Genomic DNA, 113,291 nt, shown 5'->3' on the forward strand with positions numbered 1-113,291 from the left:
AACTAGTAAGTTTAGGGCAATAGTGTCGTTTTTAAAATTCCAACAAGGTTTTAGGTCGGGAAGATCATGGACCGACGTTATATTTATAATGAAACACGTGCAAGAGAAATCATTAGAATACAACAAACCGGCATATCTATGTTTCGTGGACCTTACGAAGGCATTTGACCGGGTCAAATTAAAGAACGGTATCCACTTATTGTACGCAAGAGAGATACCTCTAGGAATATTCAAAACGATCAAAAATATCTACCAAAACAACACAATAAAAGTAAAAGTAGAAGACCCTCCCTATTGAAGCTGGCAATGGAATAAGACAGAGGGATTCCCTGAGTTCTCTATTGGTCAACCTGATTATGGATAAAATAATAAAAAAAAATAAGAAATAAAAAAGAATACCAAATGGGAGAAAACCAACTTTAAATAATCTACTATGCAGACAGCGCAATACTACTATCTCAAAGTGAAGATGATTTACAATGTATGTTGCACCAATTTAATATAACCGCCAGAAAATTTAACATGTTAATTTCCCCAAAAAAGACAAAATGCATGGTTACAACAGCAAATTTACTAAGATGTAAATTGGAGCTGAAAGGTAAGAAAACAGAACAAGTGATGGAGTTTAAATATCTAGGCATCACATTATCTAGCTACGTAAAGCTCGAAACCGAAGTGGAATATCAAGTGAATAGAGCAAACAGAGTCACAGGCTGCCTGAATGAAACAATATGGAGAAATAAAAATATCGGGAAAGAAATGAAAGGCAGGATTTACAAAACAGTCATCATAACACTGGAACGACAAAATCAGCAAAAAGAACAGGCAGAAAACCGAAAGTTAGTCAATCCAATAAGCGTAGAATATGCCGACTTTCTTTAGAAGATCATCGCAGATCCACAAAAGAAATGAATGCTATTGTCAACTTAACTGTCTTACAAATATCGTACCGCACTATCAGAAGAAAGTTGTGTGAAAATGAATTGCGAGCACGAACTCTTAGAAAGAAGCCGTCCCTGAACAAAAAACACAGGCAAAAATGCATTAATTGGACTTTGGCACACAGAAGGTGGACGGAAGAACAGTTGAGTAACTTAATTTGTAGTGATGAAACGAGAATCTCAATCTTTGGAAGTGACGGAGTGAAGTTCTGCCTTGGCCTGGAAATAGTCCTGATCTTAATCCAATAGAAAATTTATGGTCAAGGTTAAAAGTGTTATTATCACGCCGAAACCCAAGTAACAAGGAAGAACTGATAGAAGCCATTATTCAAAACTGGTTTGGAGTTATTACATTAGAAGATTTGGCTAGTCTCGTGAACTCCAAGCCTCAGAGAATCGAGTCTCCTAAAAAACAAAAGTTATCCCACCAATTACTAATTTTCTTGATAATAACCATTGTACCATGTTTTTTTAATATATCTACTAATAACTAACGGCTTTTGTTTTATTTATTTTTAAATTTTTGGAGAGAAGTAGAAGCATAAAACTATACAATAAAAAATTATAGATAAACTTATAAATAACATAGGTCTTATGAAAAAGAGGAATGCTGATAACAAAACTAAAATTCCAGAATTTTGGCCACTAGTGTACAGATATACAACGTAGATGCAAGGCAGAGAACATCAAAAACTGGGTAAGAAATAGAAAAGTAGAATGGAACGATCATATAAGCTGAATGACAACAAATAGAGTAGTAAAGACGACAAGAGACGGTTCCCCAATAGGAAGACGATCAGTAGGAAGACCACGAAAACGATGGAACGACAACTTACTGGAGGCACATTGAAAAACAGACAGAGTTATGTCTCCATAAAAAGAAGGAGAAGGAGAATTCTATTGTCATTAAAAAAATTCTTGTCTGAAACATTTTTTCTACGGCGTACAGCTTCTTGGTAAATCGATGTTTCCCGTTTCCTCCCACTGCGAGGGAGTGTTTTAGGTGAAAGCCTAAAGTTAAGAATGGCAAACTTTTTCGCATTTTTTTGGGGTACCAAAATTGACATTCTGAGTAAAATTAGAGATTCAATGGCATTTTTGTCGCTGACGACTGGACTATAATGGTCTTATGCGATCTAATAATTGTTTTTTTGTGTAATGTTATGGATGTAGATAACAGTCAATTTTAATTATGGAAGAAAAGGTTAATAAAACAATCTTTTAATGAAAGTTTTATTACAAAAATGGTGCGTTGACGATCAAATTAGTATTTTTTAAAACTGCTATTTCCTATTGTTTGCCTTTGCACAATCTGTGATCGATTCGCAGATAAAATACAATTCTGATAAACAGTTAATGTCATTCCAAGTGAAGCCACTAGGATTAGCCCAATGCCGCGCTTCAACGCAGTGCTCAGATGTATTGTGAGAGTTTTGTCCGCTGGGTTGCCCGGGGTACCAATTCATATATATCATGTTTTGTCCAGTAGATAACCAGACCCACTGGCCGTCTCCGACTTGGTCTGAAGCTGATGTCCAGTAGTGACCTTTTGCTAAACCTGAAAAAAAAAGCATTCTATATTATGATCAACTTATATTCCGATGTTTTATATATCCGTTTTAAAGAGATACAGAAAAATCTGTCAAAATAGGTAAATTTAAAAGAATGCGCAAAGTCTATTGAACCAGTAGTCTTATATCCAGTCATCAAAACCATTGTTAGCATAATACACAGCGGAATACCCTCCAAACTAGAAGTAGATAATAAGATACCGTTGAGCTGAACGGTGTCGGCACAAGAGGAACACTATTTTGCTTTTATTCCCAGATGCTCAGATATTAATCTACGACCTTTACGTCGGCTTCATAGACTACATAAAGGCATTTCTTAGGAGTTAACATGATCAGTAAATAATTACACTATTTATCAAGTACACAATTATACTTTTTACCACTCTCGAAACGACGATTCCAAACATTATAATGGTGCTAGATCCTAGAACAGTTCACTTGGTCGTCAACTTCGTACCACTTTCTTACAGGCCAATGATGATACAATTCAAGGCAGCAAGAAACAAGAAAGAATCTAAATATTATTTATGTCTATGCTCCAACAGCTGATAAACCAGAACCAGGTATTAAATATTTCTAGGCGGAACAAAAACAATTGTTGTCCCAAACCAAAAACGATACAATTAATTTTATATTAGCGGACTTCAACGCAAAAGCAGGCAAGGAAACATACGATGACACTATTGTAAACGTGGTTTGGGAGTAAGAAATGAACGGAGCGATACCCTAACTCAATTCTGAGGACAAGAGGAGAAAATGTTAATCTCTACCACATGGTTTAAACTACCTTAAGACATAAAAATATACAGAAACAGCACTCGTAGTGTAAAAATCCTGGTACAGACGTGGAGTCAGATTACAATCCTTTAGTAACAAAAATATATAGCTGAAAAAACGTATAAGAAGGTTATAAGAAAACACAACTCGGAAATACTAACGGACGCTCCAAAAACAAACAATTTCTTGCAAACTCAATAAAGAACTTAGTAAAGCCCAACAAAGTACAGACACCGAACCTACAATAATTGAAAACAACATACAACACACCTGGAATTTGCTTAAAAGTAAATAATTAACTTAAAAAAGCTTAATTTAGTTGTTGACATGACCGAAAATTGACATTAGCAGAATAGAGTTAATTTGGAATAAATTAGAGATACCTGAATTCTTAAGTGGAATGTCTAACAATGTGCCACACATGATCCCTATTAATTTAAGGGTTAGGGTACTGGAAGGGAAAAAGTTGACATTTGACAGATATTTATACCGGTAAAAGATAATCCCTTTAGAATAAAAATCGATCTGTTTTAGCATTTTCACAAAATCAAATTAATATTGCCAAACATTGCCAAAGGCAAATTACTGTTCACAGTTGAAATTTAGCCTTAGATGCAAAAGCAAACATTTGTGTCCATTTGTTACGTGCAAAAGCAGACATTTGCCTTTAAACCAATCCGGTTGCGACTTCTTAGTCACGTGCTGTCGTGTTTGCGCTGTTTGTTATTAAACTCGTATTTCGTTCATACTTTGTACTCACATTAAGACCAAACGTGGTGAACATACGTTATGAATTAGTGCTTATGAAAATAAACAATAATTACAGATTGTAAACATGAATAACATTATTATTGAATCAAGTTTAGCTGGTAAAGTGCGAAAACCATTGGTAAATAAGGATAAATGGAAACGAGAAATAGAAAAAAAAGCGGTATGATCAGATTGAAGTTTTTGTTTAACAACTGATCGGATTATATCTGTTACGATAAATATTATATCGCGTAAAACTGTAAATATATTATTTATAATTCTTTTCTATTCTAGTATTTTCTCCGAGCCGCTATAAAAACCATTCTGAGTTCCCGTTCATCTTCCCCCATGGTGTTCGAGCCAATTCATGTCTGCTTCGAGGGAATTCCAGAACTAACGGCATTTTATATTTAAAGAGGGAACTTTGCTGAGAACAGTAGTTATTCGAAAATAAATTGTTGTATCGAATAAGTTGTAAAATAAATTAATATAAATTATTGTGTTTTTAGGGAATTAGAATAAGTGTAGAAGACTGTAATAAATTAGAATAAGTGGAAATAAAGATTAAATAAACTAAGTGTTAGAACATTGAATAATAAATAAAGACAATAAATTAGATTAATAAAAATATAACATATCTTTAGGTATTCTCGTCAATGCCTTCCTAAATTTCCCAGGTGCGCTCATAACACTAAAGTGCATCAATGTTCCTCGTTGACAATGACCGATATCAGAAAATTCAACGAAAGCTTTTATAGCAAATCGAAATTCTATCAAGACATGTTTGTATTGAAGCACGGCGGGACAAATAATCCAAAAAGACCTGGTACGAAAATTAAAGAAAACGTTCTAAATAAACCAAAAACAGTCAGGGTAACACTTACAGGGTTACACCATCAACACTTCAAGAGGATCAATTCCTGTTTGTAAAAAACATTCGTAGCGATACTGGGTATTGGAGAAGATCGAATTGAAAGGATACTAAAGGAGTATCATAAAACAGGAGTTTTGCCAGCAGAAAGAAGAGGATGTGGCAGAACTTCACAAAAATCAATTCGTGAAAAACAAGCTATAACACATTTCATTTAATCCATTACTTTACATTGTGAACTAAATATATCGAAACTGTGGAAGATGTATAATTCTACAACGGAGGAACATCTACAAGTAAGACAGTGCTTCTTCAGAAATACTTTTGTACGACAATACAACATTCGTTTTGAATCACCAAAAGTTGATGTATGTTTACAATGTCTCCAATTTTCAGAAAAAAATTTAAAAAATGACAAACCCACAAAATAAAGATAATGACAGAACAGCGCGTACACAAACTGCGCAATAAAGCGTTTTATGTGTTATTAAGAGAAGACAATCTCACAGTAGCAATAGTTTCCTTTGATTGCCAAAAGAATTTACCACCACCAAAGATTCTATACCAGGCCTGCTATTTTAGTTTGTACAATTTTACAGTTGTAACTGGAAATTCAAAGTCCCCACTTAATACTGAATCAATAAAATCGTTTATATGTACCGTTAATGATCGCCAGAGGAGTTCAAATGAGATTGTTTCCGCTGTTTATTACATATTGACAAACTTTAATTTTAATAAAGAGGTAGAGAGAGAAAGTTTGTTTAGTGGCTGATGGTTGTGGGGACCAGAATAAGAATATCACAATGGTTAGAATGGTTCAATATTGCTGTGCTCCCTTTCATATAAAGTGTATAGAATTCGTATATCCCGCAGTCGGTCATTCTTTCCTTCCCCCTGATCGAGTATTTGCTCAAATATAAAGAAAAGTTAAAAAATATACTACTATAATTGATCCAGAAAGATAGAATAGTAGAAAGATAGAATGGTAGAAGATTACACAGTTTTTGCTTAGAAAGATGAGGTGCAAAAAGTTCTTAAAAGTCCTGGATCCTAGCATTTTCGTTGTCAAACATCTAAACGATTATTTTCATAAAACAAGGCAGGGTGTATTTATGTCACTAACAAACCGTTTTATAAATATGTGCTTGTGCTTTCTAAGCCCAAGAGCATCTGCAAGAAAGGAAAGAATATAACTCAAATCCAGTTACAACCATTGAGTGTTAGGGGGACGTTTAAAACCAGATAAAATAAAAAGCATATCAACTTTGTTAACGAAGCACTATGGGGTGAAATGGCCGGCTGATCAACGGCTTCATTTCTTCACAAAAGCTTTTTAACTACTTGGAAAACACTAACCAGGCGTAAAATCATCCTTAGGGTACGGAAGATCATCCTGAAGGCGCTGAAGACGAAAGTATGATTAATTCATCTGATATTGAAGATATTAAATTAATAATTTAGGTTTTATTTATATATTCATTAAAAGCAATATTTTTCAAATTTGGTTTTATTTTATTACGACCCTTTTTTGTTAGTATCACACACGAAGCTATTAATGATATAAGAAATACAAAATCAGTTAAGGTTCATTTAGATGCATAAGCAGACATGTGCAACTCTCACGTGCAAAACGAGACATGTCTAATTTTTAAACCAAAATATCTTTTTACTAACAAGTCTAATTTATGTGATGTTTAGTAGTAACTATTTTATCAAAGTTAGAAAATTTAAGGTCATGAAAGGACTAAAGCAGGGTTGCGGTATTTCGCCTATTCTTTTCAAAATTTATCTGGAATAAGCACTCAAGCTGTGGAAAAGAAAATGTAATGGCATGGGAATCCCTCTCAATGACGAGACTACACTGTACACCTAATGTTTCACTGATGACCAAATACTGATTGCTCAGGATCATGACGACTTGAGTTACATGAGAAGATTCATTTGAGAATTGAAAAAGAACTAGAGGAAAGAGAAATCCCTCCAGGCCTATGGTTAAATAGAGAAGAATGGCAGTTAGGAGTGAGAAGGCGTCGGAGAACGCTGTAAACCGATAGTAGTAGTAGTAGTCGAAAATTTTGGTTAAAACACGATGTTCATTGGTGTCAAATTACGACTTTAGTAGGTTTTTTGCGATTTACTCAAAACAACTTATAGGTTAAATGTCTGGTTTTGCATTTATACGCTTTATTTAAGAACCAAGTGGAGAAAACCTTACGAGCGTTTAGAACAAACTTGAAAACTTGGGTGCAAAATAAAAATAAATGGAAACCGATTTCAGAACAGACCAAAATACACATTGTAGTCAAAAATAATGATGATCTTTGATGCAGAGGCCTCTCAAGATACCTTGAAGTAGAAAAAAAAGACATCGAGAAGTTTTTTATTTATTAAATTACTGACATCAACAAAGTTAATTTTATTTCAAATTAAAGAATATTTATAGATTTTTAATTGTACGTTTCCAAAACCAACAAGTAATAAATTTATACATTATTTATAACTGTTGTGACCTAAGAAATTGTTTTTTTTTCTATTATATAATGTTGGTGAAGGCCTAATTTAAATATATTATTCAATATTCTTACAAATTATGTTAGAAACTACATGTAATAAAGCAAATACTGGTGTTCTAAATAAAAAATCTTCAGTAAAAAATAAAATGTTCCTAGATTAGAAGAGAAATTAAATAAATATGTAAAGTTAGGGTAAAACTCAAAAGATGTAGAAAATAAAACCTTAAAGAGAAAAACTGGAAAGTCGTGAATATATATATATATATATATATATATATATATATATATATATATATATATATATATATATATATATATATATATATATATATATATATAAGCGGGGATCCTACAGCTTCTGCCGCTTCCCGCATTTCGATCGCTATCTTTTTCTATCTCTCCAGGTGTCTTCATCAATTGCTCTATCTTTCATGGTTTCCATAACACCTTGTATCCAAGACTTGGCTGGTCTTCCTCGTTTCCTTCTATTACTTGGATTGTATTCCATAGCTCTTTTTGGCCATCTGTTGTCGTCCATCCTCTGTACGTGTCCATACCATATTAACTGTCTAGTTTCTATTCTTTCAGAAGTTGTATGTACTCTATCTGTTTTTCTTCTAATTTCAGAATTAGGTATACGTTCTACTCTTGATATACGGCAAGCTCTTCTTAGGTAGTCCATTTCAACCGTGTCAACTTTTTTCTTTCCTTTTACTGTCATTTGCCAACATTCTGCTCCATATGTAAGAATGGGCTCTACAATTACTTTGTAGATAGTCATTTTAGTTCTCATAGTAGCTTTGTTGGACCAAAGTATCGAATTCAGAATTTGAACACTCTTCCTGCCTTGTTGCACTCTATAGTCTATATCTCGTTCCGTTGTTCCTTTACTGCAGATAATACTTCCCAAATATTTGTATTCGTAGCACCTTTTCATTTGTCTAATTTCCAAATCCGGGTCTTCGTCTTCATTGCCTATTCGCATATATTCTGTTTTAGACATATTCATACTCATCCCCCATTTTTCGTATTCATCTTTGAGCTTTCTAAGCATATAATCTGCATCTTCTTCACAGCTTGCAATTAGTACTTGATCATCTGCAAAGAACAGCGTTGTCAGATAATGGTTGTTAAGCTTCAACCCCATTCCCGCACATTTTTGTCTCCACTGGTGCAGTGCTTCTTGGATATATATTTTGAATAGGGTAGGGGAAAGACAACATCCTTGTCTCAAGCCTTTCGTTACTGTAAATACCCTTGAGAAAGTATTTCCTGTTTTTACAGTGCTTTGAGGACATTTATAGATGTTCAGTATTGCTTTTAGATATGTTTTACTAAGGTCCGTTTTCGTCAAGACACTAAATAAGAGTTTTAAAGGAACTGTATCATAAGCCTTCTCCAGATCTATAAATACCAGATGCGTAGGGAGGTTTCGAGCTGTTCGTTTTTCAATTACTTGTTGAAGGGTAAATGTGTTGTCCACGCACGATCTTCCTGCTCTGAAGCCGCTTTGTTCTTCAATTTCTTTATACTCCTCTTCTATTCTTCTTTTCAATATACGACCATATAACCTTCCCAGCGAGCTAGTTACGCTAATGCCTCTATAATTTCCGCATTCTTTTCTGTCTCCCTTTTTATAAATGGGGCTAATGTGGGCCAAATTCCAATCGTCTGGAATCGTTTGGCCTTCAATTAAGCATTTATTAAAAATATTCACTATGCTTTCCAAAAGAGCATCCGGTCCATGTTTCACCAACTCGATGGGAATGTCTCCAGGCCCGGGTGCTTTTCCATTTTTCATTTGTTTCAATTCTTTTTTCAGTTCTTCTTTGTTTATCTTATGCACCTCTGAGTTTTCTGTCATTGAGATATGGTCGGGTCTTTCCATAAATTCGTGCCTACTTTCTGTTAATAGCGTTTCGTAATATTTTTCCCACTTTTTATTTTGAATCAGGTTTATATTTCCCTCATCTTTTCTTTCTTTTCTAATACTTTTTATGAATTTCCAAGCTTGTGTCACTTTGGTTCCTCCTAAGCATCGGTCCATCTCTTCGCACTTCTCTTCCCACATTTCGTTTTTTCTTTTAGTGACTTCCTTCTTTGCTTCCCTGTTGAGTCTGCTGTAAATTCTGCGGTCTTCTGAGTCTTTCGTGGATAGCCATGTTTGATAAGCTTTTTTTTTGTCTTTAATTAATTTTCCTACTTCTTCGTTCCACCACTCAGGATTTTTTCTTTTGTCAGCTTCTTCGTACCCCAATGCCTCTTTGGCCGCCTGATGAATGCAATTTTTTATATCTTGATATTCTTTTTCGGCTGTTTCTCTTCGAGTTAAGTGAGTTAGTTTTGAGGCTAGTCTAAGTTTGTAGAGGAATTGTACTGATTCTTGTTTGAGGCTATCAATATTATATCTTATCTTTGTGGATATATATATAGTTTAGCTCAACAGGCCTCAAAGGCCTAAGGCTTCAACGGTTTTCTTCCATTTCTTTCTATCTTGTGCTAAGTGTTTTAAATCTTGTACCCACAGCGACTTCATATCTTCTTTTGCCGACTCCAGCCATTTTCTGCGGGGGCGGCCTCTTTTTCTTTTTGTACTAGCCTCCGTGCTAAATGCTTTTATTAATTCATTGGGAACTCTTCCTTCCTTCATTCTTGCTATATGTCCGAGCCATCTTAATCTTTGAATTTTAGCGAGTCTTGTTATTTTTGGTTGCCCATATATTTGCATTATTTCTTCATTCGTTCTTTTTCGCCAGATGTTCCCCTCTTTTACACCTCCGTATATCCTTCTAAGAAGTTTTCGTTCCCAACTATCTAATTTTACTTCCATATCTTTATTTAGTGTCCAGGTCTCGCTAGCATAGAGTACTGTAGGTCGGATAATTGTTGTATATAGTCGTTTTTTTGCTGTTTCGACCTCAGTATCTTAGTCAGGCTCCCAGTACTCTTACTACCTTTGGCCATTCTTTTTATGATTTCTTGGTTCTCTTCGTTCCTATTTGTTAGTGTCACTCCCAAGTAATCGAATTGGCTAACAACTTCAAAGTTATATTCTTTACTTGGGCTTTGTATCTTAAAGGACTGTCCTAGATGATTTTCGTTTCCCCTCATCACCATATATTTTGTTTTTTCTTCGTTTATTTCTAAACCATATTCCCTGGCTATTCTCTCTATTTTAGTAAAGATTTCTCTTAATTCTGCAGGTCTCCTTGTTATTAAGGTAACATCATCTGCATATGCTACGCATTGATGCCTGTGATGATATATTGTGCCTCTAGTGTAAATGTTACATTCTCGTAAAATCTTCTCTAAGATTAAATTGAAAGAATCTGTTGATAACGGGTCACCTTGTCGCAGACCTCTATTGGTGATCAAGCTATCCGAAACCCGTCCTTCTAACATGAGTTTACTTTTAATATCATTGAGTATGCATTTAGTCAGTCTTACTATTTTTGGTGGGAATTTAAAATATTCTAGTGCTTCATATACTTTATTTCTTTTTATAGTATCATATGCCTGTCTAAAATCAATAAACAGTATGTGTAATGTTTGGTTGAACTCATATGAGCTAGCTAAAATTTGTTTCATTGTAAAAAATTGGTCTATTACCGATCTGTTTGCTCTGAAACCTGCTTCATATTCACCTAGACAATTTTCAACTTCTGTTTTAATTTTATTTCTAATTGATATGGCCAGAATCTTAGACACTGTATCTTGTAGAGCTATTCCCCTGTAATTTTTACATTCTATAACGTCTCCTTTTTTATGCACTGGACATATGATTGCTTCCTTCCACTGATTGGGTATTTTTTCTTTGATCCATACTTCGCGTATTAACTCAGCGATTTCTTCTTGTACCATTTCGCCACCTTCTTTTAAAAACTCAGCAATGATACCATTTTCACCAGGTGCTTTGTTGCTTTTTAAGTTTTTTATGATCTCTATAATATCTTCCTTGGTAGGTACTTCTTCATTTACATCTGGGCCCCTTACTTCTTCATGCTGTAGTTGCGTTTGTTCTCTTTCATCTTGGTCGTCCGTACATAATATGTTCTCGAAATAATTGGCCCACCTTCTTAATTTTTCACTGTTCCACCTAACAGATTCCCCTCTTCATCTTTATAATATCTTGATGTGGTTTTGTACTGGGTTCGGTCTCTTTTTATTTCTTGGTAGATTTCCTGACTTATTTATGTAAAAAATCTTCTTCAATACGAACTAGTTTCTGCTCTAAACTTGACCGCTTCTTCCTTCTACAGATCTTCTTTGCTTTCCGTCTTTTTGCGGCATAAGCTTTTTTACTCTCTTCATTATTTCTTATTATGCTATTTATTCTAGCTTTATTTCGGTCATTAATGGCTTTCTTACAATCCTCATCATACCAATCCGTTTGTTTACATTGTCTGTTTCCTGATAATACTGAGTCGGCTGTTTCTTGAATTTTTTCTTCTAGTTGTACCCATCTGCTTTCTATATCATTTACTGTTGTCTGGCTTTTCAGTTTCTCTTCAATTTGCTGCCTAAATTTTTTCTTATCTTCTCCCTTCTGAAGTAGTGCACCGTTATATCTTTTTATTTTTTTACAACTAGTGTTATTAATTGTGGATATTATTTGCTCCATTTAAACTTTGACCAAAAAGTGGTCCGAATTTGCATCAGCACCTCTGTAACTTCGGCTATCTTTTATGGCTCTCATATGTTTGGCTTCTATTAATAAATGGTTTACTGTTTGTCCATCTGGTGATACCCAGGTACCTTTATAAATTTCTTTGTGATCAAAATAAGTGCTCATAATTCGCATATCATGTTCGAAAGCAAATTCTATTACTCTTTTTTCATTCAGATTACTGTCTCTATGATTACTTTTTCTCCCTGTTGTTTGTTTGTATACATCCTCCCTGACAATCTTGGCATTCAAATCTCCTACAATTATTTTTATGTCATATGATGGTATTCTGTAAAACATATGTTCTTATTGTTCATAAAAGCTATCTTTAACGTCTTCATCTGTATTTTCTGTTGGTACATTCACATTTATAAGGGTTACTTTTCTATATTTTCCTCTTATTCTTATTTTACATAATCTACTTGTGACTGTCTCAAAATCTATCACCAGATTGGTAAATGTTTTCTTTATAAAAAATCCCACCCCAAATACACGTTCATTGTCTCCACTGTTGAAAAACACGTAGTTTCCCACATCCATGGTGAAATTTCCTTTTTGTTTAGTTTCTTGTATAGCTGCAATATCTATCTCATGTTTCTCTAACGTATCTGATAAGTTCTTTAGTGCTCCTACTTCAAAAGTCCCTCTAACATTCCATTGTCATATCATCATCCTATTCCGCGCTTTATTCGTTTCCATATTTTCCTGACCACTGTGCCTATGTAGACTGTTTTTTTTTCATTTTCTATAGTTTTTCGGTACTATGGTTCCATTTCCACCATTCATCGTTTATACATATTTTCTGATAGCCGAGTTTTGTTTCATTACCTTTTCCTTCCTTTTTCTTCTCTCGCCATATCTCTAAGCTCTTTCTGTAGTTTGGTTTCGGCTTGGATTAGATCGTTTTCAATGAAATACTGCGTTCCTCTTAATTTACTCTTATTCTTCATAATAGGTTCTTTATCCTTCATTGTATCTACTTTTACTATCGCCACTGGTGGTTTCCCTTGAGAGGTTCTTATTTTCCGCACATCTTTTATTTTCACATTCACATTCAGTTGACTTGCTATAAAGTTGGTGGCATCTTCCAGTTCCTCATTTTCTTTGAAATCGTGTCCTTTGATCACAATGTTTTGTTTCCGAATTTGTTTATCCATCTTTTCGATCCTGCTTTCCAGGAAATTTACCTTTCCCTTCAACTCACGATTTTCTTTTTTTAAATTGCAAATTTCTTCTTGAAAGATCTGCTGGTCTTTTCGTACTCCTTTAACTTCGTTCATAAGAGCGATCATCATTTCTTTCAATTCGGTATTATCACAATCTTTCTTAGGTGGAGACCTAGTTAACTTTCTGCTTTTCATGAAAGCGTTTTCATCTTGATCGTCTTCTTTTTTTTCCTTCCTCGTTCTCTTACCATCGCCAGATTCTTCACTATCCCATTGATTTATCCTCTTTTCGCGGCCATATTGTTAAAAATATTATAAATCTCTTACCTTATTCCGGACAGTGTTTTGACGTTATAATTCTTACTTACACGCATGTATTATTTTGTAAATAATCACTAATTATTATTGTCCTTATCGTGAAGGTTCCCCGCACCGCGCTACTCGCCTCTTCATCCGATCGGAGCTTGTATAATAGCACTGATTGTTTATTTAGGTTACTTGTCATGATCTTTAAAAACTCGATTTAGTTCACAACATGCCCGGGTATCTCTTATGGGAGTGACAGTCCTCTGAAATTTGTATTTCCTAAGGACACCAGAGGGCGTAGAATTCATAGCAAAGCTTCGTGACTGTGCAATACCGCAACCAACAAAACAAGTACGCCATTTTTATTGTGGTTTCGACACAGTGTTTCGAGTTGTATTATTTGCGATTAAATAATTGTTTGCTTTTTTGCCATCATATTTAAATAATTACGGTTTTTAACTGTTGTGTTAATGGTTGTAATAATTACAATAAGGATGCTCAAATGCATATTTTCCAAAAGATAGGGCGGTAAGTAGAAAATGCTGATATAAGATTTTATTTATTTTTTAATAATTGCCTTAAAATGTCCGATGTTGTCCCAAATTTCTTTCCTTTCACGTTATGATGTGTATTAGAATTGTTGCCGATATAGAATTAGGTAAAAGTTTTTTAGGAAGTAAAATTATCGCCATTAAAAATGTGGCAATTCTTCAATGTTTTAAGAACTTTTTCTACAAAACTTTTGTTTATTTATCCTTTTGTAAGGCACCTCTAGAAATATACTATGTAACATTATTTCACAGAAAATATTAAAAACAAACTATTTATTTTTTAGCTTTATGATATTTGGATTAATAAAATTGACAGAGAAGACTTAAGGTGAAGCCTATGGACAGGGTTCGAAAGTGTGAAAGCATTTGCAATTCATTTTGGACCAGAAGCCCGCTATGTTGGATCGAGATATAAGTCCACCTTGAAATGTGATGCTATTCCTTCTCTGTTTCTGTGTTGTAATTTGTAGAAACTACAGAATAGCCACTGTTTAACCAACTACATTTAAATACATCATGTAATTAATGTTTATAAAAAAAAATAAAGTAGAAAAAGAACCAACGTTTGTTTTATTTTTGTAATTAAACCCTCAATATTAATATTTATATTTGAAGAATTACGAGAAGATTTTTTAAAAAGATGTTTCTTTCCTAAGGCCGCCAGAGGGCGCATTATCCAGAAATAACCTACACAGTTTCCTATCTATTCAGTAATATATATTCTTTATCTATGGTTCACAATTTTCTAATGACACTCGATTCACACAGACACTATTTCGCAGGAAAAACACTTTGTGGATAAATAAACTCGATATTACCCGAATTTTCGAATTAAATATCGGAGCCGTTTTAACCACGTCTTTCTCGCTCGTGTAGGTACCAGTGACGGAGTCCGGGGTGTCGTGGATGCTGACAGAAAATGTCGTTACCAGGCATATCTTGGTACCAAACTTTGCACAAATGCGCCAAAGGCGAATTATTTAAAAGAAATAGGAGAATGTGTATAGAGCAACTTTAAAAATGTCATAAAATAGACAAACCAATCTAAAATGAAAAAAAAAACAAAAGAAAAAGTAATAACTTTAGATCTACGATAAAAAAACAAAAAAAAGACCAACACGAACAAACAGAACTAAAATAAGATACCTACAAACAACTGAACGGAGAGATCGATGAAAAAGTTAAAATAGCAAAGGAATATGACTTAGAAAAATTAAAGAGGTGACTAAAATTTGAAACACTAAAAAGGAAGTAAATATGGAAAATGAATACAAAGAAAAACAAGATGAGATTTAAGAGAAATCTTTCAAACATTAATTTTTTTTCATCTCCATAGCTGATCCTTACTCATTTGTGCTAGGATCCAAGTTTCTTCTCCATATAGCATCACATATTTTGCAACTAATTTATCAAATTTGATTTTAGATATTCTACTCAGCAACCAGCTTGTAACATTCTATTTAATTTAAAGAAGCATCCATTTTTAACAGCTATCCTTGCCTTTCTATTCGACGGAAATGTTACCGCAGTTGTGTGCTGGCATCGATAGTGTCCACATCAATTAAGTGCTAATTAGTTTTCAATTTCTAAGCAGTTAAAGTTTAGTTTTTTAAATAGTAAGGAATAATAAAACAAGGTAGGATTGTTCTTTATATTTAAAAATGGATGATTCTTCGGGTGGCGAAAAGCCCCCTGATAAAGGTGAAAATATGGAGGCAGTAAGTGCCCGTTTTGATTTAAATAATAGGTATAAATCCTCTGATAAAGGCCCGTTTTTTGTTTTTGTCGAGTCCATCGACCCAAATATTAAACGTTTATCACCAGCCCGAGTAGGTCATTATTTATTCATTAATAACTTTTTTAAGAAAGATGTTGTCGATATTAAACTCGTCGGTAGAAATAAAGTGAAAGCATTGTTTAAATAGAACTAGTTAGTCAACGCAATGTATAAATTTGTTTGATTCTAATTGAGACAGTCACTAGATGTCACCACTCTTTCTGTCTCAATAGATTTTAATATACCATTCTTTGTTTGATATACGTTATACTAGATGGTGCTATGTGAAAAAGTTAAAGACTAAACTTAACGTCCATTTTTGATCCATTGAATTAAATTCACCAGCGTTGCAATATTTCACTGACATAGTAGCAACATGTTTATTTACAACATTTTAAACATGTAACAAAAAACAGACCTTGAATCACTTAAGATATTCATTTAAAATAGAGTTATTACTATCAACTAGTAAATATCGTGTCAACTAAAATTGTACATAAACGTACTGTGGCTTCTAAATCTTCCTATATCTAAATAAGTTTAAAGAATTTAAATATTTTATTTTATTTGGAAGTGTATTACAAAAATTTGGTCCGAGGTAAGTAAAACATTTTAATTCTGTGTGTTTAAAACAAAAAACATTTGTATGAGAAATGAACAAATTAGGTATTTAGAAATAAATTGTAGCGGATAATACATACATTCGATAATATTTGAAAAAAGTGATTTTAAATTAAAATAATGTTACTTCCATAATAAATAAATCGTTTTTTACAGATGGCTGGAAATATTTGTTGTTATTACAAATGTGGTTTATCATCATACAAAATTCATGGTTTAAGAATGTTCAGATTTCCGACAAAAAATCTTTCGGCTTGTCAAACATGGATATTACACTCTGGTAAGTAAATAGAAACTTTTTTATATTCTTTTATTTTACACCGTTTCCGTTACGTAATTAACTTAAAAAAAATGTTTATTTTTTTTTTCATTCATCATTTGAATTTTACGTTTTCGTTGGTATTATAATTATGATATAATAAACTTCGGAAAAACAAATTAGAGAACTAATTTATACACCAGTCCATCTGTAAAAAAATCATTGATTACACGTAAAAATCTTATAAAGATATTTGAAGGTTCTAAAAGATATACGAGTGTTAGTTAATAATAAATCTGTGAAGACATACAGGTATTTTGGTTTGTTTTTGTTTAAACAATTTTAAAGAGTGAGAGGTCATTCTTTTGCTTATAAAACGTTTTTTATCCAGTTTAGAGAAAAATAGTTAAAATAAAAATTGTAGATCTTAAAAAGTTCTTCCTTTTGTGAGTTTCTAATTTAAAATATATAAAGAATTCACCAAAATAGTTGCAAAAAACCCTTGATTTTGCAGAAATTTATAAATTTTAATAACTTTGTTTTTTGCATAATGGTATGTAATGTAACTAATAAAAATAGTGACGATTTGTTTATCATGGAAAGCGATTATTTAAACAACTTTTTGTTGAGCTACCCCAGTTAAAAAAAAAAATTATGTTTTACGTGCCACAGAAGCCAAGATATTGCAAATTTTACAAGCGCGATTTATTTTAAAAAAGTTCAAATCTAAAAAAAAACGGAGCTCAGATGGTTCTCCATTCTACTTCCGAAGAGGTATTTTACGAGTACCATCATTTTAACGGGTTATAAATTTTTACTTCTTTACCGCATATGCCATCTGTAAGCTGGATCGCACAATTCAGATCTTTATTTAGAGTCCCTTCAATTTTCATCTTTTACTGTTAATAGACAATGGAAGTATGATTTTAAGAATAAAATGCTTTGGTTTTAAATATAAAATGCTCTCTTGGCTCGTAATGGTCATAGAAGATTCTTTTTTTTTAGGAAGTGTGTTTTTCATCAGTTTTTCATTAGCCTCTATATAAGTTTGTGGCATAAACGATATCAAAGATATAAATGTTTATAAACAGATTAAATAACCTATAAACCATTTGCTCTGATTGACATTTAGCGCACTGTAATAACTTATTAATTTCCATAATTTCAAGGAGCTATGTTATATGTTTTTGCACAAAAAAGAGTTATTTTAATTTATAAATAACTCTTCATTATAAATTTGCATAAATAGCTGCAAAAATAAGGTTTTTTGCAACTATTTCGATTAATAGTTTCTTGTATTTTAATTTAGATACTCTCAAAAGTTACATTACTTTTTATGATCTACAACTCTAAAAAAGCTGAAAAAATCTTAAACAGATATTTAAAGTCTCTAAAAGGTATATGAGGGGTAGTAGCTGATGACAATTATGTGAAGACTTTAGCTAATTTTGCTTTGCTTTTTTTTTAAACAATCGTAAAAAGTGAAAAAATTTATGCGCATAAAACGTTAAAATAAAAGTTATAGATCATAAAATGTTCTCTAATATTGATATTTTTATAATTAAAATACATATAGAATTGACCGAGATAATTTAAAAACCCTTATTTTTAAAGTATAATTTATAAATGTTAATAACTTTCTTTTTGCATAACGATATGTAATACAACTATTTAAAATTATGGCAGTTAATGAGTTTTTAAAGTGTGCTAAATGTCATACAGAACGACCATACAGTTTATGAGTTATTAAATTTGTTTATCCAGGAGACCGATTATTTAAACAACTGTACTTGTCCAAACAGTCACTCTAGGGATATTTTGTAAATAGCAATCGATTTTTTATGGCTTCGTTTTAAATTATTAAAAAAAAAACATCAAGAATATAATAAATTTGTTTTTAAAAATCAGTTTGAAGAGTAACAAATTTTTAGCATATAAAAATTTCCAATAACTTTGACTTTTTTATGTCATACACTTGTATGTAGGCTCAATATAAAGCTAATAAAAAAAACATTAAAAAAAACCAAAACCTTCTATGGCCCAGAGAAAATCAAATAGCATTTTTTTTTCTTGTTTAAGAAATTGCAAATATTTTCATTGTTTATTAACATTAAGAGCTGAAAATTGAACATTGTAAAAGAATATCTAATTTTTATAATTCGATTTATCAATAGCATACACAGTGAAGAAGTAAATTAGTTTTGAAACAAAAAAATAATGGTACTCGTAAAATATCGCCACAGAAAAATGCAAGGGAGATCTGTCCGCTGCAATATCTCAGCTTGTTTCTTGTTAGTGGTTATAGAAAGTTCTGTTTTTTTTTAAATTGTGCTTTTACGCCAGCTTTTCATTGAGCCCACGTACAGCCGTATGACATGAAAAATATCAAAAGTAGTATAAATGTTTAGAAGCTAAAAAGCACTTTTGCAAACCGTTTTTTTAATAATAACGATCGATTCAAAAAACATCAAATAACTGTCAAAGGTTAAACACCCTTGTTAAAGTTCCTAATGGATTTTAAAGATTTAAACAGTGTTAAACAGATAAATTAATTCATCGACGAGTTAACAATACGAAGCGAAGTTCTTTAATCACAATGTGATAAGAAGACGAGTATCAAATTTGGTTTTATATTTCAATAGTCGAATTTAATTGTGGCTATATTGGTTTAATTAAAGAAAATCAGAGAAAATCCCAAGAAATAGGTGAGATCCTTTTTTTCTTTCTTTCCAGTTTGGGAGAGGGTCCTTTAGGTACTCACGTTTAGGTATTGTGTTACGGTCTAGGTAACCAAAACTACACATCATGAACAGTAATTAAATATTTACATTTACACAAAACAACTCCAGTTTCAACCCAAAATCATATGTCGTTGCCGCAGTCTCTAGACCTCCTTCCCGTTCGTTTTCTAAAAGGGGACAAGTTATTGTCATGCACTCCATTTTGAATACTGTTTTATTTGAATATATTAAAGAAATTGGTAAAATAGTTTATCCAAAAAATATTACTTTTAAATCTCGCATTTCGAATAATCGAATCTACATTTTCCTCACTTCTACTGACATCGTTGATCAACTAATACACCGAACGTCATAATTAATTTCACCGTCATCTTTATCTGCAGGCTTCTTTCTGCGACCAAAAGAATCCTTATTTCAAATGTATCTCCTTCCATCCCACATTCACTAATCGAACAGTCCCTAAGAAATACGGAACATCAGATGATCAATAGGCATATATCATGAGTTTTCTGCTCTTTGTATATTTTTACTTCATCTTTTGCCAAATTTAGACACGATATTTAATTAAGTAAGAAAACTTTATGTACTTTAAATACTAGCCCAAGTCTAGTTTAAAAAATAAATTGTTAATAAAAAATAACCTTAAAATATCCAATCCCTTTTTTAATCAAAAGGTTATACTTGATAAAATAAAAGTTTTGGAACAAATCTGGACCTAACCATATATACTCTTTTCTTCCTTCACCCTTTCCTTATTCATCCTTAGTTTCACAAGATACCAATTATCCGAACTCTTTTATAAACTATTTCGAACTAAAAGCTGCACTCAAATCCTATAAATTTACAAAAATTAGGGTTTTCTAGAATTATCTTGAAAAATTTCTCGAAAATTTCTTAGGCACCAACGACCCTCTAAATGAAGCCAGTAAATTTACCACTGACATACCGCTGACAATCGTCAATGAAAGATCTTGCCCTAATCTATACTAATATAAAAGAAAAATCATTAGAAAAAAAAAATTTTGTTAAAATCCATTATAAAAGGTATATAAATTAAAAAACCCAAATGGGCTGTCATGAAGACAAAAGGTTTTTGGAATCTATATTCCATCATCGGTGTCTAGGTGAACATGTTTTGAGCCGCTAAATATCTGGGTAAAAACCCGTTAAAAGTTATATGTTACAATTTAGTTTACATTATTTAGTCTTATATATTAGGATGTTAAAGCTACCAGTGGATATAATAACATGGCAAATGTTATCATATCCACTGGTAACTCAACCCTGGTGAGGTCCCAACCTCATATAAACTCATACAAAGTGTAGTAAATCTACTTCAAGATAGATCTAACGAACTAGGATTCTCACTCACTGAGAACAAAACCAAATTAGTAAAATTTTCCAGAAGAATTTTCACTCCCTTAACCAAAATTTTATTTAACAATTCTCTACTTTCTGCTGTTAATTATTGTAAAATTCTCGGTTTTATGTTTGACTCCAGATTAAATTGAAAGAGTCAAATCTCTGAACTTAAAACCAATTGTTTTAAAAGTTTGTTTGTTTGTTTTAAAACCCTCAGTCATCTTCAATGGGGTGCCGATAAAACTTCTTCTAGGTCTGAGCGCTTTTCGCTTTAGTCCTATTGAGAGTGTATACCGTGAATCTAATGAACTTTCTCCTACCCTAAGACGATAATCACTTCTACTTTCGTATGCTGCATCAACATCCGCAAATCCATTTAATCCCGTTCATTCCCTAATTGCCACAATGGCGTCTTCTTCCACTAACAATAACCAACACCTTATATTAAAACCTATACCTCAATTAATTTGTCCACTACTTAAAAATATTGACCTTTTTCAGACTAGTTCATTTCCTCTAACTTTACTTCCCCTCTGGGCTAAAGATCTCCCTTCAATATATACCTCTCACCATTTTTAACAAACTTGAATCTTCTAACCTTCTTATAAAGAAAGCATTTTTAGAATTTAATTTTCTATACAGATGCTTCTAAAACTACCACTGGTATTGGTTGCGCAGTAACCACTAAACATGAACTTGTAAGATCATCTCGGTTACCCTTAATATGCAACGTTTGCACAGGTGAACTATATAGTATTCTGTTGGCTTTTAAATGCATCTCCCATCAAAACAGACATATTGCCATTTGTTCAGATTAACTTTCATATATCCATTTAGTCAATACAATTTTCACTGACTACCTATTAGTTCAAAACATTCATGACATAAACCAAAATCTCTCTGCTTACGATGTAAGTCTCTCTCATATGGCTGCCTTCTAACACCGGAACTACTGGTAATAAAACAGCAGATAATTTTGCCAAAGAAGCTACCAACCATGGGGTGACTGAAGTCACCCCAATTCAACTAGCTAACGAATTTCGAAATTCGTTTTTAAAAAGTCAGTAGAGGATATTTGACAAAACTTATAGCAAAAGAGCAAAACAACTTTTCATAAACTTCAATCTTTTATTGGTCATCTCTCCCTAGACTTCATAACTAGAAGAGAAGCATCGACTATTAGAAGACTACGAATCAACCATACCAAACTTACCGACTGCAAACAATTCACCAACCTGTATAAAGCACTGGACTTGAAATCTTCTCTAAGGAACTAGAGAATCATCTACCTCTTCCTCAACTGTAAATTGTATATTATGTTGATTATGATTGTTGAAAATGTTGACTATTTCATTAATTTTGTGCTTAGGAAGTGCCAAAACTAAATCATCTACATATCTTTTAATAAAAGGAATGAAAAAAGTGTAATTGTTGATACAATCACTGATAACATCATCCATGACTAGATCCCATAGGACTATCAAAAATTTGTTTTTGGTAGTGATATGGGATCTTTTTTTTTCCTAATATTGTTCTGAAGCTATTTTCTTGTGGCATTTTAAATTAATTACTATTTAAATGGGAATAAGCCACAATTAAAGGTTAAAATACGTTTATTGACGTTTCAATTTCCACTTCGGAAATCGTTCTAAAAAACAAACATGTTTGAGAACGATTTCCGAAGTGGAAATTGAAACGTCAATAAACGTATTTTAACCTTTAATTGTGGCTTATTCCCATTTAAATAGTAATTAATTTCTTTTTTTTCCTATCTAAAAATTTTTTTTCTTACTCTTATATAATATAATATATAATATATATTTATATATATATATATATATATATATATATATATATATATAAACATATATTGCCATAACTGCCAAGTTATCTATATCTTAAATACAGAACTTATTTTTTTAATTTATTGTGCAGAAAGTTGCTTTTTTTCAGTTGTGTTAATAATAATATTGTTGTAGGTAATGCTGCATTGGAAAGTCTGGAGCTACCCGATTTAAAAAAAATCTATGCAGTAAGCATATGACCAAAAATATCTAAATGCAAAATATTTACCCAGTACTGCTATACCAAAAAAATATAGTGAGGTAGAAGAGGAAGGTTCGTTAACGACACCACGCGTTTTTCATACGTATTCAATAGAAAAACAACCATCAACCAGTGCCAATACTGTTTCGCACAGTGATAATTCTGAACTTGACGATTTTGTTGATGAGCTTTTTAGATATGCCGTTATCACCATTGGTCAAGAAAAAAAGATTTCATAATTATCACACACTTTAAAGGAGATTACATGCATCTCGAATACGGATTAATCTTCTTAAAACTCGCATAACAGCACTAAAAAAAGAGACTGGTTAAGATTAGGACAAAATCTGTACAAACTGCACGAAAGCCACAAACTCAGTTTTCTGCTGCAGTTTTTCTTGAACACTTTACTATCATAACGTTTGTTGGACTTGCTATCATAACGTTTGTTGGACTTGATACCATTGTAGTTAAACATCGATCTAATATTTTTAAACTAGTATTGCTGGTTCATACATAGATCCAACTCATACATTGCTTATTTTAGTTCATGCAAACAATGTTACAATCGATTTATATAACTATTAATGTAAACAATTTTGTTTTGTTTTTTTACCTTGAATTATTATTTTGTTAATATTGTCTATGGTGTAGTTATTAGAATTTTCATAAGTGTTATCTAACTATTAAAATAACGCGAATTTAATTTTTGCATAAACAGTCATATCGGGCGAGTTGATTGAAAAAAACATTCTCATTTATGTAAACAGAATACAAAAATGGTGTGTATATTATAAAATACATAAATAAATAAAATAAAGGGTACTATTTATTAAAGTTTTTAATTATTATTCCTTTTATCCCAACACATAGATTAATTTGTCCCTAAATATGTGTTGCCTCTTGTTGTGGCATATCGATCTGTTTATTTGTTTCAAAACCATTATCAAAAAACCATACCCATAAATTTACTATATTTTCAAACGTCATTTTAAAGATTAAAAGATTGAAAATTTAATTTTCTCAAAACATACATAAAACCATTGTTTAAAAAGATTTTTTTTTAAACAATGATAAAACTCAAGTCTTGACTAAAAAATAAACCTCCGCATGAGTGTTCTAAGACGATAGCAGTCGAGTCTATTTCAATTAAATATTTAATCCTTTTCTAACAAATCATATAACCAAATTAAATATCTGGTAAACTAATGAAAATTAAAAAAAGGCAGCATTTACCTGCTTCATTTAAATAGATTACTAACCGGTTTAGATTTATCAAGTCTCAAAGTAGAAAAACAATTTGAAATATTCGCTCGAAATAGTCAAGTTATGTTTCACAAAACGCATACAACGATAATAACAATAAGCATTTTATTAAAATCTTATATTTTCTTCACAATCTGGCACCCGTGTACAGGTTTGCATAAGTTACCAGACAGGTAAAAATATACTCGAATAGAATCCTGCTGAGAATTAAGTTTCTGTTAATAGTTTTTTAAATTTATGACTAGAGGCCGCCATATAACGGCAGAATAAAAATCAAACGTTTGTTCCATAAGGATTGTCTAACTAGTCCTATTTAAACAATGGTGAAAGTAATTTTTAATTCTTACACTTGTGCAAATAGTTTAGTCAATCACGACATAATTATTTCTAACAAATTTATTGCTTACATTCCGAATTTTTTTAATCACAAAAAAGGAATAATTAGACAAGTTGATACTTTTTTGGACGAAAATTATATGATGAATAATATTATTTCCGACCAAAAAATAACCGAGGTAAGACGTATGAAAAGAAAACTTATTGATTCAGATAATGAAACTATTTTTGTTCCTAGGCAAATGGTAATTTTAACATTTGAAGGAAATATTATTCCTCAATATATTACGTTAGATTTGGTAAGGTTTCAAGTTGAACAATACATATACCCTGTGGTACAGTGTTTAAATTGTTTTAAATTTGGTCATACTCTCAGACAGTGTAAGTCCACTTTCAGCTTATGCAAAAATTGTGGCAAAGAACACGAAGACAACTCCCGTTGTAGTAACTCACAATATTGTCTTCACTGTAAAACAAACGATCATACGACTCTAACGAAACAATGCCCAGCTTATCAACATCAATATAATATTAAAAAAATAATGGCGATTGAGAATACTACATTTAAAGAAGCTGAGTTTTTAGCAAAAAATCCATCCTATGCCAAAATCACGACACATAATAAATTTGAATTGCTTAGTAACCTAAATAACTTTCCCCAACTCCCGACTGCGGCAAATGACCGTACAGTAAACAACTCATTCGTTCCTAAACCTAAACAAACTTCTAATCCTCTTAAACGAAAAGCCATATCCCCGACTCAATGTAAAACTGCCTTACAATTTCCTTCAACTTCTAAAACAAAATCAGTGTCTCATCCTATAATTCCTAACCCATATCGTAATGAGTTTATAGCATATAAAGAAAAAATACAATTACAAATTCTACAAGAAATTCCATTTGCTTTAGAAAGAATAATTAAACAAATTGACCCCAAACTAGTCTCAGTTGAATTCCAAAAAGTCACTCAAAATGAAATCAGAAATATACTTTCTTGTTTATCAGACAACGATAGTGATGGGGAATCATAGAACACTTAATATTCTTCAGTGGAACTGCCAATCTATTATAAAACAAAAGACTAATTTGCTTAATTTTCTAGAAAGTCATACAATTGATGTCATTCTTCTGAACGAAACTTGGTTGTCACAAAATAAAAATTTATATATTAAAGGTTTTAATAATGTTAGAGTTGATCGACGTGATGGCTATGGAGGCGTTGCTGTTTTAGTTGCAAACAACATTTCCTTTTCAGATATAAAATTCAAAACAAATTATAATCCAAATATAGAGGTTTGCGGTGTTTTTCTAGAACAAGTTAAATTATCAATAGTATGTGTTTACAAACCTCCTAAAATATATGTCTCATCCAAAGATTGGGAAAATTTATTTGGACAAATTAAAGGCAGAGTTTTAATTGGGGGCGACTTTAATAGTCATCACTGTAGGTGGGGTTCCATACAGGATAGTGCACAAGGTAATATTTTAGCTGACGCTTTAGACAATACTAATCTAATTTTACTCAATGACGGAAGACCAACCAAAATATCCAGACCAAACGAACGTCCTTCAATGATAGACTTAACATTAGTATCTCCTCATTTAACAGGCTTTACTACCTGGAATCCTCTAAATGACTCACTAGGTACAATCCACATCCCTATCCAAATCACCCTAGATTTGAAATATTCCCCAAGAACAATCCATACCTCCACAAAATGGAAAGAGTCTTCAGCGAACTGGTCTATATTTGAAAATTACTTAGAAAAATGCCTTCTAGATACTCATTCTATAGATATTACATCTTTGGAAATGTTTAATAACTTAATAAAAACAATTAGCGAAGCTGCAGACTCTGCTATGATTACTCAAAAATCATTTCAACCAAAATCCGGTCTTCCCGTATGGTGGGACGACGAATGTAAAAATTTAATATCGTGTCGAAAAAAAGCTTTTCGAGAGTATAATATTGTCTCAAATCTTGAAAATTATCTAAAATTTAAACACATCCAAGCCAAATGCAAAGTTGTTTTTATGAAAAAACAAAAAACATCTTGGATCAACTTTGTTAATACTATCAATAAAAATACACCGCTCAACAAAATATGGAAATTTGTTAATAAAATGGCTAACAAAAATTATCATTCAAAGACACAACCAATTTCAACAGAGCTAATAGAAGAGTTACTTGACAAGTTCGCTCCACCATACGTTCAAGACCAATTAAAACACTTATCAATATGCAATTCCAGTAAATTTAAATTACTAGAAAATCCAATAAACATCCAAGAACTGGATGCAGATATTAAAATATCAAAATCTACTGCGCCCGGGAAAGATTATATTACTTATTCCATAATTAACCACCTTCCCGATAAGGCAAAAAATCATTTATTAAAAATATTTAATGATTGGCTTTTGAAAGGAAATTACATTGACAAAATGAAAGAAACAATTATATGTCTTTTTATCAAACCCAACAAAGACAAAACTCTCTCATCGTCTTATCGACCCATTTCTCTATTGTCTTGTATAACAAAAACTTTCGAAAGAATTATTAAAAATCGTCTTAACTGGACAGTCGAACACTATAATCTTTTGCCAAGCACTCAATACGGATTTCGATCTGGTCTGGGAACACTAGATGCAATAAGTCACTTAACAACAGATATCCAACTAAATTTTTCAAAAAATAAATATTTAGCATGTTTTTTTCTAGACCTTAAAGGCGCTTACGACTGTGTTAATTTAACAGTAATGCATTCAAAGTTATGCAAACTGGGGTTTTCCACAAATTTATCCGCTAATATAGTTAATCTTTTTAGCAACCGAACTTTATATATCAGAGACCATAGTAATCAGTTATATGGTCCACGAATAACTCATACAGGATTACCACAGGGGTCTGTATTAAGCCCAATTCTCTTCAACATATTTTCGGCAAGTATACACGACATTTTTGTTGATTCCATAAAATGTATACAGTACGCCGATGATATATGTATTTACTCCGTCCGTGATTCATATGACGATTGTGTGGAGGTCCTGGAACACATCATGAGACTAGTAGATAATTGGACTAAAGACCACGAACTTACTATATCCCCAGAAAAATCTGCCATTATGATATTTACAAGACATAGGTTACGTACGCCTGATAGTCTACACCTGTCAGGATATGATATACCCGTTGTCACTGAATATAAATATCTTGGTATAATCCTAGACCCCAAATTACTATGGTCTAAACATGTCCAATATATAAAAAAAAGATGTGAGAAAGGCATTAATCTTCTTAAATGTGTCACTTGCAGAAAATGGGGTGCTGATCCCAAAGTTGCATTGATGTTTTACAGGGCCTACGTGCGATCAATTTTGGATTACGGATGTGTGTTATACGGATCAGCAAGCAAAACACATTTACTAAAAATAGATCGTATTCAGTTTAAAAGTTTGAGATTAACTTTGGGTGCTATGAAATCAACACCATGCCCCCTGTTACTTGCTGAAAGTAATGAAATGCCATTAGAATATCGTAGAAATTTATTAGCAACAAAATATGTATTAAAATTAAGGGCTAGAACAAGTGGCCTACTAAGTATGCTGTATGAGTTATCCATTCAAAATCTAGTAAACAATTATTGGAGAATAAAAAATTCACCACCATTAGCAGATGCCTTTCTGGAAACCAATGATTTACCGGTTACACTTTCAACAAATTATATTAAACCATCTTATAAATTAGAATTTAATACAATCTTAAAAAAATTAAATATTATATTTCCGAAATATTCAGATTCACATCAAATAAATAACAAGCTGTTGAACTCCATATTGAGTGAATATACTAATGAAACTATAATTTACACAGATGGTTCTAAACTGAACGATGGGAAAGTAGGGTCTGCAGTGTATATTCCTTCCAAAAACAAATCACTTAAAATAAAGCTTCCTCCACATTGCTCTATTTACACTGCAGAAGCGGTAGCTATTAGGAAAGCTCTGGATTGGCTAGAGCACGCAAATTTGCAAGATGCTGTGATCATCTCAGACTCTAAGTCAATTCTTAGTGGACTTAATAATACTGAGTTAAACCATAAAACATGTGAGCTGATATGTGACATTAAACAAAAAATGAGAAACAAAGATATAACATTTATTTGGGCAAAAAGTCACTCCGGGATAAAAGGTAATGAAATAGTAGACGAGCTCGCTAAGGATTCTACTCATTCAGGTATACAAGAACATATTTACACAGTATCAGACCTAATCAATTTTTATACTAAAAAAATAAATTTTAACTGGCAAGACAGATGGAAAATATTGGCGAATACTTCAAATAATCATTATTACAAGATCCATCCTACGTTACCATCCCTAACAGAATTACCACACATATTCCATTATAATATATCTAAACGATCAGCAGCAACTATCACAAGATTAAAAACTGGTCACGGTGCTGTTCCTGCTCACCTGGCTAGATTAAACATTATAGAATCAGGAAAGTGTTTATGCGATAATATTTCCCAGTGTGATGTTAATCACATCCTGTTTGGATGTATTAAAAATAAAGCACTCTCATCTACGTTTTATGAAAACCTAGTTAAAAGTAATGTGCAACTTCCAGTAAACATAACCCACCTACTGTCATTGAATCAGAAATCTATATACGAACTCATATGTAATCACTTATATGCATCCGGATATATAATATAAATTTAGTACAATCAAGTTTTTAATTGATAAACATAACATAAATCATTTAAAAATCTGTGGCAAAAGGACTGGTTTCCATGCCAAACACACTATCATCATCATCATCATCGAAATGTTACCGCATAACCATCTGATGTGATATTTCTATATGATCTCTGAACAGAATTAAAGAAGCTTGATTTTCTCATAGTTTTTCTTAAGACTTACACTCTCACCAGCTCATTTAACAGAGATGTAACCTTCCGAGACCGCTAAGACCGCTACAGTTCTTCCTACAGCGGCAAGAAAGTAGCTCTTAAGCATAAAGTCAGGACATTAGAGAAGAACTGGAAGTACAGGAAGTCATTAGGTGTATTAGAACACTCCATCAATTTTGGACAGATTATGGTAACAGGATGCAAGAAGAAAAATGGTCACAATCATCTAAGATTTAGAAACCAAACACACGAAAAATAGTAGGCAAGTTATCAAAACCATGATACGATTTGAAAAGAAAAGATCAGAAGGCGAAAAACATGACAAGTAATCGAGATATATTCCTATTAAAGAAATAAAAAGTAGTACTACAATTTTAACTGAGGTTGTGGCTGTTTTTAATGAACGATAAATTATAAAATAAACACTTAAAATAATGGTAACAAATAAAAAATATAATTTTTAATTGACCAATGTACAACCGCGATTTAATACGCATGCCAATTTTATACTTTTGATAATGGAAATTATCAGATTTCAAATACTTTTAATAAGTTTGGATAAGGATTTAGTACTTACTTAAATATTTTATTTTTAATATTCTTAATATTCTTAATATTCTTAATATTCTTAATATTCTTAATATTCTTAATATTCTTAATATTCTTAATATTCTTAATATTCTTAATATTCTTAATATTCTTAATATTCTTAATATTCTTAATATTCTTAATATTCTTAATATTCTTAATAATCTTAATATTCTTAATATTCTTAATATTCTTAATATTCTTAATATTCTTAATATTCTTAATATTCTTAATATTCTTAATATTCTTAATATTCTTAATATTCTTAATATTCTTAATATTCTTAATATTCTTAATATTCTTAATATTCTTAATATTCTTAATATTCTTAATATTCTTAATATTTTTAATATTCTTAATATTCTTAATATTCTTAATATTCTTAATATTCTTAATAATCTTAATATTCTTAATATTCTTAATATTCTTAATATTCTTAATATTCTTAATATTCTTAATATTCTTAATATTCTTAATATTCTTAATATTCTTAATATTCTTAATATTCTTAATATTCTTAATATTCTTAATATTCTTAATATTCTTAATATTCTTAATATTCTTAATATTCTTAATATTCTTAATATTCTTAACATATAATGACCTTATTTAATTACGTCTTTCATTGTTTATTTTCTATAAATTTCCCACGTTAAAATTAGCTATAGTCACATGTTTTATCAAATCTGAGAACCACTTGCATACGATTACTTACACGTATATGGGAAAATCATTAATTTACCCCAAAACGCTCGAGTTAATGGCTTTTTAAAGATTAACTTGAGAATTACTTAATTTATTACGTCTCTCAAACTGTGGGAGCGAAATTTTGTAAATTTCACACGATCGAACTATATAAATAGAATCACACCCTCAGCAAAAAATATAATTCAGTCAACATTTGCACGGCGTGCAAATCTAGTACGCCGAAATATCATTACTACCCGACGTCATTTCTTAACTTCATACGACGACTCTCGACGCCTGTTCTTCTTAGCCGATATTTGCAACATTCAAAAAGTGGTTGCTATTTTGTACTTATAATAATTTATGAGTTATGCCAATGGATTTTTTTTATATTCACAATCATATACATTTCATTTTTTACGACTTAAATTAATTAACCAGCTAATTCTATATTTCCTTTATAAACATGTGATAAACCGCCCATTTTATGAGGAACTGCAGTGTCTTTTATCGACTAGTTCGAAAACTTTTTATCTTGTCATACATTTAAATACCTTAGGATACCATTGTCCTACCAGATGTATTACAATCTTACCATTGTCATAAATAAATTTTCCAATTCCATCGTTTTCTTGTTGACTACTGATACTTAACAAATGCATTCCTTGTTGTCGGCAAAACTGTAACGCCTTGAAGAAATTAGCCTAGAAATAAAGACATTTAATTACTTTTTGTAATTTCGATAAACTATTGATATAAATATTGACTCCTAAAACAGCAATTATACAAAGTTGTTTCTTCTTTTAATATTGTTTAACCCTTTATAGATTATTGGTATATATATATATATATATATATATATATATATACATATATATATATATATATATATATATATATATATATATATATATATATGTATATATATATATATATATATATATATATATATATATATATATATATATATATATACAAACAACACCGTTTATTAGGGCTGCAGTCAGTAGGTTTGGCCGGGATGTTATAGAAACACTCTTTTGACTTTTGGTCGAGCTTTTGGAATTCTTTTATTCCTTCTCAAGTACATAGTCGTTGAGATTATTTTTGTGAATCTACGACACTCAACATTCAAAAAACACACATAAAATATAACATTTAAAATAATAGACAATATACATTTTAAAATTTAGTTGGAAAGTTAAAATTTTGTTAGTGACATCTTTTCATGGTGACATATAGTGACATATATATATATATATATATATATATATATATATATATATATATATATATATATATATATATATATATATATATATATATATATATATATATATGTATATATATATAATTTATTCCTGTTTCTCATCCTTTCATTATTTTTTGTAGTGCAGATAACTCTAAATTTCTATCTCATCATACATATTTCTCACAATTTTTGATATATTCGGTAGAACTCTTTTCTTAGTTAGTTCACGCTTAGATAAACGCACTGTATATATTTTTATATTAATAAATTATGTCTCCTAAATGGATTTTAAATGAAAAAAGATTTCACATGTGTAATATAAAACTTATCAGGTAAAATCCACTTTAAATCCAAGGCAAAAAAACTTAATATTCCTCGTCAATCAATAGTGACCTTTTCTTTTCATTAAGTCGATGCATTTCAAGCGGCCGTAAGGCGAAATTACGTATTTTGGAGTAAAAACAAAGGGCACAACCTTTGGCAAAGCTTCAATATTGACGTAAATAGTAGAGATTGCGGTTTGGGCAAGATAGAAAGCTTTCTCTTGTAGTAAAAAGTTATATTTGTGAGAGTACAAATAGAATACGTATAAGGAACGTTAAAAGTCTCTATGTATCAGGGAAAATCAGTAATTTTGTTCATGAAATTAAATATTTAAGAATTAATATGATTGGCGTAAGGGAGCTAAGATGGTTTGAATCGAAAACATGGTGACCGGGATGAATGCAAACTGTACTACACTGAGAGAGTTACTTCCTTACTCCGTGGCGTTACGACGTTAACTTACTTTGTTTGCCTTTGTTATCGTCGACGTTTCGCTTCCATACATTACAACGGGTCTTATGATTGTTTTATAGATCTATATCTTCGTACGTCTTGTTAGTTGTTTCGATTTTATAAGGTTTTGGAGGGCAAAAAGACATGTGTTGCCGGCCTGGATCCTGTTGTTTATTTCTTATGATCCGTTATTGTCTTCAGTTATTGTTGTTCCAAGATACTTGAATTCTCTAACGCGCTCAAAGTTAAAGTCATCGATGGTGATGTTCTGACCGATTCTGTCCCTGCTTTGGTTATTGCGGCTCATATACATATATTTCGTCTTGTTTTCGTTGATTTGGAGCCCCATCTTCTCTGCTTCCTTCTCGAACCTCACGAAAGTCTCACTCATCCTTAATCGTGTGTTTCTTATTAGATAGATATCGTCTGCAAATGCAAGTTTGGTCCTTCTCGATGAAATACTGTATTTGGTTTTTCGATTCTTGCACTTCTGATCATCTGTTCCAGGGCTAAATTAAGGAGTTGTGGTGAAAGTGCATCTCCCTGTTTTAGTCCATTGTTTATTTCAAATGTTTCCGAGTATTATTGCCCAACTCTCACCTTACATCGTAACCGTTCCATACACATCCGTATCAACCTGACTAGTTTTTTTGGAAAGCCAAGTTCCTGCATCGCTGTCCATAGTCTGGCCCTGCATACTCTGAGAGAGTTGAAGAAGACATAAAAGTTTTAAGGCAAAAAATATGTTATACCGGTCAGCGACAATTGTATTAATCCTGTTAAATCGTAGACCATTTGCTGTCAATATTATCCAGGTATACGCCTCCACTGGAGAAAATAAATATGACAACGGAATCGAATCTTTCATCATTCGATGCCTATTTTGCATTTAATTTTCAAAACACCCCCATTTTAAAGGTAATTGTTTCAGCTTTAACATAGACTTTGCAGAATTACTTTATCTTTATAAATAAAAAATTATAATAATTAAACATTAAAAATTTCACTAAAAATGTGCGAATTAATTTGTTTATAAGAGACTTAAACAAAATTAAGCTATAAACTTGGAAAATCTGTCTAATGAAAGTTATAGAATAACTCAAAACGAACATTTTTAACTTTGATAAACGTTTCTACAGTTGGTACAGTATAAATCCCGACGCACGTAATCCGCGTCATAGTAAGTGACGTCACATAATACCAACACAAAGTATTTAAGTCTTAGGTTTGTTCCTTCTCAGAATCTTTTAGCTAAGTACACTTGATAAAAGGATGAGATAATATATTTGTTAAAATCGAAAAATATTCCTTCAAATGCACCTTCTAGTTCCAACGTTGCCAAATCTTCAGACAAAACAGTCATAATACATAAACGTCATAATACTAATATCTGCAAATCTACGGAGAAAGAAGACAATCGTGAAATTGAAAACAATCATGAAACATTACAGAAAAAAATAAAAAGAAGTTTATACCTACGGGGGCAACCCCAAAATCAGGGGTAAGTTTTAATCCAAATTTAATGCTGTTAAATATTCAAAGCATAAATAGTGATAAAATTTGTGATGTTAATTAATGATCTGGTGTATTAGGTATTTTTTGAATAACCTCGAAGGTATTTTAAATTATTTATACAAACCAAATATACATTTTGTAGTATGTGGTGATTTTAATGTATATACCAGAAATATGACTAACGACCATGTTAATCTACTCAATGTTTTACTGAATTTTAATATTAATTGTAATCTTGTTAATTGGCCAACTAGGGTCACGGATACCAGCGTTACAACATTGTATCAGATCACAGAACAGTTTTGGTGGAACTTGACTTTGAAACGGAATTGTCATACTTTATATAAAAAAAGACAATTTGGTGAGGATACGATAAATCACTTTGTCGTTAACCTCATTAACGAAAACTGGAATAGTGTTTATGGAATCTTAGACACTATTCTAGCATTTCAAGCTTTTATAAATATCTTTTTGTATCATTATTTAATTAATAGTGAAGTGCGAAAGTCGAGTTTTGAATTAAGAAATTTACACGCATTATCAAGGGCAGTACCAATTCTTAGAGATTTTTATCAATAACAAAGTAAAACACATAGAAAACTTTTGACCAAAACAAGAAAAGATTATTACCAGAAAATCATTACTTCGTCTGATAATCCCAATAAAATCACGTGCAAAATTTTCAATAATTTTTCAAAAAGTGCTAATAACAATGCTAATACTTGTTTAACGTATGATGACAATAATATAATTACAGAAATCCCGTAGAGGTAGCATGCACTTTTAACACATTTTTTAAAAATGCACCTTTTGATATCGTGTCGAAAATTCCATGTAAGACATGTAGACAAAGACAAGTCAGTCAATTATTACAGATCATGAAAATTTCTTTCAGTTGCACCCATTTACTGGGCAGGAACTGATTGAACTCCTGAGGAGTAAACTTAAAAACAAATCCTCTAGTGGTTTTGACGAGATACCTGCATTTTTGGTGAAAAAGGTTTTACCTTTTATAATCAATCCTTTAACTTATCTCACCAATTTGTCTTTTTACAATGGGGATTTTCCTAATTATGGTTATCTAAAATCTATCCTATTATTTAAATGGTTATCTAAAAAACAATAATATCATAACTATAAATCAACATGGATTTCAAGAAAATAAATCTACTAATACGGCAGTCCATGCATTTTATGCTCATTTAACCAGTTTGATTGATGCAGGCGAATGTCCTATTGGAATATTTTGTGATTTTAGTAAGGCATTTGATTGTGTCAACCATGAAATATTATTTAAAAAACTAAAATAGATAGGTATTACAGGAAATTCTTTACAGTGGATTATGTCATTTCTAAACAATAAACCACAATATGTGAGTCTGCAGATGAGGATCGAGGATTGTGTGACCAGTTGTAGATCTAGCCTTGTTACTACAAACATCAGTGTTCCCCAAGTATCTATAATAGGACAAATGGACAGAGTGGTAAATTTCACTATATATGCGGATGACACGTCAATTATTCTATCTAACAAATCCAACGTAATCCTACAACATCAATGTAATGATTTTCTTTCATCTTTATATTCTTGATTTTGCGATAACTTGTTGCATCTTAATGCAAGTTATACATTTTCACAATAAACAAAAAAATCTGTAAAATCTTTAGTTTATTTTTAACAACATGCAAATAGCTACGGTGTAGTCAGGTAAGTTTTTTTTGAATAACGATTGACGAAAGTTTTGATTGGAAGTTGCATTGTGGAGCGGTTGTTTCGAAGTTGAATTCCATTAACTATCTAATTAGAAATTTAAAATGTGATTTGACGGAAAATCAGCTAATTATGATATGTTATGCACTCCTGGAATCCAGGTTAAGATACTTCCAGGGATATGTTTTTGGGGTATGTCTGGTTATGCAAATGGTATATTCGTCATACAAAAGAAAATATTGCGTTGTGTCGCTGGTGTCTCCCGACTAACTAGTTGTAGAGAATATTTTAAAAAATAAAAAATTTTAACATTGGCGTGTCTATTCATTTTTGAATTATGTGTTTTTATTTTTAATATTTTTTAATAACTTACATCAGTTTAAAACGAGTGGTGATATGCATAATTTAAATACTAGATATTGTAATAAACTTTATATACCATTTTCAAAAGGTAACATTAAATTTAAATCGCCCAGGATATACGGGCCACAGGTGTTTAATCATTTGCCCACAGTTGTAAAGTCCACCAGTTCAATAAATGTATTTAAGAGGAATCTTAGGCAATTTTTATGTGAAAAAGTGTTTTATACAGTCGAAGAATTTTTTAGATCTTAGATATTAGCTGTATATCATTTAGCTTTTAAATTCATTTCATGTCTTGTTTAGTCTAGTTTAGTGTTTAGTTTTTAGCAATGTTTATTTATGACTAATTCTATACAATTTATGTTTGTCAGAAAGAAAATAAAGAATTTGAATTTTAAAATACAGCCACTAGACATATTTTATTATATACGCGTAGAAATAATCTGGCCAATATAAGTTATAGATCAACTCAAAATAAACAACGAACAGCCCAGTAAGCACAAGTACATACATAAGACAAACTAAGTACATACTGATGGGACATAAAGTATGTACAATGTACGTATACGAATTTTCAGTATAAATTAGTCAGATAAAATTAAATGATTAAAGGGATTTTTCATCAACTAACAAAAAACATAGCTAGAGCAGCATTTAGCAATATGAAAAAGCTCCTCATAAGCAGGGATTTGTCTCTTCCCCTAAAACTACGTCTAGTTAAATGCTACATTTTTCCGATCTTACTGTATGGTGTGGAGGCCTGGACGCTGACGGAGACGCTCACGAGAAAACTAGAAGCATTCGAAATGTGGGTGTACCGACGCATTCTTCGTATATCCTGGACCGAACATGTCAACAACATAGAGGTAATCCAAAGAATCGGAAAGGAGAAAGAAATCGTGAATACAATTAAACAAAGAAAACTTGAATATCTAGGCCACATATTGAGACACGATAAGTACCGTCTACTGCAATTAATTGTCCAGGGAAAAATAGACAGTAAGCGAGGGTCAGGCAGGAGAAGACACTCGTGGCTCCAAAATCTGAGGAAGTGGTTCGGACTCACATCGGTCGAACTATTCAGAAGCGCCGCAAACAAGATCAGAATTGCCATGTTAATAGCCAACGTTCGCAACGGACAGGGCACTTGAAGAAGAAGAAGAACAAAAAACAAAATGTGTTTAATTTATTAATGTTTGTATTTTGAGAACGATTTCCGAAGTGGAAATTGAAACGTCAATAAATTTACTTTAACCTTTAATTGTCGCTTATTCCCATTAAAATAGTAATTAGATTAACTTTAAATTACCTCTTTGATATTAAAAAACTAGGTTGTTTGAGTTATAAACGAAATTGGTACATGGTAACATAGGACTGTACTGGGGTTGCTAGTCCTTACTAACATTTAAAGGGTCTTTACCCATATATTTAGTGGCCTCAAACATGTAAATCCAGTAGTTTTTGTAATATCCTTGGTCACAATTTTAACTTTCACGTTTGCTTTAATTAAAGTGGTAATACTTACTTATATTAGGATAACACTGATGGAATAGTTATCCCGAAAACGCTGTATGATGTAGCCCAATTTTTTAAGTAAACATTTTTTGTGATGGTATGGTATACAGCCAACTACAGGAATTCGATTTCCTTGTGGAACATAATAATGTGAGCTCATGCTTCTAAGATCACTAATCACACAGTGTCACTACAGAAAGAAATAAAACGTAGACGTGATCTAGTAAATGTCGCCGTGGGAGGGATGGCGAAAATATGGAAGGACTCTCAAATTTCACGACCTCCAAAAATGAAGTTGATCAACGACTTAATATTTCTAATACTACATAATGATGTGAATTTTGGACCCTACGACAAGCAGAAAGAAGAAAGATAGACGCCACTGAAATATTCTGTTGGAGAAGAATATTACTGATTCCGTAGACCGACCACAGGACAAATAATTCAATTTTAAATGAACTAAAGGTCAACAAACGGCTCTTTAGCAAAGTCGATCTGCAACAATTAAAATACTTTAGACATGTTTTGACAGCAGACACAGAAAACATTGAAAGACTTATTATCTAAGGAAAGGTAGAAGGCCGAAGATTACGAGGAAGATTTTCAACAACATGGATTGATCAAATTACAGAGATATGCACAAGACCCATGCATGAGTTACAAGAAATGACCAGAGACAGAGATCCTCCGGGGATCAGGACTGAAGAGAGCAAGAACGAGAAACTGAAGCTGATTTTAAATTTAAAATAAAATGCAGAATGTGTCATTAAAAAACATATCTTTGATACGGTACAGTATTATGAAACACCCTGTATATTTGTAACTAATTTTAAAATGTTTGCAGCTACCTCCTATTTTGTAAATAACTTTTTTGGCATCTACTATAATATCAGATACAAAAGTTTTCACAAATGTTGATCACCCGGTATAATACGAGTAAATTTTTGTTGTTACTTGAATTATGATGAAAGTTTACTGACATTTTTCTGGTAACCCTCTCACAAATTGTAATTATTATTAATTCACGTTACTTTTGCACCAACTTTCTTACACTATGTTACACTCTACATAAATTCTCTTTTTCGAATAAATCTAATAAATAAATAAACTTGAATCTTACCTTAAAGATAGTATCTACATAGTAAGTTTTACCGGCAAAGGAAAACCAATTCGAAACCAATTTTTTATTATTTGTTGCAAGCACAGGAGAAACGAATTCACTTCCATCATGTCCTTCTAGACCACAGGAAAAAATGTTTAATACGGAAAGGAATAGAAAAATCTTAATATACATTCTTGTTAAATGACTAGTTTTGCAAATTTTAGAGGACAAACCACTGTATTTGTTTGTTGTGTTCTTGTTCTCGTAAGAACTGATCTTCAACCGCCATGAGTACTGTTGTTCTGTTCAATGACGGCTTACCGGAATTCCTCAAAAAAACCTGTTATTATTAGGTAATTCAAAACTTGATTTAAGTGTTTATTTTTGGATTTCTTAAGATTAGGATTAGCTTATTGGCAATATCTGAATAATAACAAGATTTTGTTTGGGTTAAGATAAAATACGCAGTTATAAAGAACTAATCTAGTATAGAGCGTCCCAGAAATAAAAAAATTATACAAAAAAGTTTCTAATTAATACGCCAAAAACTCATGTTTTTTCAAGAGTTTGTAAGATTTACCAGAAGATTTATATACGATATCAACGCATATTGTTCAATGTTTAAAATATAAGGTAGTCCAAATTTCTACCTAAAATATTTTTAATGGAAGACGTCTTTGTTTTCGAGGGTGAATATTTTGATCGTAATTTGAAATCGATTTTTTAATCACACTATCAAAATCATTTAAAACCTGTAAGAATCTTCTTCTTGTCGTGCATTTCCGTTTCGGATATTGGCGACCATGCTGCTGCTTTGAAAAGAAAAGATTTTTGGTTGTTGTGTTGAACCACGTACGTAGAATTTTCAGCCAGGAAATCCTTCGCCTTCCTCTTCCTCGTTTTACTTCTACTTTTCCTTGTAGAATTAATTGCAGCAACCCATATATTTCGCTGTTCTTTATGATGTGACCGAGGTATTCGATTTTGGCTATTTTTATTGCGGTTAACAACTCTTTTCTTTTATACACTCTTAATAAAATGTCCTGGTTAGTAACGTGGTCAGTATACAATATCTTCAGGATTTGACAATAAAGCCACATTTCGAAAGCCTCAATTTTCTTGCAGGTAGCGTCTGTGAGAATCCATGACCTAACTCAGTACAACAGTATAGGAAATATATAACATCGTAGTAACCTGATTTTTATGGGTGCTGATAAATCAAATCATTTAAATAGCTTACCCTTTTTTTTGAAATGTAGATCTTGCTTTCCCTATCCTACATTTTATTTCTAGGGAATGGTTTCAATTTTCATTGACGTTTGTACCGTAGCTTTAGGTTTTTACTCTTTCTATTATTTGATCATTCACACGATTCTTTCAATTTGCTGTTCCTTCTTAGAGATCATTTTGTGTTCTTAATATTCAGTGAAAGTCCATATCTCTGACTCATTTCTGTGATTCTATTCATTAACTCCTGGAGGGCATTATAACTGTCAGCGAATACCACCCTGTCATCCGCGTATCTGATGTTATTGATACATTCTCCGTTAATTCGAATTCCGGCTTCAACATCCTCTAATGCTTCTTGAAAGATTTCCTCGGAGTATATTTTAAACAGCAAGGGTGATAGTATACATCCTTGTTGGACCCCACGTTTGATTTTAACATTATCAGATTCTCCTGTCTCTGTACGGATAGACGATGTTAGATTCCAGTAAATATTGCTAATTCTTAGATCTTCTTTTTATTCATGTACCATGTCCTTTCAGAACGTTGGTCACCATCATAGCTATCTTAATTTTATTCACTGCCACCCTAAATAGCATACTTGTATCAACACCATACCAATCTCGCAAGTTCTTCAACCATGAGGTTCTTCTTCGTCCTGGACTGCGTTTGCCTGCTATTTTTCCTTGCATGATATTTTTTAGCAACCTGTATTTGTTACATCTCATTACATGTCCGAAATACTCCAGCTTTCTCTGCTTGATGCTTTTTATGATCTCAGTATTCTTGCTGAGACGTTCTAGTATTGTGGAGTTTCGAATCTTCTCCATCCAGGAAACTTTTAAAATTCTTTTATAGCATCACATTTCGAAAGCCTCAAGGCGATTTAGATCGATTTTATTCACAATCCAGGACTCGACACCATAAAGTAAGACCGAGAACACGTAGAGACACGACATCCTTCTAAAAGCCGCTCTAGCCTGCTCTATCCTAGATCTAATTTCGCCGTGATTTTCTGCGTTACAATTTAATTGCTGTCCAAGGTAAACGATTTTATCAACTTGCTCAAGTTTGGTATTATTTACATATACAGGGCCGTTCCTGGCGGGTATGCAATGAATGCCCCGCACGCAGGGGCTAAATTTTAGGGGCGCCAAATATTTGGTTACCATTACAAAAATATTCTCACTTCTAAAACAAAAAAAGTCAGTGTTCAGTACTTCTCCGGTAAGCGCTAAAGCAATCACTTCATCCGATTGCTATTCCCTATTATAATACCAAAATTACTAATTAAATTACCACCCTACAATTTTATTAGTGTCAGCACACGAAGCGCCGTCTAATGCCGCTCGCCGCGTTCGAGTAAAGAATGTACTATTGATAAAGAGCAGCAAAAATATTATGAAATTGAAAAACAGCGATGGCGAGGAATCATTAAAAGAATGATTTGTATTATGCAGTATTTACCTGGCCAAATTTAGCTTTTAGGGGTGACAGTACGAATCTTTATGAGACTAATAATGGCAATTTTTTGAAATTAGTTGAAATGATTGCTAAATTCGATCCAATTATGATGGAACACCTGAGCAATATTCGAAGGTCTAAAGGGTTGTGCCGAAATATGCCTCATTACCTGAGCAATCACTTCCAAAATGAATTAATTCATTTATTTTCAAGAAATATTCAGAAAGAAATTCTGAGTTGCCTCAGAACAACAAAATATTACTTAATTATTTAACTGTTGTAACGTCAACTGAGAATCAACATGAACAACCAGGTAACTCTTTTCTTTCTAATCATGCTTCTTCTTCTTCTTATCTACCGTCACAAATATACATCGCAAATCTACAAAATAGCCAAGAAAACCAAGATCAAGAATGGAAAACTGTACAAGCCCACAAACGAGCAAGAAATGACAGCCCTGGAGGTGATAAACAACTAAAACAAACAATAATGAGCGATTACTGGCTCAAAGCACCCACACCAACGTCTAATAGATTTGCTAGCTTAGATGAAGTACCTGATGAGACCAACCAAACCAGAACTGATGCAGTTAAAGAAAGTATTCAACCCCCACCCATATTTGTTTCAGATGTAGGTGATATACAACCTCTTCGACAATTGTTAGAAACAATATCCCCTCTGGGATATTCCATCAAATGTCTCTATAACAACCAAGTAAAGATCCAGCCCTCAACTTCTGAATATTACCGAAACATAACCAAAGCACTCAATGAGAAAAATACACATTATTACACCTATCAAACAAAGGAAGAAAGAACATTCCGAGTTGTGCTTCGTAATATGCATCAGACAGCAGATAAAGACGCTTTAGTACATGAGCTAGGATTAATGGGACACGAAGTAACCAACATAGCTAATATATATAAGAATGGATCCAAAATAGTGCTTCCGCTCTTTTATATAGAATTAAAAACTAAGCCAAATAATAAAGACATATATGATGTGAGAGCACTCCAGAACATGATTGTGTCCTTCGAACCACCATATCCCAAACGTCAGGTTCCCCAATGTACCAAATGTCAACGCTACGGTCACACACAAAAATTCTGCCATATGCCTCCAAGATGCGTAAAGTGTGCAAGTAATCATCTTACTTTACACTGTCCACAAAAAGAACGCAGCAATAACGTAAAATGTGTACTTTGTATGGGAAACCATCCGGCCAACTATAAGGGCTGCAGCGTATACAAACAAATACAAAAAGAAAAATTCCCCCAACTCAGAAAGAATCCTAGAAGACTAACCCCTGGTGTTTCTTACGCCCAAAAAACTTCAGGAAATAGTCAAGCGGATGAAATCACAAATCAACAAACTAATGACGGCTCAAACCATTCAACGAAAATTGCCAACCTTGAAAACCTGATGACAAAACTAGTAGAGAGAATGGACACTATGCTTAATCTTCTTATGACTATGATTTCCAAAATGCACTAATGCAACACAGACTTAAAATAGCCGTCTGGAACTCTAATGGCCTAACGAACCACATCCAAGAAATAAAAATTTTCCTCGACGAGAAGAAAATTGATGTTATGCTTGTATCAGAAGCTCATCTAACAGACAAAAACTATATCAAAATTCCAAAATACATTGTCCACTACACAAAACATCCAAATGACAAGGCACACGGTGGCACAGCTATTATTATCAAATCTAATATAAAACACCATGAGTTAAATAAGCTCAGTGAAAAGTACCTGCAATCAACTAGCATTGTCATCGAAGACTGGCTAGGCAACCTTACCTTATCTGCGGTCTACTGTCCTCCTGGTCAACCAATCAACGAAAACAACTTTAGCGCCTATTTCAGTTCTCTTGGACACAAATTCATAGCAGGAGGAGACTTTAACTGTAAACATCATCACTGGGGCTCTAGGGTAATTACAACAAGGGGAAGACAACTGCTGAAGTCAATAACAGGAAACAACCTACAACACATATCTACAGGAGAACCAACTTATTGGCCTACAGATCCAAATAAAACACCAGATCTCTTAGACTTCTGTGTGATTAAAGGTATCTCTCTTAACTATTTAGCAATAGAATCATGCTGGGACCTCTCTTCAGATCATTCTCCCATTCTAATTGACCTAGACTCCAAAATCATACTCAGAAATAAGCCTCCAGTCCTAACCAATAATCAAACAAATTGGAAAATATTCCGAAGCGCACTAGCAGAACAAATACCAACGAACTTGCCACTTAAAACAGAATTACAAATTGAAAATGCGGTACAACAACTTACTACCTCCATACAAAAGGCAGGTTGGATTTCTACTCCCGAACAAACAGCATGGAAGGAAAGCATAAACTGTTCGCAAAGTGTAAAAAACCTGATCGATGAGAAAAGAAAACTCAGGAAAAAGTGGCAAAACACACACGCTCCTATTGACAAACAAAATTTAAACAGAATTACCAGAAGACTTAAAAATCTATTAAAAGAAGAGAAAAACAGGGGGATCCAAACTTACTTAGAAAATTTGACTCCCTCCAAAGACACCAATTATTCTCTATGGAAGGCGACGAGAAAGGTAAAAGGTCCACAAGACGCCATACCTCCTCTAAAAAATGTCAAAGGTAAATGGGCAAGAACAGACACAGAAAAATCTGAGACATTCGCTGAACATCTTTCTACAGTATTTAGTCCATTTAACAGAGTAGTGCCATTAGAACAAGAAGAACCATTTAATTCTTTTCTTGAGGCTTCATATCAAATGGATCTACCTATCACCAAGTTTAATATTAAAGAAGTAAAACAGATAATAAAGAATGAGATACAACCCAATAAGGCTCCGGGATTTGACCTCATAACGGGTAAGATCCTCCAGGAACTAACCAATGACTGTTACAGAATAATCACTATGATCTTCAATGCTATGCTTAGTCTGCATTACTTCCCTCTGCAATGGAAAGTGGCACAGATTATACTCATTCAAAAACCTGGTAAAGATCCAAAAGATGTCAACTCATACCGACCGATTAGTCTACTCCCAGTCATCTCTAAGGTCTTCGAAAAACTTCTACTACGAAAAATCAAACCAATATTGGACGAAAAGTGTCTCATACCTGACCATCAATTCGGTTTTCGTAACCAACATGGTACAATAGAACAAGTTCACAGACTATACACAACAATAAGAAGTAGTCTCGAGAACAAGCAATATTGTACTGCAGCCTTTTTAGACGCCTCTCAAGCTTTTGACAAGGTGTGGCATACAGGACTTCTGTACAAATTAAAGAAAAATTTACCTTACCCTTACTTTAAACTGCTTCAATCATACCTTACAGAAAGGAGATATCTGGTAAAATATAGTGAAGCCTATACAAAACTCTACCCCATCCTATCTGGTGTACCTCAGGGTAGTGTGCTCGGACCGATTCTGTACCTGATATATACGGCTGACTTGCCAATAAGCAATAACCTAACGCTTGCAACATTCGCAGATGATACTGTTTTCTTGGCCTCTCATAGCAACCCAATAATAGCATCAGAGAGACTGCAACTACATCTGAACAAAACAAATGAATGGCTTAAACTCTGGAGAATTAGAGTAAACCCCTCAAAATCTACACAAATTACATTCACTCTAAGAAGAGGTATATGTCCACAAGTTAACCTCAATGGACATCCTTTGCCCCAAAAGCATGACGTAAAATACTTAGGTATTCACCTTGACAAACGTCTAACTTGGACCAAACATATATGGACGAAAAGGCTTCAATTGGGAATTTTATACAGAAAACTTTACTGGATGTTGGGAAAAAACTCTCACCTATCGATTGACAACAAGCTGCTGATATACAATACAATAATAAAACCCATTTGGACATATGGCTCACAGCTCTGGGGTTCAGCTAGCAAATCTAATATTATGATAATACAAAGATTCCAATCCAAAACTCTGAGAACAATCGCTAATGCACCTTGGTATATCCAGAATGATGCAATACATAGAGATCTTCAGGTACTAAAAGTCTCTGAAGAGTGCAAAAAAACTTCTGAACAATATCAAAACAGGTTGCGGGTGCATCCTAATACCCTGGCACACAATCTTCTCAACAACCAACAAGCGAAGAGATTGAAGCGACATGACCCCTTGGACCTACCTCACCTATCCTGACAGAGCCTACAGCAGTGGGAGTTACGCCTTCAACAGCACCCAACCATTGTGATCAGTGCCGCTTTTAGTGCTCGCGTATCAGTGTATGTGCGCATCCTACCGGTAAAAAGCCAATTTGTGTCGTGATGATTTGGTCACTGGATCTTACATCTCTCTGTCATGTAAAGACAAAAAATTTTACTTATTGTTTTCACTGCAAAACAGATTGTAAAAATCTTAAATGTTAATAAAAAAAAAAAAAAAAAAAAACTTATTTTGGATGAATCTCCAGATGCTAGCCATGTTGAGCAGCTGACGGTCATAATTCGCTTCGTTTATTGTTCTCCATATGAAGTCGAAATTAGAGAACACTTTCTGGGTTTTTTCAAAGTTTTAAATACTAGAGGAGAAGGGCTCTTCAATTTTTTAAAAGAAGAAATATTATCAAAATTTGAAATAAACCTTGATGACATGAGAGGTCAGGGTTACGACAATGGGGCAAATATGTCTGGCAAGCATGTGGGCCTTTAAGCTCAAATTCTAAAAATTAATCCCAGAGCAATGTTTTTGCCTTGTTCAGCTCACACTTTTAATTTAAGTGTCAACGATATAGCTAAAATTTCATATGAGACTAATTTTTTTTTCAATTATTCAGGAGTTGTTCAATTTTTTTTTCTGCTTCACCCTACAGATGGGACATTTTAAAAAGGAATGTACCAAACTCAACTTTAAATTTGTAAAAGTTTACATGATTTGGTGGAAGATAATTCAAGAGATATGAACACGAAACATTCAGCAAGGTCACTATTAGACAAAATTAAAACGTTCAAATTCATTTTTTCTATTATAATTTGGCATGATGTGTTAACAAAAGTTAATATAGTAAGTAAAATGGTAAAGAATCCAAATACAACTTTAAATGAATGCCATACAGAAATAAAACATCTTATTATTTATTTCACTGAAAAAAGGTCAGACAAACATTTCGAGATTTTCAGGAATGAGGCTGTAGCAGAAACAGAAAAAAGTAATGTAGAGCAAACATTTCCATTATTAAGACAAAGAAAGACGAAGCTTCAATTTTCGTATTAAGGTACAGATGAAACAGTATTCGATCCAAAACAAAAATTTAAGATCAGTTTTTATTTTCAAATTTTGGACACAACAATTCAATCCCTACAAAGATGCTTTGGGGGAATAGATAAGTGCCACGATTTATTTGGATTTTTGGGTAATTTTCAAAATCTAGATTCTGATGTGATTAAAAGATCATGTATGGATTTGGATTTAGCTTTACAAATTCAACATGAAGGAAACGTATGCAAAAATATTAATGGTCTTGATTTGCTTAATGAAATTCTGTCATACAAAGTTCTTAACCCAATTACAGACTCTAGCAAAATTTCGGATTCGCCCATAGATATTTTAAATTATATAACAAAGAGAAATTTACAATCCTTGTTTCCAAATCTATTTATAGCCTTGAGAATAGAGGCAGAGGACAGAGAGGCGCTGTCAAGTAGTCACAGCCATGAATGGAAATTAGACATTCAGAATGAATTGACAGCTCTCAGAATGAATAATACTTGGGAATTAGTTGATGTGTGTGTGAGAGAGAGAGATGGCATTAGACAAAAAATCTTTTTGCCACAGAAAATTGTTATAAGGATGTTTAAATTTTTATTTTAGAATCGTTTATAAACTTGATTAGAATATTATATATAGATTTGTCAGAATAAGATAACAGATTGCTGATGTTAACTGGTAGGCTAATATTGAGATCAATTAAATCTAGATATAGGCTTCGAGTCTGTTCCCTATGATTAGGACAATCGAAAAATAAGTGGTTCAAATCTCCGACAGATTTACCATCACAAGGACAGAAAGGGGTTTCATAGATTCCAATCCTATGCAGATGCTCTGGAAAGAGGCCATGGTTAAGTTTTAACCGGGTTATTAACGAAGAATGTACTTTATTATAGTTAAAATTAAAATGGGGAATATTTTTTGGTAAGCATGGATGAATAGAAAAGTAATGGTTTCTTGAAGTCTTCTGAACCTCTTTATATTTTGACATCCATCTTTCCCTGCCAATACTCCTGATAATAGAAAAAAGATCTTTAAAGTAGTAAAAATTTGTAATTTCTGATATCTCAGATGTATTTTTTGCCATACCATCCACTAATTCGTTTCCAATTACTCCATTATGTCCTTTAACCCAGAGTAAAGTAACTGTTTTTTTTGTGAATTTTAGATCATGTAATAATTTTTTGATATCAAGTATAATGGAGTTTTGAAAACTATCCAATGGATGGCTACGAATAGCTTGTAATACTGCCTGAGAATCTGATACTATTACGATGTTCTCACAATAATTAGTGACAAACCAAGTTAGTGCTTTCTGTATAGCAGCAGCCTCGGCTGTAAAAATAGAACAACATTCAGGAATTCGATATTTCTCAACATAATTGCTGTTTGAAACAAAAAAAGCGAAACCAGTACTTTCAACAGTTTTTGAACCATCTGTATAAATTATTGTTAAATCTTCCCCTAATTTGCTTAGTATGGATTTGAATATCATATTAGTTAAAATTGGCAAGTCTGAATAAGAGGGCATTATAATGGTTGGTTTGTCTATCAGAACTTCAAAGTCTTGTATGTAAAAAGGAAATTTTGGGAGCTGTAATATATAAGATTGAAATGAATTCGTATCGATAAAAGATTCTGCAAGAGGAGGAGAATTTTTTATTCTCCAATAAGAATTTGTTAAATTTTCTGTCAAAAGTAAACCTATTTTGTGAACCATAGTTGTATTAAACGATCTGTATGTTATTAGACGTTTGTTGGCTAACATTTGCCTACGTATGTGTAAAGGTGGTTCCTGGGCTTCTGCTAGAACTGCTTGGTTTGGTGAAGACATCATAGCTCCTAGACAAATTTTTATTGATTTAAATTGTATTCTGTCAAGAGTTAATAGATTTGTTTTGCATGTTGAACCGTAAAGAACACAGCCGTAATCCAGAATGGATCGTATGTAGGATCTATAAAACATTAAAGAGATATTTTGATCTGCACCCCATCTTTTTTTAGAAACGAAACGCAGAAGGTTAATTCCACGCTCGCACTTTTGTTTTACGTACTTTATATGGCTGGACCACAAGAGTTTTTTATCTAGGATCATGCCTAGATACTTATACTCTTCTGCTAAGGGGAAATTATAATCACCTATCTGGCATTTGCCTGTGACTTTTTGTCTACGTCTAGTGAAACATACAATCGAAGATTTTTCTTGTGATATACTAAAACCCATTTGTTTCACCCACTTATCTAAGTTACTAAAGCTAAGTTTTAGATTCAACATACAATCTTCATAGGATTTATGGCTGGTATATAAACATATATCGTCTGCATATTGAATTATTTTGCATTTTTCATCCATCAAACCATGCAGATCTGCAGTATAAACATTAAATAATAAAGGACTTAGAATTGAGCCTTGTGGGAGACCGTTATATAATATTCTTGGACCGTGTAATACATTTCTATGGTCCCGTAAGTATATTTTTCTATTCACATACAAATTTATTATATTTACAGATAATCTTTTATCAATACCACACCCCACCATTTTTGAATATAATATATCCAAATCAACCACGTCATATGCACCCTTTAAATCTAGAAACAAACATAGCATAAATTCGTTTTTTGAAAAACAGAGTTGAATATCCGTAACTAAATGTATGAGAGCATCAATGGTACCTCGACCTCTACGAAATCCATACTGTGAGTAGGGAAAAACTGAACTACTTTCAATAAAATGTTCTAATCTAAATTTTATAAGCCTTTCAAAGGATTTTGTCACACATGATAATAGAGAAATGGGTCTATAAGATGATGGAAGTTCTGGGTTTAAGTTAAATTTGAGTAAAGGGCATATGATAATATTTTTTAAAGTATCGCAATATTCTTGTTTCAACCACCAACTATTAAAGATTTGTAAGAGAACATCTTTGGCATTTGACGGCAATTTGCCCAATATCTTATAAGTAAAACCGTCCAAACCGGGGGCTGTATTTCTGCTTTTTTTTAGTGCGAAATCAAGTTCTGAAGGAGTAAAAGGTTTTGACATGGAATCTACACTAGTATTAAAACGAAAAAATTCTTTAATCCTACCAACATTACCAGAGGCAGATGAAGGTGCAAGTTGGTCTAACATCTGTTTAATGAGATTTTCAGAAAGTTGAGGTTTTTTATTGTACTGATAGTTATTGGAAATTGATCTGACGGTTGACCATATTTTTGAAAGAGGTGTGCTTTTGTTTAGACTATTTAAAAAATTTATCCAACTACTTTTTTTCTTTGTTTTAAATAATCGTCTGGTTTGGGCTGCTATATTTTTATAGTTTATGTAATTATTATAGTTACTTTGGGTTCGATACGCTTTCAATGCTTCTGATCGTTTTTTTATTATGAATGTACATTCCTCATCCCACCAATAAGGCCTTGGAATTGAGGGAGTAAAAGGTTTTTTTATGGGCATAGATTTGGAAGCAGCTAGAGAGATAGTCTGAAAGAGTAGGGATGTCTTCTCATCGTTAGAAAGATTATTAGATGATAAAAATGTGGATAATTGTTTGTCTAAATCTGTCTGAAATAGCTTCCAGTCAGCGCGGCAATCGTTCCATTTTGTTGATGGATTAATTAGGAAAGAAGTAGGATTAATTTTAAGCTCTAGTTTAATAGGAAAATGATCGGATCCCAATGTGTCGGGATATACTGACCAGTTTATACGATTTGTTAATGAGGCTGAGGTGATAGTCAAATCAACGGCAGAATGATTGCCACTCGCGGCGATTCTAGTAGGTGTTCCGTCATTTAGAGAAACTAATTCGAAAAAATCCATGCTTTCGACTAATATTCTACCATTACGGTCATCCGGGATCGGACCCCACATGTAATGGTGGGCATTAAAATCACCACAAAAAACTGTTTTGTTATAATCGAATTGTTCAAATAAATGTATCCAATCAGTCTTTTCTACTCTGATGTCAGATGGTTTATATATAGACACAAAAGATATATTAATTTTGTTAAGTAAGACTGCACACACTTCTATTCCGGTATTAAAATTATAGTTAATGTTAATTATTTGATAATCAATGCCCTTTAGTATGAAAATGCCTACACCGCCATAGCCACTTTCACGACATTTTGAAACAAAATTATACCCTTTTAATTTAAAGTCTATTTGGTTTTTCAACCAAGTTTCGGATAAAATTATAATATCTACATGAGAATTATTAATATAATTTATAAGACTATCCCTATTACTTACTAACGATCTACAATTCCATTGTAAAATATTTAAGGAAGATTGAGTAAGTTGACTGTGCATTTGGAAATTAATAATACGAGTGAATGCTTTCATTGTCACTCGTCGCTAAATTATCCGTTTCTCTGTTATTACCTGTTTCTTCTAAATTATTAGAAATAAGTTTTCTTAATTCATTTTCTAAATTGCATATAGGTTGAGATTGATTATTGGTATACATAAGTTGATTAATATGAGATGTGACAAGTAATATAAGTTTCTCTTTATAGTCAATAAATTCGTCCCTGTAGGGATTGGGTATTATAGGATTAGATTTAGGGGTAGGTCTTTTGATAGAAGTTGACGCAGAGGTATGGGGTAAAATTGGTGGAGAAGTTGCTTTACGTTTATTATTTGTAGAAGTATGAATAGTTTTCCTTACCGGTTTATTTAATGTGAAATTAGGGACATTGTTAGACGAGGTAGGTAAACTGGGAAAATTGGAAGTGTTATTTAGAATAGAAAATCTATTATTAGTTATTATTTTTGCGTAACTTGGATTGTTATGTAATTGTTCTGCTTCTCTGAATGTTATATTTTCTGATGCCATTATTGCTTTGATTTTCTTCTGTTTTTCGTATATTGGACATTTTCTAGACAACGAGGTGTGATCGTTGGTTTTACAATATATGCAATGATTATTTTCATTACAAGTTTCTACAGTATGGGTGGTGTCTGTACATTTTTTACATCTACTGTCCTTAGATTTACATTGTTTTGAGGAGTGACCATATCTGAGACATTTATAGCATTGCACTACCGGGTGTATGTATGGATCTACTGAAAAGTTGCATAAATTAATTATTATGTTTTGTGGAACCTCGTTTCCCAAAAATTCTACAATTATCATTTGTCTTGGTACTAATTGAGTTGTGCCATCGTTGTTCGTTACTTTTCGTTGCATCCTTTGAACATTTACCACTTGTCTCTCGGATATTATCGCATCCTTTAAATAATTCTCCGAAAAGAAAGTATCAACCATACGGACTATGCCCTTTCTATGTGTATAAAATTTTGGAATATAAGCTATAAGATCATTTTTATTTATTAAATCATGATTAATTATTTTATTTGCTATAGAATAAGTTTTAAAAATGACTTTTACCCTATTAATGCCAACTGTTTTTATATCAAGTACATAATTTTTAATGGACGAATCATTTAATAAAAAATGTCCTACCTTCATTGGAAATAACCTACCGATATTTTTATTTTTGTGTTCAATATATACAAAGAATGGGGCCTTATCGCTGGGTTTATACCGGTTTTCAAAATCAATTAAAGTATTTACAGACCTGTTATCATCAATATTAGTTTTTTCAGACGTGTTTACGGAATGTAATTCATCGGGCGGTCTATGACCTCCAATAGCATCTTCTTCCATACTTAGATTTTTTGGAATACCAAATTATGGGCCTAATTTGCACTAAACAAATTCACAAAATAACACAATAGCGATCACTATCAAACTCGCACCGACAGCAATATCAAAACAAACCGTTCTCTACGGCTATCGACTCGGGTATGGAATTAGTTGATAAACCTGCAAATACAAGTATTGTTCAAAATAAATGGGTGTTTAAAATTAAGAACAATGAAAAGGGTGAAATAGTAAGGTACAGGGCAAGATTGGTGGCAAAGGGTTTTACATAGAAATATGGGGTTGACTATTCAAAAACGTATTCTCCAGTTATTCGTTTTAGTAATTTTAGGCTTTTGTTAGCGATAGCTGTTGAATTAAATCTAGATACAGTTCATTTAGATGTGGAGACTGCATTACTGAATGGTGAGATTGATGAAACCATATATATGGCTCAACCTGAAGGTTTTGATGAACCAGACTTAAGGAAAATAAAGTCTGTCTGATCAGGATAGCTATATATGGTCTTAAACAGTCTTCGAGACTGTGATATAAAAGGGCATACCAAATTTTGTTAAAGTTGAATTTTAAACAATGTGACATTGAACCATGTATTTTTGTTAAAAATAGTGAGAATTCAATCCTTATTGTAGCACTCTGTGTAGATAATTTTTTTGTTTTTTACAATAATCATGATGAGGTTAAAGTTTTGAAAAATGCATTAGATAAAAACTTTCATATTAAGGATTTGGGTCCAATTACACATTGTTTGGGTATGAAGGTAGAGAGAAGTGGGTCAGAGTTTGAATTGAAATTAAGTCAAGAACAGTATATTGATAAAATACTTGAACGATTTGAAATGACTAATTGTAGCATTGTAAATACTCCTTTAGAACCGAATATTAAGCTTTCTAATGAAGGAACTTTGTATGAATGTCCTTATCAAGAATAGATTGGTTCGATGATGGTTTGTTCAAGACCTGCCATAGCTTTCTCTGTCACTTATCTTAGCCAGTTTAATAAGATTCATACGAAAGAACATTGGTTAGCAGCCAAACGTGTTTTGAGATACCTAAAAGGTACAAGAACTGCAGGAATTAATTACAGAAAGTCAAATGTTAGTTTAAGTGGCTTTGTTGACTCAGATTGGGCCAATAACAGTTCAGATAGAAAGTCATTTTAAGGATTTATTTTTTCGTTTGCTGGTGGTCCTATCTTATGGGAATGTTAAAAGCAAAGATCTTTGGCTTTAAGTTCAACTGAAGCTGAATATATTGCCATAAATTGCTCAAGTATACCCTAAGAGAACGAAACCTATTATGTCAAGTATCATTTTATTCCTGAAAGAGTAGCTAACAATGATATTCAATTAAAATATATGTTGACGAATGAAATGGTGGCTGATATGTTGACCAAGTCGTTAAATTCCAAGAAATTGCAGTTAATCTGTCAGAATTTGAATTTAAAATGATGTTTATTTTGTTAAGGTCTATTATTTAGCTTATCTACTTTTCATGTTGAGGGAGAGTGTTAGAATATCCAACAAAAAAAGTGGAGTTCTATATGAAGTGACATTGTTGACAGTTTAATGAGTAATGTCAAAAATAGGTCATAAACTACTGTCAGTCAAGTTTTGTATTGTTCTGTATGTAAGAAGGAATAAAGTATAATTGTTGATGGCCAGACGTTTATTGGTGCATATTTCCTAAAGTACATATTTCCTTGTCTCTTGATGTCTTCAAACTAGAAGAAGGACTTCACCTAACTTAAATTATAACAATATAAACTTAAATAAAATTACAAATAATTATAAAAAGTTATAAAAATTAAATAAAATTTTAAAAAATTCTAAATAATTATAAATAACTATGAATTATAAATAAATCATTATGAATAAATCATTATAAATATAATGATGAGTAATTTCCATATTATATTTAACAAATTTTGAAAATTACTAAAATAATTACTTAAGCAAAATTTTGAAAGAAAAAAATTAGGGTTTTTTAAATTTTTAAAAACTTAAATGTGTAGTGGTATTATAAAAAATATTAATAATTCAGTAATAAGCAGACATAAAATTGCATTAACTTACATATAACAATAACACGATATAGGAAGTATTCCTTTCTGTCGGCATTCCCTGTGTGGTCCGAGCCTCTTTTAAAAAGAACCACGCTCTTTTTTTTTAAGCAACCTGGCATTTACTAAATTTATTAATCATTTTTTAATCATTTACAAATATTAATAAACATGAAGACCTTCAACAAAACTGTTAATGGTTTTGAATAAAAAAGTTGTTAAGAAGACATGACAGTAAATTCTAACGATGATCAATCGATTTAGTGTTGTTTTTGTATTTTATGCCCATTAATAAAATGTATAATACGCTGATTAAAACAAAAAAGGAGCCACTTATAAAGATGTTCGTAGTTTAAAACTAATTCTTTTTATGATTACATTATTTTTACTTAATTACATCTAAGGCTTTTTCCTGTAAATGTAGCAAAGTTTTTGTTACTGAACTGTAAATTTTTTTGTGGAAAAAAATAAAAAGTGATAAATGTGAAAAATTCAATTTTTTAATAACAGCGTTGCCAAAAAATATTTTAAAACAAAACTAATAGCGTATGTGGAATCCTCTAACTCACCGAATTTCTGCACAACGTTCAGGCCTGTTTACAATCACAACTTTTCCTAATTTTAGCACTTCTTAAAGCGTGTTCTACCTCTGATTTCATCATTTCTGGGCCGTTAGTACAATTTTGGAAGGATTATTTCGTTCTCATTTACAATAATTTCGTCACAATACGACAATAATTAAGTCGACGTTATTCCATCAATTTCAAGATGTTTTCTGTCACACGTAAGTTACTTCTATAATCATTGTTTGTGAAGATTTTGTTAATTTGGTTCTTAAATTTATTCCATAGTTCTTCTGGATGTTCTAGTTATTCTCCGATGTTCTTTATTCTCTTGTTAAATTCTTTTTTAATGTTATCTTTTATGCTGTAACCTTGGAAACCTTTTTTGGATGGTGCTAGAAAGGTCACCAATGGAGACACTGCGGACGGCAGCCAGATGGTTGGTGGAGAGCGAGTCGTGGGTTCGAAACTGGAACCGGGAATGGGTCCAACGGACGAAATAAGTAGAGGTAGAACAGGATAAGAGATATTAGAAAAGATATAGAAATAAACAAAAAGATAGACGGGTAAAAATACCAAAAATAAGATAAGATAGAAACAGGGCGCTACTTAACTTTTTTGGTTCAAGGAGAAAATTAAGAAACCTTAGAAAATAAAAGAAGTAAGGAAAGACATTTAGGTTCTGAGACCAAATTCAAGGAAAGAGATCAACAGTTAATTATTAAATAAATTTGGTCAACACACTATATAAACAAATAATAAATATACTAGGACTCCGTCCACCTACTTACCTACGAAACTTACTCAGCCTAATCTTTCTTCTGGTCGAAGGTATAATAATTACTTAATATACTAAACAAACATTCAGAGGTATTGTTATATCAGGAAACTTATTAGGAGCCGAGAAATAAAATTCATCGATAAAACAAAACAATATATTCAATACCACTATGATATAGGCAGCGCAATGTACAAACATGTAAAAAAAATGCACCATCAATTATTAAATGGTAGTATACATATAACAATAAACAGTATTATAATTAGGAAATACTTTTACAAATAAAATAATATAATAAAATCATCCACAGTTTAAATTATCAGCGAAGAGAGCCTGATAGCATTTAAAAATATTCAACTAAAGTTGATTAAAGAAATCTCTCTTTGCTGTTTATGGGCTTATCTCCAGATAACTGGTTAAAGTATAACAATTATAGCAAATAACAAAATAATTAAATTTAAATTCTAAAGAATACAAAACGGTTTTAAGAATTATGTATTATAAAAATTAAACCAACTCACACTTGGTTTTAAGATAATTATCTGTCTCGCACTGTTATTTAATGATTAAGTGAGAATTAAATGTTCGTAATTTAGAAGTTCTTAATAGCTGATTGAAAGTTCGTATGAAAATATTAAATGTTCCTTGATTGAATGCTAACTCAGTAGTTAACCTTACCTACAGGAGAAGAAATAGTCAACGGAGATTCGCCCAGATAGTTGAAGATAATATGATTATGATATCTTGATAACTGCTGCATTACTTCACTGAAGCTATTATAATACTTTACTTGTATTAAACACTGAAGTTAATTAAATTAAAGGTAGTTATATCAATCTTTAATCTAATATGGTGATTGAATCTAGTATGGTATTGATTGGTAAAGATCGCCATGCCAGAAGTGCTTTTCTTCCTCTCTAAATTTACAAACTTGCCAAAAATAAGGTGTGATATGTCCCAGTTAAAAATGACAGGCCAGCCTGTATGTATTTCTAAGAAAATAAAAGGTTCAAACGAATATCGAAAATAACGGGACCCTTCTAGTTAGGACGTGATGAAAATAAATCCTTTTGGATTAGGTTCTCTCAGAAAAATACTACAACGTGCTTTCGACGATGTTTATCAAATTTATCAAACAGAAATCGCCTGAAACCGGAAAGAATTGACCGAGGATTAACCAAACCGGCGTCTTTAATAAGTCGGACCTTCCGTGTTTTGAGATATTTGGTAGATTCCAATGAAATTTCCAAATCGTAAACACGACCACCCGCGTATATATTACTTGCAAATACGGCCATCGGCGTCTCAGCAACAGGGCTAAAAGGATTAAAAATTATTAATTATTTTAATTATATAATATAATAATATAATAATAATATTGTATGGCTTTTTTGTCGGGGAGATCCTTTCGGATTGTTCCGGCGCCAATTGCATCTTTAACCCTGTTTCAAGTAGCTAGTGTCGATGCACACTAGCCCAGGGGAACCGACGGCTTTACGTGCTATTCGAAGCACGGTGAAAGGCTCGTATCATTTTTATAAATGAAAATGTCGATGTTGGTGTCGAGATACGAACTCGTGCGCTCTGGCTTACAAAGCCAGTATCTTGCCGCCGAGCTACGGCCGTCCACTTTTACACTTTTAATTATAAAAAAAATTTTACAATGCTTATATTGTCAAAATTAATTATATTGGTTTTACCACAAGTGGTTGGTGATTCAATCCAATATCTGTTCCTGGAAATGTACTGCCTTTTTTGACGTCATTATTACACTTCTTACAAGTATATGGACTATTTGGTTTCTTAAAGACCCAGCGTTGCCGCCATGATCAAACGAGGCTTTCCAAGTACAAAATTCATACAATCTTTGTTTCTGATCGCTAAGTTGCTCAAGATCATAAGAACCTACAGTTTGGCCAATTTTTACATTGAAGTCGCCTATAATATATAAAATTTCATGTATATTAAGCTTCTGTAAGATGTAGGATTTGATCATAGATCATTAATATAGATATTAATAGATTAATATTCTTCAATATACATAGATTAATATAGATTATGAATATAGATTAGAAATAAAAGTGATTCCAATATTGACCTTTGGGGTAATTCGATATTTCTAGTTCTCTCTGCCGACCTTATTCCACCCACATGCACACTCTGCTTTCTATTGGAGAGATAGCTTGAGATCATTTCAATGCTAGTACCCCAAACACATATCTCTCCAATTTTCTGAGGAACATTTCACGTGAAACACAATCAAATGCTTTACTCAGGTCAGAGAATGTAGCCGACAGATAACAGCTTTACTAAAAAGCCTCTTGAATCTTCAGCACTAGGTCCATGATGGCCTTTGTTCTATATAGACCCCTTCTAAAACCAAACTGAGTATTTGTTAAAGCATTTTTTGATTCAAAATATTTCATTGGTGCCACACATTTCTAAAATACCTTTGATATTATAGGAAGGAGTGATATTGGCCTATAATATGATACTAAAATGATTTTTTTTTTAACCAGAAGTCAGACAAGATTGCATTTTGTCCCCAAAATTATTAAATGTCTATTTAGATCAGCTATTTAAAAAGGCACTTGAGAGACAGCCAGATGGTATCAAAATCAACGGGGAACTACTTAATGTAATTAGATACGCGGACGATATAGTATTTCTGTTAGAAAATATTGAAAATCTCCAAATTCTTCTTCATTGTATTTACGAAGTAGACTCCAATTTTCAGTCTTTAGTCGGAACACATCCAGATACAGAGCTTAAATTAAATGAAGACCAAGTTGAAAAAGTTCACAAAATTACATATTTGTAAACTGTCATAACAGACCAACTAGATCCATACATAGAAATAAAACGAAGAATAGCAATGACTATAACTACTTTTATGAAAATGAAGACATTACTTTGCAGTAATGCAGATAATAATCATCTTAGTTCAGAACTAAGACAAAGAATAGTGCTATATTTGGTCTGTACTTTTGTATGGAGCAGAAATGTGGATATGGATTCATAGACGAATGCTGAAGATCACTTGGACAGCAAGAAAAACTAATGAAGAAGTACTAAGGGGGCTCAACAAAGATATAGAATTGCTAAAGACTATTAAACACCTGAAAATGTCTTATCTGGGATATATAGTGAGGGAAAATCGATATAGAATACGACAACTGATCCTTAAAGGCAAAATAGAAGGTCGTAGAGGTGTAGAAAAAATCAGATTTCTTGGTTATAAAACATTTTTGAATGGGCTCTAATTGCAAATGTAGGACAATTGTTCTATGTGGCAGAAGATCGAGAAGCCATCATAATGGTGATCGCCAACGTCAGATAATTTTGATATGGCACGTGAAGAAGATTAAAGATCTTCCACAGACAGACCTCACCAATACCAATTCATTTACTTCTTTTGCTAATTACACTACTATTACCTGCAAAGATTATGTGTTAATGCAGCCATATAAGTATCACAACGAGCACAAGTTATGCAGAAGAATGATTTGCAGCAAATAAATTACTTCTAAACCTCAATAAAACCCAAACTTTGATTTTTTTTAAAGGCAGCTTCCTTCCCATGATGCAGTCAAACAAATACATTTTTTGAGGGTTTACTTGGATGCAGGCTGTGTTGGAAAGGTCATTCTTGTTGTTCAATTAGGATCTGCAACTTTTCTGGTGAGAAGACTGAATGTGTACCTCAATTCACTCTAAAACAGGCCTATTTTGTATTGTGTCATTTACCCACCAGCTATACAATTTTGGCATAAAGTCGCATGGCTAAAGTTAAAGATGCCTTGTGAGGCGTAAGACCCCACGTCTAATCCCCCTTCGTTATCTGGGCCTGGAACCAGTACTTTATAACCAATAACCACTAAAACCTGGCATTTTATTACTGGATGTTTGATAATAGGTCCAATAAAACTTATATTTATGCCATATTCTTTCTAAATCTTTCGTTTTTCCATAAATTTAAGTTATTTGTATATGAATTAGTTTGGCGAAAGTTATCCCAAATCATACTTACTGATCTTTGTATTACATGAGGTTTTTTGTCTCTTGGTAATATGTTTTATCTGCTTTTTGTGGCAAGTGTAGAACTATTTATTTCTACTGTCTGTGTGGTATCGAAATCAAACCAATAAATTAGGAATTTTTAATTATAAAAAATTTTTATTTAACAAAATAATTTGTGTTAAATATCGCATGTAATACTTTTCTTAAAATATTAGTAGTCGCGTTCAAAATAATGTCAAAAATCAGAAAGCCTCCGGTATAGGGCCATAATTTTCCACATATCTTTCACAAATAAAATTTAGTGGCACGTTGCAGTCTTCCTCAACCCAATTGAGCTGGGCGCCGAATATCTGTACTAGTATACACTTATGAGCATTATGTACTGGATGACCGGGGGGCTAGTTGCTGTAGTCAATTTCTCTTCCATAAGGTATCCACAAATATTTATGGTCATCTATGAATCTTGCTCCCCCGATCCAATATCGATTACCGATACTTAAAAATGAACAAAAAATTTTAATTCTTGAATTTATAAATACATTTTTTCAAATGGGCATAAACGAGATGGAGTAAGGAATAGATTAAATATAGCTACATGGAATTCTAAAGGGTTGAGAGAAAAAAGGTCGAAATGGAGCAAAAAGAATGTCAAGGCAAACACATCAACAATTATGGAAACTGTTTGTTATACTCCGTTTGAAAATTATTGATGTTGGGAATTAAGTTGCTTAGAGTCTACTACGAGTTGCTTCTTCTTCTTCTTCCTATGCCGTCTCCATTACCGGAGGTTGGCGACCACATTTCTAAAAGTTTCTCTGTCTTTTGAATAATTCGTCTACAGTCATGTTTGACCAGTCTCGAATATTTCTCAGCCATGATTTCCTCTTTCTACCTATTCCCTTTTTGCCATCGACTCTACCCTGCATGATGACCTGCAGAAGACTATATTTATTATTTCTTAGTATGTGTCCAAGGTATGCAGTCTTGCGTACTTTTATTGTTCTCAACAATTTTTTGTCTCGACTCATCCTTCTCAGCACTTCCTTATTGGTGAACCTGGCAGTCCATGGAATTCTCAACATTCTCCGGTATATCCCATGTTCAAAGGCTTCAAGCTTCTTAATTATTTGTACAATAGTTGGGACCAGACGTAACATTCAACAATCCTCAGTCTCAGCGCAGTATTTAGATTTTTGTTACAGAACAATTGCTTGAATTTTAAGAACGCTGCCCTTGCCATGTCTATTCGTATCCTGATCTCTTCGATAGCCCTTGTGACTAAATAAATTGATATAATAATGAAAGTCATTGCGCTGAATTACAGTTTTACACCCTTAGCGACGTAACGTTATAAACCAGTGACGAATAATTTCAAGATTTTTTTTGTCTCAAATGTTACAATTATGTAGTACTTATACAATTTGTTCTGGTATAACAATTATATTCTTATTCATAAACACCTTAATTTCATTAAGCTACCAAAAAGTAATATTTTCAAGAAATTACACCAAATAATGACGCAAGGAGATAACTCTAGAATTAAAGATAGCGAAATACAATTTTTAGAATACTGAAAGACATTAGAAGACTTGATAAACAGAGAAATGTAAAGATTGGGTCAAGTTTCATGTCAGAACAGGCAATAACTTAGCCGTGAAAAAAAGAAGAATGAATATGTATACGTGTTTACAGTACTGCTCTATGGGGTTGAATCATGGACACTAACCGAGGCATCCATGGGAAAACTCGAGGCGTTTGACATGTGGTGTTATAGACGGACACTGACGATCTCCTGGTGGACTGAATAACAAATATTGAGTTTCTACGTCGGATGGATAAAACATGTGAAATTATGTCCACAACGAAACAGCGCAAGCTAGAATATCTTGGACATATAATGCAAAACGATCATAGATATAACCTGCTGCAACTTATATTACAGGGAAAGGTTTACGGAAAAAGGGGACCAGGAAGAAGAAGAATATCTTGGCTCCAGAACTTACGAAAATCGTTTTCCTTGACCACTTCAGGACTATTTCGAGCTGCGGTCAATAAAGTTAGAATTATGTATAATAATAAAGAAGAAGAATATGTATAACAATTTTATTTTTAATTAATACGATTATATCGTCTAGTGAGAACATTAGTGACGTAACTCGAAATACATGGATCTGAAATAACCGCCGTTAAAGTTGTTATGAAAACTGTTTAATTTTTTAATGGCTTTACGGTTCAAAATATCGTACTGATTTCTGTTTTATGTAAGAGTTAAATTATATTTACGATACAACGTCATAATTTTCTGTTCAAATAAACAAAATTAATGATTTTAAATTTTGATTTCGTCAGTAATACATAAAAAAGTTAAATTATTTTGAAAATTCGTTGGTAAAATAATGACACATAAATTCAAACATTTAATTTTTTTAATAAAAATATATAAAAGTCACACGGCATGTAAATAATCATATTAATTGGAAATTTTAATACATAAAACTCAAAGTTAATCCCGAAAATATCTGCAATAATTAAAAAATCATCAGAAAATACAAATCATTTTCTTTTCGCGATTGTCGAAAGAATCTAGAATGGACAGAAGGAATAGATTTATTTAAAAGAAGGGATTGTAGATCCTCGAACTTCCTCGTAGAAACCAGCATGCGGCAGAGGCTGTTGATATGCAAATGTCAATTCATGGTCTGCTATAGATGATGATGATGCTTGTTTCGTAGTGTGACGTGCTGTGCGAATGCTTAACTGATTTACTGTTAACATTTACTGATGTATACTTTGTCTCAAAGTGACTAGTCTGTACAGGGTAAGATATGCAATGCTAACCTTATAGGAATTTCGCCAAGACGTTGCCAGTTTTATGCAGTGAGCGACGGCGTTCTCTATTGTCTATCTTTCAAAATAAACGGAATAAACCAGGAGTTATCAACAAGTCTTCACGGACAATTTTATGTAATTTACAAATATTGTTTGCTAATAAATTTACATAATATTATACAATATTTGTTTCTAATAGTAACTTATCAACTTTTATCTTTTATTAGTAGCAGTAGTATAATAAAATGTGCAATAAATAAACATTTTGTTTTAAAGTTTAAAATAATTCCGGTAATTTCTACTAACTGCCAAATTTAAAATGTTGAGAATAACAGTTGAGTAAGGTAATTTGGAGTGATGAAACCAGAATCTCAATCTTTGAAAGTGACGGGATGATGTTCTGACTTGGCCTGGAAATAGTCCCGTCTTAATCCAATAGAAAATTGATAGTCAAGGCTGAAAGTGTTAATATCACGCCGAAACCCAAGTAACAAGAGAGAGCTGATAGAAGCCATTATTCAAAATTGGTTTAGAGTTATTACATTAGAAGATTTGGCTAGTCTCGTGAACTCCATGCTTCGTAGAATCGAGTCTCCTAAAAAACAAAAGTTATCCCACCAAATACTAATTTTCGTGATAATAACCATTGTACCATGTTTTTTTTTAATATATCTACGAATAACTAACGGCTTTTGTTTTATTTATTTTTAAATTTTTAGAGGGAAGTAGAAGCATAAAACGATACAATAAAATTATAGATAAACTTATAAATAACATAAGTCTTATGAAAAAGAGAAATGCCGATAACAAAACTAAAATTTTGGTAAACTTCCAGAATTTTGGCCACTAATAGTGTACCCACAGATATACTACGTAGATGCAAGGTAAAGAACATCAAGAACTGTGTAAGAAATAGAAAAGTAGAATGGAACGATCATATAAACTGAGTGACAACACATAGAGTAGTAAAGACGACAAGAGACGGTTCCCCAATAGGAAGACGATCAGTAAGAAGACCACGAAAACGATGGAACGACAACTTACTGGAGGCACATTGAAAAACAGACAGAGTCATGTCTCCATAAAAAGAAGGAGAAGAAGAATTATATTGTCATAAAAAGATTCTTATTTGAAACATTTTTTTCTACGGCGTACAGCTTCTTAGTAAATCGATGTTTCCCGTTTCCCCCCACTGCGAGGGAATATTTTAGGCGAAAACCTCAGTCAATGTTTTTTAATTATGGAAGAAAAGGTTAATAAAAAAATCTTTTAATGAAAGTTTTATTACAAAAATGGTGCGTTGATGATCAAAAAAAGTATTTTTTAAAACTGCTATTTCCTATTTTTTGCATTGGCACAAACTGTGATCGATTCGCAGATAAAATAAAATTCTGATAAACAGTCAATGTCATTCCAAGTGAAGCCACTAGGCTGAGCCCAATGCCGCGCTTCAACGCAGTGCTCAGATGAATTTTGAGAGTTTTTTCCGCTGGGTTCTCCGGGGTACCAATTCGTATATAACATGTCTTGTCCAGTAGATAACCAGACCCACTGGCCGTCTCCGACTTGGTTTGAAGCTGATGTCCAGTAGTGACCTTTTGCTAAACCTGAAAAAAAAAAGCATTCTATATTATGATCAACTTACATTCCGATGTTTTATATATCCGTTTTAAAGAGATACAGAAAAATCTGTCAAAATAGGTAAATTTAAAAGAATGCGCAAAGTCTATTGAACCAGTAGTCTTATATCCAGTCATCAAAACCATTGTTAGCATAATACACAGCGGAATACACTCCAAACTAGAAGTAGATAATAAGATGCCGTTGAGCTGAACGGTGTTGGCATAAGAGGAACACTATTTTGCTTTTATTCACAGATGCCCAGATATTAATCAAGACCTTTACATCGGCTTCATAGACTACATAAAAGCATTTGATAGGGGTAAACATAATCAGTAAACAATTACACTGTTTATCAATTAAACAATTATAGTTTTTACCACTCTGGAAACGACGATCCCAACCATTATAATGGTGCTAGATCCTAGAACAGCTCACTTGGTCGCCAACTTCGTACCAATTTCTTACAGGCCTATGATGATACAATTCAAGGCAGCAAGAAACAAGAAAGAATCTAAATATTATTTAAGCCTGTGGCCCAATAGCTGATAAACCAGAAGCAGGTATTAAATATTTCTACGCGGAACAAAAACAATTGTTGTCCCAAACCAAAAACGATACAATTAATTTTATATTAGCGGACTTCAACGCAAAAGCAGGCAAGGAAAGATACGATGACACTATTGTAAACGTGGTTTGGGAGTAAGAAATGAACGTAGCGATACCCTAACTTAATTCCGGCAAGAGGAGAAAATTTTAATCTTTACCACATGGTTTAAACTACCTTTAAGACAAAAAAATATACAGAAACAGCACTCGTAGTGTAAAAATCCTGGTACAGACGTAGAGTCAGATCACAATCCTGTAATAGTACAAATATATGGCTGAAAAAACTTAATAAGAAAGTTATAAAAAAACCTAACTCGAAAATGCTAACGAACGCAGCAAAAAAATAAACACTTTCTTGCAAACTCAATGATGAACTTAGTAAAGCCCAACAAAGTACAGACACCTAACCTACAATAATTAAAAAAGCATACAACACACCTAAAATTTGCTTAAAAGTAAAATTTCCCAACCAAACCCCCAATGTATTTAAAAATAGTAGATAAAGACAATAAAACACTCTTTTGATTCACAGGAGATACAATAAGTATGGACAATCTATATTTTAGATCTTTTTGACTTGTTACCCCCTTTCGTAGTCAAAATCAGACAAGCACGAGTTATTATCACCAACCTGTATGCACACACTGCTGGTTATAAGTCTCCTTCACCCCTTTTCATATATTTCTGTCTTGTGCGACTTGCATCCAGTTATTGCTAATACGCTTCAGGCTTCAGGTCGTCAGTCCATCTGGTTGGTGAGCGTCTTTTACTCCGTAGTGTTTCTTGTCTTAGCCTCCAGGTAGTAATACATGTTGTCTATTGGTTGTCTGATAATCTAGGGACGTGTTCTACTCAATTTGATTTTAGCGATGTTATTTTTTCGATGGCGTCCTTTGTTTTTGTTCTATGATGAATTGCGTCTCTTGGAGAGACACTGAACAGTTGGCGCTCCACAGCCCTTTGAGTCACGCGAATCTTATTTAACACCTTTGGCGACATGACATTGGAGCTCCACATGGCTGCTTAACTTTGTCCAACCGAATTTCACGTCATAAGTACTCAGAGAGAGAGGGAGATAGCTTGGGGCTGAATATAAACACAAATTAAACAAAAGTAATGGCCGTTACACATGCACTAAATGCCGACATGAATATTTGTATCTACAACAAACAGATAGAACCTGTACAAAAATTCCAGTATCTTGGTTGCTGGATAGCAAACGATCTTGACTACCAAGTTGAATAACGTGCTCGTATAGAGTATGCTAGGTCCGCTTTTCAAAGAATGAAAAAATTCCTAATAAACTCTATCTTATCGTTGGATATTCGATACCAATTTGTAAAAACATTCATTTACTCCATATTGTTATACGGAGTGAAAACATGGACTCTCGGAATCACAAGTATGAGACGTGTAGAAGACTTTCAGATGTGGGCTTTTCGTAGGATGCTGAAAATCTCTTGGACAGAGCACGTGACCAACAACGAGGTGCTGAGAAGAATGGGGACTGAGAGAGAACTCCTAAATATTGTAAAATATTTACCAGAAAAACGAGTTATCTAGGACATATTTACAGAGGAGAAAAATACTTCCTACGACTGATAATGGAAGGGTAAGTGAAAGGAAGGAGAGGTCCTGGAAGAAGAAAATGCTCCTGGCTGAAAAATGTAAGACACTGGACAGGCATGAAAACACATTCGATACTAAGAACCTTCAGTAATGGAAAGGGCACCTTAAGAAGAAGAAGTACTTAGACGATGCAGTATGCTTAATATCTCTTACATCAACAGCATTATTACGATTTAGCAGCAGATTAGTCATTTAGACAGGCACGGGTGAAGTATAATAACTTCTTAAGTAGATAAGACTCTGAACGGATTAAAAAACGGCCAATCAGCTAGACCAAGCAATATTTGTCCAAATTTTCTGAAACTTAGACGAAGAAAACTCCTAGGCAAACTATTTAACACCATCTATAATAGTGGATATATTGGCTACCTCAAGATTGGCTAACATTTACATGAAATCGATCTAGGTACAAAAACCAGAATAATTTCAGTTTGACAATTCATTTTTTGGGAAACCTTCAGTTTTATATTATATTTATTACCGATCACCAAATTCGCAGCCAATATTTTAGGATCAACAACCTTTTAAAAGAGTTAGAAATTAAATTTTTAAAATAATAAACTTCTTGCTAAAAGGGCCGGTCTTTTCACCTCCTGATAAATATTGTCCTATCTGACAGATAGTTATCTAGAGGATAAATATTTATTCATAGAATAAAATGGAGCCGTCTTTTCACGTCAAATTATGTTGCGGTTACTTATCTGTAAGATAAACGTAAAATTTATTTCTGAACACACCAATATTTAATTAATTGACAATGAAATCACACTAATGTTTTAATATCTCTTTTGATTATTCAATTTGTTGTGGCAAGAATACAACAACCGCAAAACATTAAAAAATACTTATGTAGTATTAGGAACAGAGAACAACGACAAAAAACACCACGAACCACCATGGATGACAGAAAACGTAAAAGAAATTATACAAGAAAAAAATCTACATAAGAAATGGCTAACGAATAAAACATCTAGCAATAGGAAAAACGAAGGAAAAATAGAAAAATATCAAAGGAAAAACGAAGAAATACGCAATCAAATAAAAGCAGCAAAAAGCAATTTCTGGAAACAAAAATATGTCCAAATTGAAAATTTAATAGGAGGTTCATAGACTACAGAAGCATAAAGAACTATCACTAATCTAAAGAAAAACACCCATAACAACTTAATTCCTATAGAAGAGTGGGAAAATCACGATAAAAATAAACTCCAAGAGTCCAGATTGGAATATATGGGATAGTAATACAGTATGGAGAGACAAACAAATAGTAACATAAATACTACTAACAACGAGGTCCGTACTGTGTTAATTAAAATGAAAAACCGGCGATCTCCAGGACCTGTCAATATAGCTGTAGAGTTACTTAAAGCAGGAGATTTACTCCTAATAGAACGAATAACTTTTCTAATGAATCAATTCTGCCAACAAATTAAAGCACCATCTGAATGGGAAACCGCTCACCAAGTGCCCATCATTAAAAAGGGTAATCGAAAAGGTCCTAACTGCTACAGAGGTTTAAGTATCCTACCTACTTTCGGGAGATTGTTTGGAAAGATAATAAATGGAAAAATACAAGATGATGTAGGACATCTAATTAGCGAAGACCAAAGTGGATTTACGCCTGGTAGATCTTGCACTGATAACTTGTTTATACTCCAACAATTAATAGAAAAAAGAATAGCGGTTAGTACCGAAGTACATCTAGCCTTCATTGACAGCAAGAAAAGGCGTATGATACAGTTTCAAGACTTAATTTGTGGCAAGCTTTACAACAAATCGGCATTAGTCCATGCCTTTTAGGAATAATCACAGAAGTATAGAGGGATAACACTACCTACCTAAAAATCTGAAATAGACTATCAGAGCAAATAAAAGTAACTAAAGACAAGGATGCAGTATGTCACCCTTACTGTTTAATTTATATATTGAGGCAGCCCTCCACAATTGGAAAAATCACTGCCAGGGAATGGGAATCCCCATAGGAAATGTCGTACTGTTCTCCCTGAACTCTGCGGATGACCAAGTTGTCCTAGCTCAAGATTCTTATGATCTATACAGAGAATATGTAAAATGGGGGTTAAAAGTCAACATGAAGAAAACAGAATATTTAGTTATCAATTCAGATGCAAGGTTTAAAGTGTTGATAGACGAGGACATGGAAATCAAAAAAGTGGAAAAATTTAAATATTCAGGGGCACTCATTGATAAGAACGGCTTGGGAGAAACCGAAATTAAACAACGAATTAATCAGGGGCGTAATTGTAGGATGTCTGAACTCCTTATGGTGGGATTGTAACATTTCCAAAAGAAACAAAAAAAGAATAGGGCCAACTATGGTTGAATCAGTTCTTTGTTATGGCTCTGAAGTATGGACAATTAATGCAGACCTGAAGAGAAGATTCTTGGCAGTTGAAAAGGATTATTTGAGAAGAAGTGCTAGAACATTAAGGCTGGAAAGGAAGACCAACGAATCTATAAGAAAAAACATGAATGCTACAGAAACGGTCATTGACATAATAGAAAGAAGAGGTTTAAAATGGTTTGGACACCTATTGAGAATGGCTGAGGAACGTTGGCCCCAAAAACTTCACAGATGGAAGCCCCCTAGAAGAAGAAAAAGAGGTAGACCTCGACGCTTATAGAATGAAGGAATTAGAAGAGCGATGAAATCTAGAGGTTTGGAGGAGGAGCATGCCTTGGACCGGAAGGATTGACGAAGGAGAACGGGAATACCGCGATAGCCGTCTCCAAAATGTATTTTATTTACAAGTTGGATCCTGTAATATATATATGAATAAATTAAATTACGTAAAGAAAACTTAAATAACATTTTAAACAATAATACATGTATATTAATAATTTTTTTGAGATTTCTCCATAATATTAAAATATTATATAAGGGGTTAGCTCAAACATCTTCAACTTTAGTAAGTTGAGTAATGTGTTGATTTAGCAAAATTGTCTTCATTTTGATGTCTCGCTAGGTTATAGAATGTTGCTGTAGATTTGAACGGTTGAATCTTTTCAACTTTACAGCCACTTCAATTGGATAAAAAATAGTACCTAAACCTTCTCTTTCATATATAAAATGTTCTGTTACATATCTGGTTTTAATACGGAATTTATTATAGAAATTTTCTTCATTAATTGTTTATCTGTCTGTCTTCTAATCTAAAGGATTCGTTTAGATATTATAAAAACTATTAAAAACATCTACCAAAACAACAAAATGTAAGTTAGAATAGATAGACAACTTACGGGATCTGTAAATATGGGCAACGTAATGACAGAGGGAACTCGTTCCGTCTATTATTTTAAGTTTCTTGTTCCTCTATCTGTTTCATCAACAGTTTTACAGCTCCTAACGTAAAACTAACATTCTGTTTTGCAATTCCATTTTGATGTTACAAATGATATATTTTTTTCTGTCAACCAAGATATCATATCTGCATTTTTAGAATTATTGATAGGTGCTATATTAATTTGTACATTATGGTAGGGAGCATTGTCGGTGACAACAACAGATCCTACAGATAAATTAAGAATTAACTGTTCTTTCAACCATTTTTCGTAATTTTGTTGCACTCATGTTATCATTATAATCTCTTTAGTTGACACCTGATGAAAAATCGTAAAAATCAAAAGGGAATTCGGTGTGAAACTGTGAAATTCATTTGTTCACCAGAGTATATGATAAAAATATTTCTTTTGAAATGTTTTTAAGTAATCATTTACCACTATCAACTGATCAGCTGTTTGGCGTAATGTGTCCTGCATGCACACAGGTTTCATCAACATTTATAATTGGCTTAATTTCACTTCTGTAGTATTTACTATTGTCTAAATACTTAAGGCACAGAGCGCAAATGTCATTCCGTTCAATTAATAAACGTCGATTATCTTTTACAATCCTGTAGAGAAAACTTACGCTTCCAGTCCACTCGTACGCCCATTCAACACTCATGCACTCACACACCATTCAGCTCGACAATCTTTACTGTTATGAAAATGACAAATTGTATTTCTAATAAACTTTTTGTCGTAGTCCCGCAAGTTTCTCACAGTTGCTTTCCGATAAGTAAGTGAAAATTCTTGTGAATTAGGTAAAAGAAATAAGAATAAGACTTACTCACAATCTATTTAATTCTAGCACCAACGACCGGCTTCGCATACTACAATTTGCTATTCATCTTCGGGTCTTAAGGTACATGGTAAACTAAATGCTGAGATTACAAAAATCCGCATTAGGTTGCTGTCTGGTAAAGAAATACAGCAATTATGGTATTTCTTTCACAGACAGGACCCTAATGCGGGTTTTTGTAATTTCAGCATTTAGTTTACCATGTACCTTAAGATCCGAAGATGCATAGCAAATTGTAGTATGCGAAGCCGGTCGTTGGTGCTAGAATTAAATAGATTGTGAGTAAGTCTTATTCTTATTTCTTTCACCCATTTGAAATGGACTCACACAGGCAACATATTCAAAATTATTGTGAATTATTTGAATCTGCATTTGTTAACATATTAACTTATTGAATTATCCTTTTTACTGTGGTTACATATACTCAAATAGCATCGCTCGCACGTTGTTTAGGATATATCGGGTCGATTATGTTCAGGAAACAGTGTTTGTATATACAGGGTTGGCCACTCAAAAGAGTCCACCCTGATATTTGGTAATATTCATTGGATTTTGTAAAAATGCTAAAATAAATCGATTTTATTCTAAAAGGGTCATCTTTTAACTATTTACATGTCTGTCAATTGTCAACATCCTCCCTTCCAGCACCCCAACCCTTAAATTTTAAATAAATAATATACCTACCACGTGTGGTACATCGTTAGACAGGTATTTCGCTGGAGAATTTAGATTCTTCAGATAATTTTTTCTATATTAACCCTATTCTTGTAAAAAAGTATCAATTTATTGAGTGTTACACCTCTTAAAAACTAAATGTAACATCTATGTTTTGCTAGTGTCAATTTCCGTTTATGTAAACTTGATTAAATGTAAAGTAAATAAAATTAACTAAATTTTTAGTTAATAAGTTCATAATTCACAACTGTTTACTCATCAACTACAACTACTTAATTAAATATTTAAAATTATCTCCACCAATGTACCATTCGCATAAATTCGCTGTTCGAAACTGTCAAAAATATCTTGGAGCATTTTAGGGGTTACCAAACTACATGCATGCAGTATTCGTTGCCTTAGTTCTTCCAATACAGCATAAACGGTAGTATAAATCTTGATTTTTAAATAACCCATATAAAGAAGTCCAGGAGAGTTAAATTGGTGTTTTATTAAATGGGCAGTAAGATCACCGATTTAACTCACATGGGGCTATTTAAAAAGCAAGATTTATTTATAATACCATTTCAGCTCAATTAGAAGAACTAAGACAGCGAATATTGCTTGAATATAGTCTAGTAACCCCTAAACTACTCCAATATGTTATTCGTAATTTCGAACAGTGACTTTATAATTGTATAGACGTTGACGAATATAATTTTGAACATTTAATTAAATAGATATAACGATGATGATGAGTAATCTATTTTAAATTATTAATTTAAAATTTAGTTAATTTTATTTATGTTACATTTTATGTTACGTTTTAATTTAGTTTTTCACATGACCAAAAATTGACACTAGCAGAATAGAGTTAATTTGAAAAAAATTATGGATACCTGAATTCTTAAGTGGAATGTCTAACATGCCACACATGATCCCTATTTAAAATTTAACGGTTAGGGTACTGGAAGGGAGAAAGTTGACATTTGACAGATACTTATACCACTAAAAGATGACCCCTTTAGAATAAAAATCGATCTGTTTTAGCATTTTCACAAAATCGAATTAATATTGCCAAATATTGCCAAAGGCAAATGATTGTATATATATATATATATATATATATATATATATATATATATATATATAAATAAAATTAAAATATTGTACTTCATAACTATATAATTTTATTAAGTTAAGTTTTAATGTTTTGTAAATTTGAAAATTTAATGGATTAACCTCATGTTGTAAGTTTTTATACTAGTTTTATACAATGCTATTTAATTATAATTTCATTGTATTTACTGATACCATATTTTAGCATATCCTGAAGAAGCAAATAAATTTTGCGAAAGCTTGATAAAGAACAAAGAGTTTCACTTTCCTGCCCTATTAATGACTGCAACCTCGTATTAAAACTTTATTTTACATAACGTGTCAGTCAATAATACCTAACTACTTTATATATATATATATATATATATATATATATATATATATATATATATACTAAAGTACACTCGAAGAGTGGTGGGTTTTTCAGTCAAAGTGGAGAAATAAAAGACAAAGAAGACAGAAGACGTTTCGCTTTCTGCTCAGAAAGCATCATCAGTTCATCTAAAAAGAACAATATGAAACCAAACATCCATAGAGAAGTTAAAAAATGTGTGTTACCTCACAAAGACATGTAGCAGTCAATGATGTTAAAAATATGAAAAAGCTTACGAAACTGGACATTTAGAGTTAAAGTTGTATAAAACAATTAATTGAAACATAATATTATTGATATATATATATATATATATATATATATATATATATATATATATATATATATACATATATATATATATATATATATATATATATATATATATATATATGTATGTATTATATTAATATTGTGTAAGTGACTAATAATAATATTTTGCGGTTTCAACTACTTGGCATATATTCAAACGCCTTTAGGAAGACGGAATTTGGTTCAGACGCTACTCGTGTAACTGTGAGCTCTATCGCCTTAACAATATTTAAGAACCAAGTGGAGAAAACCTTACGAGCGTTTAGAAAAAACTTGAAAACTTGGGTGGAAAATAGAAATAAATGGAAACCGATTTCGGAACAGACCAAAATATACATTGTAGTTAAAAATAATGATGATCTTTGATGTAGAGGCCTCTAAAGATACCTTGAAGTAGAAAAAAAAAGACATCGAGAAGTTTTTATTTATTAACTTACTGACATCAACAAAGTTAATTTCAAAGTCAAGAAAAGTTATTAGAAAATAGTGTAGGTGTTATTTTATTTCAAATTAAATAATATTTATAGATTTTTAATTCTACGTTTCCAAAACCAACAAGTAATCAATTTATTAATTATTTATAACTGTTGTGACCTTGGAAATAGTTTTTTTTTCTATTATATAATGTTGGTAAAGGCCTAATTTAAATATATTATTCAATATTCTTACAAATTATGTTAGAAACTACATGTAAAAAGGCAAATACTGGTGTTCTAAATAAAAAATCTTCATTAAAAAATGAAATGTTCTTAGAAAAAATGTAGAAAATAAAACCCTAAAGAGAAAAACTGGGATGTCGTAGATATTGACAGAAAATGTCGTTACCAGGCATATCTTGGTACCAAACTTTGCACAAATGCGCCAAAGGCGAATTATTTAAAAGAAATAAGAGAATATGTATAGTACTGTATGTACTTTAAAAATATCATAAAATAGACAAACCAATCTAAAATGAAAAAAAAAAACAAAAGAAAAAGTAATCACTCTACATCTACGATAAAATATAAAAAAACAAAAAAAAAGACCGTCACGAAAAAACAGAACTAAAATAAGATACTAACAACTGAACGGAGAGATCGACGAAAAAGTTAAAATAGCAAAGGAATATGACTTCGGGAAAAATGCAGAGAAGTGAAACAACCTGAAAGTACAAAGATAAACAACTTTGTAGAAAAATTAAAGAGGTGGCTAAAATTTGAAAACCTAAAAAGGAAGTTAATGTAGAAAATGAATACAAAGAAAAACAAGAGGAGATTTATATTTAAATGGGAATAAGCCACAATTAAAGGTTAAAATACGTTTATTGTATTTTAACCTTTAATTGTGGCTTATTCCCATTTAAATATAAATTAATTTAAAATGCCACAAGAAAATAGCTTCAGAACAAAAACAAGAGGAGATTTAAGAGAAATCTTTCAAACTTATTTATAGATGAATCTGCAACAAAATATTGCACTCCGAGCACATCTATTAATTGTTTTACATCTCCGTAGCTGATCCTTACTCATTTTTGCTAGGGTCCAAGTTTCTTTTCCATATGGTATCACAGATTTTGCTACTAATTTATTAAATTTGATTTTAGATATTCTACTCAGCAACCAGCTTGTAACATTCTATTTAATTTAAAGAAGCATCCATTTTTAGCAGCTATTCTTGCCTTTCTATTCGACAGAAACGTTACCGCATAACCATCTGATGTGATATTTCTATATGATCTCTGTCACAAAAGCATTCCAGGAGCATGATTTTCTCGCAGTTTTTCTTTAGATTTACACTCTCAGCAGCTCATTTAATAGAGATGTAACCTTCCAAGACCGCTAAGACCGCTACAGTTCTTCCTATAGCGGCAAGAATGTAGCTCTTAAGCATAAAATAAAAGTCAGGACATTAGAGAAGAACTGGAAGTACAAGAAGTCATTAGGTGAAAGAAAAGAAGGTAGAAAGATGGGCACAATAGTCTAAGATTTAGATACCAAACACACGAAAAATAGTAGGCAAGTTACCAAAACCATGATACGATTTGAAAAGAAAAGATCAGAAGGCGAAAAACATGACAAGTAATCGAGATATATTCCTATTAAAGAAATAAAAAGTAGTACTAAAATTTTAACTGAGGTTGTGGCTGTTTTTAATGAACGATAAATTATAAAATAAACACTTAAAATAATGGTTACACATAAAAAATATAATTTTTAATTGACCAATGTACAACCGCGATTTAATACGCATGCCCATTTTATACGTTTGATAATCGAAATGCAGATTCCAAATACTTTTAATAGGTTTGGACGACTATATATTGGTGATGTTTGGATAAGTATTTAGTACTTACTTAAATATTTTAGTTTTAATATTCTTAATATTCTTAACATATGATCTTATTTAATTACGTCTTTCATTGTTTATTTTCTATAAATTTCCCACGCTGAAATTAGCTATATTCACATGTTTTATCAAATCTAGGAACCACTTGCATACGATTACCTACACGTATGTGGGAAAATCATTAATTTACCCCAAAACGCTCCAGTTAATGGCTTTTTAAAGGTTAATTTGAGAATTACTTAATTTATTACGTCTCTCAAACTGTGGGAGCGAAATTTTGTAAATTTCACACGATCGAACTATATAAATAGAATCACACCCTCAGAAAAAAATATAATTCAGTCAACATTTGCACGACGTGCAAATCTACGACTCAGTACGCCTAAATAGCATTACTGCCCGACGTCATTTCTTAACTTGATACGACGACTCTCGACGCCGTTTCTTCTTAACCGATATTTGCAACATTCAAAAGAGCTAAGTGGTTGCTATTTTGTGCTGATAATAATTTATGATTTATGCCAATGGATTTTTTCTTATATTCACAATCATATACATATAATTTTTACGACTTAAATTAATTAACCAGCTAATTCTATATTTTCTTTATAAGCATGTGCCTTTTATCGAGTAGTTCGAAAACTTTTTATCTTGTCATATATTTAAATACCTTGGGATACCATTGTCTTACCAATATGTATAACAATCTTACCACTATCTTTAATAAAATTTCCAATTTGATCGTTTTCTAGTTGACTATTGATACTTAACAAATGCATTCCTTGTTGTCGGCAAAACTGGAACGCCTTGTAGAAATTAACCTAGAAATAAAGACATTTAATTACTTTTTGTAATTTCGATAAACTATGGATATAAATATTGACACATTCCTAAAACAACAATTATACAAAGTTGTTTCTTTTTTTAATATTATTTAACCCTTTATAGATTATTGGTATATATGTGTACCACGTGCTGTTTTCCGTAACTTAATACTTATATGCTAAAAAAAGCAAAATCCTATGTATGTCATACATATATGACATTTAGATGTGCAGACAACAGTGAGCGTTTATTAAAATCGTGAGTTTCGCAGGCTTGAGTGCGAATATATATATATATATATATATATATATATATATATATATATATATATATATATATATATATATATATATATATATATATATTTACACATATGTCCAAAAGTTTGGAATATTGGAATATTTCATCTTTTTATCGATTTTTATATATAAATTCTTCTGAATAGTTAAACATAATTTTGTTTTAATTCTCAACAATACTAAATAAATCTTTAAACCAGATAAACGATAAGCAAAAAAATTATTTATTCTCTTGGAGTGAAAAACTTACAATGTACAACTTACATTTAAAAATAACTTAGTATAGAAAAAAATAATTTTTAATAAAACTAATAATTAGTATTTCCTCCATTTGTCTGTATTCATGCCTGTAGGCGATTTGGCATGCTGCCGATTAACTGGTCGAGCTGGGCTTGCGAAATTTTCTCCCATTCTTTACGAGCAGCATCTTTTAGTTCTCGAAGGGTAATAGGGGGATTGTTTTGCTTCTTAATGCGTGTTTTGAGAATGTCCCAAGCATGTTCAATAAGTTTCATGTCGGGGGAATTCGAGGGCCACTGTAATGTAGATATTCCTTCTTCTTCCAGAAAATTGTGTACTGCTGCTGTTCGATGAGGAGGTGCGTTGTCATGCATAAACACAAATTCATCACCTACTGCCCTTCGGAATAGACGTAAGACAGGATTTAAAACTTTCTCGATGTACACAGCACCAGTGGCTCTTCTCTCCAGAACCAGCAGTGGCGTCCGTGTACCACTCATAATAGCACCCCAAACCATAACACTGCCACCTTCAAATGGGACACGCGGTTGGGCTGTTTCTAGTCGAGCTTGTCTTTCTGGGGCCCTCCAAACCAGTGTTCTTCGCGAATCAGATAGCAAGCCAATTTTTGACCCATCAGAGAACATCACGGTATTCCAGTTAGGACCATGATACACCATTTCTATAGCCCATTGCAACCTTACTATTTTGTGTTGGTAGGTTAGTTTAGGAACACGTAGCGGTCTTCTACTATACAAATTTACCGCATTTAGTCTGCGTGTTATTGTTTGGCGTGAAATATTCAGTATTTGAAGCCTAGAAAGTTCTCTGGATATATCACTTGTAGATTCCAGACGATTTCTGCGAGCTATCAATGTTATTTGCCCGTCTTGAGATGATGTTGTATATTGACTTCTACCACTTCTGGGACGATCCTTGACGTCATTTGTATCTTAGATTTTTTTTTTAATTTTCGATACAGCACTCTGAGTAACATCAACAATATTCGCGATATAACTTTGACTCAAGCCCTGTTGTAACCAAACAATTACTCTAGATCTGTCAAAATGAGATATCACGTTTCTAGACATTTTTAAACGGCTCAATTAAAATTTAAACAGAGACTGAAATAATGCGTAAATACGCTAACCAGTTAAATGTGACCAAAATCATACAAAAGCGAATCAAATTTTTTACCATTTTCATTTAAAAACGCTCTAGAATGAATATCAACAACAGTTTTAAAACCACCATAGGCGTAGATACATTATTTATACGCATTCCAAACTTTTGGACATGTGTGTATATACATATATAATATATAAATGTTTTGGATGGGTTGGATACAATAAAAGGAGCTATTGGTTAACTATTTATTATCTCGAGCTTTCAATTATGTTTACAATTATTATCAAGAGCTGCTAAAAAAGACAAAATATCTTACAAAGTTGAACTAGAAAGAAAAAAATTTTTGTTAACTCACCAAATAAAATTAGTTTGGTAAATAAAATTGCTGCTAATACATCTCAAAAAGAATTAATATAAAAATGTCCTAATATAATAAATGCTTCCCTGAAATTTTAGTATAATTTTGAAAACATTTCCTTAACACAAAAACAATTGAATTTATAAATAAGTTAAAATAGCGACCAATTACAAATAAGCCTCAATGTCATAAATGCCAACCTAAAATTTTTATTTTTGACAATTATATTGCCAAAAATAATATTTTGTTTATAAATTCTTTTTTGTTTAGTAACAAAAAAGAAGAAGATTTATTCACCATTGATATATGTCTGAAAAAATGTAACAGATATATGGAAAAATAAATCAAAATGTGACATTTTACAAGTTTTATACATAAATTATAAAGAAATAATATAATTATAAATTTTGCTTAGATTTTGAATTTCTGATCTTTTGTTTAAATTATTATCACTTTTTATTATCACAAGTAGGCCTGATGAAAAAGTTCAAGGTTCTAAAATGACTCCTCTAAGAAACAAAATTGAAAGTCCAAGCGTGAAAGTAAAACAAGGCCTGCCAGTGAATCTGTCATTGTTTTCTAGGGCATGTGATCACAGAGGCATTTCAAACAACAAGTGCTCTTCTACAAGGTGTGAATGTCATATCACCAGAAAACCAAGCCGCAGTTATTGACAAGTCCAAGATTTTTCATGAAAGGTTAAAGTACCGCCGAAGTATTAAATAAAAAGTTAAATTCAGCTTGCACAAACGAAATAATTGCTCTTTACTTCGGTGGCAGGAAGGATGAAACCATAATCAAAGAAATTGTACGTGGGAAATCTGTCCATAAAACCATACAAGAAGAACACATATCTTTGGTCAAGGAACCAGGTTCAGTATATTTCGGTCATGTAACTTCAAACAGTGGATCTGGGAAAGATATAGTATCATCAATATTAAGTTACATGAGTAATAACTCCATTGATAACTCAAATATCAAAGCGCTTAGATATAATGGTACGGCAACGAATACTGGAACATCGCAAGGAGAAGTTTTGTTGCTTGAACGCGCATTGAAACATCCGGTCCAAGTAGTAATATGTGTGTTGCACTTAAACGAATTGCCTCTGAGGAAAGTTTTTGTTGCTCTTGACGGTCCAACCACAGGACCAACATCATTCAGTGGGCCAATAGGCAAAGGTTTGACCAACTGCCAAGACTTCCCGGTTGTTAATTATGACAAAATAGATAGCACCTTCCCAGAAGTCGATAGTAAATACTTAAGTACGGACCAGAAATACCTTTGGGATATATGTCAGGCTGTAGTCAAAGGTGAATGTCCCCCTGAGTTGGCCAGTGGAAACCCCCTAAACTTGTCCCAGGCCCGGTGGCTTACATTAGCAAATAGAATCTTACGTCTGTATATTTCAACTATTGAATCAACCCCACAACTTAGAAAGCTTGTTGAGTTCGTCATGAAAGTCTATGCTACCTCATGGTTTACCATAAAATGTCGTCCTAAAATTATCCACGCATCACAACACCTTCATCGTACAGTGCACCAAGTTTTTAGACAGTGAACTGAAGGCTGTGGCTCAGTCTTCCTTGCAAAGAAACGCCTTTATGGCTCATCCTGAACACATCCTTTTAGGGATGTTGTTTGACTCTTGAAAACATATAAGAGCTTTGGCAGGCAAACGGATAGAAAAAGCTCGACAGACAGAAACAAGGGCACATCGAGTCTTTAAACCACCACAAGTTAATTTTGAGGCAGAAGACTACATCGATCTCATTGACTGGCAATCCACCACAGTTACAGAACCACCACTTATAGCTGACTTCAGCAAAGAAGAGATTGTAATATCAAATATAATATAATAATATCATTTGTTCGCGATAGAAATATCAAAAAAATTAATATCCTATCATCAAAATCAGATAATAAAAATCTCAATAATAAATTGCAGGATACTTGGTTAGAAAATTTAACAAATGTAGAAATTCCCAGTGACGTACAAGATGTTTTAAGTTTAGGAGATAATTTTGCAGTTCCCATCCGTAATAAAAATGATATCCCAACATCAGAAATTATTTGTTCAATTGAGAGTTCAATTTCTAACTTAAGTACCAATGTACAGGATGATATCAGAACTAAATGTTGTAACATTTTGACAAACTTTAAAAACAAAAACAAATACCCTTTTGAAAACAAAACAATACAAAAGAAAATTAAAAAGACAAAAGCTTTTTTAAACGAGAACCCCAATTTAGTTGTTCTGAAACCTGACAAAACTAACAAGACTGTTATTATGGAGTCCGAAGACTATGACAGTAAAATGGATTCTCTATTGAATGACAACACAACATACCGTGAAAGGAAAAATGATCCTACAAATATTTTCCAAAAAAGAAATAACGAATTAGTCGACAGATGGGAAAAAATGTGCTACATCTCACCTAACACTGCTAATTCGCTCAAGATACATAATGCTGTAATTCCAAAAATATACGGTCTACCCAAAACACATAAAGAGGGTGTGCCGCTGCGACCTATTGTTTCATGCATTCAGTCTCCTTTTGAAAACCTTTCAAAATATTTGAAGAACATTATTTCCAACGTAATAAATAAAAATCCACACTATTTAAAAGACGCTGATCACCTGAAATTAAAACTCAAAAATATACATTTACCTCCAAATTATAAATTAGTTTCTCTCGATGTGGTATCTTTATACACCAATATTCCAATAGCTTTAGCGAAAGACATTATTAAAAAAAAGTGGAATGAAATCAAAGCGTTCACAGACATCCCTCTAGAAGAATTTCTGCTAGCAGTCGAAACAACATTAAAGTCAACCTATTTCCTATATAAAAACAAAATCTTCCAACAAACAGATGGATGTGCTATGGGTGCTAGCATATCCAGTGCCATCGCTCAATTAGTTTTAGAGCATCTAGAGGAAATTGTTTTAAATAAAATAGATTTTGATATCCCTTTTTTCTATCGCTCTATAGATGACTGCTTGAGCGCAGCACCAGAGGATAAAATGGATATTTTACTAAATGAATTCAATAACTTTCACCAAAAACTAAAATTTACATTAGAAATTGAAAAAAATCATCAAATTAATTTTCTGGACCTGACCTTACATAGAGAAAACAGCACTATAACTACTTCATGGTACACCAAAAAAACCTGGTCATCGAAATATCTGAATTTCAACTCTCATCATCCCCTGTCTCAAAAGAAATCAGTAATTATCGGACTCGCCGATAGAGCTATTAGATTATCCGATCCTATTAATAGACCTCAGGCCATTAAAAAAGCAAAAACAGCACTAACACTTAATTCATACCCACACCACCTTATCGACTGCATAAATTTTACAATAACAATAATAACAATGAAACCAACAAGGTAAAGAAAAACTATATGTCTCTTCCCTATATAAAAGGATTATCAGAACAAATTGCAAATCTTCTGTCCAAACATAATATTATGGTTGCTCATAAAGGGCACAATCTTTTGAAAAAGAATTTTACAAGATTAAAAACAAAAACCCCTCTATTAAAAAGATCGCATGTTGTATATGAAATTCCCTGCTCGAATTGTGATGGAGTTTATATTGGACAAACCAGTCAGCTACTTAACTCAAGAATACGTTCCCACAAATATGACAAAAAAAACTCAACCGCCCTCACAAAACATGAAAACGAAAAAAAACATAAATTTGATTTTGAGAAAACCAAGATCCTAAAAAGTGAACCCAACAGGAAAAAGAGAGAGCTTCTAGAGTCTATACAAATAAAAAAAAAATAATAATGCAATAAATGATAAAAAAGATGTCAAAAATTTGAACAAAATATATTTTAACTTAATTTAAAAACACATAAAAAGACAATCTCAGAACGCCTATGATGTTAAAATAACTGGTTGTTTAAACGATAAACTAACTTCAATAAACAACACATTAGATCTAAAATATATTTTACATGTAGTGACTTAGTGGGTATGTCCTATGTTTTTAATATTATTTTAATTGTGACGTCTACTTGTTAGTAACAAATTTTTACATGCTTGGTAAGTCAAAAGTTTAACTTTTAAATCGTATTATGTCTATCATAAAATGTTTTTTAGTCAATATTACTTCTTGAAAAAGGCATGGATTTCCTGCCGAAACGTCGAAAAAATATATGAAAATGCCTTAGTATCAAATCAAATTTTTTTATGAACCTAAGCCCAAGAAAATCCACTAAATATATATATATATATATATATATATATATATATATATATATATATATATATATATAACTTAGTATTAGTACTATAATTACAATCTGTCACTCGCCCTAACAAATTCCCTTGGTTCCAGATCGAAGAAGCATTACAATACCTGTGGCTTTGAAGGTTAACTGGATTTGTTTAGCCAACATCCTTCAAGATGAAATAAAGAACTATTTTAAAGATTTTTCTTTGTCAACTTTTTATCTGTAATCTTTAAGTAAACTTTTGTATTTCTTTAATAAATTTCGTACCTCAAAAACAGTTCTTTATGGTTTTAACATAAAATATCCTAAAGTTTAAATAAGTAAATATGTAATTTATTGTTCATTAATTATGTTAAAGAATACTAATAATCCTACTAACCTAAGTAGAAGCAACAAACAGGTTTAACACCTAATCATAATAAAGAGAAGATATTCATTTTTCGTTGTTACAATTGAGATTTTCATAAAGATTCCGGGTGACTTTATTCTTAGTTACAGATATTATCCTAATTTTTATTGTTCACTGTTATCACGTACTTAATATTTTTTAAGTTGACAATAAAAATATAAAATTTAATTTTCAATAAAAAAAAAGATGAAAAATCGTGTTTTTGAGAAAAAATTCTAAAGTTTAAGTCGATTCCGGGAGACCTAAATATGTTTTAATTAAAACAAAACTTTTTTCCTGAAAGAGTAATGTAAGAGGCAACTTTTTATCAACTTGAAAGTTTGAATTTCGAAAATTCATTATTTGAGTATTTATTGTGATACACCCTAATGTGTAGTAATAATCAATCATGGGAGTTTAGTGTGTAGAGGTTAGAACCTTGTTGAATTATGATGATTCGTATATTGTAACGATCGGTCGGAGAAGATTATATAGTCGATGATTATTAGTTTGGTCATATTTTAAGAATGGTATACGTTCCTATTCGTTTAATTTCCAGCGATAGCCGCTGCTGTACGTTTTATCCATTTCAATGACATATGAATTGTTTCGAGAAAGAGAGAGAGAGAGAGAGGCTTTTTTTCGATGAGTTCTGTACATTAAGTGGAGATCCGTGTATAGTAGTACTCAATCGGAGAAGATTATACAGATGATGTTTCTTGGTTTGTTCTTACTGTAAGAATGGTATACGTTCTTCGATTAATCATTTGACAGCGTCACCTCGCCTTTTATACATTGTTTCGAAAGAGAAGCGATAGGCTACAGGTGACAGGTGCTAGATGGTTTGGGCATAGTTAAAGGATGTAGCCGACAGGTGGCGTGACGAGATGATGAAATGTAATAGATGTGGAAATCCCCTTTAAAATAGATCCAATATATGATATAGCGTCATTTTTGCTATGCTGTCATGTTTGTTTCTCTGTTAGCCCCAGTGGCTACTCTCCTTCCGTTCAACGCCTATTATGCTACAGTCCGATTAGTAGCAACGAAGATCCGATATAGTGCCGTTTTAACAATGTCTTTATCTTTGTTTTTTGTTGTAACATATTCGATATGTCCTTCTCTTTCCAACGAGCCTTCGTATGTCATGATCGGACCAATAAAAACGGAGATATGACGTAATGCCGTTTTGGTAATGTCTTTGTTTTTGTTTTTTGTGTTAACCTATTCGATATCCCCTCCTACTCTTTCATTTAACGTGTTACACATAGTAATCTGACTAATAACAACAGAGATACGATATAGTGCCATTTTGGCAAAGTCTTTGCATTTGTTTTTTGTCTTAGCATATTCTTTACCACCTCCCCTTTCCCTCGATACCTTGCGCGTTGTTGTACGTTGAGCCATTTAGACGTTACGAGCTTAGTGTTCTTTTGGCAAATCTCCGTCATGTTTTTTTTTCTATGTCTACGTATTTGATGACTTCTCCCCTTTCTATAGATATCTTGCACGTTGTCATACGTTGAGCCGTTTCAAGCTTAGTGTCCTTTTGGCAATGCGCCACCATGTTTTTTCTGTGCCTACGTATTCGTTCCCCCTTACCTTTTTAAGGATACCTCGCACGTCACGATCTGACCAATAACAACAGAGATATGCTTTATTGCCGTTTTGTCATTGTCTTTGAGTTTACCTTTTGTCTTAACATATTCCTTTCCACCTCCCCTTTTCCATCGATACCTTGTACGTTCTTGTACATTGAGCCGTTTGGACGTTACAAACTTAGTGCCGTTATATCAATGCCGCCATCTTTGTTTTTGTGTAAACGTATTCGCTACTCTCTCCTCTTTCCAACGACCCCTTTGTACGTCATGATCGGACCAATAGCAACGAAGATACGTTATAGTGCCGTTTTGGCAATGTATTTGTCTTTGTTTTTTGTGTTAACATATTCGATATGTCCTCCTCGTTCCAACGAGCCCTCGTACGTTATGATCGGACTGATAGAAACGTAGATACAATATAATGTATCTACGATTCATATTACTACTGAATATGCCCTATGTAGAATGTCATGTTTTATGTCAAGCGACAACTTGCGTTGACTGATACATAAATGTCATGTCCTGCGTCGAATGTCACGTCATTCACGTGACATTTCACGTTCTGCGTCGACTGTCAGATAACTGTCACGTCCTGCGTCGAATGTCACACCATTTCACGTTCTGCGTCGACTGTCACATAACTGTCACGTCCTGCGTCGTCGTCACGTTCTCTTAGGCACTGTACGGAAAAGAAGAAGAATTGGCACTTAATATTGAACGTTAACAGAAGCCAAACAGTTGGCTTCTGTCTGTGTGTCTGTGTCACCAACGCTTTTATTTAACACCCCATACGTCAAAATCAGACTACTAGCAACGAAGATACGTTCTAGCGCCCATTTGGCAATGCCGCTATCTTTGTTTTTTGTCTCAACGTATTTCCCGTCTCCTCCCCGTTCCAACGAGCCCTCATACGTCACGATCGGACCAATTGAAACGAAGATATGACGTAATGCCCTTTTGGCATGCTCTGAGCGCACGGCACATACTGCGTTCAAACTTATTTTTCATCCCCTTTCCAACGAACCCTCGTAAGTCACGATCGGACCAATAGAAACGAAGATATGACGTAATGCCCTTTTGGCATGCTCCGATGCGCACGGCACATACTGCGTTCAACCCTATTTTTCATCCCCTTTCCCCTCGTACGTCATCCTACGTTAAGCCGTTTGGCAGTTACGACCGGGGGTTGCAATTTTAGGGGTTGCGATTTAGGGGTTGCGCTCAGAAATACGTAGTATATCTACTAAGTTGATCAACCGCTTAATACGGACATACTGATGTGAATTTTGGACCCTACGACAAGCGGAAGAAAGATAGACGCCACTGAAGTGTTCTGTTGGAGAAGAATATTACGAATTCCGTGGGCCGACCACAGCACAAATAATTCAATTTTAAATGAACTAAAGGTCAACAAACGGCTCTTCAGCAAAGTCGATCTGCAACAATTAAAATACTTTAGACATGTTATAAGAGCACACACAGAAAACATCGAAAGACTTATTATCCAAGGAAAGGTAGAAGGTCAAAGATTACGAGGAAGATTCCCGACAAGATGGATCGAAAAAATTACAGAAATATGCAAAAGACCTACGCATGAGTTAAAAGAAATAACCAGAGACAGAGATCCTCCGGGGATCAGGACTGAAGAGAGAGAGAAAGAGAAACTGAAGATGATTTGAAATTTAAAATAAAATACAGAATGTTGTTTCAATAAAAAAAACATATATCTTTGATACGGTACAGTATTATGAAATACCTTGTATATTTTAAAATTAAAAATTTTAACCTAATTTTAAAATATTTGCAGGTACTCCTATTTTTTAAATAACTTTTTTGGCATCTACTATAGTATTAGATACAAAAGTTGTCACAAAAGTTGATCACCCGGTATAATACAAGTAAATTTTTTTTGTTATTTGAATTATGATAAAAGTACACTGACATTTTTCTTGTAACACTCTCACAAATTGTAATTATTAATGTCACGTTACTTTTGCACCAACTTTCTTACAATATATTACACTTATTATTAATTGACAAATTCTCTTATTAGAATAAATCTAATAAATAAACTTTAATCTTACCTTAAAGACAGTACCTACATAGTAAGTTTTACTGCCCCAGGAAAACCAATTCGGAGATTTTTTAATTGTTTGACGCACAGAATAAACGAATTCACTTCCATGATGTCCTTCTAGACGACAGAAAAAAATGTTTAATACGGAAAAGAATAGAAAAATCTTAATATACATTCTTGTTAAATGACTAGTTTTGCAAACTTTAGAGGACAAACCACTGTATTTGTTTGTTGTGTTCTTGTGCTCGCAACAGGCTCGCAAGAACTGATCTTCAACCGCCAAGAGTACTGTTGTTCTGTTCTATGACGCCGGACCTAAATTCGCCAAGTAAACCTGTTATTAGGTTTATTTTATTTCCTGTTATTAGGTAATCCAAAACTTGATTTAACTGTTTATTTTTGGATTTATTAAGATCAGAATTAGCTTATTGGCAACATCTGAATAATAACTAGATTTTGTTTGGGTTAAGATAAAATACGCAGTTATAAAGAACTAATCTTCTAGTATAGAGCGTCCCAGAAATAAAAGAATGATACAAAAAAGTTTCTAATTAATACGCCAAAAACTCTTGTTTTTTCAAGATTTTGTAAGATTTATCAGAAGATTTATATGCGATATCAACGCATATTGTTTAATGTTTAAAATATAAGGTAGTCCAACTTTCTACCTAAAATATCTTTAATGGAAGACGTCTTTGTTTTCGAGGGTGAATCTTTTGATCTTAATTTGAAATCGATTTTTTTTCACACTATCAAAAACTTTTAAAACCTGTAAAAGTCTTCTTCTTGTAGGGCATTTCCTTTTCGGATATTGACGACCATACTGCTGCTCTGAAATGAAAAGATTTTTGGTTGTTGTGTTGAACCATGTACGTAGATATTTTAGCCAGGAAATCCTTCGCCTTCCTAATTCTAGTTTTTCTTCTACTTTTCCATGTAGAATTAACTGCAGCAACCCATATCTTTCGCTGTTCTTCATGATGTGACAACTCTTTTTCTTTATACACTCTTAATAAAATGTCCGGGTTAGTAACGTAGGCGGTCATATCTTCAGGATTCGACTGCAAAGCCACATTTCAAAAGCCTCAATTTTCTTGCAGGTAGCGTCTGTGAGAATCCATGACTCAACTCCATACAACAGTATAGGAAATATATGTATAACATCGTAATAACCTGATTTTTAGAGGTGCTGATAAATCAAGGCATTTAAATATGTTTAGTTTTTAGCAATGTATATTTATGACTAATTCTATACAAACTATGTTTGTCAGAAAGAAAATAAAGAATTTAATTTAAATAGCTTAGCCTTTTTTTGAAATGCAGATCTTGTTTTCCCTATCCTACATTTTATTTCTAAGGAATGTTTTCAATTTTCATTGACGTTTGTACCAAGGTAGCTTTATGTTTTTACTCTTTCTATTAGTTGATCATTCATACGATTCCTTCAATTTGCTGTTCCTTCTTAGAGATCATTTTGTGTTCTTAATGTTCAGTGAAAGTCTATAATTCTGACTCATTTCTGTGATTCTATTCATTAACTCCTGGAGGGCTTCATAACTGTCAGCGAATACCACCCTGTCATCCGCGTATCTGATGTTATTGATACATTCTCCGTTAATTCGAATTCCGGCTTCAACATCCTCTCTAATTCTTCTTGAAAGATTTCCTCAGAGTATATTTTGAACAGCAAGGGTGATAGTATACATCCCTGTTGGACCCCACGTTTGATTTTAACATTATCAGATTCTCCTGCCTCTGTACGGATAGACAATGTTAGATTCCAGTAAAGATTGCTAATTCTTACATCTTCTTCTTCTTCATGTACCATGTCCTTTCAGAACGTTGGTCACCATCATAGCTATCTTAATTTTATTCTCTGCCGCCCTAAATAGCATGCTTATATAAACACCATACCAATCTCGCAAGTTCTTCAACCATGAGGTTCTTCTTCGTCCTGGACTGCGTTTTACCTGCTATTTTTACTTGTATGATATTTTGTAGCAACCTGTATTTGTTACATCTCATTACATGTCCGAAATACTCCAGCTTTCTCTGCTTGATGCTTTTTATGATCTCAGTATTCTTGCTGAGACGTTCTAGTATTGTGGAGTTTCGAATCTTCTCCACCCAGGAAACTTTTAATATTCTTTTATAGCACCACATTTCGAAAGCCTCAAGGCGATTTAGATCGATTTTATTCACAGTCCAGGACTCGACACCATAAAGTAAGACCGAGAACACGTAGCAGCGGAGTAGGCGCATCCTCAATGCCAATTTTAGGTCTTTGTTACATAACACCTTGGACATCCTTCTAAAAGCCGCTCTAGCCTGCTCTTTTACAATTTATTTGCTGTCCAAGGTAAACGATTTTATCAACTTGCTCAAGTTTGGTATTATTTACATATATAGACGGTTTTATATGCTGTTGTTTACTTATTACGAGTATTTTGGTTTTCCTTATGTTCAGATTCAGACCTGCCTCTTTACATTTCTCAACGACACTATCAAGTAGTGTTTGCAGATCTTCTTGACTAGAAGCTAGGAGTACTGTATCGCCCGCATATCGCAAATTATTGATGACTTCACCGTTCACAAGTATTCCTTCTTGTTTTTCAGAAAGTACTTTTCTGAAAATTCTTTCGGAGTAAACGTTAAAAAGCAGGGGTGACAAGAGGCATCCCTGCATCCTCTTTTAATATTAAGAGCCTGTGATTCCACACCATCTAGTAAAACTGATGTTGTTTGATTCCAATATAAATTTGCAATTATTCGAACATCTTTGTCCTCTAAGCCAATGTCTTTTAGAGCTTCGATCAATATAGAGTGCTTAACACGATCAAATGCCTTTTGGAAGTCAATAAAACAACAGTATATGTCTACAGATATATCTCGACATTTTTGAGCAAGTACGTTCATTCCAAACAGTGCATCTCTCGTTCCAAACACTTTACGGAAACCAAACTGTGTGTCATCCAGGCATTCCTCACATTTATTGTAGATACGACCATGTATTTCCTTCAGAAAAATTTTCAATAAGTGGTTTAACAAACTGATGGTTCCATAATCAGCACAGGTTTTTGCTGTTGTCTTCTTAGGTAGAGCTATAAACAGTGAATTAGACCAACCACTAGGTACTTGTCCGCTGGTATAAATGGTATTGAAAAACAAAGTCATAGCCTCTAAAACATTGCTATCATCTATAAGCTTGTATATTTCAGTTGGAATTTCATCAGGATCAGTCGCTCTGCCATCTTTTGATGATTGTGTGGCTTTTATAACCTCAGAGCGTATTATTAGCGGTCCGTCGCAGTTAGTAATATCGGGAGGTGAACTACTCCTATCGTCTTCGAATAGGTTTGTGACGTAATTTTCCCATTCTTTAAGTTTGTCCTCTACTTCAAATATTACTTTACCATGTTCATCCTTTAGCAATGCAGTTTGCTTCTTATTGAAGATACCAGCCGCTTCTTTCACTTTTTTATACATGTTAAACGTGTCGTATCTGTTTTCAAGTTCTTCCATGTTATGACACTGTTTGGCTAGATGTTGACTCTTTGCTTCTCGTATTTTACGTCAAATTTCTTTTTGTATGCTGTTATAAAGTGTTTCGTTGTTTTTCGCTAGTCGCCGTTGTTCCATCAAATCCAATATGGCATATGAATAAAAATCCAGTATGGCATATGAAATATGAATAAAAAACACAAGAATTTAATGCTTTACATTAAAAACGATCGCACGTCACGGAAAATGACTCCAAGAAGACGGTTTTGAATGTAGTTTATAACAGAAGTTTGGTTCTTCTAAAAAACGTACTAGTGTAATTTAAAAAAAAAATTTTAAACGTTTTAGATCGTTTGTTATGTGAAAGTTTAAATTTGTGACGGTTATTTTTGCCTATCACATAGGGTATTACTATAGGGGGTTGAAAATTGGGGACAGAAATTATGGAGCTAGAGATAGGGTAAGCAAAACAAACCGTAACTTTTGCGAACGGCTGCGCTTGGTTTGTTTGGAGAGCTGGGTCGTAGATAAGTGAATAACAAGGGGACTGGAATGGGGTAACTACAAAAAGTGAAATAAAAGGGGTACTTATATGTGTGTCCTGGACAAACACAATACAAGAAGGTTCCCAAGCTATTTAAAATGGACGCCGCTTACAAGAATCTTCCTGCTGAATGGAAAGATAGGCTTTTCTTTCCTAAAAAAATACAACAAGGAACTTTTTAAAAGGAAATAATAACTTCAAACAGTTACAAATATAAATAATAATAATAAAATACAAAAACGACTTACAATGTTGCTATCGGTTTACAAATCTAGATGTTGAGGACACTATAAGGAACTTAAATTATTAATGGGCGACATTTTGTAGCAGAAATAAATTATTACAAATGAAAAATATCTTTTTAAATGGAAATATCCATAGAGATTAACCTTTTTTAAAAACAAAGCAAAACTTATTCTAAATTTATGGTTAGGAATGTACCAAATGTCAAGAAAATAAAGCTAGCTGTCATATGTCAATATTAAATTTTAAAACTTTATGAGAATAATTAATATGACAGTTAGCCACTCCCTAATATTTATAATCTTACTTATTACATTTTCTTAACTTTTCATGAAAGCAATTATTGATGGAAAATGTCTATTTTTATTTTTAAAAAATTTAACAAAGAAAACTACCTGGTTTTTACTAAATGCTGAAATTTCCTTTAAAAGTTCTGGGGTTGGAACTGGACCCAAAATTCACAGCAACATAAACAAATGTATCTCACAAACTGCGAAAATAGTCTGGAATGACCGGGGACACCAAAATGAGGATGGAAGCTGGGCACTGTAAGGCAATCTTCAAAACTTGGCTTTTAGAACACTCAACCCTTTGCTTAGAACCATGTGGGTATCTTTTAAGTTGTTTATAACGCTGTCTTACAAATCCTTCAGATGAGACACAGCACGGAAACAAAACAGTGATTACTCTGACAAAAATTGACACATTACATTCAAGTATAATTCACTTTTCTACTAATAAATTTGCCGGTTTCTTCAGGCGACCCACGCCGCGTCTTGTCTCTTCAAAATATTTTTCCAACGTTAACTTGAACTCCACATTTAACTGCTACAATACACTATATTTTCCACCACTTCGATGATCTATTTCAGAGTGATAATCTTTAAAAATCATTCGCCCAACTCGGTACAAACAAAGCATAAACCGAAATATTTCTGTTTATTTGATGCGCAAAATATTCTAGCGCCAAATGTTGGGTGCTTCTCTGAGAGACCGAATCCCAAACAAAGAAATACGTTGTAGAACAAAAACAACAGAAGCTATCGAAAAAATCGCGTCGTTAAACTGGAATTGGGCAGGGCACGTCGCCAGATTATCAGACAACCGATGAACAAAACGTATTTTAGAGTGTAGACCAAGGCAAGAAGCAATATGGAGCAGAGGACGCCCACTAACTAGATAAACTGACGACCTGACGCGTGTTAGAAATAACTGGATGCAAGCCGCACAAGATAGAGACAGATGAAAAGAGCTAAGGGAGACCTATGTTTAGCAATGGACGCATACAGGTTGATGATCATTAGACTTCGGCAAATATGCAAATAAAAATGTAGAAAATATGCGCATAAATATGCACGTGTTTACCCGAAAATATGCAAATATTTTACAAAATATGCATACAAATAAATAAAAAAATCGTAAAATAGTAACAATTTTATTAAAAAAAAAAAGTGTACATAACTAAATATTTCCTACTATTCATTAAGATTTACATTTATTTTAAGTAACTACATCATTTTTAAGTGTGAATAAACTTATTTAGAATTATGGTAACAATAAATGACCAAGTGGTGTTCAAACTTTTCTAACAAAAACTTGTGGCTTCTGTCTGAGTACATATATTTATATATGGAAAAACTTCGTTCAACATCAACTGATGTAACGGGAGCATTTTTCAAACTAACCAAAACATTTGGTTCTAAATTAATTGTTTCCGAAATATTTCCAGCTAGAACACTGACTACTTCAGAAAGAATATGGTAACCTTTATTTTTTTCCATAGTAGCTTCAAATTTTTTTAAAATATCTTTTCCAATATTACCTCTAACGTTCCGACAACATGACGCAAATTCTTTTATTAATGCTGTACTTTCGAACAATGACAGTTTTGGTGATTCTAACTGAGTAATTGTTTTTTGAACAAAACTAAAATTTGATTTTATAAATGAAAGTTCTTGTTGAAGCAAGTTACTCTGAAAAGTTTGTTTAGAATCCAAAAGAGATTGGGAACTTTCATCTGTTAACGTATCAATTATGTTCTTTATTTTAACAAAATGATCTGCATAAAAATTAGCTGCTTCTAACCATGTTCCCCATCGCGTTAAAATAGATTGTGGTGGAAGAGGAATGTTAGGTAGCATTTCTTTATAAAGTTGAATTCTTATAGGAGATTTAAGAAATACTTTTTTGACACTGGATATCATGGTATTTACAAGAGGAAACTTTTTTCGTATTTCCTCTGCAACTCTGTTTAATCCATGCGCTACACAAGTAACATGTATTAAACCTGGGAAAAATATTTTTAAATTTTGTCCTGCTTTCACCATATAAGGAGCAGCATCCGATAAAATAAGCAGTAATTTATTAGAAGGAATAGTTGTCGGAAGAAAAAAAGTTGCTAATGTTTCTTGTATAAAACGCGAAATTGCTAAATATACTTTCCTGAGGAATCAGTGGTTTCCTCTACAGATATGTAAAAATAATTATCTGCAATTTCTTTCTTAATATTAATTAACACCGACGAGTATAGCCCGTTCACATTATTTCTTCTTAGAGACCGATCACTTGGAACATTAAGTTTGCAATATTTTTTTAGAAACGAACTAAAATTTACATTTGCTAATTTTGAAAGCGGTATGTTTGCAGACACTAATGCGCGACACAAGTCTTCATTAAAAGTTTCTTGCTCATCTAATTTTTTTGAAGTAGATTGGAAACATTTAGCCATTGAAGTTTGATGTTTTCCTCCTATTTTTCCTTTTTTTTTGCAATGTGTGAAGCAGTTCTCACATGTTGGTCTATCTGAAATTTCTTCTCACATGCTATCTATAAATAAAAATAAAAACCTTTATTTTAACCCAACCTTTAAAATATAAAAATATACAAGGTGTTTTTGGTTAATCAAATAACTGGTTTGGAAAAAAAACACTCGCTAAGTGTTTTAAATGTAGTATTAATCCACAAATTAGTTTTTGTTACTAACCATTAGTACATCATATAACGTATTTTAAAATTCAACAAAAGTTTTTTTTTGTTAATTCAATTACAATAAAAATAATTGTGTTTTAGAATAGCTGACTTCATAAAAAAAAGTAAAGGTGAAAAATTTTTCTAAATACACACCATTGTATTGTACCATGGACAATTTTTTCTCACTAAAGGAAGCTATTTTTCATTTAAAAACAACCTACGAGTACTAAATTTCAAGTAAATACGTTTATTGGTTTTAAAGTTATTGTTGTTATTAACTAAAAGAATTTAATTTTAACACCCTGTATCTCGAAAAGTAAATAAGTTTGACCCCTCATTAACTATATCGTTTTGTTCAATTTTTCGAGAAGTATCTACAGTCAAACGTTGTAAGTGTCATTTGGAAACACCCTGTATGTATGAAATATTAGATATTTAATAGAAAATATTAGATACTTACAATTTTGCCACAGACTGAACAGTAGATTTTTCCCATATCCATAGACAGCTCTTTATAAGGTTTAATCCAAGTTGAAGCACTGGTTGTTTTAGGCATTATAAAATCACAATCTTCCTTTTTGTTACGCACAACGAGTGTTTACGCTTTGAATATCAAAACAAAAATGATTTACAAATCTGAGCATCAAATTAGAAATGTTTAGGTACCTAATTCAATAAACTGGGAGATTTTGAAAAATCCCTAAATTAGGAACAAAACTATTAGCCGTTTACCTGCTGTTAAGATACAATAAATTGTAGATAGATTTGGGGATTAGATCATAAAATGCAAATGAGCGAACCCTTAGCGATTATCCAATAACTGAATGCCTCAGTGACCGAGACTTTCTAAGAATGTTGAGGGCTACTTAAATTGATCTTCTTTGAAATTGTAAATGTTTTGTACCTGTAGAGATTACGTACTTAGATCATTTCTTGATTAAAATTACTACAAAATTTTATACAAGAATTGAAATAAATTGGTATGTTTAAAAATTTTCAAATACAGTATAAAAATCTGAACTTTTATGCACTTTATGCAAACTTTTATACAAATATGACAAAATATGAAATATTTGCATAAAATATGCACAATATGCAAAATATGCAATATGCATATTTGCCGAAGTCTAATGATCATGATGATGATGATGACTCTTATGCCATCTACCCATTTTTTCCCATGCTTCTTCTCGTCCTTCTTGGTCTCTATTCTAGTATTCTTCATGTCCACCTGTTAGACGAATCACTGTGGAGAAAAACAGGTCAATACTTCTAAATTTTTTATAACTGAACCGCTTTAGTGAAAAATTTGGAATAAGGCTTATCTTATTCCCCTTTCCAATAAAGTTTTTTTTATTAGGGATATAAAATCCACATCAACTACACAGGGTTATTAGTAGAGTAACGTACACAAGAGTTCAATTTATTTACATTTAATAGATGTATATAAACATAAATCTTTTAAATAATTTAATACATGTTCGGTGTTTAGAGTTAAGGGGATTTTAATGTCATCTGATATTCCATATTTTCTTCTTCTTTCTTCGTAGTACTGGCAATAACAGAATATGGTTCAACGTTAATGGGAGAGCACTTTCACCGCTTAATAAATACAGTTTTACTCCCCAGATGTATTGCTTTATAGATAATCTCCCTTTCAAGGGCATGATTTGTTCGTATATGTAAACATTTGTTTCTATCACATACACGCCATACACGCTACGATAAATCGTTATGATTTAACAGTGCTGTTAAAGCTGTACAGTTCTCTTCTTATCAATAATCAACAGTTTTCATGTGTAATTTTCATTATTCGTGATGGCTTCGACTGACGACATGCTAGCGATCGTGGGATTAATATTTGCCCTGAAAAAGATAAAACAGCGGAAAAATCATAGCATCTGGTGTAAAGAAAAGGCTGATGATCTTGATCTTGACTGATGAAAGAAGAAGTTTATTGTTATGTGAATTTGTTCAAGGAATTAAAAATGTTTCCAAAAGATTGGCATAATTTTTCAAGAATGGATAATGATACTTACATCTGCTGTCTATGGTAGCGCTAATTATCAAAAAAAAAAAGAAAGACACAGCGGAAAAATCGTAGCATCTGGTGTAAAGATTGGTTAATGAAAGAAGAAGTTTATTCTCATGTGAATTTGTTGAAAACATTAAAAAGGTTTCCAAAAGATTGGCATAATTTTTCAAGAATTGATACTGATACTTACTTACATCTGCTCTCTATGGTAGCGCCAATTATTGAAAAGAAATATACTGTTTCTTATAGGCCAAAAAATTGTTTATAATTTTAAAACATTCCTGAGACCGTCTAAATAATCCGATTTTAATTCAGATTATTTAGACGGCCAATAAAATTATAAAAAACTATCAAAAATTATAAAAAATTATTAAAAATTATAAAAAATTATAAAAAAATGTAAAACATATTAAAATTAAATAAAATTACATAAAAATAACTAAAATTAAATAAAATCAAATAAAATTAAGTAAAATTAAATAAAATTATATAAAATTAAATACAAATTAATAAAAATAAATAAAATTAAGTAAAATTAAATAAAATTAAATACAAATTAATAAAAATAAATAAAATTAATTAAAATTAAATAAAATTAAATAAAATTAAGTCAAATAAAATTAAATTACAAAAAAATAACTAAAATTATACAAAATATATAAAATTTTAAAAAATTTAATAAAATCAAATCAAATTTGGGTAAACTGGTCCATTTTCAAAAGTTTATATAGCACCTTGATTAAGCGTTTGTAAATTATAGTAAGGATACCTATGCATGGGTATTGATGTAAGGAAGCAAACTAATAATAATTTCAAGTAATCCTTTATTTATAATAAATACTATTCAACAAGTCCCACTATGGACCACTCCTCCCACTATTTACCACTATATGGTCCACTGTGGGAATCATTGTGGTCCACAGTGGGATTTTTAATAAAAAACACTTTTATTCTATTTTAAATTGGAAACAAGTCACAGGGAACATTTACTGGCGAGCAGTCCTAGCTGTACTTCCACTAATGACAGAAGGGGTCAGCTTTAGTAAAATATCTTCCGCTCCTACGGTATCTGCATCGGGTTTGTCGGAGAAAACAAATTTGCCGGCCACAATTCTCTTCATGAAAGAGATATATTTATCTTCACTTATCTGACCGACATAACGTTTATTAGTTTTTTTTGTCATATATCTTACTATAGCATAGTCCTGATTTTGAATAGACAAATCTTGATTTTCTAATGTGAAGCTTTTTAAATCGCTAGAATCGTTGCAAATCTCTTCACTAACATCACTATTCGAACTAATGTCGTTATTAAAAATTTGACATATACATACCTTTTTTAGCTTTCTGCTTTTCTCTTCTGAAAGTGTTATTTATCCAATCTTTCTTTATGCTGTTACTCTATGGCATCTTGTATGAGGGTATCTGTTATTATTGCTGACTGTAGCTTCTTTCTGCTTTCCTAAGGTTTATTAAATAAAATTAAATAAAATACAATAAAATTAATCAAAATTATATATGTTAGAATATCCAACATAAAAAGTGGATGTTGTCCCATAGTTGTTCTATATGAAGTGACATTGTTGACAGTTCAATGAGTAATGTCAGTCAAGTTTTGTATTGTTCTGTATGTAAGAAGGAATAAAGTATAATTGTTGATGGCCAGACGTTTATTGGTGCATATTTCCTAAAGTACATATTTCCTTCTCTCTTGATGTCTACAAACTAGAAGGAGGATTTCACCTAGCTTAAATTATAACAGGTTTTGGGCCCAGTGTGTAAACGTGTAAACTGTGAACAGGTTAGGTTCGTACTTCATTCAGTTTTGTTTGTTGTTATTGTCGGTGAATAAAATATGGCGACCAGCAATAAGGATTATAAAATTCAAGTTGACAAACTCGAGGGTCCTGAAGACTGGGCAAAGTGGAAATGGCACGTTTCGATGTTATTACGTTCGTATGCACTTAAAGACATTGTAAATGGTATGTGTAAGTGTCCTGAGGTTAGTGAAGATTCAAGTTCAGCGGAAATACAGAAGCATCAGCAATGGTTAAAAGACGATGCGAAAGCGGCAAGTTTGTTAGCAGGTACGCTAGGAAAAACTGTTGCCGAGTTCGTGTTTACGTGTACTTACGCTAGTGAAATATGGGACAAATTGCGTGCGAGATTTGAACGTAGCAGTACGCAATGGTTAAACATGTTAATTGAAGCCTTTTTTAGAATCCAACGTGATAAAAGAGAAGATATTAGTACACATGTTGCGAAGTGGCAGAAACTGTTTGTAAATTTGAATGATGAACTGCAGAAGCATGATGAAAATGTTTTATCCGAAAGAATGTTAAAATGGTCGGATCTTATCAACTTTGGGTAAGGACTTTGATAATTTCAAAGATTTGTGGGACACGATACCATCAAAGAATCAAACTTTGAATTTACTGATTGAGAAATTGTGTACCATTGAATTACGTGACCAAAGTACTGTACAATCTTTTGCGTTTGTTGCACGCAATAGCCCGACAGAAAAATATAATGAGAACCAAAGTATGAAGTCAAAAAAAATGTACATCGTGCAAAAGAAAAATTTCCATGTCATAAATGCAAGAAATTAGGCCATTGGGCGAAAGAGTGTCCGTTGAAAAAATCAGCTGAAAATTTAGGTAAGAATAAAAGTAATGATACTGTTTTTTTGTCTGTTGTTTTAAGTGCCTCATCTAACAATTGTATTGAAGCTGTAAAATGGTATTGTGACAGTGGAGCCACAAATCATATCACTACAGATAAGCAATATTTCTCATCTTATACAGAATTTGCTGAATCAGAAAGTATATTACTTAGTAAGAAGGATGTATGTATGTTAGCCCATGCACAAAGAACAGTGAAAATTCAAACGCATCTGAATAATAAATGGAAAGGTGCTGACTTGAAGAATGTTTTTTATGTTCCTGAAGCAAGTGTTCATTTGTTTTCTGTGAAAACTGCTACACAAAGGGGTTTTATTACAGTACTTGATGAAAAAAATGTAAATATATATGATAAAAACACTTGCGAATCTGTAATGACTGGGTACTTTAGTAATGGCCTGTATGCACTTGATATACGTGTTATGAAACCGACAAATCTCGTTCAAGTAAACTAAGCAGAGTCAACAGATATGTTGCAAGTGTACCATAAGAGATTTGGTCATTAGCATAAGCAACATGTAAATAAGGTATTGAAGAAAATGAATATAGACATTGATGGGTGCAAAGAAAGCTTTTGCGATGGATGTGCAATTGGAAAAATGCATAAATTGCCATTCACATATAGGATCAATCGACCACAAGTCACTGGTGAGCAGATCCATGCAGATTTGAATGGGTCCATGTCTATAGAATCACTGGGAAAAGCACGTTATTACGTATGTTTTAAAGATGACTTTAGTAAGTTTCGGAAAGTTTTCTTTCTGAAACACAAAAGTGAGATATGTACTTTTTTAGAACAATTTTTAAATGAAGCTAGTACAAATGGCAATGTAGTAAAGCAACTGAGATGCGATGGAGGGAGAGAGTTTGACAATAGAAAGGTATCTGAACTTCTTACGAAGAGAGGTATAGAGCATTGTATCACTCAACTTTATACACGTCAGCAGCTGAAAGGAAAAACCGCACCATTGTAGAGTGTGCATGTTCCATGTTAAACACATGTAAGTTGTCCAAACAATTGTGGGCAGAAGCATGCAATACTGCAGTGTACATTCTGAATTGCACAGGAAAGTCATCAATTGAAAGTAAAAGTCCCTATGAATTGTGGTATGGAAAGCCAATTGGAAGTTTGAAACATTTAAGAATATTTGGCACTGAATGTTATGTTCACGTTAACAAGAATATTCGCAGTAAATTTGATGATAAGGCGATACATGGTTATTTAGTTGGTTATGTGAATAACAGGGATGGTTTTAGGATATGGATTCCATCAGAAAGAAGAATCGTATCGAGCCACGATGTACGATTTAAACCTGAGGTTATATGCAATTTGCGAATTGTTGAAGTCAAAGCCAAATCAGTGAACCAACATCAGTCGGAATATTTTAGTGTGAATGAAAACTCCGAAGAAGTATAAAGTGGTATCGGTGAAATTGTGGAATCTGAGAATATAAAAAGTGTAGAAGAAAGTGCGAGTGAAAATCAAGAAGTGAATAGAGAAGAAAGAAATAGTGATAGTGTTCAAGAATCTAAGCGTTACCCTACACGTGTTAGAAATAAACCAAAATTATATAATGATTTTTTGTTAGATAAAGATCTAGAAAATGTACCTGATCTTGCTATGTCTACTATGTCAAATGAATTTGAGCCTACACGTCTTTCGGAGGCACTGTCAAGTAGTCACAGCCATGAATGGAAATTAGACATTCAGAATGAATTGACAGCTCTCAGAATGAATAATACTTGGGAATTAGTTAATAAACCTGCAAATACAAGTATTGTTCAAAATAGATGGGTGTTTAAAATAAATAAAAATGAAAAGGGTGAAATAGTAAGGTACAGGGCAAGATTGGTGGCAAAGGGTTTTACACAGAAATATGGAGTTGACTATTCAGAAACGTATTCTCCAGTCATTCGTTTTAATAATTTTAGGCTTTTGTTAGCGATGGCTATTGAATTAAATCTAGATACAGTTTATTTAGATGTGGAGACTGCATTCCTGAATGGTGAGATTGATGAAACCATATAAATGGCTCAACCTTAAGGTTTTGATGAACCAGACTTGGGGAAAATAAAGTCTGTCTGGTCAGGAGAGCTATATATGGTCTTAAACAGTCTTCGAGACTGTGACATAAAAGGGCATACCAAATTTTGTTAAAGTTGAATTTTAAACAATGTGAAATTGAACCATGTATTTTTGTTAAAAATAGTGAGAATTCAATCCTTATTGTAGCACTCTATGTAGATGATTTTTTTGTTTTTTACAATAATCATGATGAGGTTAAAGTTTTGAAAAATGAATTAGATAAAAACTTTCATATTAAGGATTTGGGTCCAATTACACATTGTTTGGGTATGAAGGTAGAGAGAAGTGGGTCAGAGTTTGAATTGAAATTAAGTCAAGAACAGTATATTGATAAAATACTTGAACGATTTGAAATGACTAATTGTAGCATTGTAAATACTCCTTTAGAACCGAATGTTAAGCTTTCTAATGAAGGAACTTTGTATGAATGTCCTTATCAAGAATTGATTGGTTCGATGATATATTTAGCGGTTTGTTCAAGACCTGACATAGCTTTCTCTGTCACTTATCTTAGCCAGTTTAATAAGATTCATACGAAAGAACATTGGTTAGAACATCATTATAAATATAATGATGAGTAATTTCCATATTATATTTAATAAATTTTGAAAATTACTAAAATAATTACTTAAACAAAATTTTGAAAGAAAAAAATTAGGGTTTTTTAAATTTTTAAAAACTTAAATGTGTAGTGTTATTATAAAAAAAAGTGGCCTGCGTAGCGCAAGCGGTAGGATGCTTGACTCGCAAGCCGGTGGTCCGGGGTTCGAATCCCACCGCCGGCAAGAACATCTAGACATTTTAAAAATGTCTATAGGCCCCAGGTCGACTCAGCCTGAATAAAAATGAGTACCTTGGGTAAAACCAGGGGTAATAATAGACGGTTGAAGCGTAGCACTGGCCATGTTACCTTCCTTGTATACCGTAGGCCCTAGATATAGCAGACTACCCTGCTATACTCCCAAAGCCGCGACAGCGGTATAAAACGGGAGACTATTATTATTATAAAAGACATAAAATGGCATTAATTTACATATATATATATATATATATATATATATATATATATATATAACAATAACACGATATAAGAAGTATTCCTTTCTGTCGGCATTCCCTGTGTGGTTCGAGCCTCTTTTAAAAAGTACCACGCTCCTTTTTTAAGCAACCTGGCATTTAGTAAATTTATTAATCATTTTCTAATCATTTACAAATATTAATAAACACGAAGACCTTCAATAAAACTGTTAATGACTTTGAATAAAAAAGTTGTTAAGAAAACATAACAGTAAATTCTACGATGATCAATTGATTTAGTGTTGTTTTTGTATTTTATGCCCATTAATAAAATATGTGTGAGTGTTTATATGTTCACTAAAAGTAAAAGTTCACTTCATGTAATCGGCAAGTTCAGAATTGGATTTTCATAATTATGTAAATTAGTATATTTCAAATATAAGTAATTCCAATGAAAAGAAACCTTTCATTGAAATAACAGCAGGGTAAATCTCTCTACCTGCCTTTTTGATAATTAATTGTTGTAACAAACAAAAAATGTCATTAAAAAAAATTATAGTTTGTCATTAAATATCATAGAAAGTTTCTTTGTCTCGTATGTTTTGTACAAAATTATGGAATTTGAAAGTAAGTGTTTGTTTGTGATTAAAAGTATACACTTCAAAGTTAAATATAAGTCTCATACCATATTATATTAAGATTAATTTTTTATAGTCACTGCAACAGTGTGAACGATACGCTACTGAATGCTAAGCTAGCAAGTCAATGAGCAATTTATCTCTCTCTATATTATGACAACGTTGATCTACTATTCCTTTCTACCGGTCCTAGAATGCGATGTTGTCATGTATGACTTTTACAAAGAATATAATCGTACTTTAGATGTTTTCTATATATAAGTATTGTATATAAATATAATATTATACATAAATATTGATGTTACTAAATACATTTTATTATATACCTTAACAAATACAAAACGATCATTAATATGATAATTTTGCTGCATGTCAATGATTAAATGATAAATTGCTAGAATATCTATCATCACAAACTGGCAACGATGTTGTTGGTTTATCGCATTCACAGTTCGGAGAATTTACTGCCTACAAATTTGATTCTCAAGTATAGAAAGGTCACCAATAGAGACACTGCGGACGGCAGCCAGATGGTTGGTGGAGAGCGAGTGGTGGGTACGAAACTGGAACCGGGAATGGGTCCAACGGACGAAATAAGTAAAGGTAGAACAGGATAAGAGATATTAGAAAATATATAGAAATAAACAAAAAGATAGACGGGTAAAATTACCAAAAATAAGATAAGATAGAAACAGGTCGCCACTTAACTTTTTGGGTTCAAGGAGAAAATTAAGAAACCGAACAGAAAAGAAGTAAGGAAAGATATTTAGGTTCTGAGACCAAATCCAAGGAAAGATATCAATAGTTAATTATTAAATAAATTTGGTCAACACACTATATTAAGAAATAATAAATATATTAGGACTCCGTCCACCTACTTACCTATGAAACTTACTCAGCCTGATCTTTCTTCTGGTCGAAGGTATAATAATTACTTAATATACTAAACAAACATTCAGAGGTATTGTTATATCAGGAAACTTATTAGGAGTGGAGAAATAAAATTCATTGATAAAACAAAACAATATATTCAACACCACTACGATATAGGCAGCGGAATGTACACACATGTAAAAAAAATGCACCATCAATTATTAAATGGTGGTATACATATAACAATAAACAGTATTATAATTAGGAAATACCTTTACAAATAAAATAATATAATAAAATCATCCACAGTTTAAATTATCAGCGAAGAGAGCCTGATAGTATTTAAAAATATTCAACTAAAGTTAATTAAAGAAATCTCTCTTTGCTGTTTATGGGCTTATCTCGAGATAACGGGACCAAAGATCGCCCTGCCAGAAGTGCTTTTCTTCCTCTCTAAATTTACAAGCTTCCCAAAAATAAGGTGTGATATCCCCCACTTAAAAATGACAGGCCAGCCTGTATGTATTTCTAAGAAGATAAAAGGTTCAAACGAATATCGAAAATAACGGGACCCTTCTAGTTAGGACGTGATGAAAGATAAATCCTTTTGGATTAGGTTCTCTCAGAAAAATACTACAACGTGCTTTCGACGATGTTTATCAAATTTATCAAACAGAAATCGCCTGAAACCGGAAAGAATTGAGCGAGGATTAACCAAACCGGCGTCTTTAATAAGTCGGACCTTCCGTGTTTTGAGATAGTTGGTATATTCTAATGAAATTTTCAAATGGTAAACACGACCACCCGCGTATATATTATTTGCAAATACGGCCATCGGCTTCTCAGCAACAGGGCTAAAAGGATTAAAAATTATATAATATAACTATGAATATAACATAACATGTTATATATATATATATATAATAATAATATAATATAACACAACTATGGGAAGTCCTGGGCACATCAAACATACATCAAACATTGGTTAGTGCTCTCAAAGATCTATATTATGGTTCAAACTCCCAAATGAAATTCGGAAACCTCTTAGCTGAAAAATTTGCAGTTACTAAGGGTCTCAGACAAGGATGTTGTATCTCTCCGACTCTATTTAAGATTTATATCTCTGCAGCTCTGAAACAATGGAAAAGGAAAGTCAAAGGAATGGGTATACAATTGAACGATCAGGATTACATATATACTTTACAGTTTGCAGATGATCAGGTGGTGATCTCAAATGACAAAGATGACATGGAATACATGCTTAGAAAATTAATTGAAGAATACCAGAAATTGGGATTAAATATCAATTTAGAAAAGACAATATACCTCTCAATTGGAGCTGAAGCAGAACAACTCGATATCGATGACAATCAAAAAATAAATCCATGCAACGAATATAAATACCTGGGCGTCATCTTCGACCGTAGTGGAAAAGACGAACGAGAAATAGAACATCGATTTGTACAAGCACGAAGAGCTATAGCATGTTTGAACGGAGTTCTATGGACTAAAGAAATATCAAAGAAAAGAAAATGGAACATCTATGAGACAATGGTTAAAACTAGCCTACTTTATGGAGCTGAGACATGGAGAATAACTGAAAAATATAAGAAAAAGGTCGAAGCCACAGAAATGGATGCCATCAGAAGATCGATGAGAATATCAAGAGCAGACAGAATTTGGAATGAAGTGATAAAACAACAAATGGGTATAGAGGGCACTATAGTTGAGGATATTGAGAGAAAACAGCTCATATGGTATGGGCATGTGAGCCGAATGGGGGACGAAAGATTGCCTAAAAAACGATGATGTGGCAACCCCCAGAGAAGAGGAAACGAGGAAGACCACAACAGAGCTGGAACCTGGGAGTTAGGAAAGCGATTAGCGCTCGAAATCTGGACGAAGACCTAACTCAAGACAGAATACAGTGGCGTTTGGGAGTCGGACAACGTCGTAAGACGTTATAAAAAAAACCGAATATATATATATATATATATATATATATATATATATATATATATATATATATATATATATATATTATATAATATAATAATATAATAATAATATCGTATGGCTTTTTTGCCGGGGAGATCCTTTCGGATTGTTCCGGCGCCAATTGAATGTTTAACCCTGTTTCAAGTAGCTAGTGTCGATGCACACTAGCCCAGGGGAACCGACGGCTTTACGTGCTATTCGAAGCACGGTGAACGGCTCGTATCATTTTTAGAAATGAAAATGTCGTTGTTGGTGTCGAGATACGAACTCGTGCGTTCTGGCTTACAAAGCCAGTATCCTGCCGCTGATCTACGGCCTTTCACTTTTATAAAAAAAATGTTACAATGCTTATATCGTTAAAATTACTTATATTGGTTTTTGGTTTTTGTCGTTGGATTCGTTTTAAGCTTAGTTTATTATCTACCACAAGTGGTTGGTGATTCAATCCATTATCTGTTCCTGGAAATGTACTGCCTTTTTTGACGTCATTATTACACTTACTTACAAGTATATGGTCTATTTGGTTTCTTAAAGACCCAGGGTTGCCGCCATGATCAAATGAGGCTTTCCAAGTACAAAATTCATACAATCTTTGTTCATGATCGCTAAGTTGCTCAAGATCATAAGAACCTACAGTTTGGCCAATTTTTGCATTGAAGTCGCCTATAATATATAAAATTTCATGTATATTAAGCTTCTGTAAGATGTAGGATTTGATCATAGATCATTAATATAGATATTAATAGATTAATATTCTACAATATACATAGATTAATATAGATCATGAATATAGATTAAAAATAAAAGTGATTCCAATACTGACCTTTGGGGTTATTCGATATTTCTAGTTCTCTCTGCCGACCTTATTCCACCCACATGCACACTCTGCTTTCTATTGGAGAGATAGCTTGAGATCATTTCAATGTTAGTAACTCAAACACATATCTCTCCAATTTTCTGAGGAACAGTTCACGTGAAACACAATCAAATTTTTTACTCAGGTCACAGAATGTAGCCGACAGATAACATCTCCACGCAAAAGCCTCTTGAATCTTCAGCACTAGGTCCATGATGGCCTTTGTTGTATTTAGACCCCTTCTAAAACCAAACTGACTATTTGTTGAAACATTTTTGGATTCAAAATACTTCATTGGTGTCACACATTTCTCAAATACCTTTGATATTATAGAAATGAGTGATATTGGCCTATAATATGACATTGAAACGATCTTTGTACAACGAGAAATCAGACAGGATTGCATTTTGTCCCCAACATTATTTAAAGTTTACTTAGATCAGCTATTTAAAAAGGCACTTGAGAGACAGCCAGATGGAATCATAATCAACGGGGAACTACTTAATGTAATTAGATACGCGGACGATATAGTATTTCTCTTAGAAAATATTGAAGGTCTCCAAATTTTTCTTGATTGTATTCACGAAGTAGTCTGCAAATTACCGCAAACTTGGGAAGAATACTTTAAAGATTTACTAACAGAGACAAGAGAGCCCTTCAAACAGATAGAGAACTATGGTTTACAAGGCGTCAGGCTGATAGAGTCACCAATCAGAATAAATGAGAGAGAATTCGAAACCGTATGCAGACATCTAAAGAATGGCAAATCACCTGGCCCCGGAAATGTAGCTCCGGAACTCATTAAACATGGACCCAAAATACTAATTCAACGACTACGACAACTTTTTCAGGAATGCATAAATAAACATGAAATACCTGAGGAATGGAAAGAATCGCATCTGAGCACCATCCATAAAAAGGGAGATAAATCGAAACCTGAAAACTATAGAGGAATTGCAGTTACTAGTAGTATTAGCAGAATATATGGGAAAATAATAAAAAATCGAATAGACGAAGAATACCAAGATATGGAAGCGGAAGAACAGGCTGGTTTTCGTGCAGGTCGATCTACAATAGACCATGTCTTCTCTATTACTCAGATAATTGAAAAGAAAGTTGCTCGTGACCAAGAAGTCCATCTGACGTTCGTAGACCTTAGGAAAGCATATGATAGTATCCCGCTTGATAAATTATGGGAGGCACTGGGGAAAACAAATATAAATATAGAATTGATTGAAGCAGTAAAAACGTTGTACTACCAACAAACAACAAGAATTAAAACAGGAAATCTGATAACACTGGGATTCAAAGTAACTAAAGGACTAAGGACAGACGCGACAGAATAACAAACGAGAGAGTCCGAGAAATCATGGGGGTTACACATAATATTGTTGATGACATCAAAACGACACAACTCAGATGGTACGGACACGTAAGGAGAATGCCGGAGAATAGAATACCAAGACAAATTCTTGAATGGCAACCAAGAGGTAGGCGAAGACCAGGAAGGCCTAGAAGAAGTTGGAGAGAAGGAGTTGATAAAGAAATCAGATAAAGAGAACTGGAGGACGATCTATGGAACGATAGAATGAGATGGAGATTGGAAATCGGAAGACGTCGAAGAACGTTGTAAACCGAAATTATATATATATATATATATATATATATATATATATATATATATATATATATATATATATATAGTCTGCAATTTTCAGTCTTTAGTCGGAACCCACATCCAGATACAGAGCTTAAATTAAATGAAGTCCAAGTTGAAAAAGTTCACAAAACTACATATTTGTAAACTGTCATAACAGACCAACTAGATCCAGACATAGAAATAAAACGAAGAATAGCAATGACTAAAACTACTTTTATGAAAACGAAGACATTTCTTTGCAATAATCATCTTAGTTCAGAACGAAGACAAACAATAGTGCTATATTTGGTCTGTACTTTTGTATGGAGCAGAAATGTGGACATGGATTCATAGACGGCTGATGAAGATTACTTGGACAGTAAGAAAAACTAATGAAGAAGTACTAAGGAGGGTAAACAAAGAAAGAGAATTGCTAAAGACTGTTAAACACCGGAAAATACAAATAGAATAGAAAAAATCAGGTTTCTTGGTTATAAAACATTTTTGACTGGGTTCTAATTGCAAATGTAGGACAATTGTTCTATGTGGCAGAAGATCGAGAAGCCATCATAAAGGTGATCGCCAACGTCAGATAATTTTGATATGGCAAGTGAAGAAGATTAAAGATCTTCCACAGACAGACCTCACCAGTTCATTTACTCCTTTTGCTAATGACACTACTATTATCTGCAAAGATTATGATGTTAATGCAGCCATAGAAGTATCACAACGAGCACAAGTTATGCAGAACAATAATTTGCAGCAAATAAATTGCTTCTAAACCTCAATAAAACCCAAACTTTGATTTTTTCAAAAAGGCAGCTTCCTTCCGATGATGCAGTCAAACAAATACATTTTTTGAGGGTTTACTTGGATGCAGGCTGTGTTGGAAAGGTCATTCTTGTTGCTCAATTAGGATCTGCAACTTTTCTGATGAGAAGACTGAAAATGTACCTCAAGTCACTCTAACACAGGCCTATTTTGTACTGTATACCCATCAGCTATGCAATTTTGCCATAAAGTCACATGGCTGAAGTTATAGATGCCTTGTGAGGCGTGAGACCCCACGTCTAATCCTCTTCCGATATCTGGGCCTGGAACCAGTTACTTTATAACCAATAACCACTAAAACCTGGCATTTTATTACTGGATGTTTGATAATAGGTCCATTAAAACTTATATTTATGCCATATTCTTTCTAAATATTTCACTTTTCCATAAATTTAAGTTATTTGTATATGGATTAGTTTGGCGAAAGTTATCCCAAATCATACTTACTGATTTTTGTATTACATGAGGTTTTTTGTCTCTTGGCAATATGTTTTATGTGCTTTTTGTGGCAAGTGTAGAACTATTTATTTCTACTGTCTGTGTGGTATCGAAATCAAACCAATAAATTATGAATTTTTAATTATAAAAAATTTTTATTTAACAAAATAATTTGTGTTAAATATCACATCTAATACTTTTCCTAAAATATTAGTAGTCGCGTTCAAAATCAAAAAGCCCCCGGTATAGGGCCATAATTTTCCACATATCTTTCACAAATGAAATTTAGTGGCATGTTGCAGTCTCCCTCAACCCAATTGAGCTGGGCGCTAAGTATCTGCACTAGTATACACTTATGAGCATTATGTACTGGATGACCGGGAGGCCAGTTGCTGTAGTCATTTTCTCTTCCATAAAGTATCCACAATATTTATGGTCATCTATGAATCTTGCTCCCCCCCGATCCAATATCGATTACCGATACTTAAAAATGAACAAAAAATTTTAATTCTTGAATTTATAAATACATTTTTTCCAATGGGAATAAACCAGATGGAGTAAGGAATAGATTAAATATAGCTACGTGGAATTCTAAAGGGTTGAGAGAAGAAAGGTCGCAATGGAGCAAAAAGAATGTCAAGGCAAACACATCAACAATTTTGGAAACAGTTTTTTATACTCCGTTTGAAAATTGTTGATGTTGGGAATTAAGTTGCTTATAGTCTACTACGAATTGCTTCTTCTTCTTCCTATGCCGTCTCCATTAACGGAGGTTGGCGACCACATTTCTAAAAGTTTCTGTCTTTTGCAACGTGGAATAATTCGTCTACAGTCATGTTTGTCCAGTCCCGAATATTTCGCAACCATGACTTCCTCTTTCTACCTATTTCCTTTTTGCTATCGACTCTACCCTACATGATGACCTGCAGAAGACTATATTTATCATTCCTCAGTATGTGTCTAAGGTATGCAGTATTGCGTACTTTTATTGTTCTCAATAATTTTTTGTCTCGACTCATCCTTCTCAGCACTTCCTTATTAGTGAACCTGGCAGTCCATGGAATTCTCAACATTATCCGGCGGCATATCCCATGTTCAAAGGCTTCAATCTTTTTAACTATTTGTACAATAGTTGGGACCAGACGTAACATTCAACAAACCTCAGTCTCAGCGCAGTATTCAGATTTTTGTCACAGAACAATTGCTTGAATTTTAAGAACGCTGCCCTTGCCATGTCTATTCGTATCCTGATCTCTTCGATAGCCCTTGTGACTAAATGAATTGATATAATAATGAAAGTCATTGCGATGAATTACAATTATACACCCTTAGCGACGCGCGACGTAACGTTATAAACCAGTGACGAATAATTTCAAGATTTTTTTTTGTCTTAAATGTTATTTTGTCTCAATTATGTAGTACTTATACAATTTGTTCTGGTATATATATATATATATATATATATATATATATATATATATATACATACAAGTATTTCCACAGTTTTCACTGTATTCCTTCACTCAACCGTTTTCTCCAATTTTTCCTGTTTAGCCAGTCCCCTTCCTGTAGGTTTCTTCTACTCATTGCTTCGTCCACTTCATCTCTGAAAGATCTTCGGGGTCTGCCTCTCTTTCTTCTTCCTATCGGGCTCCACTCTGTTATTCTATTTATTCACCGATTTTGGTCTACTCTTCTGACATGTCCGTACCAGGTTAACCTCTTCTGTTCGATGTAGTCTATTATGTCGGAGTTAATTCCCATTCTCCTCTTAATCTCCATGTTATTTATTCTATTTCTTCTTGTTACTCTGCAGCTTCTCCTTAGGAATTCCATCTCTGTTGCTCTTATTTTGTTTTTGGTTTCCTTATTTATTGTCCAATTTTCACACCCATAAGTGAGGATACTTCTTGTCATGGTATTATATATATTTTTCTTTGTTTTCATGCTGATGTTCTTATTCCATAGTACCGGGTTCAATTTCTTATTCATAAACACCTTAATTTCATTAAGCTACCAAAAAGTAATATTTTCAAGAAATTACACCAAATAATGACGCAAGGAGATAACTCTAGAATCCAAGATGGCGAAATACAATTTTTAGAAGACTGCAAGACATTAGAAGACTTGATAAACAGAGAAATGTAAAGATTGGGTCAAGTTTCATGTCAGAACAGGCAATAACTTAGCCGTGAAAAAAAGAAGAATGAATATGTATACGTGTTTACAGTGCTGCTCTATGGGGTTGAATTATGGACACTAACCGAGGCATCCATGGGAAAACTCGAGGCGTTTGACATGTGGTGTTATAGACGGACACTGACGATCTCCTGGGTGGACCGAATAACAAATATTGAGTTTCTACGTTGGATGGATAAAACATGTGAAATTATGTCCACAACGAAACAGCGCAAGCTAGAATATCTTGGACATATAATGCGAAACGATCATAGATATAACCTGCTGTAACTTATATTACAGGGAAAGGTCTACGGAAAGAGGGGACCAGGAAGAAGAAGAATGTCTTGGCTCCAGAACTTACGAAAATCGTTTTCCTTGACCACTTCAGGACTATTTCGAGCTGCGGTCAATAAAGTTAGAATTGCCATGCTAGTAGCCAACATCCGTAACGGATAGGCGCCACAAGAAGAAGAAGAATATGTATAACAATTTTATTTTTAAATAATACGATCATATCGTCTAGTGAGAACATTAGTGAAGTAACTCGAAATACATGGATCTGAGATAACCGCGGTTAAAATTGTTATGAAAACTTTTTAATTTTTTAACGGCTTTACGGTTCAAAATATCGTACTGATTTCTGTTTTATGTAAGAGTTAAATTATATTTACGATACAACGTCATAATTTTCTGTTCAAATAAACAAAATTAACGATTTTAAATTTTAATTTCGTCAGTAATGCGTAAAAAAGTTAAATTATTTTGAAAATTCGTTGGTAAAATAATGACACATAAATTCAAACATTTAATTTTTTTAATGAAAAGATATAAAAGTCACACGGCATGTTAATAATCATATTAATTGGAAATTTTAATACATAAAACTCAAAGTTAATCCCGAAAATATCTGCAATAATTAAAAAATCAACAGAAAATACAAATCATTTTCTTTTCGCAATTGTCGAAAAAATCTAGAATGGACAGAAGGAATAGATTTATTTAAAAGAAAGGATTGTAGATCCTCGAACTTCCTCGTAGAAACCAGCATACGGCAGCTGCTGTTAATATGCAAATGTCAATTCATGGTCTGCTATAGATGATGATGATGCTTGTTTCGTAGTGTGACGTGCTGTGCGAATGCTTAACTGATTTACTGTTAACATTTACTGATGTATACTTTGTCTCAAAGTGACTAGTCTGTATAGGGTAAGATATGCAATGCTAACCTTATAGGAATTTCGCCAAGACGTTCTCTATTGTCTATCTTTTAAAATAAACGGAATAAACCAGGAGTTATCAACAAGTCCTCACGTACAATTTTATGTAATTTACAAATATTGTTTGCTAATAAATTTACATAATATTATACATTATTTGTTTCTAATAGTAACTTTTCAACTTTTATCTTTTATTAGTAGCAATAGTATAATAAAATGTGCATTAAATAAACATTTGTTCCAAAGTTTATAATAATTCCGGTAATTTCTACTAACTGCCAAATTTAAAATGTTGAGAAGAACAGTTGAGTAAGGTAATTTGGAGTGATGAAACCAGAATCTCAATCTTTGGAAGTGACGGAGTGATGTTCTGCCTTGGCCTGGAAATAGTCCCGTCTAAATCCAATAGAAAATTGATAGTCAAGGCTGAAAGTGTTAATATCACGCCGAAACCCAAGTAACAAGAGAGAACTGATAGAAGCCATTATTCAAAATTGGTTTGGAGTTATTACATTAGAAGATTTGGCGAGTCTCGTGAACTCCATGCTTCGTAGAATCGAGTCTCTTAAAAAACAAAAGTTATCCCACCAAATACTAATTTTTGTGATAATAACCATTGTACCATGTTTTTTATACATCTACTAATATCTAACGGCTTTTATTTTATTTATTTTTAAATTTTTAGAGGGAAGTAGAAGCATAAAACGATACAATCAAATTATAGATAAACTTATAAATAACATAAGTATTATGAAAAAGAGGAATGCTGATAACAAAACTAAA

The 113,291-nt window shown here is 32.6% G+C and overlaps 2 protein-coding genes across 3 annotated transcripts; both read right to left on the reverse strand.

Moving 5' to 3' along the window:
• Window positions 1-2,160: 2,160 nt before the first annotated feature.
• LOC140447439 (C-type lectin mosGCTL-7-like) lies at window positions 2,161-54,737 on the reverse strand. Of its 2 annotated transcripts, none has more exons than XM_072540086.1 (3): window positions 54,627-54,737; window positions 31,307-31,415; window positions 2,161-2,499 (listed from the first exon to the last, which is right to left on the reverse strand). In XM_072540086.1, exons 1-3 carry the CDS (start codon window positions 54,669-54,671, stop codon window positions 2,225-2,227), a joined length of 429 nt encoding a protein of 142 aa, XP_072396187.1. In that variant the 5' UTR covers window positions 54,672-54,737; the 3' UTR covers window positions 2,161-2,224. The 2 variants fall into 2 exon arrangements, with proteins under 2 accessions (XP_072396187.1, XP_072396186.1); XM_072540085.1 differs by lacking the exon at window positions 54,627-54,737 and adding an exon at window positions 38,965-39,314.
• A 9,336-nt stretch (window positions 54,738-64,073) lies between these two features.
• On the reverse strand, window positions 64,074-87,154 carry LOC140447440 (C-type lectin mosGCTL-7-like). Its single transcript, XM_072540087.1, has 3 exons — window positions 86,765-87,154; window positions 76,301-76,409; window positions 64,074-64,413 (listed from the first exon to the last, which is right to left on the reverse strand). Exons 1-3 carry the CDS (start codon window positions 86,930-86,932, stop codon window positions 64,139-64,141), a joined length of 552 nt encoding a protein of 183 aa, XP_072396188.1. The 5' UTR covers window positions 86,933-87,154; the 3' UTR covers window positions 64,074-64,138.
• Between the last annotated feature and the right edge of the window lie 26,137 nt (window positions 87,155-113,291).

The sequence above is a fragment of the Diabrotica undecimpunctata genome, chromosome 8, assembly GCF_040954645.1.
Source record: "Diabrotica undecimpunctata isolate CICGRU chromosome 8, icDiaUnde3, whole genome shotgun sequence".
NCBI classification, from domain to species: domain Eukaryota; kingdom Metazoa; phylum Arthropoda; class Insecta; order Coleoptera; family Chrysomelidae; genus Diabrotica; species Diabrotica undecimpunctata.

Excerpts from the sequence above, each read along its gene's own strand:
- LOC140447440 (XM_072540087.1), bottom strand. The coding sequence starts at position 86,932 with ATGTATATTAAGATTTTTCTATTCTTTTCCGTATTAAACATTTTTTTC. Across the intron at positions 76,410-86,764 it reads ATGTAGGTACTGTCTTTAAG|GTTAATTTCTACAAGGCGTT; the intron begins GTAAGATTAAAG and ends CTTTATTTCTAG. Across the intron at positions 64,414-76,300 it reads AAATTTTATTAAAGATAGTG|GTTTAGCAAAAGGTCACTAC; the intron begins GTAAGATTGTTA and ends TTTTTTTTTCAG.
- LOC140447439 (XM_072540085.1), bottom strand. The coding sequence starts at position 39,138 with ATGTATATTAAGATTTTTCTATTCCTTTCCGTATTAAACATTTTTTCC. Across the intron at positions 31,416-38,964 it reads ATGTAGATACTATCTTTAAG|GCTAATTTCTTCAAGGCGTT; the intron begins GTAAGATTCAAG and ends CTTTATTTCTAG. Across the intron at positions 2,500-31,306 it reads AAAATTTATTTATGACAATG|GTTTAGCAAAAGGTCACTAC; the intron begins GTAAGATTGTAA and ends TTTTTTTTTCAG.